This window comes from Dermacentor silvarum, chromosome 11, assembly GCF_013339745.2.
Source record: "Dermacentor silvarum isolate Dsil-2018 chromosome 11, BIME_Dsil_1.4, whole genome shotgun sequence".
Lineage (NCBI taxonomy): Eukaryota > Metazoa > Arthropoda > Arachnida > Ixodida > Ixodidae > Dermacentor > Dermacentor silvarum.
The window spans coordinates 102,485,897-102,595,547 of NC_051164.1; the positions used below are offsets into that span (position 1 = coordinate 102,485,897).

Below are 109,651 nucleotides of genomic sequence, written 5' to 3' on the forward strand. Positions count from 1 at the left end.
TGTGGAGGTGCGCATCAGGCTAATAATTCTGACTGCCCTTCTCGATCAGAAGAAATTCAAATTCTTGAAGTAATGGATAAAAGGCGTTGCTCCCACAGAGAGGCTACTGTAGCCGTAAAGATCACATGGTTACGCTGGTGTTGTGGCGCGGCAAACTGCTGCCATGGATTCAACCATTTCAGAAGCGATTGCAACCGCGGTAGAAAAGTCAATGGCTAAGGTCATGGAACGCCTCGTTGAAAGTGTGTCTGACTGTATATCGCAAATTGTGTCCGCACAATTAACTCAACTACTGCCGGCAACTTCTGTACCTCTTCCTAATGTGGTACCTGAGTTCAACATGTCCAATTTCCCAATCGTCAGTACGGACAAGGAATCAAATATGGCTGGTCCCAGTAACTTGGAATCGGATGATGTATCGACTATGGATGTGGAGTCACGGGCCCCCAAACGTCGTGGGTCCCCCATTAATGTTGGCTCAAATTCTCGCCCCCATTCTAAATCTAAGAAAAGCCCTAATGGCGCCGAGTTAACAGACTCTATTTTGGAGAGAGCAATTGCCACTGCGGTGCTCTCGCCGCCCGAGGGCTGATGAGAGTGCTTCAGTGGAATTGTCGTTCTATACTTGCTGCTTCAACAGATTTACTTCATCTCACACATCAGTTTTGTCCGGATATCATACTTTTACAAGAAACTTGGTTGTATACAGGAAAAATTTTTTCATGTCGAAATTATCGATGTTTTCGTTTGGACCGTCCTACTAGAGGCGGAGGTACTGTAATATTTATTTCAACTAAATTTTGCCACATAACAAAGTTAGCATTCACGTTAATGGCCCCAGACAGCGAAATACTTGCGCTAGAAATGAATTTGCCCGGATGTAGACCTTTCACAGTCTTAAATTCTTACTTTCCTGTTGGGGTCCAGAACAATAGTTCCTTAGATTCAATTATAGCAAATTGCGGAAAAGATATAATCTTAGCTGGTGATTTCAATTCGCACCATGTATCATGGGGATACAAAACGGATCAGTGTGGTAAACGACTGTGGGAATGGGCAGTAGATAAGGGGCTTTCCTGCATGAACACTGGAGCCGTTACGTTTCTCCGAGGACAGTCTCGCTCTGTTTTAGACCTGACGTTCTCTGGAACAAATATTGTAGTATCTTCATGGTCAACGATTGACTGCGCTACAAACAGTGACCACCTGCCTGTTGTTTTTGAAGTGGTAGGCCCGCTAACCTCTCTGGAGCTTCATAAGAGAAGTTTTATTAATTATACTCGTTTTAATACTTGTTTGAAAACAGCGTTTAGTTCAATGAGACATATGAGTTGTATTCAAAAGGATCATAGTTTATGTTCGGTATTGGAGGATTCTAAAAAACGATCTGAATTTGTAATTTGTTCGAGTAAAAGCAATAGCCCTAGTAGATGGTGGAATAACGACTGCACTAGAGAATTTAGGCGGAGGAAAGCTGCGTGGAAAAAGCTTCTATACAACCAGTGCCCAAAAAACTGGAATGATTACAAACACATGGTGGCCACCTTTAAACATAAAGTTTCAAAAGCGAAAGAGGAGTATAACATCAGACATTTTGATTTCTTGTCCCAAACACGCAACAGAGGGGCATTGTTCCGCTTTCTACGATCACTGAAGATGATTCAACCATCAATCAATGCAGACTCACTTGTTCTTACACCGAATGAAATTACTGAGTTCTTGGAAAAAATTGGCAAAGGGCTTGAGAGCCGCTTTTCATCTTGTCTCCCATGTCGGCCTTTATTACTTGGCTCTGTGGACAATTTTGAAGAGGTGTCATTACCGGAATTGGCCTCAGTGGTTGTAAGTTTGCCCGCTGCTGCCCCAGGTCCGGATGGAGTTACCACCGCAATGATAAAAATTCTGTATAAGGAGTATCCTGATGTCTTATTGGCTCTAGTTAATCATTCTATTGAGAAGGCTTGGATACCGTTGCAATGGAAACTCGCTAAAGTAATATTATTACTCAAAAATCAAGGTAGTGGATATACACTGGAGAACATTCGGCCTATTTCATTAACGTCAAACCTTGTTAAGCTAATCGAAAGAATAATAAATGTCCGAATCATGAAGTTCGTGAACACCAGAGAACTGCTCAGCCCTTTCCAAATTGGTTTTAGACCAGGCATGTCCATCTGGTGTGCGCACGCATACATAGAAAGTCGAATTCATATTGCACGGCGCCACGGGCGATGTGCTGCACTGGTCACGCTAGATATCGCCAAAGCTTATGATAGCGTCGAGCATGCAATATTATTGGATAGAATGAGTGCACTAGATCTCCCACATTACTTTATAAGATGGACAGCCGAGTTTTTGAAGGGGAGAGAATTTTTCTGTGTTAGGAATGGCATCGCCTCTAAAAAGTTTACACAGACCAGGGGTGTACCTCAAGGGGCCGTTTTGTCGCCCCTATTTTTCAATATATTACTAAGTGGTATACCTTGTCAGGCTGATGTAAACACATATGTTTACGCAGATGATATTGCATTTTTCGCTTCTGCAGACGACATTCAGTCCCTTTACGGAAAATTGCAAGCTTATCTGAACACACTTGAAAAATGGCTGGAAGGAATTCGCCTATCTCTGAACGTTAACAAGAGTGCGGTGCTGGTCTTTCCGCTAAGTAGTCCACTGTATTTAACTCTCTGTTATCAGAACAAAGTCATCCCCCAAGTTGAACAAACCAAGTACCTTGGGGTGATTTATGAGAATAAACTCAATTGTCTACCGCATCTTGAGTATATTGCTAAAAAAGGGGGCCGTGCTCTCGGAATATTACGACGGCTGAGCAACAATAGGTCTGGCATGCGAAGAGACACACTACTAATGATATACAGCATGTATGTCAGGCCAGTATTAGAATTTGGGTGTGTTCTGTTCTCTGGAAGTGCCGCGTACAAAATTCGTCCCCTTGTTTTAATAGAACGGGATGCGCTCCGACTCTGCCTTGGCCTCCCCAAATTCGTATCGAACGCTGTGCTTTACCTGGAAGCGCGAGTGCCATCGTTAATGGCTAGATTCAGACTACTAACAGTCCAAACCTTTCTGCAACTGCACGAATCACCTTTCAGAAGACACCAGACAGTATTTATAAGTCAGCCCACTTTATTTTTTATGTCCACTGGCCCCGTTTTCACACGCCACAGGTGGTTTTTGCGCAGGCAATACTGGAGCCATTGAATGTTAAGCTCCATAATATAACTCCTGCAAAGTCTACTACCCTCTCTCTAGAAGTAATTTTTGATAGGATCTACCCAAATAATACAAAACGTTTATCTACACGAATTCTCAATGCCATGCTGGATGATCACTTGTGTCATATTCAGACCAATGCTATAATAGCTACAGATGCATCACAGAACCACGAAAAGGCAGGTGTAGGAATTTTTTCTCAATCGCTAGATTGGTCCTATTCGATTAGACTTCCAAGTTTTACTCCTATCTACACAGCGGAATTCTTAGCTGTGCTTTTAGCATTACGGAAGTTGAACCCCTCTCATTCATCAGTTGCTATTATCACCGACTCACTCTCTCTATGTTCATCGCTTACAACGCGTAGTGACTCAAAAATTTTGCAAGAGTTGCATCTTTTAGCTCCGTCTCATTTGAGTTTGCTTCGCTTAATTTGGGTGCCCGGGCACAAAGGTTTGCCTTTGAATGAGTGTGCAGATTCATTAGCAAAGGCTTCCCTGGGGGGTCCTTTAATACCTGCCGTTCCCCCAACTTCCTATATCACTGCCGCTAGGTTTAGGAGATTAACAATGATGAATGAGATATATAATTCTAGTATGGCTTCGCATTCTGACTACCACCATCTACTATTGCCTTGGAATCGTAAATTCTGCCCAACACGAAAATTAGAGATTACACTAACCAGAATACGTTGCCGCATCCCGACACTAAATTTCTATACACACAGGGCTGGTTTGGCGGCATCTCCTTTGTGTATACAGTGCGGCGAACCTGAAACTATTGATCACTTTCTCCTTGCTTGCCGACGATTCTCCTCAGTAAGGAAAAGGGTGCTTGAGGACCCTTTAAACAAACTTGGCCTCAATATGAACGCTCCCGTCTTGCTTTCGTTTGGAGCTTCCACATTGGGGTACAGCCACCAGAATGTTTGCACTGCAATGCAAAACTTTATCATTAATTCGAATCGGCTGCCTTCCTAAAATAGTCAATTATAATAAGTAATTAGAACACCAAGCAGAATTCATCTTCCTTTTTCTTTCTTTTTATTTTTTTCTAATTTTTTAAAAATCAATTTTCTCCAAACCGCCCAATTCTTCGCCGATCCCCCACGGTGGGTATGTGCCATTTGTACTGCGGATCATCATCATAATCACGTACGTACGAGGTTACCTATCGCATAGCATAGCATAGACCGGCACGCATGATGCTGACGCGCAGCACTGCCGAGCACTAGTTCACAAACGTTACTTAGTGATGTATTTCTATGGAGTACTAGTAAAGTACAGCCTTTTCAAAACTGTTCATCGAAATTGAACAGCTCTTACTTTTCACGAACGACGTCGTCGGAACCCGTGGGCTCTCAAGTGTGTACTGGTTCGACATGGTGCTTCCCGTACCAGTTCGGGCAGTTTGAACGGAAGTACTGGTCATACCGGTTGATGTGGTGGGAACAGTAGCGTCGACCACTTCCGGGGACATTTTCTGATCCTGTGGCTGACCTGATGCACGGGAGTGTCGACTGGCGATGGATTCCTAGTGCGGATCCTTGGAGGGGTCTGCAACATCCTTGAGGGCGTGTACCCAGCACCTCCACCAGTTTGTCACGAGCCTTTAGAAGTAGCCTTGTGGGTTTAATGAACCGTAGAGCAGCTGGCTCCTGGAAAACGCGTCCGTCGGGGATGGCTCTCGAGCAGGGAAGACCCACGTGGTCTTTGTTCTTTTGGGTTCGACCCACTCTTGCCCTCGACCCACTACCGACAGGTGGCAGTATGCCGTGTACCTGCACATACAGGCATAAAAGGCAATGTAGCTGCAGACGAAAGTCTGCACGACACGTCAGCAATTTTTGAACATTTGGACACAAACAAAGCTATCCCTCCCACAGACCTAAAGCCTTTCTTGCGCCATGAGTTGCGGAAATATTAGCAAAGGCAGTAAGATATTGAAGTGTCAAATAAGCTACATATGATCAAACCACGAATATGGATGTGGAATATGGAAGTGCGTATTTGCAAACTAAGGATAGAATATACCTATGGAATAAACTCTTACCTCCTTACAGGCAGTGACCCTCCGACGTGTGATAGGTGTGGCGACATTCTTACAATCCTCCATGTTCTTGTCCAGTGTCCTGAAATAGAAGCCCAACGTAAAACGCACTTTTATCGCGCATGTCTTGAGCACATCCTCTTCACGATCATTATTTCTGAACTATGAGCCGCTTTTTGATTTTAAAAGTCTGAAAGTTTTTAGCCGATGTACAAATCATCTGGCCAGGTTATCTGCAGCACAGCTGCAGTGAAAAATGTTTTACAGCACGTGCCTCTCAGCCCTTGACTTTTAGGACCATCGCTTCGTAACGGAACCTTTATGCTCATTTGCAACTCACTGTCCACTCCATTCATAACACGCCATGGGGCTCTTTGGCCATATCCTGCATTATGCCGAGTTCGGCCCCAATCAGTTTGTCTAACCTCACTAAAGCCAATAGTATCCCCGACAATACCTGATAATTCTTCAAGAAGCTGTGCTAAGCTAACCTAACTCGAGAGGGTTCGTCTGATAAATGTTGCTTATTATATAGATAGAGATTATTAGAACCTTCTGCCGCGTCGCAGGCCTGCCCACCGCATTGGTCAGATGCTCCGTAGCCGCAGGGGACTCAGGGCTACAGGTTAATAGCAAATTTCTGTGGTATTACGTGCCAAAACCGCGATCTGATTATCAGGCAGGTCGCAGTAAGGTACTCCTCCGGAATAATTTGGGTCGCCTGAGCTTATTGAACGTGCACCTAAATTTAGGTACACGAGCGTTTTTGCCCCCATCAAAGTACGGCCGCCATGCACGCCCGGGATCAAACCCGCGACCTCGAGCATATTAGCGCCTCCAGCACAGTACTCTGGAAAGCGGGAACGCTCGGTATAAATACTGCTTTGAGCATTTACGATATATACTCGTGTAAGTGCTGCACTATTCTTTTGCAATCATAAAGAGCTGCTGCTATTAAACGGGGGTGTGCCATTACTGTCTAAATTTTCTGGCGCTTTGTTGATTTCTTGGTCCAAAAAGAGCGATCGCTGTTGCTTTCATAATCCATATATTTGTTCACGCAAGCACGCTAAGCTGCTGGTGGCTCTCTATAGCTCTCAATACAGTTCCTGTCACCGCTACTAAGATACTATCCATCGGTGCCCTACATGGCCTGAGATATTACTGGGACGTCAAAGCTTTCTACAGCGATGTCCGAAGGTGACACGTGCTCAGACACCAAGAGCGTGCAAACAAGCTGCGACACTCTCTTCAGCTTTCGAATTATTTATTTTAACATTGTTTTTCGAATATTGTGCTGGCAAGTTTACAATCCGGCCCTTTATCGAGTATATACGTTATTACAAGTTCTGTATTCGAATGCACCGCTGCATGCATGACAAATCAGTTCTCCGGAAGCCCACCAGGTGGACTATAACGCTCAAGACAGGGAAGCCAAAAAGCTGGTGGAACAAAGAGATACGGGAGGCGATCGACGAACGAGAGAAAGCATCACGAGAACACAGGCAGGCAACAAATGCACTGTTGCCACGCAGGATAAAATAGACAGAAGATGGGAAATATACCGCGGGAAGAAAGCCATGGTTGAAATAGCAGTTCAAGCAAAGATTAAAGGTGAAAGTGAACGTTGGTCATAGGCATATCTACCCCCTATGACCAACGGGGTGTGGCCCCGCAGGGGCGTCTGCGTAAGCAGGCGTTTGGTGCGTTGCGACACCACGTACCCGAGCACATGAGGCTTGGACCGTCCCGCGTGTAGCTGCGCGCGGCTTAGCCGTGTCCGGGGAAAAGGGGATCCTGGGGGTTGAGCCAATGCTGAGTGCTTGGACCTTTATGGCCCCTCGGCGGAGGCAACACACCTCTTTGGCCTCTGCTTCACGTAGACGGCACCCCTGGGCTGACCCACCCAGGGGAAAGAAATCGGCTGGTCGCCTTTTCCTGTCCCCCTCTCCGAACCTTTTCTTTCCTATATGCCCTGTCTCCTCTCCTGTCCTGTCTTCTCTTCTCTTCTGTTACTTCTACATTTTCATAGGTGGCTTGGGTTAACCTTGTGTATGTGCCCTCTCTTGGGTATACTATATTGGGTTATAGCAGCAATGCACGGCTGGCGTCTGCAACCTTACATGTTAAGTGCTGCAGCGTCCCCTAGTTGGGCTCTGTGGTGGGAGGTCGCCATTGCCGCCGAAATAAAGGAAAATAATATGGGAACGCCTGCATTTCCCCGTTTACTTGATCGTCACCCTCACAAGAGGAGACGCACCGAAGAACTATTAAGCCTATTCAAGCCGAGAGAAAATTTTTCCCCGTTTCCAAGTTGTTCACAGTGATAAAACAGAAAAACCAGCTAGAAGCGTATCACCTTTTCTAGTTGCGAAAGGGCTGACTGAAGCCCGTGGCCCTGGTTATAAGGTTACCAAAATGGCGAGTGGGGACCTCCTCCTTGAGATCCGTGATAAAGAGCAGCACAATAAACTCAACAAGCTTGTGGCATTTGGAGACATTCCTGTTACCGTTTTACCTCACCGTTCTATGAATACAGCACGCGGAGTAGTGTCTGATGCAGATCTCATTGACTTGTCCGAAACTGAACTATTGGAAGGCTGGAAAGAACAAAATGTAACAAACGTACAGCGCATCGTTATCAGCAGAGACAATAAAGAAATTCCCACAAAACACCTCATCCTGACCTTTGCAACTTGCGATCTGCCACAAACCATAGAAACCGGATACACGAAGATAGCTGTCAGACCATACATACCTAATCCACGAAGATGCTTCCAATCTCAAAGATTTGGCCACGGCTCGCAGAGCTGCCGTGGTAGACTCACATGTGCGAAATGTGGAGTGCAAGGTCATGCTGAAGGCAACTGTGAAGCGACACCTCACTGTGTAAACTGTGATGGTGAGCAACCAGCTTACTCCCGGTCTTGTCCGAACTGGAAAAAGAAAAAAGAAATTATCACTCTCAAAGTTCGTGAAAACATATCGTTCAGGGAAGCGCGCAAAAGGTGCTCACCATTCCCCACGACTACTTACGCTGATGCGGCGTGTCAAGGGGCAGCGTCGCAGCGGCTACTGCCACCAGCCCAGCCCGCGCGCAGCGAGCTGTCGCTTGTGGCTCCTGCCCCCAGGGTGGAAGTAGCTACGTCTACTCCACCCAACCAGCAAACAGGCCCGGTTACCCTAGTGTTGCCGGCACCACAACAGCCCTCGTTGGCAGCCTGCGCCGGCACCACAACAGCTCTCGGTGGCAGCCCGCCAGCAGCTCCCACGGTGGGTGCAGTCAAGGCTGCCTCACCCTCACCGGCCCCTGCTGGCGCTGGCAACAGCCGGCGCAGCTCAAGCCCAAAGGCAGCCCCATCGACCTCCGGGCTGGTGGGCGCAAATGTCTCTTCCTTCGCGGCGAGACTTCCTCGCGAAACTTTTCGCTCACAAGAGCACGAGTCCGGCGCCTCACAAGAGGCACTGGACACCACACCCATCCCGATGGCACACCAAGCGCCTAAGGAACGGCGAGGTTCCCTCGACCGCTTCAGAAAGGACAAATCGCGCATTACAGGGCCTGGAAAGGGCTCTGTAATCTAAGGCAACACTTCCTTTTTATTGCGATAGCAATTATATGGACACTTCAACCGAATTTCTGCCGTCGCCGTCGCCGTGAGGTTCCCTATAGATAAAATCTTCGCCGCGCGCCGTATGCCCGAGCGGAACCGTGCGAGGACGCGCGCTATCACGGAGAGCGAACGCACTCAAACACCCACGCACAAGCAAGGAAGCGGAAAGCCAGCGCCGGAGGGAGCGCGGGGGGGCGTACTTCTACTCTGCCAACAACCGCGCTCGTCGCTCGCTCGCCCGCACAGTCTCTTATCTCCACACGGCTCTGACCTTTATGCGCCGTGCATTCGCCGCTCAGTTTCCGTTGAAGCGATAGACCGCACGTACCTTCGCCCGCTGCGCGGCGTATGCGCTCGCTGCCAGCGTTTTGACAGTCGTTGGCTGCAGTCATTCAGTGTGATCTATTCATGTTTGTTTGTGCGCGCTCACACCACGCTTGTTCATTCAGTTAGTAATAGTCGGGCCACATTTTCCAACGCACGCTACACATGCAATGCTGCCCAGATCGGCAGTGCAGCACTACAGGTGTGTCCCTTCGCACGCGCTGCCCACGGTAAGCGCTTCTCATCAACACCACCGTTTCACACGCGCCTTCTCGTGGTCATCGAGTCTCTCTTCATGTCGGTCTACTTGCGCCGCAGCACACCTGCTTACTTAATCAGCTCATGTTTACTACAATTCATATTGCTACCAAAGCCGCTCACCTTACTTCGTATGCCATTGCTGTGTTGCTATCGCATTCATTGCTTCGCCCTTAGGGCGAAACTGTGACATTTTTCTAGTACACACAACACCCATTTACTTTCAGTATCGATACACAAATCATACAATGGAACATCAGAGGCCTTCTTAGGAACCTCGATGATGTGCAAGAAGTTCTCCACGAACACAATCCAAAAGTGCTGTGTGTACAGGAAACTCACTTAAAATCGGAACATGCAAACTTTCTTCGACAGTATGTTACGTTTCGTAAACACCGCGATGATGCTCTTGCATCTTCAGGCGGTGTTGCCATTATAATTCAGAAGAGCATAGCGTGCCAACGTTTACCGCTGCAAACGCCCCTCGAAGCAGTGGCAGTTCGATTTGTTCTCTTAAACAAACTCGTCACCATTTGCTCGCTTTACATACCCCCACATTGCCACTTACACAAACATGAATTCCAGTCCCTTATAGGCGAATTACCAGAACCTTATCTTGTTCTTGGGGATCTCAATGCACACAGCGGTCTGTGGGGCGACTCTCGCATCGATGCTCGAGGCCGTCTAATTGAAGGCTTTCTTTTCTCATCCGGTGCGTGTCTGCTAAACAAAAAAGAACCTACATATTATTGTCTTGCAAACAAAACTTTTTCTTCTATAGATCTCAGCATAGATTCTCCATCCATATTACCTGAACTTGAATGGGAAGTTATAAAAAACTCTTACGGGAGCGACCATTTCCCAATACTGCTGAGAGCAACAAGACAATACGAATCTCCACCACATGCTCCCCGGTGGAAGGTCGATGCAGCGGACTGGGAGAAATACCAAACACTTACCAGTACGATCTCGTGGGCTGACATGTCCTCGCTCGGAATTGATGGTGCCGTCGAGTATTTTTCTAACTTTATAATTAATGCAGCCTCTAAGTGTATCCCCCAAACAAGTGGACTATCTCGTAAACGCCGTGTTCCGTGGTGGAATGAACAATACCGGAACGCACCTAGGCAGCAGAACAAAGCATGGAGGCAGCTTCGCGATTCTCCTACTGCTGAAAACCTTTTCAATTTCAAGAAAATCAAGTCCCAAGGTAGGAGAACGCGCAGACAAGCCAGGAGAGACAGCTGGCAAACATTTTTATCAAGTATTACCTCGTACACGGATGAGGCCAAGGTTTGGAACAGGGTCAATAGAGTAAGAGGACGACAAACACATCCGCCTCCCCTGATACACACGCAGGGAGACAGCCTGGAGGACCAAGCAAATCATCTGGGTGCACATTTTGAACATGTGTCCAGTTCATCTCACTATTCTGAAGCATTTACAAAATACAAAGCAGCAATAGAAAAACAAAAACTAGACCGAAAGAGCACCGGGAACGAGCCATATAACTTACCTTTCTCTCTAGCAGAGCTATATGCATCACTCGCCTGTTGCAACCAATCTGCCCCAGGTTCTGACCGCATACTATACGAAATGTTGAGAAACCTGTCCTCTGAAACGAAGAAAACCCTTCTGTGTCTGTATAACTTCATATGGACCTCCGGCGAGAACCCCTCTGCATGGAAAGAGGCCATAGTGATCCCTATCCTAAAGCAGGGCAAGGATCCATCGTCCATGTCCAGTTATCGGCCCATAGCTCTAACAAGCTGTATCTGCAAAGTCGCCGAGAAGATGATAAACCGCCGTCTGATACATTTCCTAGAATCAAACAAGCTGCTTGACCCATACCAATGTGGTTTTCGCGATGGCCGATCCACCACTGACCATCTGATACGCATAGAGGCCCAGCAATTCTTCCTGTCTGTTTTCCTCGATATGGAAAAATCATATGACACCACGTGGCGGTTTGGAATACTGAGAGACCTCGCACACTTTGGAATACGTGGAAATAATATCATTGAAAGTTACCTGTCCAACCGCAGATTTCGTGTTCGTGTGGGTAATGCCCTGTCAGTACCATATGTGCAGGAAACTGGAGTACCACACGGTGGTGTGCTCAGTTGCTCCCTCTTTATCATCAAAATGAACTCTCTGTATCTGTACATCCCACGCAGCATATTTTATTCAGTATATGTCGACGATGTACAGATAGGGTTCACCTCATGTAACCTTGTAATCTGTGAGCGCCAGGTTCAGCTTGGTCTGAACAAGCTGTCTAAATGGGCAGACGAGAATGGGTTTAGGCTTAACCCACAAAAGTCCACATGCGTGCTCTTCTCCAGAAAGAGAGGTCTGCACCCTGATCCCTACATCGAGATGCAGGGTGAGGGTCTACCTGTAAAAACGGAACACAAATTCTTGGGCGTAATTCTAGACACGAAGCTAACATTTATCCCACATCTAAAGTATCTAAGAAACAAGTGTATGAAAACAATGAACATCTTGAAACTGTTGTCTCGTACTGCGTGGGGTAGTGACACAAGATGTCTATTAAATCTCTATATGAGCCTCATCCGATCCCGTATAGACTATGGTTCCATTATGTATCACTCTGCGACGCCGAGCTCCTTAAAGATGTTGGACCCTGTCCACCATCTGGGTATCCGCCTTTCTACGGGTGCGTTCAGAACAAGCCCCGTAGAAAGCCTCTACGCTGAATCAAATGAATGGTCGCTCCATCTACAGAGAACGTACTTATCTTTTGTCTACTTCCTAAAAGTAAACTCAAGCAATACACACCCTACCCACACAACTATAAACGATCTGTCCAGTGCCCAGACCTTTCTGAGTCGCCCTTCCGTGAGAAAGCCCTACGCACTGCGAGTAAGAAGCCTTGCCGAAGAAATGGATGTGTCGCTCCATGAGCACGATGTCATGCCCCCTCCTGTAGAGCTGCCGTCATGGCAGTGGCAGCTGATTGACTGTGATCTGTCCTTCCTTGATGTTACAAAGCATGCGCCGGTCGCACATATCTGTATGCACTTCCTCGAATTGCAGCACAAATACTCTTGTCCAGACTATTTTACTGACGCTTCAAGGTCGCGCGCTGGCGTGTCTTACGCAGCGATCGGTCCATCCTTTTCGGCTGCCGGAGTTCTACACCCAAATACAACCATCTTTACAGCGGAGGCCTACGCCATCCTGGCGGCGGCTAAACACATCCAAGGCAGTCATTTATACTGACTCTTTAAGCGTGCTGAAATGTTTAAAAACTCCTAAGTAGGCGCAGAAACCCCGTAATTATAGCTCTCTATTCCATCATTTGCACCGTGTATGCATCCAAGCAGCAAATTGTGCTGTGCTGGGTGCCAGGGCATCGCGAGATCGAAGGGAATGAGTTGGCCGACAAACTAGCCACATCCGTTCATACAGACGTTGCCACTTCGCCCATAGCCGTCCCTGTAATGGACCTAAAGCCCTTCATCAAGAAAAAGGTCAGTGCATACTGGCAACGTCTGTGGGACAGAGAAACGAGCAACAAACTACATACTATCAAGCCTCATCTCGCTCACTGGCCGCCAGAATCGAAAACACGCCATACACAGGTTACACTTTGCAGACTCAGGATAGGACACACATACAGTACACACGCATGCTTATTGTCCGGTGGTGATCCGCCTATCTGTGATGACTGTGGTGAGCTACTCAGTGTACTTCATGTCCTCCTGCAATGTCGTGAACTGGAGCCTCAGAGGAAAAAACGTTTTCCATTACCATTACGGCAGAATATTCCATTGCATCCGTGTATGCTTTTGGGCAATGAACCTCTTTTTAACTACCAATCACTTCTCGTGTTTTTAAAGGATATACATGATTTCCGAGTTATCTATCCAGGTGACGTGTAGCACGGCCTCTCTGCAGAGGCCGCTGCTGCGGTATTTTATTAAAGAACGCACGTGCCTCCTGGTCTTTGTCCACAAAGGCCTTCGGTAGGCGTCGTGCTACTTTTATACCCTTCATTTTAGCACCATGACCATTTCTCATACATTCACGACCCACAGATCATTCCACACGTCACTGCCATAATTCTATTCGATATATGTCTTACTCTTCAATACCGCGATTTGTTCTTAGGCCCCTTTACAGCCACATAGCATCCTATCATCGGAGCTCACTGATCATGGCAAACATACCATTCATTGTCTGGCGCTCTTTGGCCACATTTGGCCCTTGCGCCACAAAACAGCAAATATAATCATCATCAACGGGGTGTGGGGGGCACTTGCCTTTCCACTGTCAAAAGTAGGGGGCAGGGGCCAAAGTATGCGATTTGCCCTCCAACTTTTGACAGCGGGCATTTTCGGCTGCATGCTGGCAAGTCCAACAAAGCTACAGCTGAAGCAAAATTTTCTTTCGTAATAGATTGACCATGTCAGTAATGCATTTCTTTACTACTTATCCCCTTCTTGGGCAGCGAGGATTGACTAGGATTAATTGTAATAGCAAGAACAGCGGATGTTTATATTTGGAAAAAAATGAGGGCCACTTTTTCGTGGCGTGTATCGAATATTTGCACTGTGTAGGTTGCTTATGTGCCCCGAAATCAGTTACTGAATCGCCTCTTTCTCCCAATTTTTATGCGTTATACACAGCATTTAGTTGTTTACAACGGTATCCTCAGTGAACTATGCGGGGCATGGTGTTTTATAGCAAAGCTATATACCTCTACCAACCAACGGTTCTTTCGTGTGGCCAGCAAAAAACTTCCACCAAAGTGGGCCGATCCTGGCGATTGTGCAGAAAGGGTCCAAGCTCAGTGGCACATAACAGGGACGAAAAAGAGAGAAAGAGAAGGAAAGAAAATTTATTTGGAGTACGAAGAAATGTTCTGAGTGACGAGCGATAAATGTTTATTCTGTGTAGGCTCATTACACTCTTTGTCGAAAGGTATTCATTGGAGCGAGCGTTCCAGGGAGTCATACTGCCTCTAATCGAGATGTTTCCCTTAATCATAAAGCAACAGCGAGAGAGACGGTTGAAATTCCGTGAAAATAGAGATAATTTGAAGCGTAATGCGTTGCGAAACATTCACTTTCCTGCCTTTAATGCAAGTGTTCCAGACAATTATTAAACCCTCGTTTTTCCATGTGTTTTCGTGCATCACACGAGATTCGTGATTTGGTTCTTCGGTGTCCTCTCTGAGCTAAACAAGGAATTTTGTTTATATCTGTGGATAATTATCGGCACGATATGGGTCATTTGTAGGCAGTGTTCCAAATGGCTGGTTTAAATGCGCGTTTTCTAGTAGAATACGTATACAAGTGGTCCGTTGCCCGTGCAGATTTTTGACCAAGCTCCGCAGTTGAAAAACGCATTCTACAAATCGCTGCAGCAGTATTTTCAGGAAACGAGCCAGGATGCTTATATTTAATAATTTAAGCATAATTTCGTACTGAAGTAATGCTGCGTGACAACCCAAACAAATGAAAATAAATGCAAAGTAGGCGACAAAGCTGCTTGGGAATGTCTTCATTTCGAACTGTTTCTCGATAATTTCATGGGGATAAATGTGCACTCTTTGTATGCCACTCTCCTTTTTTATTTTAATATAAGCCAAGATAAATATGTTTGCTGTGTCGTAACATATTGCCAAGGCACTTCATATACTGTATGTGTCCACAAACCTTCAATGATACAGAACTCATATGAATTGTTGTGAACCCAACACCCGGAGTGACATTTGATTTCAACCCGTGCAGGAGTTTCGTTCTCGAGCCGTTTTCCGTCTGCGTCCCGGCGCCACCAGACGTCCTCCTATCGCCAGCTGAAGCAGGTGAGTGCAGCCGCGTTCTTCGTGTTTCACGGGCGGCTTGCTCGGTACGTGTGCTGCCTGTCAAAGAGCGTCGCACAAGTTGAAATTCACAGTTCAATTCATAGTGAACGAATAAGTTTGCGCTAGCGACATACAACGCCTTCATAGTGAAGGAATAACAGCGCGAAAAGCCAAGGACGACAGAAGCATGTGTGTGTGTCTCCCCTTCTCATGGTCTCATGGTCAGATCTAACGCTAAGATCTGCTTCCAAAATTATTATACCGTTAGCGATCTTTATTGTCGATACAGGTTGCAACCGTTCTAGAAACCGTAGATAAAGGTATACCTGCAGAGACTCTTGACTGTTGATAAATTTTGTTCCCTTGCCAATCTATGTAATATTACCTTTGTCTTCTACATATTCATCTTCAATCTTCATCTTCTTGCACTTCCTCGGTTTAAGGTTCTCAATCACTTGTTGCAATTCATCGCCAGTGTTGCTGAACAGGACAATGTCATCTTCAAACCGAAGGTTGCTGAGGTCTTAGCCGCTGATCCTCACTTCTTACTTAGACTTGCCAGTCTAATAGCCTCAATACTTCTTCTAAGCATCTAAGCATTAGAGTGATTGTGTCTCATTGCCTGACGCCTTTCTTGATAAGTAATCTTCTACTTTTCTTGTTGAGAATCATGGTAGCTGTGCAAAGTTAGTAGATATTTCCCAAGATATGCACGTATGCCTCCTTTACTCCTTGATTACACAATGACTTCATTACTGATAGTACTTCTACTGACTCAAATTATTGTTATTCCATCTTCTTCCCCCGATTTTTCACGGCACATGTCTAGCAGTGCCTTTATAGCTTTATCGCTAGTTATGGAAGGGCCTCTGTATCCTGTTCATCACTACTTCCAATGAAGCTTGCCTGGTTGCTCTAGGTGCTGTACATGCCTTCTGGTGTTTTTACTTTATAATCGAAATTGCTGGTGGCATTACTCTGATTATCTTTCACTGAATTTATCTTGCCCTGACCTATGCCATGTATTCTCAGAGATGTCATGCTGTGGCTATTTTTTACTGCATCCTCAATCTTTGCGATGTTATATTTTAGAATATCGCTTACTTCTTTGTTTATCAGATTTGACAGTTCAAGGCATTCTATCTGATCTCTTAGATTCTTTTACGTGTTGTCGTTTCTTTAATGGGTGCTCTTCGCAAAGCAGAGCCTTGGTGCCTTACCTCCAACTTCAACTGCCGCTTCTGAAATCAGCCTAGTTACGGTTTCATTCATTGCCTTTATGTTATCTTTATCTTGCTCTTCCAAAGCTTCATATTTGTTTGCGAGCACCAGCCTACATTCGTCTGCTTTTACCTTTACTGGGTCTAGGTGGCCTTATTCTTCTTGACTAATTTTACTCTTTCTCTCTTCAAACTGAGAGAAATCCTGGACCTCACTAACCTATGGTCGCTGCAATTTACCTTACCTAACACTTATACATCCTGCACTATGCTGAGTTCGGCAGAATGTAGGAAATATATTTAATTTCTTGTTTATCGATTAGAGCGTTTCCAGGTCCGTTTCCTGTCGAAGGAATTTATTATTCGGAGTCTATTCCTTTCCGCGAATTCTACCAACATATTTCCTCTACTGTTCCTTGAATCAATGCTGCAGTTACCGAATGCTTGTTCGATCCCCGGCCTCCTTTCCCACCACTATAGCTTTGACGTCGCCCATGACTGCAGTAAGCTGCAATTGCACATTTCTCATTGCTAAGTGAACAACTTCACAAAACTGTTCCATTTTTTTCTTTATGATTAATGGGGGTTGGAGCGTAGGCTTGTACCACCGTTAATCTACATATCCTAGCTAGCTTTATTACGACGACTGCTTCCTTCTCATTAATCCTGTCCGTTATGTCCTTATGAATTCGAAATCCTAGCCCGAATTCTCTCTTATCCGGAAGACCTGTGTAGCATATGGCGTGGCCGTTAGTCTGCACTGTATAAACCCAACCAATGCTTGTAACCTCACTAAGCGCCAATAATAGACAATACTTGATAATTCTTCAAGAAGCTGTGCTAAGCTAACCTAACTCGAGAGGGTTCGTCTGATAAACGTTGCCAGGTTCAGCTTCCAAAAATTATTAGAACCTTCTGCCGCGTCGCAGGCCTGACCATCGCATTGGTCAGGTGCTCCGTAGCCGCTGAGGAGCCAGGCCTACACGTTAATTGCAAGAGGTAATTGCCAAATTCTGGGATATTACGTGCCAGAACCACGATCTGATTATCATGCCGGTCGCACTCCGGATTAATTTGGAACGCCTGAGCTTATTTAGCGTGCACCTAAATTTAAGTACACGAGCATGTTTGCATTTCCCCGTCAAAATATTGCCGCCGTGCACGCCCGGGATCAAACCCGTGACATCGAGCTCGGTAATGCTACGGCTTGTAGGTCAGCCTCCAGCACACTTCTCTGGAAAGCGGGAAAACTCGCTAGAAATAGTGCTTCGGTCATCTGTGCGCTGGTAGTTCGAAACAACTTGCTTTGAGCATTTACCATATATATCCGTGTAAGAGCCGCACTATTTTTTCGTAATCATAAGGAGGTGCGGTCACTAAATGGGGCTGGTTTGTTGACTTCTTGAGTCGTAATTTCTTTGTCCGAAAAGGGGCGATCCCTGTCGCTTTCATAATGTATATATTTGTTCACGCAAGCACGCCAAGCTGCTGGTGGTCAATACAGTCGCTGTCACCGGTGCTCAGATTTCGGCTCGGTAGCATAGTCGACCTCGGTGGCCTACATGATGTGAGATGTGACTGTGACGTCAAAGCTTTGCACGTGACACGTGATGAGATTCCAAGTCCATGCAAAGAAGCTGCGACGCTCTCTTCAGCCTTCGAATTATTTAATTCAGCATTATTTTTCGAATACTGGGCTGGCAAGTTTGGAATCCGGTCCTTAGTCGAGCCGGATTACAAGTTCTGTTACATTTACGGTATTACAAGTTCTGTCAGCAATGGTTGCTTTTTTTTCTCACATGGGCTGGCTGGCTATTATCTTATGCACCGCTGCATGCCAGATAGGCCTGGGCAATCACGTTGTTTCAAAGCGAACGCACGACTTATCATCCAATTTGCACGACGGACACACATACCATAGACGAAAGTATGACAAATCAATTCTCCGGAATCCAGCAAGGTGGACTATAACGTTCAAGAAAGGGGAAAATATTATATACCCGACTTTTATGAGGAAGCTACAAAGGAAACCCATAGAGGTTTTTGACAAAGCTCCGCAGTTGAAGGAAAAGATAGCAGATTTGTGCGATCATGCTGCATGACAGCCCAATTTTCAGCGAAGCTGTTGTTTCGAGCAGTAGCATTACGTATTTCATTTGCCTGAAATTAAACCACATACTATAAGCTTCGCCCGTTTGAAACCTGTCCATCAATAACGCTTTCGAGCAAGTTAAGAAATCTTTCATAAAGACTGCATTTGATCAACACGCATTTCATTTCGCGTACAGATTTGCCATAGTGCCCCCCCCCCCCCCCCTCTCCCCTGTTTCGAAACACACTCCACCTATCTGGAGACCCTCGAACCCTTCGCCCGCCCGCGCGCCGCGCATGCGTTGTCGATAGTAGGACAGCACGGAGGCGGCGGGCATGGCACTTCGAGCACCCGTATAATTGCTATCTTAATCAAAAGACAAACTGAGCTCTGTACCAAAGGTAATCAGCACAGAATTGTTAAAATAGTTGAGAGAACGAAAGAGGACTACGTTGCCCAAATATAATGTAACTCTAAGATGACAAGAAATGCGGTGAACGGTAATAATAAATCGAAGGAGAACGCATTACCGAGCGCGACTTGTAAATAATTACAGATCGCGATATGATTCGCTTTGATCTGGTCAGTTCCAAACAGCATCGCTGACATTCGTATATATTGAATAAGGTCTAGAGCTGTAATGTCCAGTCTGTTGTTTTTTCTTTTATTCTCGCTGTTAGCTGCTATATTAGGTATCGGTTTCTTTTTTAAATGTAACATTTCTACAAGTGTTCCTGCTTGTTTCTCTGTCGGATGTCCAAAAAAGCGAACTAATACGTCAGTGACGTCTACTCGGAGTAAAATGCTAGTTTTTGCCCTTATCTATTAGCCAACTTTCTGTATATTTCTTCCGACATGAAAGTGTAAAAATTAGAGGAATGTCTGTTTCCCCGCTTAGGTTTTCCGTTGACAATTACGAGATTCTGCTGTTCCCTCGACTCAAGCTATAATTTCCCGTTTTCAAAGTTCCTTTAACCCGGAGGTGCTGCTTACAAGCAGCCCTATCCTTCCATGAATCTGACATGACCGTAATAGATTTGCCAACTCTACATCGTTTCTTTTCTTCCATGGTTCCTCAACAAGCAGTGTAGCTACCAAATCTTCAAGATGAGTTTCGTAATATTGCCTACGCACTTACTATATTCGTTTCTTACTTGTTCGTGAATCTTTAGCCACTTGGTTTCCACTCTGCCGGCAATGGCATGTTTGTATGCCATATCGTGCAGCTCGCATGAATGGCCTGACACAAATAACAAGACATACAAGACGCATGCCACGTCATCACATGCTTGTCGTGACCATTTCCATAACTGGATATGAATGACATAAAATTAATGTCAATACATGCATGAGCTTGTCATGTAATGCACTCATCTCTCGCCACACATATCCTGATACATACCCAGTTAAAGAAATGACCAATGACTACATGACCTTATGGAATTTTATGTCATTCGTGACAGTCACTTCATGACATGCATGTCATGCCATTTCATTCATGTCACGAATATCCTGACATATAATGTTAGAAAATGAAGCTGGCACGAATGTCGTAAATGAGATTACTGCAATGGAATGAATGACATGACATGCACTTCTGTAACTGGATATGCATGGCACAGTATACATGTGTGACATTAATGACATGTCATGCCATGTATGTCAAAAATTATTGGCATAGAGATGGCATGGTCCTCATCAATGTGATGACATTCATTACATGCATGGCATGACATTACCATGACAAGAACTATGCCGACCCAGTGCAGACCTATTAACTTGGGCCGATGACTATATCCTCTTTGCATCGTCATTCCACCATTATAATTCGACTCTCGGTTCTAATTATCGTGTGCTAGCTGCGCTCGACCCATGTGGCACGCATACGAACATCCCGGCAGTAGAACCCCGGTTGGTGTTCAAACAGTGATCGCAAAGCAAGTTTGTGAAACTCGTACCGGACTTTCACGGTCCTTCTCGTCGCTACCAGACCGCTTAATCAAACATCAAGGCCCGCTCTTTCCTGGTGCACATAGTGTACTAGTAACGCTGCATCGAATCCCACCATGACAGCAGCATAACGGCTCGGCCAAGGCGAGGAAGGAACCATGCACTCTTCCGAATGTCTATAAAACGGCACGGAATTCACCCTCATGTCCCCCGTTTGTTTCCTCCGAGTGATACTACGTGCTGCAGTCCGGGAGCATTTGATTTGTGCATTTCTTATCCATATCTGGCACCTCCATGCCGCTCGTTCACATTCATTCGTGGTCGTTCGTGGAAATCACGCAGTCGTCGTCGCCTTGCTGCAGTCGTCACGCACTCCCGCGTTAATTCTTGTTCACTGTACTCGTGTGAAACACACAAATACTGAATTTACTCAGATACATTGGTTTGCCTGGTAACGCTTTGTGGAACACCAAACAATGCTGCATAGCAAGCTGCCTGCAAAATACTTCGCATAGCGTCGAATCCCGCAGTGTCATTTCTGGTGAAAAAGCGAACGGACCCCTCATTTACTAATAAAAAAATTTAAAAATGGAAGGAGTGCTATTTAGTGCGTTACGGGGGATGTGCACGCAAATTTTAAAGTGTGATGATTAAGTAAGAGATAAATTGAAGTGACTACACTACTGCTAACTTGTTTAGAGACGTTTAGAACGATATCCCACTGCGCTGGAATAACCGTAGAACCGGTGTGGACACGGAGGCAGCTCTCGCGAGACACTTATTTCATGAAACACATGGGCTGAAGTAGGCATGGTGCGTTGGCTATCGGTACACGACTGATTAGCGTAACATGAAGAACATATGCAGTAAAAGTGAAATCTAGCCAGTTTATGCAGTTATCACAAGAGCCAAGGGTGGCAGCAATCTTATGTACCAGACGTTTCAAGTTTGTATATTAATTAAGAACTTTGGAAACTATTACTGAATACTCATTTCCGTCCTATGTTTATGCTTTGGTGGTTTTTCCAGTCTCCTCAGTGGACAAGAAACGTTGTTTAAGATTTAAACTGTGTAGGTTAATTATCGTCTTTGTAGACCAACATACTTAGTCGAACGTACTTTGCAAGCCGCGTAGGACTTCATTCAATGTGTGGCAATGTGAACCTTTCTATGAAACAGGGTTAATATTATGGCCTATATCAGGGGAATGTTTCTACAGCGTCACATAATTACAGGCTTTGTAAAAAATTCATAAAAACAAGTGCTCGAGAGAGTTATACGGCGGTTATCCGCATTTTTTCCCACAGCCCCAGGAGACCTTTACGTGAGGTTGAGTTCACTTTCAGTGTAAACGGCAGGAATGCGTGGAGAAAGTTGTCAACGTTTCTGGCCGAATTACGCGCGTTGTAAATAATTGCTAGACTTTCGTTTCCGTCCCATTTTCATGAATGATATGCGAGGCTTATAGCTAGGGTTATTCGTTTTCGGGTAAAATCCGATTTTTACACCCCGAACATATTTCAAGAGAATCGGGTTAAACCCAATTTTTCCCCGAATTACAAAACCATGCAAGCAGTTTGCGGTTGGTTTAGAGCGCATGATGTTCAGACGCATGAAGCGTCTGTTGAGCCAGTCATTTGATGACTACCAACCTCTCTTCGTTTCCGGGACCGACGACATGCATTCGCTTCACGGCGAGTTTAACGAGTACTTATTGGAAGAAAGTTTCACTAAAGCAGCTGTCGAACTCATTCAGTCTGGCATGACTCTACCGCTTGCTTCCCCAGGCTGGAAATTGCCGCTCTGAGTAGGTTGCGCCTAGCTAATCGAACTTGTGATCTCGAGAGAACTTTCTCTCAGCTGACATACTTTGAACGATCGGACAGGTCGCGGATGGAGACCGACATGTCGCGCATGCAGATTGCAATGTATGTCAAAAAGGTTGCGTAAAAATCGATCTTCAAAAATGTTGCTTTTCCTAGAGGTTACCAATGCTCTGATACCCTTCGATAAACAAAAAATACCCCGAATGTAACGTATTACTCAGTACATTTGTAAATTTAACCCGAAAAAACACGAATTTCGCAATGGTTACGCAAAAAAACCTGATTTTTCCCCGATTATCAGCTTGAAAAATAGCACCCAATTTTTACCCGCCGAACTTAAAAATATATATATAAAACCTGAAAACGAACAAGGGTCATGACATGGCCCTTCAATTATATTCAGCTTATCATTGTACCTGAGAGAAGAGAGGCCAAATCGTTGAGCACACAAAAAAAAAGAACAAAAAGAAACTGCGCTCTCAGCATACATTCTAATTGGAAATTCTAATTTGAAATCGGTGGCTTCAAGCCCCTCCTACTGAAAGCGACCGCAATTTATGAGTGTGTTCTCCACACGCCCTGGCACCCAATGGCGTCGCTGTTGAAATGTGTTCGCAATTTTTTCACGCGCGTTATAAAAGCATCGCAAACACCGAAGCACGCCTGCATAGACTGTCTCGGGCTGACCCGTGAAACGCACATGACGGCAAACGCACAAAACAATATAACGCATGGGGACCACGACGTTTTTCCGGCTCCGACAATCACTTCCGGTGCTAGCACTACGCAAAAGCATGGCATCTGAGATTAGCTTCCAGTGCTCCGAGGGAGCCATCGCTCATGGGCCCATGAGTTGTTTTGATTTCGCATGTTTGTATCGCCGGGACATATGATGAAAAACCAAATGATGTGCACAGTTCGAAATAAAAATACACAACACTTAACATTTGACTAAAGCTAGTGTTGCCATACACGAAGGCACGGTTTAAGACATTAAACCGTAATACATTAAAATAATAATACATTAAAAACATTCAAACACAAATTTTCTTGCTCCGAATGCGCTTAATATTTGCCAGCTTGTGGTGGGACGCGTATTGTGTAACATGCAGCGCATGTTAAACAGTACGAATATTGGGTGTTAAGAAATGTCGAAGTCGCATATATGATATTCTGAGGTTTGCCAGCTTGTGGTGGGACGCGTAGTGTTTAACATGTTCCCATGTTTCACAGGTTAACATGTTTAACAGGTTTTTCCTCCATGGGTGATAGATAATAATTGATAATATAATAGGAATATCGTTTCTGCGTTTTTAGCGTCTCCTCGTAATTACCGAGTAACCAAATTTTCACTTAGTCTACAGCCGGCACTACCGCATTATTTCATGAAACGATGTTAATCGAAACATTCAAACCCGTCAGAAATCACTTCAAACAGCTTTAGCAGAATGGTTATGTGCAAGCATACTTTTCTAGTCTGAAGTAAAGAGGAGTTACGAAAGATAATTTAAATTGACTCGCACATCATATTCCACGCTTATTCCCTTGACACTACTGCGCAAAACTATATATCACTGTTAAAAGGGCTATGACTCGGTTTTTTTTTCCAACTATATTCAGTTTATCACTCTGAGAACATAGGGATCAATATGGTTACACAAAAAAGCGTACATTGTAACTGCTGGAATTGCAGTAACGTGGGCGGAATCGACAATTAGCATCTAATGGGCACACAAGACTACAGCAAAAAAACACATCATATATTGAACCTGCAGTTGAGCAAACGGGATCTACGACACGCTGTGACAGTGGCTGGACAGCGAAGCTGTAAACGACACCCACAACTGTTACCCATTGTGACGTCACTTGAATTCACACACGTGCCTCTACAAAGAGTGTAACCAGAGACAAGTGAAATGTACTTAACCGCGCCCTTTGTTACTTCACAACGACATTCTTTACTTTCCGTGGTCTACTCATGGTAGCCTGGAATGAACTGAATGAGTGGCTAGACCACTGGTGACGTCACTACGTGATTTCTATGCCGTTGGGTACTTTTCCACTCCCAGTAGCTTACGCAATCCGCAATCTTTACCGGGAAACACACGCGGGACACGCGTGTGACACGCCAACGACACGAAAATTTCCTTGGCTGGTAGAGGTATACAGCTTCGCTGTAAAGAGTTTGCACCTTTTGTGGCGTATGTTTGCCTCCCAACAGTAATCATCCAACGTGTATTCACACTGATCGGTGCTCATATTCACTTCCATTAATATTTCGATGGGGGCGAAATGCGAAAACACCCGTGTAATTAGCTTTAGGTGCACGTTAAAGAACCCCAGGTGGTCCAAATTTCCGGAGTCCCCCACTACGGCGTGCCTCATAATCAGAACTGGTTTTGGCACGTAAAATCCCATAATTTAATTAACTTCAATTAACACTTCACCCACTTTCACTCACACTCGCCGACAGCAACTCACGTCGACATGAAATCACCGTTAGTGACTTTCGTTCGTACTGACGTTAACCGGCACTGGCTGATTACACGTCCTGGTAGAGCATTGAAGACAATCGAATGAATAAATTCTGTGTAGCCCGTTCAAAGAGCAGTAAACTGTTTCATCAGTCGGCAACATCCCAAATTAGGTCAACCATTTTCACTGGATGAATTGAAGAACGCACTTGCATCTTGTCGTCAGAGGACTGCAACAGGAACTGACGGGTTCACTTATAGCCAGATATTACCTAATAATCTCGGGACAACAGAATGCTTTCCTACATCTTGGAAAATTGCACGTGTGGTTCCTCTACTTAAACCTGGCAAGTCTCCGCTACGTCTGGATTAATTTAGAACTGTAAGTCTTAGGAGTTGCCTTACGAGGTCCCTTACGGAATGCGCCGGTGTACTATGGATGCTATTGTAGATCTTGTGACATATTCAGAACAGGAACGAAAGTAAGGTTGGATCACCGTTGCTGTGTTTCTGGACATTCAGCGAGTATTTCACACAATCAGCCACCTGCACGAGCTTTATAGATTGATTCAATTAGGCGCATTGCAGAGTTCTTGAGGGGCCGGAAAATGGTCATAGAAACAGCTGATGGTAGGAAGAGAAAAGGGCAGAAGGCAGGGAGGCTAGCCAGAGTAACGTCCGGTTGGCTACCCTAATACTAAGTCACAGACGTTGACACAAGCCCGTCTTCCTCAAGAAGCGCAAAAGTGCCTTCACCACTTTATGGGCGACGAGCGATGCGGGCGGTGTTCCAGCAGCACCTGCAGGCACGGAAAGCGTCCGATTGTCCATTTGTTTTAGTGCGTTAGCAAGTTCTTGTCTTTCTGGGGCATATCGTGGACAGTGGAACAGCAGGTGGTCGATAGTTTCTTCGGTGCCGCAGACCTCGCATTCTGCAGCTGATGGTAAAAGCAAGGAACAAGACGTGAGTCAAGGCGTTCCGCGCGGAAGTGTACTCGGCCCATATTTTTTTAAACTTGGCAATGGCTGAGCTGCCCCACATCTTGCCAACTTTGCACTATTCTCTTCACGCAGACGACTTGCAGACGCGGGCATCTGGCCCCACTGCTCAAATCATTCAGCAGGAACTACACGAGAGATAAACCATTATTAATGAGTTCTTAGAAATCCGAGGCAAGAGCGGCTCAAAAAAAAAAAAAACTGCTATTCTTTATTTCACCAGAAAAAGTTTCGGCTTATCTTACCATCGTTTTTGTCGCTTTGCAGTAATCAGATGGGGATGGGACATCAGCCTTAAGAGGAAGCATTAGCTCGGGCTCAACTTATCGCCTATTCAAATACATGTAAAACATGGACAACCCCTAGACCGATTCTAATGAAATTTATGGAACTTGAGAGAGAAAATTAAATTAGATATCGCATTTTTGTGAACTGCGTCCATTAGATTATCCAAAGCGGAAAATTTTGTTATGTCAATTTATGTGAACTTGTTACATTGTTCACAAGTTTTGCAAATGCTTTATTCACATATTACTCGTTCTTTTGAGAACTATGTGTAATATATCAATTTTTGTCGCTTTATACGTATAATTAGGTGTGACATCATTTTCCATCGCTGAGTTACAGAGTTCTAAACATGATGGAATAGTTTTCTGGGAATTTGCAATTTTTGCGAGAACAGTCGCAACCAAGAGTCTCTAGATTTGAACCTTTTCTTTTAAATGCAATAAACCTCATGTAATTTGGTGCAGAGTTTGCGGAGAAACACGATTTCTTCTTTTACATATTGAACCCTACAAGACACTCTTCAACGACTGCTCGCAAGAAGCTTCCGCATATTCCATAGCGCTTGTTATTGTTATTGCCGAGTCCCGCCGACGCTAATATCTGTCGAATAATCTTGAGATAATAGTACGGTGCCGAAACCTTCTGCCTGCTCACGAATATTGGGAAGACCATGCGTCCCAGACCTCAAAAGTGGCCATCGCCGATTCCGTTGACAAAAAGCCACAATAATTGTGGATTGTGTGAATGAGGTTTACCTAAAGAATTTTACGCAAAAAAAAAAAACGTTTTTCGTGACGTAAGCTTTCCTACAAGTTAAAAAAAGCAAATTTTTTGATTCAGGTGTAAAACTAGGTACCGCGACAAATCTTATTTTAGAATATTCTATCGCGTGGTTTATCTATGTGACGTCATAGGTGAACTAATTTTTGAATTTTCCACCTGTATTTGGCTTAGTAGAAATTCAAAAAAAATCATGCAGTTTTCAGCCCCACAGATGTGTCTGGGGAAAAGGAAATCCTGGGGGTTGAGCCGACGCCGGGTGTTTGTACCTTTAAAGGGGCTCTGAACCACTTTTTATCGAAGTGGAGAATTGCGTTTGACGTGCAAATATGTCATTTGAGAAATACTTTGCCGCAAAAAGTACTTCAACGCGTTCAGCAGATATTGGCAATCAAATAGTGGCGTGCAGTTCAAATTTCATTTTGGATGTTAACGTCAACGCCACGATCTACGCCACCGCGCGCAGTAGCGTAGCTAGCAGCCGCGTATGGGAATCCGCTGTATTACGACATAAGGCGTCCAGAAAAAAAAACATGGCTTCTGTCGAAAGGGAACATTTGCGAGCTCCACGAACCGCGTACGACCGCAAAACTTGGCTGAGATGTTCACTGCTGAGTTATTTCACCAAACCCGAGGGGTGGTTCAGGGCCCCTTTAAGGCCCCTTAATAAAATTCGCGCCTTGTAGCGTCGTCCTTGTTAGGCTCCGTGGTGGGCGGTTACCATCACTGCCGAATAAAGCTAGGCTGGTATGGCTAATGTTTTGCACCCCTTCCTGATCGCGCCCCGATGCAACGTCCGATTTCCTAAGCTTCAGCGAGCACCGTGAACAACCAGGCAGACTAATCTCACCTTTGCTCGTGGCAAAGCCTCTAACGGATAAGGTTGGACCTGGCTACACAGACGACGGCTTCATCAATCTTAGTGAAACAGGTTGAGGTGTGGAAAGAGCACAATGTTATTGATGTCCAGAGAATTAAGATACGCGGTGGAGACAAAGAAACACCGACTAAAGCACCTCATCCTTACTTTCGGAACTTGCAGACTACCAGAGTACGTAGAAACCGCCGCAAAGCTTAATACAATGCTTCAATAAGCGTTTTGTTCTACTTTCGATAATTTGCGATACTTCAACAGTAGTTTCTTACCGAACATTTAGTGTGATATATTCGCCCACCCCTAATCGAATTATTCTCTTATTTAAAAGAAAATGTGCAGGCAGGTGGTGCTGCTTCTCGCATTGCAGGAACGCTAACCGTATCGCTGTAGCAATATTTGCAGGAAACGAGCCAGCATGCTTAAGTTATATAACGTTGTATGCCACTCTCCTGTTAACAATACAAGCCCAGGATTCATATACTGTATCTATCTATGATACAGAACTCATATGAATTGCTGTGAACCCGACACCCGGAATGACCAACGGAGCCGTACAAAACATGTAATTTCAACCTGTGCAGGAGTGCATGAAGTTCGGTTCTCGAACCATCAGGTCCCGGTGCCACCAGACGTCCTCCTTTCGCCAGCTGAAGCAGGTGAGTGCAGCCGTGTTCTTCACGTTTCACGGGCGTCTTGCGTGTACTGCCAGTCAAAAAGCGCCGCGCCAGTTTAAACTACCACACAGTGACTCACGAACATGGCCATTAGCTGCATGGGAAGGCTTATTTGTTGTGATTCATAGTACACGAATACCTTTGCGCCAGAGCCATACAACTCCTTCGGAGTGAAAGAATAACAGCGCGAAAAGACAAGGACGACAGCACGCATCTGTATGTCCTTGTCTTTTCGCGCTGTTATTCTTTCACTCCGAAGGAGTTGTATGGCTCTGGCGCAAAGGTATTCGTGCACTATGAATTTTAACTAGCGCGACGCGCTTGTGCAAAGTCGCGGGCAACCCCGATCGGCGTGACAAAAATAGGAAACGAAAGAAGTACGGGCACCTGCCCACGCAGGTACCCGTGGAGACGCGAGAAGAGACTTTGCGGAAAAAACCGCAAAGTCTCATCTTGTCCCCCACTACGCCCGAGTGGCGGCCCTCGTCTTTCGAACCCCATGGGCGCTGCGGCCTGCAAGTCACTGCCGGCTCCCAGGATTCGATCGTGGGCTTCGAACCCCATGGGCGCTGCGGCTTCTTCGCGTTGCCGGCTCCCAGGATTCGAACGTGGGCCCTTTCGAGTGCGAGCTCGACACTCTACCCACTCGGCTACCGTAGCGGCACGGTTATCGCCTTACGAAAGGCCACCAGCAGCGTGAGGCTGCTTATCGCCCGGGTGAGGGGGGAAATGTGCGTGCTACGTCAACGCATGCGCACGACCGGCGTTCGTTTATCGTAGATGGCTGTTCGCCGACATTCGCAGGAAGAGAAGCGCTGGTTTGAGCGTGTGCCAACCTGAATCGAAGCACAAATAATAGCAAACAGAAAGAAGAAAAGAAATAAATTTCGCATGGGCTGCAATATGGCCTAATTTGACGGTCGCGTTATCGTACGAATGGAGTGAACCACATGGCATCCATGATCGAACGCAACAAGTGAAAATGCGTATGAGTCGTGCGATCACTTGGTCACTATATTATGTTCCCTGGCGAAACATAAGCGACACAGTAAGGAAGGGGCGTGAAGGCACTGCTAGAGGAACGAGGTAATCTGGCTCCCTAGTGCATAACATGGATATGCGTTTGACTGGTTGTGGTTCGTCAGTACAAACTTCGCCTACCCCCATTTCATCGACTGCAATAGCGTGTTAGGCTGAACAAGGGAATTACGTTGTAAGAGGGTCGTTGCACTCATATGCCTGCGGGACTGCTTGTCCATGTCTGTGTTCTAGCTGCGGCCTCTTCGACGCAAGGACCTGTAGCTCGAATGGGATGTGAATGGTAGCGTTGGTTTCATGTTGTTCTGCTTGAACAATATACTGCATGGCTGTAAAATTGATGGCATTGCATTCACAATTGCCGGAGCATCTTGGTGTGTGCTGTGTTGCCCCGATTTTCCCACATTGCGCTATTGGTTAGCTCCGCTCTTTGAGTAACGCTGCAGATTCCGGCAACGGACGTAAGGTGCGCACCCACATGTGACTGAGGCGAGGGTGGCGTACTGAAGCGGTACAAATTTCCCGGGCATTACATCTGAACTGCACCGCGCATGAAATTTTGAGTTTCATGGAACACGGCACACAGTTCCAGGAGACACATGCAGTGTGGGGGCAAAGTTGCTGTACAAAAGGGCATTATGGGGCAAACATGGGATGGAGATAACGCGGTGGAAACAGACGGTGAAGGGAGCGTGTAATTGTGAGGCATCGTTGCACACAACTGCCACTATAGACCAACCTTTCAACTATGCTTGCAGGGCAAAGCTTCACACGGACCAAAGAGCAAACTAGGACACAGGAGCCTGGAAGCGAACCGCCATTGGCCAGCGTCGGCTCATCCAAAGTGGTCGTGCGTATTTGTTTTCATGCTATACCTACGCATGGGGTTTCTCGTCAGAATGTGAGTACATGAATGAGAAGACGGGTTAATGACCACCGTAGATAGATAATACAGAGAGGTCGACCTGAGCTAGTCTGCTAGGGAAGGAGGATGATGATGCGAAGAGTGTTGAGTGCTTATGTGCATAAGACGGCAGCCCTATTAGAGCCGCTCGTTGCACGCATTGTTCGGCCCATGTGGGCCGAGGATAGCGCCCTCCGACAGTGGCTATGGAACCATTGAACGTTCACAACGGTAGATGTTGATTTGAGGTCCAATGGAAATCGCCGCCTAATTCCAAGTTGCGGCATTTGAAGCTGAGTCGATATTGTTGTCAATGGGCGTGAGTTCACCAGTGATTCAACTTCTGTCAGTACTGTCTGTATTTCAACGAAGTTCAGAAAAGTGGTCTTCAAAGGTCGTCGTAGAGCTGTCTTTACTGTACGTGTCTATCCTAGAAACCATCCCATCATGGTGAACGTATAAGTACTGGAGCACACGTTCGTTTCGAACTGACTCCCAGATTCCTTTTAATTCTTTTGATGCTCTTTTGAACGTGAGACAGTTGTCGGAATACACTCTCCTGCGGACTCCTCGTCTTGTCTGGTGAATTCTGAAGTCTTTCGCCCACTCTGATCAAGTTGTCTCCATCTTTGTAAGGAGCAAATTTCATTAGGGTAGTATTAGACTCATAACCTTCTTGTATCTGAAAGATCCAAAATTTCACTGCTCTTTGTGTTTCAATAGTTAACAGTGGTCCTGTTATCCTTGCGTTTTGAATATCCAAGCAGTGATGTTCATGCTCTTGGTAAGGTTGTTAATACGGGAGAGGTCTAGCAAGGGATATGTATTCTTGGATGTCACTTGTAATATCCTTGTTTCTTCTGCAGTTTTCTCAGGTCAATTGGCCGAAACAAGTGTTGCTTAATCAGCCACTCAGGGCCAAAGTGTGCTGTCTTGAAAACACTTTCCCGTTCTGATGGACAAGCCGTTGACCTGGTGAAGTCAGGGCTTGTATTTCCTTTACTCTGTTCAATACGAAAGGCTTCCATTTATCAGTGTCTGAGTTTGCAAGAACGGCTGTTGGGGGGGGGAGTCAGAGCAGAAGTGCATTTCGTAGTCTCTCGATTTGTCTTTCTACACAGTCTGCATGAGCCCTGCTGCCGTCACAGCTCCCAACAGTTCTAATTGCGGAGGCGTTAACTTTTTCAGTGGTGCCACTCCTGTCGTAACTACTGCATTCCGAAGAGTCACATATTAGAATTGAAAAATGGTCGTCCCTATGCAGCTTTTTCTTCCACAACTGCTGGAAGATTAATTTGGCTTTCGATATGAGCGGAGAAAGAAAGCCGTATGGGTCATAAATCGAGCTGCTGTCTTCGTTACATTCCTTTTTGTCATTGCCAGGGATGCCACGAGTTGTATCAAACCCGTACATGTCAGAACTCCATGTGTGTTCTTGGTTTTAGGAACCGTTAACCAAGTATCGTCGTTAATGTCTGCTTCTTTTTCTTGACTAAGGTGCTGCAGGCTTGTAGAATTCGTTGTCCATTTACGCAGATGCATTCCCGCTTCATTGATGACTGTAGCTGCATTATTGCAGACCAAGAAAGTCGTCCACATAAAACTGGTTCTTAAGTCGGCTCGTCATCCCTTCATCTTCTCCTTTTGTATTCTCAAAATGAAGTGTGGCACTAAGAAGAAACAGGCTTGATGCGGCTCCGAATGGTACGCGATTCCTTTCCCCGTTTCAGAGGACTTTCGTACGAAAGTGCATTGCGGTCTACTTCAGCAAGATGAATTTGCAAAAAGGCCTTCTCATGGCAGCTGCAACTGCAATGTTGTAGGTTCGGAACTTTAAAAGAAGCTCGATGACGGATGCATGTAAAACATCGTTTAAAGACAGTCTGCCAGGGCTGCTGCAAGAGGGGTCAAGCATGCGTGTCTTTGTTGTTGATAACTGCCCTGTGTGGTAAATAGCAAACAGGTCCGAGACTTCGTTACTGGGTACTTGTTCCGCAAGGCCATTTTCTTCATCTCTAGTTCAACAGCGTTATCCTTCCAGGGGAAGCGAACCGCATAACTTCCGTCAATTTTCTTCGCAGCTCTTTTAAATTCTTGAGTAACTATGTCTGACGTTGGAGTATCTTTTTCAGCCAGTATTCCCATGTGCTCCACTTTCCAAAACGCTTCGAGAAACTTTGCAAGGCCCTGTAGAAAGTCCAACCAAACAATGTTTCTATGTGTCCGGACAGTGTCCGTTATTTAGTGTTCTGATTGTTCCAGTAGTAGCCAGATCCAATAAGGCTGTCGTCCATGCAGGCATCATGTGCAAGTTTAACACTGGTGTCTTTACTGCCATAACTGCCGGGGAGGTAGAACGATGTGCCGTCACAGATATTGGGAACTTCTAGGGCCTCCACTCGAATCTGCTTTCAGTCATACCGGCTCTTTCAAAAAAGTTCCCCACAGGCTTTAACTGAAGCAGTCGACTCATGTGATCGGTCACGGCAACTTTCTTGCGTCCAAAATGTTCTTTGAGCAAGTACACAGGCCAGTTATACCGTCTTCTGCCTTGCCAAGGAACCGAGGTAGCTCTTCAAGTACTTAAATTTATCAGCGTTGGACACATGTTCATTTTTGTATATAGAACACTCGTACTGATCCCAAAAAGTTTCGCGTTCACTGCTTGGCCCAAGTGCTTGAGTATCGCCCATTGACCTATACACGCTTTCAAGTTGCGCGGCCTCGTAAAGCTGCCTCTTTCATTATTATAACATTTAAGTTGTCTTGCAGCTCTCCAACAGTCGTTGATGACTTTCGTCACGCCGGCCCTTGGTGCACTCCGCGTTTTCTTATGGCGATCCAGTCTTGCATAGGTTCTCGGTAGTAGCGGTAGAAGACGTCGGGTCTGAACGTTAGCTGCGTCAATCTTCGTAAGCGCAGCTTCTTCGGAGGCCCCTTTCGGTCAGGCCTTCGTCGTTGAAAGGCGCCAGGAGCGTTAAGAACTATTCTTTGTCTTCTTCGTATAAATTTCCAACACCATCTGGTATTTGAAGCCTCACTAGCGGTCTTGGGGATGTTGGTGGCATGCAATTGCTTAGAAAAAGCAAAGTCAAGGTTGGTGTGAGTGTCTGGTAACCAGGCGAAGATAGGTTCGCACGTGTAGCTTGGCAAGCCAAGGCAATGCTTGTGCCTGAAGGCATACAAGCTGACCCCATGTTACATAGCAAAGGCATGCTGTAGCCCACAAAAAATGCCTGAACTTGGAGCATACTTCGTTCAGAGCGATGGGATATTGCGAGATTGAATTCCCGCACTACACTCTCACTAGCTCAGAGTTGCAGGCCTCTACGGCGCAAGTACTTCGCCGTGACGGTAGCTGCACTTGTGGACGTGTCATCCGCGTACGTGCTGATATGCGCTGTGTCAGGTAGCTCGTCTGCATGGCCCACCAGTATAAAATATGGAGCTAAAGACGCCACCCTGCTAACGTCATGTCTATCAGTCTCGCCCTCCGTAGTGGACATGAAAATGGTCCGGCCACTCACTCCGACATCTTCAAGCGCTTGAAGAATCGAATAGTGCAAGACATTGTCGTAGGCACCTTTAGTATCCAGAAATATTGCACAGAAAGTACTAGGTCGATCACACCGTCAGGAGCCTCTTCGGAATCCGTTGATAAAATCAGGAAATCCACCACTTCTCTCGAGTAGCCATTCCAGTCTGTTCAGTACCATCCGCTTCGTTACTTTACCGATGCGGCCATTTCCCGGGTTTCAGCAGAGCCACAAGATGACTGCACTTCCAATTCTTAGGCACAGTCGCTGATTCCCACGTAGAGTTGTAGAGCGACAGGAGAATTTCTCGAGCTTTCACACTAAGATGAGACATCGTATGCGATCCCATCTGGTCAAGATGATATCGCAGCGTCGAGCTCGTGCATAGTGAAAGGCGCATACAGACGGTGATCACTGGATGATGATCGATCGTCAATGCAGCGGGGCATAGGGGAAGTTCCCTTATGGTGTATATGTGGAGTCATTCTTTCCTTTCCCTGGCAGTTAACGCAACGTCGAAATGTACATAATTGCAATTCATTGGGCTGCCAGTTTCATACAATCGTTAAACGACACCCTACCGAATTACAATAACCATGTCTACTCGTTTGAAAGCATTGCGTAATGATTCATTCGCGCGCGACCACTTCATGTTCGCAGATATCATTCAGTTCGTGAATCGGGGCAGCTTGCACGATGCGTCCCGTGACACTTTACTGTCCATTGTTCAGTGTGCGACGGTTCATTAGTGCTAGCGCTCTTAACCGCGGGAAAACACATTGCGCAAGCCGCCCGCGAACCGTGACGGACAAAGGTTACACGCACCTCAATGGTCTGTCGGGTGGCGCCGGGACTGCCACGGGAGACCGGCTCGAGGATCGAACTCCACGCACACCTGCACAAATTCAGGAAGTTAGTTGTTACATCAGACAATGAAACTGCCAATATGGTTATTGGTTATTCACTGCATACCAACGCGTGTCGCTGGCTGCTTCTGTTACAATCCTTAGCTTTGTACCGCGAGTTCAGTTAATTGTCGTTAGCAGTCTTGTCGAACAGGTGTCCTGACAGCCGCCTCACTGAGATCAGTCTTTCTATAGCTGTTCTAACTAGAACACTAAACTGCCTATTCCTACCTGAGGTCACACTTCTTGTATGTACTGTGTCCTAAGCTTAGCCGAGCGTCCCACAGCCCACGTGAAGTTACACTTCCTGTATGTACTGTTTCTGTCTCTGCAATTTTCTCTTTCTTCATCCTTCCAATCGCAGAAGTTGTCTATGACCAGGAAGGCAGCGCCGAAGGTAACAGCCAGCCGGAACTGGTGAACAGGCGAAACAATGCTCTGGTAGTTACAAGTATGCGAATATTTACAAAAACAATAAAAACGCCGCCTCCGTGCATTGATTGGAACGTATCATTGCGGGCGGCTCGCCCATGCGCAAATCGCCGCTTCTCTTCCTGGGAATACCAGCGAACAGCTTGCTGCGCCGATATCGCGTCAGGATTCCCTTCGACGATAAGCGAACGTAAGCGTTGACGTAGCACGCACTTTTCCCCCTCACCCGGGCGATAAGCAGCCTCACGCTCCTGGTGGCCTTTCGTAAGGCGATAACCGTGCCGCTACGTTAGCCGAGTGGGTAGAGTGTCGAGCTCGCACTCGAAAGGGCCCACGTTCGAATCCTGGGAGCCGGCAACGCGAAGAAGCCGCAGCGCCCATGGGGTTCGAAGCCCACGATCGAATCCTGGGAGCCGGCAGTGACTTGCAGGCCGCAGCGCCCATGGGGTTCGAAAGACGAGGGCCGCCACTCGGGCGTAGTGGGGGACAAGATGAGACTTTGCGGTTTTTTCCGCAAAGTCTCTTCTCGCGTCTCCACGGGTACCTGCGTGGGCAGGTGCCCGTACTTCTTTTGTTTCCTTTATTTTTCACGCCGATCGGGGCTGCCCGCGATTTTGCGCAAGCGCGTCGCGCTAGTTAAAATTCATAGTGCACGAATATCTTTGCGCCAGAGCCATACAACTCCCTCGGAGTGAAAGAATAACAGCGCGAAAAGACAAGGACGAGCAGGGGACACACATGCGTGCGTGCTGTCGTCCTTGTCTTTTTCGCGCTGTTATTCTTTCACTCCGAGGGAGTTGAATGGCTCTGGCGCAAAGATATTTGTGCACTATGAATCACATTCAACTACTGGCCATGTTCATGAGTCACTGTGCGGTAGTTCAAACTTGCGCGACGCTCATTTACTGACAGTGCACGCAAGACGCCCGTGAAAGGTGAAGAGCACGGCTGCACTCACATGCTACAGCTGGCGATAGGAGGACGTCTGGTGGCTCCGGGACTCCCATGGAAAACGGCTCGAGAACCGAACTCCTGCACGGGTTGAAATTAAATGTCACTCCGCGTGTTGGGTTCACAATACTTCATGTGAGTTCTGTAGCATTGAAGGCTTACACTATATGAAGTATATATATTTATCCCCATGGAATTATCGAGAAACAGTTTGGCAATGTCTTCATTTCGAACAGTTTTGTCGCCTGCTTTGCATTCTTTTTTTCATTTGTTTGGGTTGTCACGCGGCATAACTTCAGTATGAAATTATGCTTAACTTATTAAGTATAAGCATCCTCGCCCGTTTCCTGCAAATGCTGCTACATCGATTTATAGAATGCGTTTTTCAACGGCGAAGCTTTGTCAAAAATCTCTATGGGCAATGGACCACTTGCATACGTATTCTACTACTAAATGCGCATTTAAACCATACAGATTACCCATATCATGCCCCTAATTATCCCCAGATATAAACAAAATGCCTTGTTTAACTCGGAGAGGACGCCGGAGAAACAAACTACGAATCTCGTATGATGCACTAAAACACATGGAAAAATGAGGGTTTATAGAGCGTCGCAGCTTGTTTGCATGCTCTTGGTGTCTGAGCACGTGTCACTTTCGGACATCGCTGTTGAAAGCTTTGACGTCACAGTCACATCTCATGTGACTGTGACGCAGCGGTGACAAGGACTGCATTGAGGACTATAGACAGCCACCAGCAGCTTAGCGTGCTTGCGTGAACAAATACATGCATTATGAAAGCATATATTGGACAAAGAATTCAACAAACCGCCAGAAAATTTAGACCGTAATGGCACAGCCCCGTTTCATAGCAGCAGCTCTTTACGACTGCGAAAGAATAGTGCAGCACATACACGAGTATATATGGTAAATGCTCAAAGCAAGTTGTTTCGAACTACCAGCACACAGATGGTCGAAGCACTACTTATACCGAGCGTTCCCGCTTTCCAGAGAAGCGTGCATGGCGGCCGTACTTTGATGAGGGCGAAATGCAAAAACACTCGTGTACCTAAATGTAGGTGCACGTTCAATAAGCTCAGGCGGCCCAAATTATTCCGGAGGAGTACCTTACTGCGACCTGCCTGATAATCAAATCGTGGTTTTGGCACGTAATACACCAGAATTTTGCGGAGCACCTGACCAATGCGGTGGGCAGGCCAGCGACGCGGCAGAAGGTTGTAATAATCTCTGGAAACTAAACCTGGCAACGTTTAACAGACAAAGCTTCTTGAAGAATTATCAGGTATTGTCTGGGATATCATTGGCCTTTGTGTGGTTAGAAGAACTGGTTGGGGCAGATATCAGCATAATGCAGGATATAGAAGTGTTGGGTAGGGCAAAGTGCATGAGGCCTCAGATTTCTCTCAAATTGAAGAGAGAAAGAGTAAAATTAGTGTGTTCTTTACGTGATCTTTAGAATAGAAATAATAATTATTATAATATGCGGTTTTTTATTGGCGCGAGGCCCAGATATGGCCAAAGAGCCCCATGGCGTATTATGAATGGAGTGGACAATGAGTTGCAAATGAGCATAAAGGTTCCGTTAAGCAATGGTAGAGGCACGCGCAGTAAACATTTTGCACTGCAGATTACCTGGCCAGATGATTTGTACGGTGTTTACATCGGCTAAAACTTGAACTGGTGAAGAGGGATGTTGGGCTTCTATTTCAGGCCACTTGACAAGAACATGGAGGACTGTAAGAATGTCGCCACACCTATCACACATCGGAGGATCACTGCCAGTAAGGAGGTAAGAGTGTCTTCCATAGGTACAGGTGCCCACAAAATAACTTTCGCCGGCAGAGCGCGCCGGTGAGCAGTCTCCCTAGCAAGCTCGCCTCGCTCCCCAGTGCATCTAAACAGGTGTTGCCTTGCTCCAAAAGAATAGCGTTGTCACAGGGGGCTGCATGTCTCTAAAACGCTGTGTGCACGCGATCGGCGCCTTTTAAAGCGAAAGGCTTAACTGGCTCATTAGTCGCGGAATGTGATCATCGTCGACAACACTTTCGGTGGCAAAAATCAGAAAGCGGCGTACTACACCTCTACCGTTCAACGAATCATGTAGCTACTTGATGCTTAATTCACTTTTACAAGTATTTAAGAGTGATTCAAGAGTCCCAAAGACTAATTAAAAGTAATTAGGGTAATTAACAAGACCAAAACACAGACATACGACAGCTTTATTAAAGCGTGCTAAAGTAATCTTTTAGCAGTCCACTCAGTCCTCTTAGAAATCAATATGGGACCCCACTGAACGTTTTTTTTTCCTCACACAGCTGAACAACCCCTTGATTAGCAACGTATCACCACACTGAACGAAAAATTGAATGTTTGCGCCAACAAACGCAGACACGCGATCAAATGTTATATTACTCCCTACTATGCGATGTTCATTGTGACTGCGAGTTTGGACGAGTTGGTATAGTGCCGCATGCATAAAATTAATTCCCGTGCATGAAAATGACGTGTTGGAATGTACGCCGAGTGATGTCATTTTGAAAACTTTATTACTGCACGCAGTCATGCTTGTTAAAGGAGCCGTGGTGTGACAGTCAAAGTTCTGATCTTATTCCCAAGTAATAAATGCGGCTCGCAATATAATTGTACAAGGACTAAAATACATCGCGCAATTCGGTTGAAAAGTGCGCTACAGTGCTATTTATAGGCGAGTTGCGGCGCTAGCCCACATGAAAGGTAAGCAATGAATTCATAGTTTCTCTTTGGGCGAAATACTCAGATATGCAAGACATTAGGCATAATGAAAAGTAGAGCACGGTGAACTGATCACCACTCAGTTATAAACGCTCATGGATGCTATCCAGAAAGCATGACTATCGCTTAGAATGAATGCAGATTCCGACGAGAATACGCCACAAGGATTACGCGTGCGTTTAGCGATTGCGCTGTAGGCCACGATTCCCCCCCTCTGTGTTGTTCCTCTTAGCAGCGCTAAGAGGGACAAACCGCAAGTTTTTTTTTTATGCACTAGGGAGGGAGCGAGGCTAGGGATGCCGCGCACGTGCAGACCACGGTTGTATTTTCCCGCGGGTGTGCTCCGCCGACGAGCGGCCACCGGTCTGGCGTTCCGAGTTATTTTGTGGGCACCTGTACATCCTATCCTTAATCTGCAAAGAAGTAACTTCCGTGTTCTGCTCCGATATGTTGTAGCTTATTTGACATATTTATGACAGCTTTATAACATACTTCCGCAACTCATGGCGCAAGAACGCCTTTAGTTCTGTGGGAGGATCAGCTACGTTTGTGTCGGTATATTCAAAAGTTGCTGACGTGGCACTTTCGTCTGCGGCTACATTGCCTTTTATGCCTCTATGTCTAGGTACACAACATACTGGCACCTGTCGGTAGTGGGTCGAGGGCAAGAGTGGCTCGAACCCAAAAGAACGAAGAAGACCGCGTGGGACCACGCGACCTCGAAGAGCGCGTTTCGTTCTGCGCTCTCGTAGCTCACATAGTACCATAGCTCTGAGGGTTGCGGCCAAGGATTGAGTAGTTGATGACTCGTTTTTGTTTGTTAAATGTTTTAGTAGAGCATTTGTTGTATAATAAGCGCATTTTTGCTAATCAGACCACACAGATGCCATTTTCGTCACCAGGGCCAGGAGCTTTCCTCTGGTCCGCCTCTATTTCCTCGCAGGATTTACCTGTGGATTTGTTTCTGCGCAACGGCGTCAGATCAGTTCCCGTGGCTATCGTCCCAACCAATGAATGGCATCACACGGATGAAGAACCCGAAAGCGATTCAGGCGGAACTGTGATCGGCGACAGCCAATTTCCTGAATATCACAGAGGTCCGCCAGTTCGGCAGAGGAGGTATTCTATGCTTTTCCGCAGACCAACAGAAATTAAGGCATGGCCCCTAATCTATCGAGTGGAACCTTTATCCCCTCGTCCTCTCCAATGTGTAAAGTTTTGGCGTTACGGACGCACTATGAAAGGATGTAGGTCTGCTCCCAGGTGCCGAGTTAGTGGTGAATGAAGGCGATTTGGAATGAAGCAATGAAGATTATTTGAATTGCTCGGCAAGGACATGAGAGCATGAGAAATACAAATCCTAGAAATCGATGATCGAAGACGTTGTTCTCGTCAAGAAGCCATAGCTGAAATGCAGGCTAGATCACAGTGATACGCAGCTGTCACAATGTCATACAATGGCCACGGAAGCGTCTCTTTCAATTTCTATTGCTGATGCTGTCGAAAGGGCAATGGAGAAGGCCATGGATCGCCTAGCTGGAAACCTTTGCGAGTCCTTGTCACAAATCCGAACTAACCAGATGGCACAGATATTCGGCACAGCAGAAGTTGCATAACTTCGCAAACTACTGAGTGTCCACGACCATCAAATGAAGAGGTAGCTTCTAAACTCACGTCCGAAGATGATCAAACCATCTATTGATGTAAACAAGAATCACAGTGAAGGCATCAATGAGGATGCACAAAGCTCAGATGAAATGGACATGGACCTCCGATCGCTAGATCCCCTCTGTCGAAAACAGCCACTACACTTATTCACTCAAAGACCAAACAATACCTGAAAGACAATAAATTGCAAGACCGTAGAGGCTTGGGCTAGTCGGTACATACTCGAGAGGGAAACAGCGCGAAAAAAGAAGACAAGAAGGGAGACACACACCAGCGCTGGAGTTCACACATAGAAAATGTAGCATCTAAGGCAAAGCGTGCTTTAGGTATACTAAGCAGACTCAGCAACCGAAAATATGGGCTACGTAGGGACGTTCTCATAATGATATACAAAATGTACACGCGCCCAATATTGGAATTTGTCTGTGTATTGTTCTCGGGAAGCCCTGCGCCTGTGACTAGAGCTCCCTAGGTTTGTAGCAAACAATTAGACGATCTGAATATGTCTTTATCAACGATTCAAACTCATTCTTTCTTGCTCATTGGCCACGTTTTCACACCCCACAGATTATTTTTGTATAAAAGCAATTAGATAGTTTAAATGTGAAAATTCGAGACGTTATTTCATCATATGACTCAAATCAGAATTTAGAGATTAAATTCTATGAAATTTTTCCACAAAACCCTAAGTTTCATTTAATCAGGTTATTAAATAATATGTTGCAACAAATAACATAACAGTCACTGACGCTTCGCTTGGCTGATCATTCTCCTTAAAACTGGTAGATTTTACTCCTGTATTTGAAGCTGAGCTCTTAGCAATGATTCTAGCTCTGCGAAAACTCGCTTTAAATAGATCCAGTGCGGTTATTATAACAAATTACCTTTCTGTCTGTACTGCGCTTACAGCTTCAACCAATTAACCAGCTCTAAAGACGTTTCTAACATTAGCTCCCCCCCCCCCCCCCCCCGCTAAATCTTGTGAAATTATTATGGGTACCAGGACACTGGATTACATTTCAATGAAATGGCCGATTTGCTTGCTAGGGTATGCTGACGCATCCCTGAATGGACCGATAATCTATCGGCCCGTGCAGTGCTCTAACCGGTACACGGGTCTCGACGACGTTTCATGGCACAGTGTTTCGAAGACGTCGAAGAATGGATGGTTGATTTCGAGCGCGTGGCCGCCTTCAACGAATGGAACGACACGGCAAAACTGAGACACCTCTACTTCTACCTGGAGGATGTCGCGCGTACGTGGTTTCAGAACCGCGAGGAGCAACTGACGTCGTGGCGCGAGTTTTGTCGTCAGCTTCTGGAGACATACACCAGTGCTGATCGCCACGAACGAGCGGAACGAGCGATTGAGGCCCGCGTCCAGTTGCCAAACGAAACTGTGACCACATATATTGAAGACATGACGCGCCTCTTCAGACGAGCTGATCCAAGAATGACGGAGGAGAAGTAGTTATGACATCTGATGCGCGGGTTCAAGGAGCAGCTATTTGCTGGTCTCGTACGGAGCCCTCCGAAGGCGGTCGCGGAGTTCTTGTGACCATGTAAAACCATGTGGCCGTGACAATGTAAAAGGTGCTTCTGCATCGGTCGAACCTGTATGAGCGGCAAGGGAACAGCATGTCTGCTGCTGACATTTTCACGGCCATAGGAAGCAACAGTGACTGTCTGCTTGAAGAGTTCCAAAGGCCGCCGTAACACCGCACCCTACGCTAAGCTCCATGGCAAGTATTATGAAGGGCGAGCTGCACCAGGCGCTGCGTGACACCTTGCCTCCTGATAACGCTGCGGCAGTGCGACCTACGCGGAACCCTAAAGCGCCCTGCTTCCACTCCGCCGCTGTTCGTTCGTGCTCTTCCTACAGTCGGCGCAGCCGATATCGCACGCTGCCGCCCTTTGCTCATGCCGCTCCAGTTGCCCATCGCTCGGAGCAATCGGTTCACTATGTCGACGACAGACGCACGCCCACTCGGAAGTCGGATGTTGGGCACACACCCGATCACCGACCTCTGTGCTTCCACTGCCGTGAACTGGCCACTTGTACCGCCAGTGCCCATACCGGCGCCTGCTATACTTCGCGTTTCCTGCAAATACTGCTACCGCAATTTATAGAATGTGTTATAAACTTTGTCAAAACCTTTAAGCTTTTTCAAAAACCTGTATGGGTTTCCTTTGTAGCTCCGTGATACAAGTCGGCTGGATGACGTTTTGTCCTGTCTTGAACGTTACACTCCACCTTGCGGATTGTCATATTTTCATCTATGGTGTGTCTGTCCGCGGTGCAAGTTGGACAACCAGCAGTGGACGATAGTACAAGTCTTGCGATAAGAAACATCGTGATTACCCATGCCTATTGGGCATGCAGCGGTGCATTCGATTACAGAACTTGTAATACCGTATATACTCGACTAAGGGCCGGATTGCAAACTAGCCAGCCCAGTATTCGAAAAAGAATGTTGAAATAAATCATTCGAAGGCTGAAGAGAGCGTCGCAGCTTGTTTGCATGATCTCGGACTCTGAGCACGTGTCATTTTCGGACATCACTGTGAAAAGCTTTGACGTCACAGTCATATCTCACGTCATGTAGGGCACCGAGATCGACTATCAATGAGTATGCTACTGAGCGGTGACAAGAACTCTATTGAGGGCTATAGACAGCCACCAGCAGCTTGGCGTGCTTGCCTGAACAAATCTATGCATTATGAAAGCAACAGCGATCGCTCTTTTTGGACAAATAAATCGTGAATCAACAAACCGCCAGAAAAATGAAACCTTAATGGTGCACCTCTTTACGATTGCGAAAAAAAAATAGTGCGGCTCTTAGACGAATACATATGGTAAATGCTCAAAGCAAGTTGTTTCCAGCTACCAGTACACACATGGCCGAAGCCTACAACCCGTAACGCGCAGCCGTACTTTGATGGGGGCAATTTAGGTGCGCAACAAAAGCTCAGGCGGTCCAACTTAATCCGGAGTGCGACCTGCCTCACAATCAGATCGTGGTTTTGGCACGTAATATCCCAGAATTTGGCAATTATCTCTTCCAATTAACCTGTGGCCCTGAGTCCCCAGCGGCCACGGAGCACCTGACCAATGCGGTGGTCAGGCCTGCGACGCGGCAGAAGGTTCTAACAATCTCTGGAAACTGAACCCGGCAACGTTTAACAGACGAACCCTCTCGAGTGAGGTTATATTAGCACAGCAGCTAATCCTGCTGCCCGATAATTCTCACTAAGGCCAATAATATCCCAGACAATGACTGATAATTCTTGAAGAATTATCAGGCATTGTCTGAGATATTATTGGCCTTAGTGAGGCTAGAAGAGCTGGTTGGGAATATGCAGTGCAGACTAACGGCCACGCCTCTGCTACACAGGTCTTCCGGATGAGAGAGAATGCGGGGTAGGATTTCTAATTCATAAGGACATGACGGGCAACATAGATGAATCCTACAGCATTGATGAAAAGGTAGGAGTCGTCGTAATAAAGCTAAATAGGATATATAGGTTAGAGGTGGGGCATGCCTACGCTCGAACAAATGGAATAGTTTTATGAATGTTGAATTAGCAATGAGAAAGGTACAAACACCATAGGTACTGTAGTCATGGGCGACATCAAATCAATAGTGGGGGGAAATCAGGCTGGGCAACAAGCAGTAGTCAACCACGGCATATTTCCGAGGAGCAGTAGAGGAGAGATGTTGGTAGAATTCGCGGAAACGAATAGACTCCAAATAATGAATATCTTCTACAGGAAAAGGACCTGTAAAAGCCCTAACGGAGAAACAAGAGAGAGAGAGAGGTAAGAACTTAATTGATTTCCGGTAGATTTCTGGGCTGGACGCCCACCTAGGAGTCTGCGGAGAGACCCTGTCTCCTGGCAGCTTCCTCGGCCTGCTGGATCCATGCCTGAACTGAGCAGCGCAGTCCGCCAACGCGCCCGAAGGCCCTCATTGGAGGCCGCGACCCCAGTATTGCTGATTAATGCTGGACATGATCTAGTGTGGCTCTGGTGTTACAATACTGTCATAGATTGGTTGTATATAATTCGGGGTATATAAGTTCATGATGACGGGGTTCGTGTATGTTCGTGTTTGTAGCTGCGGCATTGAACGGACTGGGTGCGATTGAGCTTGGGGTGAGGCGGTGGATACTCCCGCCTTTGCATTCAATAATGTTGAGTAATTTCGCAGATTTTAGTGAGTCGATCGTCCCATTCACACACCGCCGCGGAGGAGTCCGTTCGGGTGGCTGCTTCTTCGAACGCGGCTGGGAACGTGAGACCTCGAGTTACGTTGTGCGCCACCTCATTTGGACTGAACTCCGGTTAATCTAGAGGTGTGTGGGCTAGAATCCAGAGGATTTGTACGTAATATCCAGAATTTGTCTGCCTCTTAAGTTTTGCCTGTATTAAGGATTCGCAATGCCTCGGGGGAGATTCTGCCGTTGGCGTAGTTTCGCACAGCCGTTTGCGAGTCGCTGATGATATATGAGGTATTGGTGTGAGTTTCTACGTGTCTTGTGGCGATTTGTGTGTGTGGTCTACGATCGCAGCTGTGAAGCGGTGACGGTCCCGATAGCGTGTTGCATCGACAAATGACGCTTCGTCGTTGTGACCAAAAATCTTAGTCATGGCTTTGGCTCTACTGACGGGTCTGCCCTCGTTGTGTTCGGAGTGCATGTTCTTGGGTATCGGTGGAACTGTGAGTTTAGTTCGGATATCGCGTGGTATGTCATGTCTGTCGCCGTGTTGGGTGTGGTAAGAGATGACTAGATTCTCGAGTATCTGGCGGCCATTTGGATATTTGTTGCGCATCGACAAGCTCCTCGAGGGTCTTATGTAATCCCAGTTTAAGGAGGAGGTCTGTGCTGGCGTGTTGCGGCAATCCTAGTGCTTGTTTGTGTATTCGCCTAATGAATCTGTTGAGTTTCGCCTTTTCTGCGACGAACCATCGGTGATAGGCTGCCGCATACGTGATCTGGCTGAATACGAATGATTGGATGGGGCGGAGGATGCTAGCCTCTTTCATGCCATTGTGTTTATTTGTGATGTGTTTAATAAGGCGCATCGTCTTCGATACTTTTGCATCAATGTTGCGCACTGTCTCGCCATTCGTGCCCTTACTCTCGATGATCAGTCCTAACCCTTTAATTTTATCCACGGTTGGTATGATGCCACCGTCGCTTGTCGTGAGTGTTATATCGGCGTGTGTCTGTGCTTGGTGATGTTGTTTGGGTTTGGGCGACAGAGCAATAGCTCGGATTTCTCCGCCGAACAGGATAGTCCCGTCCCTTGCAGATACCGTTCTACTGTGTCAGTCGCCTCCTGTAGTATTTGTTATATGGATCCATCACTGCCGTCGCATACCCAGAGGGTGATATCATCGGCGGCATAGACAGTGTGATGGAGTCCGGGGATTGTCTGTAGGTCTTGCGAAACGCAGACGGAGAAACACATGTAACCTTCCTGCTTGCTGCTTCAAACATGTAAAGCATATCTGCCCCATTCGGCGCCTTGTACTCAGATTTACGGGAAGCATTGTTATAGATAAATAAAAAATAGTAAACTGCAACGCAACATTCCATTCAAGTTTCCGCTTTCCTCGCACAACAGAATGGTAATTGGTAGGGGGTCATTTACTGCGGTCGGACCTCGAGCGCCGAAAACGGTTTTAGTTATTCATTCTATATGCTAATCTTTGGCCATGAGCCGTACGTGGAATTTCTTTTCCAGTCGATACTTCAATAAAGAAAGAAAAAAGAAAGGAAAGGAAATAAAGCCTGCGCGGTAGCCTAATTAGTGGCTATATAGTGGATACGGCATTGCGTTGCTAAACTGGAGCTCGCGGGTTCAATTCAGGTCGCGGAATTTGATGGGAACGAAATGACAACAGACTCGTGTACTTCTATTTAGGTGCACGTTAAAGAACCCCAGGTGTGTGTGTGTGTCTAAACTTTATTTAAAGAGGTCCGGAGGCTCGACTTAAGCCGAGGCGGGCCGCTCCCACGTTGGCACTGTTAGGCCAAGCCCTTCAGCGACATCATGGGCCCTCTGGACAGCCCTTAGTTGGTCTTGAAGCAATGGGCTTTGTATTCTTTTTTCCCATCGAGTCCATTCTTCCAGGAGGCTGGGAAGAGTTGCGGGGCCCCCCGCGAGCATACGTTTGATTTCAATGATGCCATTACAATCATTACATTCCTTCCTAATCTCTCTCTCCGGATATATTTTGTTAATGTGGTATGTTGGGGTTGGTTAATGGGGTATGTACCCGTTTGCAATAAGCGCAGCGAGACTGCCTGAGCCCTGTTTAGTTTTGAGTGTGACAATGGGAAATGCCTGCGTCCTAGATAGTAATGTTTGGTAATCTCATTATAGGTTATTAAATGATCTCTATATTCCCCGGACTGATGGTGAACGGCTCGGTTATGGCTGTCACGGTTAGCAAGTCCTCGTGCCAAATCATGCGCAACCTCGTTGAGGTTTACCTGAGTTTCGTCCACTTTCCCCATATGCGCAGGAAACCATCGGATTTCTGTTCTCCTAATCCTGTTTTTTTTTTTTTTTTTCAAAGAGTTTTGCTGCAACTCCAGCTACGTAGCCTTTATCAAAACTTTTTATAGCGGCTTTTGAATCACTGTAAATGAAGGCCCACTTATTACTCCTGATGGCTAGAGCAATTGCCACTTGTTCCGCCACCATGGGTTCCTTGGAAAAAATAGTGATAGCGTCTTGCACCTTTCCTTGAGAATTTGATACAATGCCGTTGAATTGTATCAGTGGCAGAAAGCTTCTTTACCTTTCACCCAGGCAGCATCAACTTTAGCTGCCAGTTGTTTCTGCTGTTCTATCTCCTGCAACAGGGCTTTAGCTCTTGCCTTTCTCCTTTTGTCATTGTATTCTGGATGCATGTTTCTGGGGAGAGAGTTGGTTCTGATCCTATCCCTAACTTCAGTATTTAATTCCACTTCAGCCTCTATTGGGCTCCTTGATCTATTAAGTTCTACACCTATTGTCTGTAATATCTTTCTGCCAGCTCGTGTTTTGTTTTTTTCAATATTTCGTGTTGCGCTAGCTGTTGGGCCTCAGCGATTTCTTCCATTGTGTTGTGAACCCCTAGACTCATGAGCTTGTCAGTTGCAGCGGTACTCGGTATCCCTAGGGCTATTTTAACAAGTTTCCTGATCATGGCATTGAGTTTGTTAAGTTCTGCCTGTTTCTATTCGAATAATCCGGCTACGTAAGTGAAGTGGCAAAAAGCATAAGAATGTATTAGCCTCAAAGCACTGTCTTCCCCCAAGCCTCTGTGTCTGTTAGTAATTCTCCTTAGTAACCTAATGACTTCATCTGTTTTGTTCGAGATATGCTGTATTGTACTATAATTGGCATTGTTTTCTTCTATGCGATAACCAAGAATCTTGATTTTTTTCAACTAGCCTGATTGCGGATCCTTCATGAGATTGCGGATCCTTCACGCTCTTGACTCCTCTTCCGGAATGTAGCCTCTTGGTTTACGACCTTTTCTGCGATGTTTAATGACCAAGAGTTCCGACTTGGCCGCCGAGCATTTCAGTCCCATGTCTTTCAGTGCGTTCTCCACAACGTATACACTTTCCTGTAGTCTGGTCACTGTCTGTCCAACATTACCCTTGGCACTCCAAATGGTTATGTCGTATCCTCGATCTATATCCTCGATTTTCTCTAAATTACTTGCAACCTTATACATTGCTAAATTGAATAACATGGCCGAGAGCACAGCTCCTTGTGGAGTGCCCCTGTTTCCCAAATTCTTGGCTTCTGACTTAAGTTCTCCCATGATGAGGTGTGCTGTTCTGTTTCTAAGAAAGTCCTTAATCATGTTGAAAAGCCTCTTATCTAACCCCATCTCCGAGAGAACGTCAAGGATTGCCTTATGTTTTAAACGATCAAAAGCTTTTTCCACATCCACACCTAGAAGAGCTTTCGTGTGCCTTGGACTGGCCTGTACGAGTTGGTGTTTGATTAAGAGCATAGCATCCTGGGTTGACAACCCGGGCCGAAAGCCAATGAGGTTGTACGGGAGGATGTCCTTCTGCTCAACGTATTTCGTGACCCGATTTAGGATGACATGTTCCATAGCTTTGCCTAGACATGACGTCAAAGAAATAGGACGGAGGTTGTCCAGAGTTAATTGTTTGCCTGGCTTAGGTATGTGGATAGTATTTGCCACCCTCCATTCCTCTGGGTATATCCTCTTCCTCCAACATTTATTAAAATGTTCAGTTAGGGAAGAAATTGATTCATTATCCACATTTCTTTAAATTCTGTTAGTCATTCCATCAGGTTCAACTGCGTATCTACCATTAAGACTGTGAAGAGCCAGCTCAAATCAAGCCTCAATCAAATGCGCCAGTCTGCTGTCCATAGCCTCAATATTTTCATCTGTCTTGATTTCCTTAGAGGCCTCTTTGACGTCCTCTCTGAGCTAGTTAACCCATGTTTGAAACGACTCCTTCTTTGTACCTAAATGCCCCCCTTTCCCTCTTTTCGCCCTGACTTTCCTAAACTGGTCCCAGTCCGTGAATTTGAATATTATAGTTTCCTGTCTCGGTAGGTCTATGGTTATGTGAAGGATATAATAATCACTACTGAGATCAATGTTCGAGTTTTCCCAATTAGCTCCTCCTAAGTTATTAACAAAAGTGAGATCTAGTGTGGAGTCCCTGCATGTGGACGTGCCACAACGGGTGGGGTACGCCGGATCGGTAATCAAGCATAACCGTCGATCCATAGCGAGATGCCATGGATCCTCTCCCTTCTTTGTGTTCTATGTATATCCCCATGTGTGATAGGGAGCATTGGGGGCCTGACCAGCTTTCTGAACCCCACCCATGTACGCGCATATATATATATATATATATATATATATATATATATATATATATAGTGAGCGCTAACTGTGCAGTTCATCATCGTCTTCATGTAAGAGGTATAGGATTCCTCGGCTCCCTGGATGCGGGTAGCGAGCTTCTGACTTCGGAGCGCCCAGCAGATGTGCCAAATATCTGTCCCAGCTGCGCAGTAAATGCTGGCCAATCAGGGAAGTCGCGCTCGAAAAACCAAGTTTGGGCGACCTGCCTCAGGTAGAAGGCAACATTGCGGAGCTTGTTTGACTCGTCCCAATGGTTGCAAGCGCTCACCCTGTCGTACTGGTCAAGCCAGTCTTCCACGTTTTCGCCGCGAAGGCCAGAAGAAACGTGAGGGTGGCGTTGCCATCGAGGCCAGGTGGTCGCAGACCTCATTATTGGCTCATTATTGCGGCAAGTTTACCACCCTACCGGTCACCGATGGGTCCCAGTCGTCCCTCGCTCACTTCGACTGCAAATTTTACAAGCTTTTCACGACGACGCAACGGCTGGCCACTTAGGATTTCATAAAACCTACGACCACATTAAGACTCGCTGTTTCTGGCCTGGCCTGTCTACTAGTGTCGCCAAGTACGTCAGTTCGGGTGCGTCATGCCAACATCGAAAACGTTCGACCTCTCTTCCCGTCGGCCCTTTACAACCATTGCCGTGCCCGTCCGTTCACTTTGAATTCGTGGGACATCGACTTATACGGACCCCTTCCGCTTACACCCGCGGGTCACCGCTGGATTGTCACCGCCGTGGACCATCTCACTCGCTACGCTGAGACGGCAGCTCTTCCTTCTGGTGCGGCCTCTGAGGTCGCCGAGTTTGTCCTGCAAGCCATTATCTTGCGCCACGGTGCGCCTCCTGTTCTTCTAAGTGACCGTGGCAAGATATTTCGTTCCCATGTTCTTGCTGAAGCCCTGCAAGCCTCAAACACCATTCATAAGACCACCTCTGCATACCATCCCCAGACCAATGCTCTTACCGAGCATTTCCATCGAACTCTGTCCGACATGATCTCCATGTACGTGAAACCCAACCACACAAACTGGGACACTATACTTCCTTTCGTCACGTTTTCATATAATACTGCCGTTCAACGCACAACAAACTACAGCCCCTTTTTCCTCGTGTACGGCCGTGCACCGTCTTATGTTTTGGACACCAGTTTTCTCTCTACGCCTTCTGTTCCATCCACATCTCTACCAGTGGAGTTCGCCGCCCGCGTCGCCCACTGCCGCGAAATTGCGCGCGCCCACACCGCGACCATTCAGGACAAGAGGAAAGTCCGTTGTGATGCGACCCGTCGTGTCATTTCGTTCCGACCAGGCGACGAAGTGCTCCTGTGGACACCTGTTCGAGTGCCAGGGCTCTGTGAAAAATTTCTTCACAGGTATCGCGGCCCATATACCGTGCTTGAAAGAACATCTGCCGTGAACTATCGCGGCACTATCGCGGAACTATCGAGCTCCTGTTACCTCGGTTACTGACCGCCGTTGCCGCAGCACTGAAATTGTTCACGTCTGAAGCCGTATCTTCGGCGTTCCGACCGTTTCTAACTCGCTGCCTTGCCGGCCGCTTTCGTGAGGGGGGGAAGTTAGTGTGAGCGCTAACTGTGCAGTTCATCATCGTCTTGATCTGTATATACCCATCCTCATAATCATCATCATTTTGTACGGTTGGTGTTCGTGGGCTGTCTCGCGCTGTGTGACAATAGAAGAGCTCTGCCTTCGTCCCGGGCGTCGTCTCACAAGATCATATATATATATATATATATATATATATATATATATATACCTTTACTAACAGTTACACTGGAAACTTCGTGTGACCTCGAAAGATTGCTCACTGAAGTGATGAGCTTATATAAGTATTCAAGTCTATAAGTATATAAGTAAAAGTGAATTAAGCATCAAGTAGCTAAAAGTAATTAAGAGTAATTCAAGAGTCCCAAAGACTAATTAAAAGTAATTAGGGTAATTAACAAGACCAAAACGCAGACATCATACGACACCTTTATTAAAGCGTGCTAAAGTGAATTACTAAGTAACTAAGAATAATTGCGATTAATTAAAAGTAATTAAGGGTTGTGAACAGTATTCTCTTAGCAGTCCGATCATCATCATCAGCATCTCACCTCGGCTGCGGCTGCGAATGCCAATTTTGACCGGTCAACGACCTCGAATCTTCCTGAGCTGCACGGATTCTCATCCGCGAGGTTCACTTGAACATTTCGACACCTGGTTCACCAAGGTGGGTTCGTTTGTCATCATTTTAGAGGCCTTTTCGCTGCACCGGCGAGCTAAGCCTGGGCGAGGTTAGGCCTAGCCTTCCCGCCTACGGCGCTCGCACGACAGCTGCGAGATGCCGCAGCAGATTGCCATGGAAGGGGACGACGTCACCCCTGAGGAATTGCAAGGCAACGGATGGTTCTCCGTTCTCAAAAGACGGCAAGAATCGCGAGATAAATCACACGCAGCCCGCCAGCCGGGAACGCAACGAGGCGCGAAAGCGAAGCCTAACGCTACTCTACGACACGTCGCAGCTGCGAGCCGGCTGCCGGCAATGCCACGTAGTCACAATCGAGTCATCATACGTCCGGGCGGCGGCCTCAACGTGCAAGCCTGCAGCCCGCACAGGATTCTCGCCGCATTAACCATGGCAGCTCAGCTAGCGCCGTCGGTAACGGAGGAGGACATTATTTGTCCCAACTCGATGCAGAATATCTTTGTCGTCAGTACGCCCAGCGCTACTAATGCAGCAGCATACAGTCGAGTAACCGAGATCATCCTTACCGACCAGAAACACCCGGTCACGGCCTACCACTCGCCTGCCGGTATCACGAGCCGAGGCGTGATTCGCGGCGTCGACACTGACTTCGACGACGCCGCACTCAACCGCATGCTAATCCAACCGCGAAACCCAAGCCTACTGGGAGCGCGCCGCATCAAGAACACTGCAATTCTGATCTTCAACGGGCTCAAAATGCCCAACTACGTCTACTGCGGCCAGGTCATCTACCGCTGCACGTTGTACAAGCGTCAAATCGACACCTGCCGCAACTGCGGCCAAGTGGGCCACCGCCAGGACGTGTGCCCCACTCCTTCAACCAAGGTATGCGAAAAATGCGGACACTTACCAACGGACAACCCACACGTGTGCAACCAACCAGTGTGTGCCTTATGCGGCGAAGCACACCGCACGGGCGACCGCGAATGCCGACATCGCTACCAGCTGCCTTACCTGGTGCGCCGCCGTCGTCAGCGCCGTCGCCGACGAAAGCAAGACCAGCAGCAAACACTCACCCCAGGACCCAGCCCGGTTCCTGCCAAGACTACCGAAACCCAAGGACCTCTCCCAGACCAACGAACTTCCCACCCCCACTGACAAGCCTACCTGGGCCGACAAGGTGGCAGGCAAAGGTGAGACCCGCGCAGCGCAGTGTCAGGGACACTTGCCACAGCAACCTGACCCAGAACTAGCGCAGCTAAAACGCATGTATGCGGAGCAAGCTAAAGAAATCCAATCGCTTAAAGAAGAGCTAGCAAAACAACAGGCCCCCTCATCGCGTGAGGGTAGCATTAGCAGCGGCCCCGTCTCGATACGCGGCGCTAAGAAACGAGCAGGCCTGACGCCTCAGGCCGAAGAGCAATCCGAATTTGAACGGTTTACAGCTAACATATACGCGATACTAGAAAAGTACCGCGCGGAGACCATGACCGAGTATGGCGCTTTCAACGCTAAACTCGAGAGCATGCAGAAACAACTTAACGAGCTGGCTACATGGCCAGCACAAATGGACGCGAGGACTAAGGTGTTGGAGGAGGACCTGGCACGGGTAAAGCGCGCTGGGCTAATACCTAGGCCTTAAAATGGCGTCGTCACAATCATTCACAATTTGGCAATGGAACACTAGTACCCTCCGCACGCGGAGAGAAACGTTACAACAATTCATTGGCTCTATAACCCAACGACCGGCCGTCATTCTCCTGCAGGAAACGCGTATCGACCGATTCGCTCTTCGTGGATATAGAGTCGAGGCCGTCTGTGGGAACAAAGCTCGAGGCATAGCCACCTGTGTGGCTAAGGCTTACGCTTACACGACACATGCAATACGCCCAGACCTCAAAATAGAGCATCAGATGTTAGAAATCATCCCCAACGCTCACATTAAGCAATCTATATTATCCTTAACGTGTACAGTTCACCTTCGCACAGTACAGAAACATTCACCACACTAGTAACTAAAGCGACGCAGATAGCAGGCAACCATCCCCTCATCATCGCGGGGGACTTCAACGCCCCCCACGTAGACTGGGGATACAATCGCACAACACAGAAAGGACGCCACTTACAAACGCACATCACTCAACACAATCTAGTGTTACTTAACGACCTCTTTACCCCCACACACATAGGTAACTCAGTGTCACGGGACTCATCCCCTGACCTGACCCTGGTACGCAACGTATCGAATCCCACATGGGTTAACCTGCAAGCTAACCTAGGTAGCGATCACTTTATCTGTAGCACTACATTCAATATAAGCAGCCCCGAACCCAGACACTTTAAAATAGTAGACTGGGACTACTTTAGGCAAATTCGAAAACAAGACACCAACCATTACTCTTCCCTCGCTGAACACTTTACGAGACTACAGCGGGACGTAAAACAAGCTACCAAAAACATCTCTACAACACGCAACATCGACCACATGGACAGGCACCTCGCACATCTCCTGGAGGCTCACAATAGTCTTCAAGAAAGATGGAGAACACAAAAACACAATCGTAGGCTACGAAAAAGAATTGCATTGCTCAACCGACAAATCGAAGAGTACAGCCAGACACTAGCATGCCAACAGTGGAATGAGGTGTGCAATTCGCTCGACGCACGCATGAGAAAAGGTCTAAAATGGGACCTTCTCAAGCACCTGCTCGGCGACAAGCCCACCAAGTCAGAGCAACGACTAACCCTAGATAGACTGTTACACAAAGCGCGAGGGCAGCAACTTACAGATGCGCAGATTTTAGAAGCTACAGCAGCCCGGTATCTATGCACAGAACCTAGCTCGCATGAAGACTACCCACCTTACGCGGGGGCCACTCACGACCCATTTGAGGAGGCTATAACCAGCGCTGAAATACGCGCGGTAATAGCAGAGCTCAACACTAAGTCAGCCCCGGGTCCTGACGGAGTCACCAACAAGCTACTCCGCAGTTAACCTGGCTGACAATGACATTGAATCACTAGCCACCCACATGAATGAGGTTTGGAAGCGAGGGAGCGTCCCGCCAGAATTGAGGGCCGCGACCGTCATTCTCATTCCCAAACCGAACAAACCCCTGGAGCTTGACTCTCTACGACCCATTTCCCTCACATCTTGTGTGGGTAAGGTCATGGAGCACGTCATTCTCCGCCGAGTCACAAAACATGCAGAGCAAGAGCACCTCTTCCCATTCAATCAAGTCGGGTTCAGGCCGGCTATGGCCACGCAGGACGTACTCCTCATGCTGCAGGAGACGTTACTTAGAGTAAGGAGTAAAGACCTCAAAGCAATTCTAGCTCTCGACTTAGAGAAAGCTTTCGATACCGTAAGCCACGCTCATATACTGCACGAGATTCAGGAGGCAGGCCTAGGTCGACGCTTCTACGAATACGTCCGCTCTTTTCTAAGAGCCCGAACGGCTACACTTAAAGTTGAAGATCTCAACTCACACACCTACAACCTAGGCCCGCGCGGCACCCCGCAAGGGTCGGTGCTCTCACCGTTTCTTTTCAATTTAGCCCTCAGACAACTTTCGCAAAAGCTGAAACATATCGAAGGCATAGAGCACGCGTTCTACGCCGACGATATTACTCTTTGGCGCACCGCAGGCAGCGACGCACAAATCGAAGCAAGCCTTCAGGAAGCAATTAATACAGTACAAAACTTTTTAAAGCCCACGGGCCTCAGACTCTCGGCAGCTAAGTCCGAGTTGCTGCTTCTGCCACCGCAACACGGCCGCAACAACGGCGAACCAACTATACACCTCTCCACAACGGACGGCTCGGATATCCCGATAGTGTCGTCGGTTCGAATTCTGGGCGTTACCCTGCAGGAGAATGGCAAAAACGACTTAACAGTCGCACATCTCATCAAAAAAGCTGATGCAGTCATTCACCTCGCCCGACGCGTCGCTAATAGACACGCGGGACTCACAGAAGAGAGCTTACTACGCATCTTTCACGCTTTCTTAATGTGCCTGCGCTCACCCGTGGAGCAAAGGCGATGAAACTAAAGTGGACAACCTCATCCGCAAATGCACGAAACGAATACTTGGCCTACCCATGACGGCAAGCACGCAGCGCCTGCTAGGCCTTGGGGTACACAATACGTTCAAAGAAATCACAGAAGCACAAAGAATGTCCCAGCTCATACGCCTGTCCTCGACAACTGCGGGCCGGGACCTCCTCTCACACATAAGTCTTCCTATCCCAACTCAAGTCAATGACCCATCAAAATTACCGCAACACCTTCGTGCTAAAATCACAGTACTACCCTTCCCCAGAAATATGCACCCGGTGCATAATCAGACTCGAAGAAGGGCACGCGCTCAAGCCTTACTAAAAGCGGCCACCCTACACGCGACAGACGTGGCTTTCGTAGATGCCGCTAAATACGCAGACAAACCCTACTTTGCGGCTGCGGCGGTCGCCCCAGACGGGACAGCCCTCAATGCTCTTACCATACAAACAAAGAAAGCCTGCGAGGCTGAACAAGTGGCTATTGCCCTTGCTCTAGCCCTCCCTTAGCGCGACACAATATTTACTGACTCCAAACCCGCTGCACTGGCATACCGCCGCGGTACACTATGCCAGGCGGCCTTAAGCATTCTAGCTTCCGCTCAAATAAACGAAGACAAGCACATCAGCTGGTTCCCGGGGCATGAAGGCCTCAACGTTCAACCAGGGGTTCCCAACGGCATTGAGCTGGCCCATAACCTCACGCGAGATCTTACGCGCCGCGCGGGGACGTGGGCCGGCTCACCGACCGGGAGCCCCAACACGCACCCGGAGCCACTCCTCTCCTATCACGAGATTTGCTCGCACTATAAGTTATCGAGAAAGGAATTCCCCTCACCTCACCCAACACTAAATAAAGCACAACAATTAACGCTTAGATTGCTGCAAACGCACAGTTACCCCAACCCCTATATATGCAGCAAATACCTCCCAGATATAAGGCCAGAATGTCCTAAATGCCAAAATCCAAAGTGCGACTTAGATCACATGCTGTGGCAGTGTCCCGCGCTAAACGCTTGCTTCGGGTCTCCTGCCACCGAGGACGACTGGATCAACCACCTCAGGAGCCCCGACAGGGCCCTTCAACACCAGGCCGTCCAGAAGGCCCAAAAGGTGGCTGGCGAGCTCCGACTCCCAGTCCCCACATGGGTGGAGCCACCGGGCCGGCCCCCGTAAGGGGTGCCCAGGCCCCTTCAGGACTATTAATAAAGTTAATTCTCTCTCTCTCTCTCTCTTAGCAGTCCTCTTATTCCTCTTAGCAATCAATATGGGACCCCACTGAAAGTTTATTTTTTTCTCACACAGCTGAACAACTTCTTGATTAGCAACGCATCACCACACTGAACGAAAAATTGAATGTTTGCGCCAACAAACGCAGACACGCGATCAAATGTTATATTACTCCCTACTATGCGATGTTCATTGCGATGTTCATTGACTGCGAAACATTAAAGAGAACTTTATTTGAGTTAAAAGCGTAGCAGTTTGGGCGAGTTGGTATAGTGCCGCATGCATAAAATCAATTCCCGTGCATGAAAATGGCATGTCGGAATGTACGCCGTCTGATGTCATTTTGAAAACTTTTATTACTGCACGCAGTCATGCTTATTAAAGGAGCCGTCGTGTGACAGTCAAAGTTCTGATCTTATCCCCAACTAATAAATGCTGCTCGGAATATAATTGTACAAGGACTAAAATACATCGCACAATTCGGTTGAAAAGTGCGCAACAGTGCTATTATAGGCGAGCTGTGGCGCTAGCCCACATGAAAGGTAAGCTATGAATTCATAGTTTCTCTTTTGGCGAAATAATTTACTCAGATATCCAAGACGTTAGGTATAATGAAAAGTAGAGCACGGTGAACTGGTCACCACTCAGTTATAAACGCTCATGGATGCCATCCACGCAAGCTATCCAGAAAGCATGACTATCGCTTAGAATGAATGCAGATTCCGACGAGAATTTCGACGAGATTCCGACAGCGTTTAGCGATTACGCTGTAGTGGCAGGAGAAGATGTAATAACAGTCGATTTGATCAAAGATGGAAGAGATATTATGCTTGTATGACTTGCGGCCCTTTATATGCAATGTGTCACGACTTCAAGTGTACCAAAGAGCTGGAAGAATGCAAAAAAAAATACTAATTCATAAGAAGGAAGACTTTAAAAGGATTGAATAATTATAGGCTCATTATATTGGTTTCAGTATTCTATAAAATATTCACGGAAAAATTTCCGAAGGATAATGGACCACGCTTGACTTCTAACAACCAAGAGAACAGGCTGGCTTCAGGAAAGGATTTTCTACGATGAATCACCTCCATGTCATCAACCAGTTAACTGAAAAATTGGCGGAGTACAATCAACCTCTCGTTATGGCTTTCATTGATTATGAAAGGGCGTTCGATTCAGTACAGGCAACAGCAGTCACGGAGTCATTGCGTAGTCTTGAATACCTTGAACGTCAATATCTTGGGGATGTATCTACTAAATTTCCACAGTCACCTTACTTCTCCACAAGAAAAGTCGAAGATTACTTATCAAGAAAGGCGTCAGGCAATGAGACACAATCTCCCCAATTCTATTCACTGCATGCTTAGAAGTATTTAGGCTATTAGACTGGCAACGCTAAGGAGTGAGGATCAGCGGCTAATACGTCAACAACCTTCAATTTGAAGCTGACATTGTCCTGTTCAGCAACACTGGGGATGAATTGCAGCAAGTGATTGAGAACCTTAACTGAGGAAGTTCAAGAGTAGGATTGAAGATTAATATGCAGAAGACAAAGGTAATATTAAATAGCCTGGCAAGGGAACAAGAATTCATGATCGCCAGTCAGTCTAGAGTCTGTGCAGGATCACGTTTATCTAGGACAATTACTCACGGAGTGCCATGATGCTGACAGCAAGATTTACAGAATAAAAATGCGGTGGAGTGCGTACGGCAGGCATTAGCAAATTCTGACTTGGAGCTAAAAGCATTCATCCAGCGTAACATTTATAAAAAACAAGTTGTCGCTCCCATCTCTTTCATTGCCCAGAAGGGTGTCTCGTCTAGAGCTTGGTAGTGACACACATGTTCAGCATTCCGCCAACATGGATTTCATCACGCATAAATCACCCCCGCATGCATAATTACCTTGCAACACTGTCCCTCATCCGCCATTTTCCCCGAGGCGCAGTGCAGAAAACCCTGCAAGTCGTGCGGCTATATTCAGGACTCTTCAGCGCAACACTGGCCTTCAAATTTTAAGACAACTGGCCTCCATATGCACGTCTGGTATGTGCACGCCTCATCTGCGCTTCTTCGATTCATTCCTTTGCAAATGGAAAACTCTGAAGCGTCAGAGGCTGTATGGAGAAGGTTATCATTCCAAGATTCTGAAGGGCAATTAGCAGCGCCACAGAACAAAGGGCCTTTGACGTCGCATTGTGTCCTCAAACTGTGCCTGCATTTCTAGCAGCCTGACATTTTCCTTGCTCAGACTTTCTGCCCAGCTTTCGTATACCTTGTAATTCTCGTTGTACACCACCGCTATAACACGGCCTTGCTTCAACAGCAGTGAGTCTTACTATATATACTTGTGTCTTACTTCATTTCATTTACACTAATCGCATCGCTCCGCAGAACATTCCGAGCCTGTTTCATTTCGTTCGCGAAACCAATAACACCTTTTTTTTTTATCTGACCATTTTTTTTTCGTAACGCAACATAAGGATTTACGGCATTCCTGTATGCGCACTTGTATCGCGACTACTATGTGACGAACCGCACAAGGGCGGTGCGGTGCAGTAGTGGTGGAGGAGGAAGGTGAAGATTAAAAGGCAGTGTTCGGGCAACCTTGTTTGTCTCCGTCCGCAACCTCCTGCTCGCGTCGCAACTATATACGCAAAAACAGTCTATTAACTGCCTCTTCTATGCGCTTTCTACTTACCATGCTATCGTTACAGATTTATAAATCTTGTCCTTATACAGCGCCCTTTAAAAAAAACACGCTTGTAATCTATCTAGCATTGTAAACACAAGAATTTATTTATACCTGTCGTGTTAATGCACCCTTCTAGTCAGCTATCAATATAGATGTAAAAAATACCTGTATACTGCCTCCGCTTATAGCACATTTATAATCTCGCAACGAGAAAACTGTCAGTGAAAGTACTTTCTTTTGCCACTGGCACTGCTCAACGTACACTGGGCGTTGCAAAATAGGAGCGCTCATCCCAATAAACAGTCCGCGCTCAAATTTTCCTTAGATGTAGGATTTGCAATGATATAAAGTTTGATGCAAAGTTGGCGGGCATTTCTTACCGGTTAGGTCCACAGTAAATCTGAAGCAGGTGTTCTCTGCGGTGACGTCACTCGAAACACGTGAATTCGACTCCCACGGAATGGTGGCGCCATCTGTCACGGCTGCGATGAACTGCGTGTCTTCGCCGTGTCGATCAGCGTATGCGCTCTTGTTCTCGCACTCTGGTGCCCTTGTCTGTAGTGTGCTGCATCCCAAAGAAAGGCACGGAATGTGATATATGGTATAAGAAGCAGAAATACGAAGTATTGATTCTCCTAAGTTCATACGTGGTACAGCAGATTAGCATCATCATCATTTGCTGAATACAGAATGATCACTTAAGCGCCCAGCTGCAACTGAGGCATTAACGCGAGCAATCAAGGGGGCGAGCATGACGTTGCAATTCGTATTTCTCAGTTATCGAATTCTTCTGAAATTTGCCACCTCAGTTTGTCCATCAGGGTATCCTCCTAAAGAGCTTCAATATCGCTACTTGCTGCTACACTAGTTGGTTTATACTCATTACAATGTAATCAATATGGTCAGAGTTCCCTATGATTATGTAAACGGAGAAAATTGAGCCTAAGGACGGATGACACATTCCTGAAAGTTCAGGGTGAGAGAAATTACTCACTGAAATTGAGGGCGTTTTGAAAAATGCGCTTTAATTTGAAGCCCACGCTTGGCTTCATCTAGACGACGCCTAGCGTGAACGGGCCCAAGAGCCTCAATGCGCTCACTTCAAGACGTTCATGCAAGGGGTTGTCTAGATCAAGTCAAGCATTTGCTTCAATTTAAGATGCATTTCTGGACACCATGATTACACTACTGGATAATTAATTTATTTATTTTGTTAGTAAGGCAGTTAGTCATTGACTCTCAGGGCCACAGGCCGGTTAGTTAGAAGTGGAAGAGTAAAAAGAAAGTAGAAATTGTACCAGCAGTTGGTATCTTACAAAAAATATACTCTACAATTCACCGAATGTATTGTTTGGGCCCCTTGGTGCTCCTGACAATATTGTTACAGAGCGACGAAGAAGACGTTTGGTCATGACTTGAAGAAGACGACGCTCTGGACTTCGCGAGCTATGATCTTGTCAGCCGCTGCCATACTTGTAAATACAGTGTAAATATATTTCTTGCTTCTTTTCCCCGTAACATTTTTGGTGGAGTTTGCGGGCTCAAGGACAAGACGGATTTACGCAGCGGGCGCTCCTTGGCTGCATCTACCATGCCAGCTCAAGGCGAGGATGCTTCGGGCTCGTCGGCCCCCACGCCAACCGTCATTCTGGCACAACCGCGTGACCCCGGCTCCTTTTCCGGCACTGACAACACGGATGTTGAAGATTGGCTTCAACTTTATGAGCGGGTGAGCAAGAGCAACCACTGGAACCAGACCGCCATGCTGGCTAATTTGATATTCTATCTCGCGGGGACGGCACGCGTCTGGTTTCAGACCCATGAGGAAGAACTTACCACCTGGGACATTTGTAAACAGAAGCTCACGGATTTGTTTGGCAGGCCTGTTGGACGTCAGCGCGCCGCTCAAAAAGACCTCGCTTCGCGTGTCCAGACGTGCACCGAGTCCTACCTCACATACATTCAAGATGTGCTCGCTCTGTGCCGCAAGGTGGATCCGAGGATGTCCGAAGCTGATAAAGTGGCACATGTCATTAAGGGCATAGCAGATGATGCCTTTCACCTCCTTGTGTTTAAGGATTGTTCTACTGTACAAGCCATCCTTACCGAATGCCGGCGATTTGAAGAGGCCAAGAGCCGTCGCATTGCCCACCCATTTCCCCGCCTCCCCAACACGGCTGCTACGTCCACCTGCGAAGACCTCCGCAGTCTGCCTACGCCCAATCGCTCTGATGACATCGTCCACATCATCCGGCGTGAAATCGAAGCCGCATCTCCTATGCCAACCCCAACCCTTGGCTCCGACAATTGCCCGGCCACCGTTTCCCTGATCCAGACCGTCGTACGCCAGGAATTGGCCAACGTTGGCTTGACCAACGTCTGCTCCATTAATCGGCCTGACTACGTTTCGTCCACCTCTGCCATGCGCCCTCGAAACGTGAATGCCCCTCCGCGGTATCGCAACCCGGCTGACTGGCGCACTCCAGACGACAGGCCAATATGCTTCACTTGTGGCCGTATCGGTCATATTTCACGTCACTGCCGCTCTTCATGGAATTCGACCCCTTGGCCATATCTCCCATCCGACCGTCCTCCTCGTGCTACTTCTCGCTTCCCACCGCACACGCAACCAGTAACTCCTGGCGACACTTCTCGGCCCACCCGTTCTAGCCGCTCTCCTTCGCCACATCGCCGCTTCTCCCGCTCGCCCCCATCGCGTCGGTCACCGTCCCCAAGCTCCTTCCGGCGCACGCTTTCGGAAAACTAACGGGTGCAGCACCTAGAGGTGATGCTGCTATACCGACCCGACGCCAAAATCCTCTTCTGACCCTGCCCACACATCGGAACCTCATCAAAGTGAACGTGGATGGTGTACCTGTTACGGCTCTGATTGACACTGGCGCGCATGTGTCTGTGATGAGTGCTCAGCTTCGCCATCGTCTCAAGAAAGTCCTCACTCCTGCCCCGTCGCCTGTGCTCCGAGTCGCCGACGGGGGAACGCCGGCCGTTATTGGCATGTGTCCAGCTCGTGTGAGTGTCGCCGATCATCATACTTCTGTTTTATTCTATGTCCTCGAACACTGCCCTCACGACCTAATCCTGGGACTTGACTTTCTCTCAGCCCATTCCGCCTTGATAGACTGTTCTGCTGGTGTTGTGCAACTCGCTCCACCTGTTGCTATTGATCCCCTCGATAGTGCTCCGATCCGGCTATGTTCCACAGAGCATATTCGCCTCCCTCACCTTTCCGTTTCCTACATAGGTGTTTCACCCGTTCCGCCCGTTCCAGACGGTGACTACATCGTAACCCCTAATCCGGATGTCCTGCTCTCGCATAACGTCGCATTTCCTCACACCGTCATTACCATTACGGAGAACACGTCCTGTCTTCCGCTAGTGAACTTTGGACTTTGTGCACAAGTTCTCCCGCGCGGCATATCACTTGCGCAAATCACGCCGGCCCGAGACTACCACATTTCGAGTTTAACTGCTGACGGCTCCTCGTGTGCACCTCTTGCTGTGCCTCCTGCCCCTTCAGACTTGAATGCCCTAACGAAAATGATTGCGCCCGACCTTCCGCCCCAGTGTGCCAATGAACTACGTTGCCTCCTTGCCTCGTACTGGGACTTATTCGACCTTGGAGACCGTCCTCTCGGGCAAACATCTGTTGTCAAACATCGCATTAACACCGGGGATGCGAGTCCAATCCATCGGCGACCCTACCGCGTCTCTCCTACTGAGCGAGACATCATCCAACACGAAGTTGATAAGATGCTTTCTCGTAACATCATTGAACCTTCTTGCAGCCCATGGGCATCCCCTGTTGTACTAGTTAAGAAAAAGGACAACAGTTGGCGATTTTGCGTAGATTATCGGCACCTAAACAAGGTAACCAAGAAGGACGTCTATCCGCTACCACGCATTGACGATGCCCTGGATTGCCTCCATGGAGCACAATATTTTTCGTCCATAGACCTTCGCTCCGGGTACTGGCAAATTGCCGTCGATGACATGGACCGTGAGAAAACAGCTTTTATTACTCCCGACGGCCTTTATCAGTTCAAAGTGATGCCTTTCGGGTTATGTAATGCCCCGGCCACATTTGAACGAATGATGGACGCCCTCCTACACGGCTTCAAGTGGTCCATCTGCCTCTGTTACTTGGACGATGTGATCGTTTTTTCCCCGACTTTTGCGACGCACCTCGAACGCCTATCGACGGTCCTATCTGTTTTTCGTCGGGCGGGGCTACAACTCAATTCGTCCAAATGCCACTTCGGTCGTCGTGAAATTTCTGTGCTCGGACATCTCGTCGATTCCTCTGGTGTACGTCCTGATCAAGATAAAATCCGGGCAGTGAAAGAATTTCCCGTGCCAACGTGCTCCAAGGACGTTCGCAGCTTCTTGGGCCTCTGCTCCTACTTTCGTCGGTTTGTCCGCAATTTTGCGGACGTTGCACGCCCTTTACTGAGCTCCTCAAGAAAGACGCTGCCTTCATTTGGGGCCGTGAGCAAGCTGCTGCTTTCACTGAGCTGATCCGGCTGCTTACTTCCCCTCCCATTCTCGCTCACTTTGATGCATCAGCTCCAACAGAAGTCCGTACTGATGCCAGCGGCCACGGTATTGGAGCTATCCTGGCCCAGAAACAACAAGGACAAGAACGTGTTATTGCTTACGCCAGCCGTCTTCTTTCCCCTGCTGAGCGCAAATATTCTATCACTGAGCGCGAGTGTCTGGCTCTCGTTTGGGCAGTGGGAAAATTCCGCCCCTATTTGTACGGCCGGCAATTCACAGTCATCACTGACCACCACGCTCTGTGTTGGCTTTCTTCCCTGAAAGATCCTTCTGGGCGCCTTGGCCGCTGGGCTCTGCGCCTTCAAGAATACAACTACTCAGTTGTATACAAGACCGGCCGGTTACACCAAGATGCGGACTGCTTGTCGCGCCATCCTGTCGACCCACCTGACGTTTCTATGGCCGAAATTCCTGTCACCGTTCTCTCTTTGAGTGCTTTTGACAATATCGGAGCGGAACAACGGCGGGACGGCTTCTTAAAAGACCTTATTCACCGGCTGACTTCAACGACGCCCGATCCTTCCCTTCGAATGTTTGAACTCCACGATGGCATATTGTACCGTTGTAACATGCGCCCAGACGGCCCTGACCGACTCTTAGTTGTCCCTTCGCATCTGCGCCGGACTGTTCTCGCCCAGCTTCATGATGTGCCGACTTCCGGTCACCTTGGCGTGTCACGGACGTACGACCGCGTTCGTCGGCGCTTTTTTTGGCCTGGTCTTTACCGTGACGTCTGCCGTTACATCGCTGCGTGTGACCTTTGTCAACGACGGAAAAAGCCGACCACACTCCCTGCTGGCCGCCTTCAACCACTTGACGTGCCATCAGAACCATTCTTTCGTGTAGGCATTGATCTTTTAGGCCCCTTTCCTACGTCTGTTTCGGGAAATAAGTGGATTGCTGTCGCAACAGAATACGCCACCCGATACGCAATCACACGGGCTCTTCCGACAAGCTGTGCAACCGATGTCGCCGATTTCCTGCTAGAAAACGTCATCCTTCACCACGGTGCCCCTCGACAGCTCCTTACCGACCGAGGCCGCTGCTTTCTTTCTAAAGTTGTTAATGACATTCTACACTCGTGCGCGACTAAACACAAACTTGCTACTGCTTACCATCCACAAACGAATGGTCTCACCGAGCGTCTCAACCGGACCCTTACTGACATGCTGTCCATGTATGTCTCCGCTGACCATCGCGACTGGGACGTTGCATTGCCATTCGTTACCTTTGCCTATAATTCTTCTCGCCACGATACCGCAGGCTTCTCTCCATTCTTCCTCTTGTTCGGCCGCGACCCTACGCTACCTTTCGACACCCTTCTGCCTGATAGCCTGCATTTCACATCAGAGTACGCCCGGGACGCCATACTCCAGGCACAAGAGGCACGCCATATTGCCCGACGTCGACTTGCGGACTCGCAGGAAAATCAGCGGCGCTATATGACACCCGCCATCGTGACGCCCACTACACGCCGGGCGCCCTGGTTCTGCTTTGGTCTCCGTCGCGACGCGTTGGCCTCTCGGAGAAGTTGCTTTCACGCTACTCTGGCCCTTACCGCGTCTTGCGTCAAGTAACCGACGTCACCTACGAAATCGCCCCTCTTGACCCCACCGTGGCTCAGCCTCGTTCCGATGTAGTCCACGTGGCGCGTCTTAAGCCGTATCATTCGACCGCCTCCTAACCAGCACCGGGTCGGTGCTTCAGCCGCCGGGGGTCATGTTACAGAGCGACGAAGAAGACGTTTGGTCATGACTTGAAGAAGACGACGCTCTGGACTTCGCGAGCTATGATCTTGTCAGCCGCTGCCATACTTGTAAATACAGTGTAAATATATTTCTTGATTCTTTTCCCCGTAACAATATTGACAAGCTGATGGCAAGCACGACAGTTCTCTTTATTTCCGAGAGAGTTAGAACAAATGGCACACCAAGGAAACACCCTCAAAAAGTCTGCAGTCAGCCTCGCTGTAGCAGACAACTTCGCCTGCATCGTTACAACAAAAACTGCACATTTCGTTACAAGTGTGAACTGCACAGTTGAAGGATGCAGGTTCACGGCGGTAGTTGGGTGACTCCAGTGGACTCGTACATTTGCCCAAAGGATTCTTAGCAACGCTTAGTGCGGCAATTCGCCGTACCGAATTTGAGTCGGCGACCTACGAGAGGCGGCAAAATTGTACAGATTTATATTTTAATTCAAAAAATAAATTTGGTGAATTACGCATGGACACACGTCGTCACTCAGAGAGATCAGGAAGGGCTAATGGCTCTTTAAAAAAAGTGTGATATACAAGAATAACGCGAATAACTTGAAATAATGAAGCACGCAGAATGGTTCTGATTCTCTGAAGGGATTCAAGTGACTTGATTAGGAACTCAGAATGTCGGGGTCGCAGACAGTCAAGGCACATCCCACTTTGGATCGAACTGTAGGTGTTGTATAGCAGCAGCTTGAAGGACACTAGAGCACGGGAAATGTTGCTGCGGAGAAAGGCAAGTATGCGATTGGTGTTTCTATACTATTATGTGTTCAACATGCGCATACAAAGAAACATCAGTATGCCTAAGCACTTCTACAAAGTCATTGGAGTCAGGAGGGAACCATTAGTATGCAAGAACGGGAATGAAAGTCATAGCAGACCATCTTTTTAACCAATTTAGGTTTATTGGTACTTTGCTTCATTAGCCAAGTATCACATGAGAAAAATTGCTGTTGAGGTCAGATTAGAACACGCGTGTATTGGACGGGTTTATTTTTCTTTCGAACGCGCAGTCAGTCATCGGATAATAATCACGCCCTCACTTCCTTCTCCAGCTATTTCATTTTCACCACATTTGGTCGCGGTGGCTGTTATAGCTCTTCGAGAACAGAGGACTGAATTGTGCGCCGTAATTGCACCAGAAAGTTTGAACCTTGCGTGCACATCATCCATATATATAACGTGACCCTACAGGCAACTTTCTGAGTTATACACGGCATTTAGTTGTTTCCCCCGGTATCCTCAGTGAACTATGCGGGGCATGGTGTTTATGGTGTTTTATAGCTAAGCTCAGCCAATGGTTCTTTCGTGTGCCTTAGCGTGCTTAGCGTGCTTGCGTGAACAAATATATGCATTATGAAAGCAACGGCGATCGCTCTTTTTGGACGAAGAATTCAACACACCGCCAGAAAATTTAGACCGTAATGGCACACCCCCATTTAATAGCAGCAGCTCTTTACGATTGCGAAAAAATAGTGCAGCACATACACGAGTATATATCGGTAAATGCTCAAAGCAAGTTGTTTCGAACTACCAGCACACAGATAGCCGAAGCACTATTTATACCCAGCGTTCCCGCTTTCCAGAGAAGTGTGCTGGATGCTGGCCTACAAGCCATAGCGGTACTATGCTCGAGGTCGCTGGTGCGATCCCGGGCGTGCATGGCGGCTGCACTTTCATGGGGACGAAAGCCGAAAACGCTCCTGTACCTAAATTTAGGTGCATGTTCAATAAACTCAAGCGGCCCAAATTATTCCGGAGGAGTACCTTCCTCCGAGCGGCCTGATAATCAGATCGTGGTTTTGGCATGTAATAACCCAGAATTTTGCAATTAACCTGTGGTCCCGAGTCCCCAGCGGCTACGGAGCACCTGACCAATGCGGTGGGCAGGCCTGCGACGCGGCACATGGTTCTAATAATCTCTGGAAACTGAACCTAGCAACGTTTATCAGACGAACCCTCTCGTGTTAGGTTAGCTTAGCACAGCTTCTTGAAGAATTATTGGCCTTTGCGAGGAAGAAGAACTCGTTTAGAAGAACTCGTTGGGGCCGAACTCAGCATTATGCAGGATATAGAAGTGTTGGGTAGTGTAAAGTGCAGTGACTATAGGTGCAAAAGTAAAATTAGTGAAGAATAAACAGGCCACCTAGACACACTAAGGGTAAATGCACACGAATGTAGGCTGGTGCTTGCAAACAAGCGTGATCTTTAGAACAGAAATAATAATAATAATAATAATAATAATAATAATAATAATAATAATAATAATAATAATAATAATAATAATAATAATAATAATAATCATCATTTATTTATCGTGCCCAGGAACAACCGTGAGGTCTGGGTGCTGGCGCACGTATACATAGAAAAAGAAATACAGCAGGGGAGTATCAGCGAAAAAAAAAAACAATGAATAAAAAATAACAATCTTGAAAGGTGTACATACATGTAACCGAAGGCGCGAAATGCATACATAAATAAAATGGAGAAGGGAAGTTGAACAATATGTGAAACTAAGACACAACAACGGAAAGCTCAGAGCAGAACAAAGACATAGAGTTGAGAAAAATATCAGCAAATACAACAGGGGAATATCAGTAAAAAAGAACAATGAATAAAAATTAACAATCTTGAAAAGAAAAGTGTACATACATGCAACCAAAGGCGCAAAATGCATACATAATAAAAAGGAGGAGAAGGGAAGTTGAACAATATGTGAAACTAAGACACAACAACGGAAAGCTGAGAGCAGAACAAAGACAAAGAGTTGTGAAAAATATCAAGGTCATGAAAGTGGGCGTTATAGAGACTCTGTATTCTATGGACGGTTGAGTGTTGGTGGTGACAGGCAGCAACATGGAAAGGTCTGTGTTCTCTGGTGATTTTGCGCGGAATGCGAAATGTGATACAACTAAGGAGTTCGGGGCACATGAGGATACCGTGAAGGAGTTTGAAAAGGAAAAGCAGGTCAGCACGATTACGTCGGCAGCGAAGTAAGGGCAATGGCAATAATCCAACAGTGCTAGAGCAGGGCCCAGAGTCCGTGTTAGCAAAGCGGTGATGATATATGCTTAGAAACTTTTTCTGGACCCGATCTATAATGTCACTGTTGGATCTAGAAATGCCATTCCAGACGACCGACGCGTATTCGAGTTGAGGAAGACAGATTGTTGTGTACAACTTGCGGAACGGTGTAGGGGAATTGAATTCTCTCGACAGTCTGCAAACAGAGCCAAGAGTGCGCATGCCCCGCATTGCGACGCGTTTAGTGTGAGCTGAAAAGTGTAAGGTTGTATCAAAAAGTACACCAAGATCATTGATCTCACGGACCTTACACAATGGTACAGAATCTACTGAATAAGAAAAAGAGATGTTTGCTGTTTTGCGGGTGAAAGTCATGACTTTGGTCTTAGCAGCATTCAAGGTGAGGTTATTATCTGTGCACCATTTAGAAAAAGAAAGCAGGTCAGACTGCAGGATGCGACAGTCATCAACAGTGTGAATTGCCTTAAAAATCTTTATGTCATCGGCATATAGGAGGAATGAAGAATGCCGAATGGCGGAAACAACGTCATTAATAAAAATTAAAAAAAGGAGTGGTCCTAACACTGATCCTTGAGGAACGCCGCTGGTTACCATGTACGATGAAGACGTTTGGCCGTTGACGTTAACAAAACATGATCTACCAAAAAGATAACTCCGCAATAGATTTACAATTGACGAGTCAACACCAAAGTGCGTAAGCTTGATGAGAAGCAGTGAGTGGCTTACCACATCAAAAGCTTTACTGAGGTCGCAATATATGGTGTCTACTTGCCCCCTTTGAAGTACCGGCGTGGAGATATGTGTCATGAAGCTTGCGAGATTTGTAATAGTAGAGCGGCCGGTGAGGAATCCATGCTGATTCGGAATCAATGTGTTCTTCACAGTACAAGACAATACGTTGTGAAGAGCAAGCTCAAAAACCTTAGACGTGGCACAGAGAAGAGAAATCGGGCGATAATTTGAGACATCTGTTTTACAGCCAGACTTAAATACGGGAAAAACACGAGCAGTTTTCCACATGTGAGGGAAGGTGGAAGTATTCAGAGAGCTATTAAATATAGATGTCAATACTGGGGCAAATATACCGCCGTACGCTTTTAAGATTGCGGAAGGGATGCCATCAGGACCGCAGGATAGGGAAGGCTTCAAGCGCTTAAGGCATTCGCTGATCAGCTTTTCATCAAACAACACAGGACTAGATGTAGGAGCCGTTGTGTGCTGCTGACTGACACCAGCGTTGAAACCTGAAGGCTTATATAAGGAAGAGAAATGGGCAGCAAAACAATCCGCGACTGCTTGGACTTCTACTCCACTAGAGTCGAGCAGGCGAAAACACTCTCCGCGATTGCTGGTACGCTTACGGATATACTTCCAAAATTCCGCCGGCCGGTCGGAGGCGCTCTTTTCCAAGAATGCAATATATGCGTCATGATCCCGCTTATAGAGGCGTTTGCAGAGAGTTCGAAAAAAGCGGAATTCTTCTCTCCACTCATTAGGCAGAGGAATTCTGGATTTACGGTGCGCGCGATCTTTACGCTTTAGGGCAGTTATAAGTTCAGATGAGAACCAATTGGGATATTTAGAGCGCCTAGGACTGTACTGAGGAATGTATTGGCGCATACCGCTCAAAACAAGCTCTGCAAACTGATCTATTTGGTCATCAAAATTAGTTTTATCTGTGACCAGGGACCAATCTCTGGTGGACAAGAAGTCATACAAGCCAACATAATCACCCCGCTTGAAAGCAAATCGAGAAGATTCATTAATGCCAGTCGAGAAGCTCTGCTTCAAGGCTGACACAGAGGCAGTTATCTTAAGTGAGGGGTGAAACTTATCGGGACGGACAAGGGAAATATCAGAACTGGAAACATCTATGGCTTGAGCATTAGAGAGGCAAAGGTCTAAAACGTTGCCACAGGAATTGGCGATCAAATTGTGCTGCTGAAGAGAACAGAAGGACATAAAGTCTAACAACAGGCTGCATTTATTCTCTATGTAATGATTATAATGAGAATATGTAAGCGTGTTCCAATCAATTCCTGGTGTGTTAAAATCACCGAGAAGGATTACTCTGTGTTTGCGATGGGAGGATAAGACATTTTCAATAGAAGAGATGACCTGATCAAACAAAGCAGGAGAAATATTCGGTGGAACGTAGAAGGTTCCGATTAACAATTTTTCACAGCGCGCTAGGCTGACTTCAAGCCAAATCGATTCCTGTACACTTTCTATGTCGCTGCGCCTTACACATGTCAGTGAGCTGTCAACGGCAATAAGTACGCCACCACCTTTTTGCTTAACTCCACTGAAGTCCCGGTCACTGCGAAAGACGTTATAATGTGGCGGAAAAAAGTCTGAGGAGGTAATTTCACTGCAGAGCCAAGTTTCGGAAATAACAAAAATAGGAAAGGAAGACGAAATGACATTGGCGAAAAATTCACGTGCCTTGGTGCGAAGTCCACGAACGTTTTGGTAGAAAATGTCCAGATTACACACCACTTTGATCGTTTGGGGTCTTCTCTGAAGCATGAAGCATACTGTCGTGTAGCACCCCACGGAACGGCTTGAACAGGCACCCCATTGGCCACATAGACGGGTCGTTAAGGCGTTTAAGAGCTTCATCGTCGATGGCTTCATCAGCGCAGACGAGAAATGAGGCATACGAATTATGCCTCGTCTTCAGGCGTTTGCAGACGATTGGCGGTGCTCCGAAGTTTGACAGGTGTGCAGTCAGATCCGCAGACGTCGTATTTTGAGAAAGCCTGGACACAAAAATGGCTTTCGGTCGCGGGGCGCGTTTCGCTACAGATATTGCCTTGCTCTCCCCAGCTCCAAAACAAGCAGGCCGACGTTCACTCCGAGTTGCCTTGGAGAGATGGTCAGCGGTGACAGCACTCGGCGAAGCAGTCTGGACGGTCGCAGCATAGGTTTTCTTGGACGGGTGGAGCGGCAGCACAGTAGGAGAAATGGGCGGCATCACAGTAGGAGAAATGGGAGACGGCTTGCCAAGCGCATCACGCAGGGAACGCACCTCGACCTGTAGCGCACCTATAGTCTCGGCATGCTGAGCGGATGCCAGCGCGTTTACCCTGTGCAGACGCTCGTTGTCACTCCGCAGCCGCGCCACCTCATCGCTGAGGAAGGATATTCCCTCGAGCGCCTGTAGGAGAAGGCCACGGAGGGCCGCCATGTCACCAACCGCCTCAAAACCGGTCCCGACGAGAGCGGGGCCCTGTGGAGGGGTCGCCGATGGGGAAGCAGCGGGCGTGTTGGGATCGCTAGGCCTAGCCTCTGGAATGTCGGCGTGGTCGGCGTTCTGGCACAGGTTACACGTGAAAGCTTTCTCACCAGACTTCAGAAGCTCAAGGTCCTCGTCGGGCCATGCAATACACTTCACGTGTGCACGTTTTTCGCACGAAATACAGCGATGAAACTGCTGTTTTCCGTAAAAAGGCTGGGAGCACAAATAATAATAATAATACCTAGATATGGCCAAAGCGTATTATTGCGTATTATGAATGGAGTGGACAGTTAGTTGCAAATGAGCATAAAGGTTCCGTTAGGCGATGGTCCTCAAAGTCAAGGGCTGAGAGGCACATGCTGTAAAACATCTTGCACTGCAGATAACCTGGCCAGATGATTTGTACATCGGCTAAAAGCTTTCAGGCGTTTAAAATAAAAAAGCGGCTCATAAATCAGAAATAATGCTCGTGAAGAGGGACATACGCGATAAAAGTGCGTTTTACGTTGGGTTTCTATTTCAGGACACTGGACAAGAACATGGAGGACTGTAAGAATGTCGCCACACCTATCACACGTCAGAGGATAACTGCCAGTAAGGAGTGTCTTCCGTAGGTACATCCTATCCTTAGTCTGTAAAGAAGCACTTTCTTGAGTCTTGTTTTCTCTGATATCCGCATCCCTATTCGTGGTTTGATCACATGTAGCTTAGTTGACACTTACTGCCTTTGCCAATATTTCCGCAACTCATGGCGCAAGAAAAGGTTTAGGTCTGTGGAAGGGCTAGCTATGTTTGTGTCGGTATATTCGAAAATTGCTGACGTGGCACATTCGTCTGCAGCTACATTGCATTTTATGCCTCTATATCTAGGTACACAGCATACTGGAACCTGTCGGTAGTGCTTCTAAGGCAAGAGTGGCTCGAACCCAAAAGAACAAAGAAGACCGCGTTTCGTTCTGCGCTCTCATAGCTCTGGGTGTTGTGGCCAAGTATTTCCCTTAAATATACCGGTTAATGTCTTCCTCCAATACCGCCAAGAAATAATGCCTGTGTGCCTTTATTAAGTATCTAGGCGTTATATACGATTATATACGAGTTGGCGCAACCACATCGAACATGTTATGTCTAAGGCAGCGCGCGCTGTTGGCATGTTTCGAAAACTCGGTCACCGCCGCTCTGGGCTACGCAGAGACACTCTCATTGTGATTTATCGTATATATGTTCGACCCATATTGGAATTTGAGTGCGTTGGTGGGCCAGCATACAAGATTAATCCCCTTGTTCTTCTAGAGCCAGAGACCCTCCGTATTTGTCTTGGATTGCCAAACCTTGTTGCTAACAATGTACGCGTATTATATCAAGAAGCCCGATTACCCACACTCGTTTGCAGATTCCGCATCCTTACAGATAGACCTACTTAAATATTTACGCATCTTCATTAAGACGAGCGCAGTAGGTATTTATTAATGGAAGATCTGCGTTTTTTGAAGAAACATGGTCCCGTCTATACAATCCGCAGGTTCTTTTTGTGCAAGCACAACTAGAACACTTAAAGGTTCAGATACGCGAGACTATTCCCCTCAAAAAACCCGGAAGTGCTATTAGTATTGAATTTCACGACATATTGATCCACACGGCCCTGACCTTCTGCTCGTCATTCCACCACACCTGCGTTCGGCTGTCCACCGCCAACTTCACGACGCTCCCTTGGCGGGACACTTGGGCGTCTCGAGCACGTATGACCGTGTACGTCTTCGCTTCTTTGGGCCGGGTCTCGCCCGCTCCGTGCGGCGCCACGTTGCCGCTTGCGAGCCCTGTCAGCGTGGGAAGAAGCCCTCCACACTTCCAGCTGGATGTCTCCAGCCGATCGACAGCCCGCCCGAACCCTTTTTCCGTGTTGGTCTAGACCTTCTTGGACCATTTCCTCTCTCGGGCTCGGGAAATAAATGGATCGCCGTCCCTACTGATTACGCTACGCGGTACGCAATCGCCAGAGCCCTCCCGACAAGTTGTGCTACTGACGTTGCTGACTTTCTCCTCTACGACATCATTTTAGTGCACGGTGCTCCGCAGCTTTCTCTCGGCAGTCGTCGAGGACATCCTCCGCTCCTCCTCGACAAAGCACAAGTTCAGCAAGTCCTACCACCCAGAGACCAACGGAGACCTCACGGAGCGCCTCAACCGGACCATGACCGACATGCTTTCGAAGTACGTCGCGGCCGACCACCACGACTGGGATCTTCACTTACCATATGTGACGTTCGCGTATAATTCATCGCGTCGCGACACCGCCGGCTATTCACCATTCTATCTCCTATATGCCCGAGAACCCGCGTTGCTGCCCTCGCCCGCATGTTCAGCCACTGAATACGCCCGCGACGCGATCGCACACGCCGACCACGCGCGCCAGCTCGCCCGCACCCGTCTCGAGGCCTCACAGGAGCATCAGAGACGCCTCTATGATTGCCACCATCGCGACGTGCAATTTTCTCCGGGTTCTCTGGTGCTTCTCTGGTCACCCATTCGACGTGTGGGCCTTTTCGAAAAGCTGCTGTCGGGCTACACTGGCCCATACCGTGTGGGGCGACAAGTGACCGATGTCACGATGTCACGTCATCGTCAGCTGCAAGTGACATCGTTCACGTGGCGAGACTAAAGCCATACCACACACCTGTCACCGCGGATGTGTAGCTTAAGCATCAGGACGGTGCTTCAACTGCCGGGGGTGATAATACGGAAGAGCTGCCACAGTACCGAGGAGCAGGAAGACGACGTGTTCCCGCTTGATATAGCGTCGCCATTTGGCCTCCGTTAGCTTCCCTGTAAATAAATTGTAAATAGCCTTGGACATAAGCTACACGTAACAATATTTCCTTCCCATGCTAAACTCCTGCCAACTAAATATCTAAGCGGATTATTACAAGATAATTTAGCGCAAATGAAAATCAATACTGTAATAGCGACGGATGCATCAGTGTGTGACGAGAAAGCGGGTGTAGGCATTTTTTTCTCAGGCGCTATCCTGGTCCTATTCAATGCGACTTCCTGATTCCACACCTATATTTCAGGCAGAATTATTAGCAATTGCATTACCTCTTCGAAAACTTTCTGGAAGAAATTCTTCGACATCTGTAACAGTACCCGATTCGTTGTCAGTGTGCACAGCACTCACCTCATCATCAGACAATACAGTTTTGAATGAACTAGAAACATTAATCCCTTCGACCTTAAGTCTGGTGCGTTTAATATGTGTGCCAGGTCACCATGGTTTGTTTTTAAATGAAATGGCCGACGCACTCGCACGTGCATCCCTATTCTGCGGACTTCTGCTTATATCACAGCGGCTAGGTTTAGAAAACTATCTCTTTTAAATTAGTCTGCAAAACAGACATTCCAAATCACAGACTTAAAACATTTGCTTTACCCTTGGGACAATCAATGGTGTCCCACACGTAAATTGGAAATCTCCGTTATAAAATTACAATGCCGTACTCCGCCCCTAAATTTTTATCTACACAGGTCAGGTCTGGCGATGTCCCCCTCTATGCAATTTCTGCAAAAAAAAACTGAAACCATTGATCATTTTTTATTAACCTGCCGCCGATTCGCAATCCAGAGAAAGAAATACTTCGAAATTCCGTTCCGAAATTAGGCATCGCTATAAACACTGAAAACATTCTATCCTTTGGGGCATCTACACTGGGTTTTAGCCACAGGAACGTATGCAGGGCCGTATGTGAGTTCCTTGGTGACACAAGGAGAATACCTAGTTAATTTACTGATTTTTATTGTTTATTAGTTTACAAAGTTCCAATTAAACTGAATGAAATTTATTACCTTCAAGCTTGCTGTCCTTTCAAAAAGCACATGATTTCCTATAAGATTTGTTTTTAAAAAAGACGGCTCTAACATCAGTTTCAACTGTACTCTCACCATTACTTTTTCCCTCAAGTTTTCTCCCCCCCGCCTCACCCGTTTCTAACATCAGTTTCAACTGTACCCTCACCATTAATTTTTCCCTCAAGTTTTCTCCCCCCGCCTCACCCGTTTAACCGCCGGCTTCTTGGCCAATCCCCCGTAGTGGGTATGCGCCATGGCATAGGAAGGAAGCAAGCAAGCAAGCCATCGTGCGGCTCGTACCCAGTTCGCTCCAAAAGAGAGGCGGAGGACTCGCTTTCCTCATAACAAATAAAATATGCCACAAAGCAACAATATCATATCAGTATATGTCTACGGAGTGCGAGATACTAGCAATAGATGTAACTATTCCTGGTTGTTCTCCGTTTTCTTTAGTTAATACATATTTTCCCGCAGGTGTTCAAGATATTCGATACCTTAATACTGTTGTAAAATCTTGTAGGAAAGACATTGTGATAGCGGGAGACTAATTCACACCATGTGGCTTGGGGTTTCCGAACAGACTCATGTGGAAAAAGATTATCGTACTGGGCAATTAATCAAACTTTTTGTTGCTTAAACACGAAAACAGTTACGTTTATTCAAGGCAGTTATAAATCAGCATTGGATCTAACATTTGCCAGTTCGGGGATGTCCGTCACTTCCTGGTCTACAGTCGACTCTGCCTCAAACAGTGACCATCTACCCATTAGATTTGATATTCTGTGCCCTCTTACTTCTTTAGAGTCTCCAGCGCGAATTTTTGTCAATTACCAGAAATTTCAGAGTGTATTAAAAGCGACCCTCACCTCCCAGATAACGGTGCCGGATGACATCAAAGCCATGAGTCTTTGCGCGGTATTAAAAAGTTCATATACAAGATCTCAGTTCAATATTAACAAAGATACACGTACTCACTCTCCTTGGTGGAATTCGGAGTATAAAAGACGAAAAGCCGCTTGGAAAAAACTACTTTACAATCAGTCTCCGAGTAACTGGAGTGATTATAAGTTTGCAGCTGCCACATTTAAGAGAACTGTATCGAATGCCAAAGACGAATATGATAAAAAACATCATGAATTCCTCTCTAAGCCTAACAACAAAAAAGCACTGTTCTGATTCCTTCGGTATAGAAAGTTCATACCGACATCAGCGAATACTACATCGATAATTCTTTCACCACGCGAGATATCTGCTTCATTAGAATTCATAGGAAAGGGATTAGCTCAACGCTTAACATCACGTTTGCCGAATCGACAATCGCGGATGACTTTGTGGAAGTCACAGTGTCGGAGCTTTCCAATATCGTTAGATCTTTGCCTGCCTCAGCACCAGGTCCTGATGGCATTTCCAATGCCATGCTAAAAATTTTGTTTGCAATATCTCCTGAGGAACTTCTAAACACCGTGAATTATTCTCTAAAAAATGCTTGGATTCCTCAAGAATGGAGGACAGCCAAAATAATTCCGCTACTTAAAAAACAAGGAGCTGGCTACAATCTTGACAATATTCGACCTATTTCTCTTACCTCAAATATGGTAAAACTTATTGAAAGAGTTCTATATGATCGCATGATAGATCATATATCTAAAAATTCGTTACTGAGCCCAAGTCAAATAGGTTTCCGGCCTGGTCTCTCTATTTGGTGTGCGCATGTAGACTTGGAAAGCCGTATCCAACTTGCTCGAAATAGAAAATAATTGAGTGCTTTAGTGCGAAAGCGAAAGCTTATGACAGTGTCGAGTACCCACTACTACTGGACAGATTACAGTCCTACAATTTTCTGAGATATATAACGACATGGATTTTTGCATTTTTAAGAAACAGAAAATTTTATTGTTTTCAAAACGGCGTTTCTTCAACAAAATTCAATCAGACAAGGGGGGTGCCCCAGGGGTCTGTTCTGTCTCCTGTCCTATTTAACCTGTTGATGAGTTCAATTCCACTGCGCCGGGAAGTTCCTCTCTATGTCTATGCAGACGACATCGCAATTTTCGCGACAGAAAGAGACATAAATTCCCTTTACATGTCCTTGCAAACATACCTCAGTATGCTAGAGACGTGGCTTCACACTCTTCACCTGTCTCTAAACGTAAGCAAAAGTGCAGTCCTTGTCTTTCCGCTTTCCGGGCCGACACATTTATCATTAGTATATGATCAGAGAACAATTCCACAAGTATATAGAGTCACTTAAGTACCTGGGTATCACATATGATGAAAAACTTAGCTGGCGTTCTCACATAGAAAATATTGCAACGAAAGGGACACGAGCTGTAGGTTTATTACGTAGAATCAGTAACCGGCGATCTGGTATGCGAAGTGACACATTAATTATGATCTACCGTATGTATGTACGACCGATTCTAGAATTTCGATGTGTTTTGTTTTCCGGAGGTGCAAAATATAAAATAAGACCACTTGTTCTTTTAGAGAGAGAAGCTCTTCGAATATGTTTAGGCCTGCCTAAATTCGTTGCTAATAATGTGTTATACCAGGAAGCGCGCTTACCTTCTCTTCACACGCGATTCTGTATGCTTATGGTTCAAACCTACTGAAGGGCTTATGAATCGCCTCTTAGACGTACAGAATATATATTTATTAGTGAACCAAATTCATTTTTTGAGATCACGTGGCCTCGGTTACATACCCCACAGGTTGTATTTATGCAGGCACAATTAGCACCTTTAAATGTTCGCATGAGGGAAATCATTCTGTTTGAGAGGTCCACATTGTCCTTTAAAATAAAATTTGCGGATATTTTCCCCCAAAACGCAAAACTGCTGCCACCAACATATTTGAATGCCCTTTTGCAAGATTATTTGACCCATTTCCCAATAAATGTAATAGCGACTGATGCTTCCTCGTGTGAAGAGAAGGCAGGCGTGGGAATATACTCACCATCCCTCGATTGGTATTTTTCACTTCGCCTGCCAGATTACACATCAGTTTTTCAGGCCGAACTTCTGGCAATAATTCTTGCATTGCGAAAGTTACCGCTACGTGTTACAAAAGTTATTATTGTCACAGATTCACTTTCTGCATGCAGCGCGCTTAACGCATCTACAAATTTGACAGCTTTAAACACGTTTTATACATGAGCTCCTCCACACTTAAAGTTAGTTCATTTAGTATGGGTACCAGGCCACCGAGGCATCCAACTTAATGAAATAGCTGATTCTTTAGCACGAGCTTCTTTAAAGGGTCCGGCTATATCTGTGCTGCCGGCAACTGCGTATATCACTGCAGCCAGATATAGGCAGTTTTCTTTGACTGAAGACAAGAAAAGCCTCGCACTAGCAAAATCAACAAACTTTATACATCTAAATTATTCTTGGAATCAACAGTGGTGTCCCAACCGGCAATTCGAACTAAAATTTACAAGACTGCGTTGCCGTATTCTACAACTAAATTTTTACTTGCACAGATGTGGTCTGGCGGCATCACCATTATGCTACCTCTGCAATGAGCCAGAATCTATCGATCGCTTTTTATTATTCTGTCGGCGGTTTTCTAATCATCGACAACGATGTTTAGAAATCCCACTTCGTAATCTAGGACTGCCGTTAAGCAGTTCAGTTTTACTCTCACTTGGAGCCACGGTGTTAGGATATGGCCACGGAAATGTTTGCCGAGCCATCTATAATTTTCTATGTGACACAAAAACATTGCCTTATTAATATTTTCCCATTTTTACGTGATTGCTTTATTTATCCTTCATTAAATTATAGCTTTAGCAAATTCAAAAAGCAAAGTCACAAAACCATTATTATTATTATTATTATTATTATTATTATTATTATTATTATTATTATTATTATTATTATTATTATTAGTATTATTATTATTATTCAAAATCTACGTATTTACTTTGCTGTATTTAATTTATTATTAAATTCATATTACTATTCCTATTCAGGCAAGGCTGGCTAACTTAGTATAGACTACTTAATTCTTTTATTATTGCTTTATTTCTCATTTTCAATTAGTCATTTATTTTTATTCTTATACTTATGCATTTATAAATTAATTTATTTTAAATTTCTATCATAACACCACCCGGTTCGTGGCCTATCCCCCTCAGTGGGGTGTGCTAAGTGTTGAGGCATCATCATCATCATCATAATCATCATCATCATCATCCAGTTCGCTCTCTGGCTACGCCCTATATCTACTGGTGCTTCGTTTGCCGCTGCTGCTATACGACGCGACTAAACCCTCTTTACAATTGGTGGAGCTGCTGGGTACAACAGGAAATCTAGAACTTCGCAACCGTACACTACAGCCCATCTTCATTATGCCGGAACAAGGACCACCACAAGCCCAACCCGCTGCTCCGGTGACTACCGTGCTTTGCCCTGGCCCGCTACGTCAACGAGACCCACCCATGTTCAGTGGTACTGAAGATCATGACGCTGACTACGACCGAGTGAGCATCCAAAACCACTGGGACTACACGCAAAAGCGGAATTACGTGTCGTTTTACTTGAGCGGTGTCGCCAGCGTGTGGCACCCAAACCACGAACGTGATCTCGCGACGTGGGTGGCCTTCAAAGCTAGCGTAACGGAGGCATTCGGACGCCCTGCCGTTTGCGTGGTCGTGCCCAACAGAGCGGAGAGACATTCACCAGCTATATAGAAGATGTTGTGGACCTCTGCAACCGTGTTGACGTCAGAATGGCTGATGCCAAGAAGATCTGACATATCTTAAAAATCATTGAAGACGACGCCTTCCAGATGCTGTTGACGAAAAATCTGGCAACAGTATCTGGTCAGTCTGTGTCAAAGCTTTGTCGAACTACGCAAACAACCCGTAGCCACCCGCCAATCTCCTCCACAAGCCACTTCTATGTCGAGCTTGGCTGTTGCCTCGGATTACACTTCGCTGCTGCTACAGATCAAGGAGTTCGTCCGTGAGGAAGTTGCTCGTCAGCTTTCGCTGATGCCGCTTACACACGGCCAATCGAGTTCTCCATTGGTGCCCGCTGTCCAACATGTCAGCTTATTTCAGTGAGGACTCCACATACGCCTCGTATATCACATGAAAATCGGGAGAAAATGGGGAGTATTCAGTCATTACGATTATTCAGTCAAGAAAGGTCAAAGCTTGAGAGCACATCGCACCTTAATTTTTTTTCAAGTATGCCGAAAAATTAATATTATGATGATGATGATGATTTATTGGCATCCCCTTTGAAACGGGGCGGCGACAAATAGTCACCTAGCCTGCTTGATTTAATCAGGTATACTATACATGTTCTTTGTTTAGCATTTTTGTATACCTCTCATTATTTTTCTTTTTCAAAAATTTACCTTGTACCGCTGCCTATGATTTTAAGAGATCAGGTCGTATCCATCTTTTCCCTGCTTTTTTTCCACCAGTACTCTAATCGTCTCTTGCTGATCTCTACGGCTGATCTGTTTATGTTTCCTTCCACTTTAAACCCAAGCGCTCCTGGGAGTTGCACGTTACCTACGGTTCGCGCTGGGTGGATCCCGTCGCATTCCATTAGGATGTGCTGAGTGGTTTCTGGATCTTTACTGCAGCATACACATGTCTCATCTAGTTCCGAATATTTGTTCCGATATGTTTTCGTCCTTAGGCAACCGGCTCGAGCCTCAAATAGCAAGGCACTGCCCTTTGTGTTATCGTACAAATTTTCCCTTCTAATTTCTTTCTTCTCATTCTTGTAAATCTCCATTGTCCTTTTCGTTTCCATTCTTTGCATCCAATTCACGGTCTCTATTTCTCACTTTCTTTCTGATGACCCCTGGTTGTCTATTTACAGTTTCGATTATCCTGTACTTGGTTGCCAACTTCCTTGACCTCTTCCTCCATTCTGTGTCCACGCTTTTCATGTAGAGATACTTGTGCACTTTAACCGCCCATTTATTTTCATCCATGTTCCTGAGCCTTTCTTCAAAACTAATTTTGCTTTGTGCTTCTCTGACTTCAAAAGAGGCCCAACCCATGTCTCCATGCACTGCCTCATTTGTCGTATTACCGTGTGCTCCCAAAGCCAACCGGCCTACTGATCTTTGGTTAACTTCCAAACCCGTCAATATATCCGATTTTAAGCATATAATGGCATTTGCGAATGTTAGCGCTGGCACCATTACTCCTTTCCAGATTCCACGCACCACCTCATACTTATTGTGGCCCCACAGTGCTCTGTGTTTCATTATTGCTGCATTCCGCTTCCCCTTTATTTTCAGATTATCTTGGTGGTTGCTTGAGTAATTCTTTCCTTCGTTTATGTGTACGCCGATGTACTTATATTGCTTCACTATGGGTATTACTTGCTGTTGAATTGACACCACGAAGTTACTCGTGTGTTCATTAAAGATCATAATCCCTGATTTCTCTGTGCTATAAACCTAAGGCCTATATTTGTCGCTGCGTTCCCACAGATATTCGCGAGTATCTGTAAATCTTTTTTATTGTCCGCTAGTAGCACAATGTCGTCTGCGTACATCAGTCCAGGGACCTTCTGTTGCACCATTTGTCCATTACGCATGTAGGATAAATTAAAACCTAATTCGCTGTTTTCCAGTCGTCTTTCTATGCCCTTGACGTAAAGCGTGAACAACAATGGTGACAGAGGGCATCCTTGCTTCAATCCTTGGTGAATTCCCACCATTTCATTTCCTTTTCGGCCTTCCCATGCCACTTGTACTTGGTTGTCTCGATATATCTCCCTCAGCAGCTCCACGAAATCGTCATCTATGCCTTCGTATTGAAGAATATCCCACAACAATTCCCTGTCTACGTTGTCATAAGCTCCTTTAATATCTAGAAATGCTATCCATAAAGGTCTTTTCTGAGCTACTGAAATCTCTATGCACTGAGTTAGTACAAACATATTGTCTTCTAAGCGTCTGCCTGGCCTGAACCCATTCTGTAGTTCCCCCAATACACCGTTTTCCTCCACACACTTCGACAGTTCTAATTTTATGGCTTGCATTGCCATTCTATATATCACCGACGTTACTGTAACTGGCCTGTACGAGCTCGTCTTATCCTTATCTCCTTTGCCTTTGTAGATGAGATTCATCTTGCTTTCACGCCATCCAACGGGAATATTCTTTGTTCTAATCACTTGCTCTATGGCATTAGTCAGCAGTGCCTTGCTTTTTGGACCGAGGTTTTTGATTAGCTGTATTGGGATTTCATCGGGTCCTGCTGCCGTGTTGTTAGGGACATTTTCTGCTGCCTTTTTCCAATAAAATTTTTCTATGCTGAATTTTGATCTCTCAGGCCTCTCTGTTGTTGCTGGATCTGTTGTCTGAACTACGCTTTTTCTCGTACCGAAGTTATGCCTGATAACGTCTGTGTTGTACCGTAGCGCATTATCGCCTTCATAGATGTTACCGTCTTCATCCCTTATAGCCGTTTGCGAGTTTCTAGTTGGAGCTCCGATTGCTTTTATATGGTTCCACAATCTTTTTGGGGCGCCTTTGTCTCTTTTGTGAATGTTATGCACCCAACGTTCACTTGCGCATTTAATTTTCTCTTGCACGAGCTCACTCGCAACCCTTTTCTTTTCTCGGTATGTATTCCATCTAAGGAGCACCTCTTCTTCTTGTAATCCCAACTTTTTGGCTTCTCGATGAACCCTAGATGCCTCTTTACGCTCTTCTATAGCTTGTTTAATTTCCTTGTTCCACCACTTACGTGGTTTCCTCTGTCCAATCCAACAATTGTATTGCCGTGTCCGCCTTATTTCATGCTGCATAACCTCCACCAGTTCCTTATATTCCCAGACTGCTGTAGGAAAAGCCTCAATTTTCTTCTCTATGTTGTTTGCGATCTCTGTTATTTGCTCGTCATTCATTTTTAAAAACTCTGAGGCTATTGGTTCATGTTCTGCGCTGGTATCTCTCCCAAACTTTAATGCTAAACGTCTATGATCGCTTCCCAGGCTATTTTTTCCATTTTCGTCTATTATCATTTGGTCCAGTTGTTCGTAGACCATTTCTGAGACTAAGGCGTAGTCGATACATGACTGCCTGTTTCCGCATAGCCACGTTACCTGTCCATGACACTTATTCTCCCTGTTAACTACTATAAGGTTCTGTTCATCACACAAATCCAGCACTAGAGAGCCGTTGTAATCAGTATATCCGTCTAAATCGTCCATGTGCGCGTTCATATCTCCCACTAATATCACCTGGCCCGAGTTACTGAACTCATTAATATCGCTTCTAATGCAATCGACCAATTCCTTATTTTTTTCCCTGCTATCACTACCTGTCCATAGGTAAGCTACTCCCAGCCACGTCTTTTTACCTTGCCATGTCCCACTAATCCATAAGTGCTCTTTACATGTCTCGTTTACCCTTCGCCACTTCAGACCTCGCCTAATTAGTACGCCTACGCCTCCGCCTTTCCTTGACCCGGTCATTCTGTTGCACCCTTCCCATACAAAGTTGTCAATAACAGGCGGCTGCTCCAAATCTCTTAGATGCGTTTCGGTCAAGGCGTACACGCTAATCGCTTCATCATTCAGTTGCGTTTGAATTTCCAGTCATTTTTCCTGCTTACGACCGCCCTGCATGTTAATGTAGCAAATTTTACCTTCTCTATTCTTATCCTTTCTGCGTCTTTTCCTGACTCCTGGTCGCCTAATTCTGCCCTTTATCGGTGTCTCGGTATGTTCAATACTCAATCCTGCTTCCTGATTGCCTGGGGCCCGCCTAAAAAAGCTACAGCTCGTGCCGCGAATCGACTTCCGACCGGTGTTGCTACACTTTCACTAAAATGTATCCCGTCACGCACAAAAGCGCCTTCGCGGCCTGCTCGGTGCACTTGCCTCGGAGCAAGTGCACCGAGGCAAAAAAAATGGGGAGTATTCAGTCATTACGATTATTCAGTCAAGAAAGGTCAAAGCTTGAGAGCACATCGCACCTTAATTTTTTTTCAAGTATGCCGAAAAATTAATGACGATGCTTACATGACGTCAATCGAATGACGAAGCTAGAATATCATTGGTGGAACGAAGGAAACGGAATCATGATGGTGATACATCCACGCATGCGCGGGATGACGACTACAATGACGACTACAATATACGACGGCGTGACGACGATGCTAAGAGCATGAATCTATGACGATCACTCTACGATGATTGCGATAACGACGAAATGACAACGCAGGCACTATACGAGAATAAAGACAGCAGGAGAAGTTAGAAGCTTCCTGCTTGTTTATTATTGGACATCGTGAAGCGCTACGCGCACTGCGTGATGAATTCTTCCGAATAAGATATTCGCTATTGTCTCACGTTGTACCAGAACCTAATTTTCGGTAATTAGTGTCGATGCTGAGCTGGCCGCAAACGTCGTCTTTATTTATTTCCCTCATCCAGGTTACGATATGGGCTGTTTCGTTATTGTGTTCCTTCTTATCTTACTAGTATATTTCAGCTTGGAATTTCCCCTTTCTCTATCGAGAGAGAGAGAGAGAGAGAGAATAAACATATTTATTAGGTAAATAACGGTACCCGAAATTTATTATAAAATAACGGTACCCGCACCGTTACATCTTCATTTTTTGCGCGCCCAGCATCAGAATCGAATGGCCTTTCCCACCAAATTGCAGCAATCACTTGTCCATCAACTTTCTAGAATGATGTAACCGATTTCATTTGTAAGTGACGTCATGAGGCTTTATTGTAAACCCACCCCTTGTGTAATACCCCCTAGAGGGATCTCTAAGGAAATAAAGTGATGTGATGTAAATGAAGCTTTGGAGAGGCGTCCTTTATTCCAGAATGCCTTGAGCTCGGGCCGCGTCCTGGGCCCTCGCAATCAGCCGTTGCTGATCCTCGAGGTCGGAGCTGGCCAAGGCTCTCTCCCAAAGCTCGTTGGTGTGATAAGCGTTCTATCGAGCCATAGCCACTGTGTCGAACAGTGGGCTGTATAAACACTGGCTACGAAATTTGTGGTTGTTCCCCTGATGGAGACAAGTCCACCTGTCGTAACGTTGGCCCTAACCTGGAACGTCCTATGTTCGCCCTACGACTAAGGCAAAATATAATCTCTTGTGTTCCTGCCATCGGTCTGAACGGTTCTTTCGCTCGCCGACTCACGCATTGCTAAAGTGGACCTAACCTCGTTCTCTATGACGTGGTGACCCGGCCGTGATCGCAAGGCGAGCACCATAGCATGGAAGGGACCACGAGCGACAGACCGGCGATCGGCGCAGAGGGCATCTCCACGGTGCAGTTTCACCTGCCATCGTTTTGGCCACAGAATCCTGCAGCCTGGTTTACACACGTCATCTTCACCATTCGGTGCCGTTTTTGTCGTAGTAGTAGTAGGCATGGTGGTGTTGGTAATTCCAGTTCGTCTATCGCATTTCTTTGTAGCGGCGGTGGTGGTGGTCGTCCCCCGTCGCCATCACCGTCGCCGGCGGGCCGCGGGTACCGACGAAGGGGACGCCTTCTCGTCTTCCGTGCTCCTTGATTATTGCTACCGCCCTGCGTTTACGTCTTCGCACGTCATGCACCGGGTGCAAGTTATTCGGTATGTTATTCGGCATGTTTTCCGTCTGAATAGCGTCCCTGACTTCCGGTGACAGTGTTTCCTTTGGTCCCCGCGCCTCGTGATATTGAATCCCGAGCAGGTCGAGTATTCTTCTTCCCTATCTGGTGCCAGACAGCGTCTCCAGCTGCGCGATTCTATGCGCCTCGGGGATCTCGTCGTCCCCGAGCGTGTTGTGTACACCCAGCTCGAGGAGCCTGTGGGTGGTGTTAGATACGGACATCTGTCAAGGTCTCCGAGCTCACTCACTCGCCGTCACCTGTCAATCCTGATGCGCAGGGGCGCGTCGCCCATGATATCGGTCTCGGCAAATCGGTTGATTATCTCAGCCTCGTGCTTTTGTCCCCCCCCCCCCCCCCCCCTGCTTGACTCTCCCCGAGAGTGCAACGGGAGGCTGGCATGGCTTCAGGTAGTTGACCCTGGTCCCGAGCAAAGCTGTTTTGCAGCTGGGGAAGGTCACTCAAGACAAGCCGTCCCCTCCAGCTGAGCGCTTCCAGGCGAGGAGGCAACGCCAGAGGCAAGTCAACCATCGGACAATGTAGCCCTTGGAGCGTCCCCATTGGCCGAATATGACGCCACTTGCGCGGGCCCCTACGACTGGAGGAAAATGACGACACCTGAGTGGACTCGGCGATTGGCTGAAAATGACGTAACCCCGAGAGACCGAAGGTGTTAAAAAAAGAGAGACAGATCGAGAAGAGAGTCGTCCTTCTTGCCACGGGCCGCAGCGTGCGATTTGCTGTCGGCCGTCGATGGCTTTATTACTGTTATTACCACTATGTGCTAGTCCTGTATAAATAATGTTAATAAACCTCCATTTCCCTAAGTCCACCTCAACGTCGGCCAACTCCCGCAACCAATGGCTGCAAGAACCTGCCTCGCGGTCGTGTGACCGTGTGGCCACACAAGTGGCCGTGTGCTGGGGTACACCCAGGGCGCCCTGCGGATCGCATGTTCAGCTTGTCGGTTTCGCTTATGTTCCAGTCGCCGTACGCGGCGACGTACGCTATGTGGCTCAGCGCGTACGCCTGTATCAGCCTCGTCACGTTGTGTTCCTTCATTTTTTCCCTCTTGTTCGCGGCCCGCCTCACGAGGTGCGTGGCGGCGGCCACTTCCACTCGCAACTTGGACACCATCGGTATTCGGGTCCCCTCCCTCGTCGTGACGTGGACGCCCAAACGACGGGCCCTGCGGCATCTGTGCGGGTTACGTACACAAGCTAACTTTTGAATTTACCGTTGCGGCACTTGTGTCACTTGTTTAGCAAGCGGGCAACACACAGACACACACACCACCCATTTCGATTTAAACCAGGCCTTAGTATGTGTTCAACGTCGTGACGACCAAACAAAAGTTGTTAACTTAGCTTTTGCTGTTTGGTCACGCAGTATCAGTGAAAGTTGGCCGTTATCATTGAGACCTGCCGTCTCTTTTGACGCTGCCAGTCCTAAATGAAATACTTAGCAGATGTTTGCCAATCTGATCAACTGATGCATAAAAGACAGCGAAGCTGTGTAAGCGAGTTCTCACGCCAATGGTGACCACTAGAGGGGGAGTATTTGGATGGATCCGAAGCTACTTGACACGAACTTCCTTATTTGTACGTACTGAAGATGGTCCGACTACCGACAACTACAACGTGCCTTCGGATCCTCCAAGGCGCTGTTTTAAGCGCTATTCTTTTCAACCTCGCGCTTCTTGCGCTGGCCGACTCCCTACTCGGAACAGTGCGTGTCCCAATCTACGCCGACATCTGCATATGGACATCAGCAGTGACGCGCCTTCAGGTTCCTGCGAGGCTGCAGTAGGCAGCAACACAGGCATCCCGCTATCTTTGCACACAAATCCTAACCATCTCGGCAGAAAAAAAATGTGCATTACTCGCTCTTACGCGAAGAGTAATGATTAGTTAACTAGTACGCATCAATGGCCAGCCTATCTCCTACAAGAGAAATCGTCGGTTTTTGGGTGTCATTGTCGACCGGGACCTCTCCTGGAGCCCTCAGGTTGCCCACTTAAAGAATACGCAAACATCTATTGTCCGTGTGTTCAAATTCATCGCCGGCAAAACATGGGGATCATCAGTGGGGTTTATGCTATAGAGTTGTACCGAGCACTTCTTATCGGATTCCTATGCTATAGTTCTCACGCGCTTTCTAAATCTTGCAAGTCAGATCTTCGAGCACTTAAGAGCGTGTAAACACAGACACTACGCGTTTACCTCGGCCTCCGCAGAGCGCCTTAACAGCAGGAGCAGTTATAATGGCTCGAGACCATCCGATCACGACATACGCTACCATCGACACGCTTACAACGCAGAGCACGGTTGCCACGAATCACGATTTCACGGTTGCCACCAAGCTATCTCGGTGGTGTCATTTTCCAACGTAATCAGCACTCACCGTCGGCCTTCACCAACACCACCTAATAGCACAGGCCTACGCACTCCAATTTATGACGTCATGCTACTTGGCCCGAAATATTCATTGCCGAAAGCGGTGACATCAAAATCACTGTTGTTTACGGGGAAGCATCCCCATTAGATTCTATGGCAGTCGGGCCAGGTAGCATGATGTCATGAACGAAGTGCGTAGGCATTGTGCTATCTAGGTGGTGTTGCTTCCACACCCTCGGCACGTTCACCGTCAGCCTTGTGGTGTTTACACGAACCTGATGTGCGTCTTTCCTTTCGAGGAATACGAAAGAAGACTGACTTGTCTAGACATCTTGACTTTGAAGCAAGAACTCTGTATTGCTTGCATACTTTCTACTTTGACCGAGTCCACATATATACGGATGGCTCTTCCACTCAGACCAGCTCCAGCGGTGCAGTGGTTATCCCATCACGATCAATAGGCACCAGATACAAGATTTCTCATGTCACAACATCGACTGGTTCGGAGCCTGTTGCCCAACGAGGAGCCGTCGATTATATAACCAACCGGATAATCAGCGAGTAATATTCTGCGACTGAAAAGCGGTCGTACAATGTGATTTGTCAGTTTTTCGTCGCGGGTCCTGTGAGCAACTCGTCTCGGAGATACGAGAAACGCGCCGCCATTTGATCGCGAAAGTACACGACATCGTGTTTCAGTGTCTGCCGGGTCATTGCGTTATGTCTAGTAACGACCTCGCCGACGAAGCTGCTAGGAAAGCACACGAAAAAGAAAACCTGTTTCTATACCTATATCGAAAACTGACGCAGCCTATAACTTAAGCAAGCTAGCGCACCGCATGACATTGGAGAAGTGGCACAAACCAGACTTTACCCAGCATCCATTGCATTCTCTCGGCATTACCTAGGCTTCCGCAGAGTGAGGAAGCAATGTTGTGCCATTACGCTGAGCCATTGCATTCACCAATGCATGTGCATGTCTGAATGGAATGACCAATAGCAACGAGTGCAATGTCTGTGGTGTCGAGGATAATATGGAACGCCTCCTATGCTACTGCCCATCTCTTGAAAAGGAAAGACGGGACCTGCGGACAGCTCTAAATCAGTTGGATAAAAAAAATTGGGGTAGCTTGCACTAGTGGCGCAAGGCTAAAGACACAGCGAAGCTGGTCGGTTCCTAGCTGGTCCCGGTTATAATAAGTGATGCTAAGTTATACGAAGTAATTCCAAGGTATGCTAAGTTATGCGAAGTGTATAAGCATTTCCTCGTGGTCCGTGGCATCGGGGTACGCCTCGCGAAGCACTTGCAGTCCGAGCACACGTAGGGCAAGTGGGGCGAATGCAATGCACAGTGTACGGGCGGCGCACAGCAGACGACACACCGGGATGACGTCACCGCGCATGCGCAATAGGGCGCAGCTGGTGGGAGCTCGGCCGAGCCGCCGCCAGAGGCGCCTGCTGCAGTCATGGACAAATATCTTGGAGTGTGGATAAACAATGGGGCTGAGTACCTAACGGAACATGAAAAATATGTGACGGCTAAAGGTAGCAGAAATGCAGCTGTGATGAAAAATAGGGCACTGTGGAATTACAATAGGTACGAAGTGGTGAGAGGGATTTGGAAAGGGGTTATGGTCCCTAGTTTGACTTTCGGCAATGCGGTCCTGTGCATGAGATCAGAGGTTCGAGCAAGGTTGGAAGTTAAGCAGCGAGGGGTAGGTAGACTGGCTCTGGGAGCACACGGAAATACACCAAATCAGGGGGTACAGGGTGACATGGGATGGACGTCATTCGAGGGCAGGGAAGCCAGCAGCAAGATAGAATTTGAGGAGCGATTGAGAGAAATGGCAGAAAAGCGGTGGGCAAGGAGAGTTTTCAGTTATTTGTACATGAGGAATGTTGATACAAAATGGAGGAAGCTGACCAGAAAAATGTCAATCAAATATTTGGACTGCAGGAGGGGTGCAAACCAGGAAACAGCGGTTAAGAAAAAGGTTAAGGAAACAGAGAGGGGTGTGTGGAAAACGGGGATGCAGACGAAATCAGCACTGGAAACATACCGAACTTTCAAGCAAGAAATTGCCAAAGAAAATATCTACGATAATTCTAGGGGAAGCTCTTTGTTGTTTGAAGCCAGGACGGGAGTATTGCGGACTAAGATGTACCGAGTCAAGTACCAAGGTATAGACACGTTGTGCTGTACGTGTGGAGAAGAAGAGGAAACGGCTGAACACCTCATACTTTTCTGTAAAGGGCTTAACCCTACAGTGCAAGGCAACGGGGCTGATTTTTTCAAAGCATTGGGGTTTAGGGACAGTGAAGGCAAAATAGACTTTAAGCGGGTAGAAATAACCAAACAGAGGCTATCTGATTGGTGGATAAAATCAAGGCAGGGGTGAAATTTCACCCACCACAAAGTACAAATTATGTTAATAGTCATGGCTAGGTGGCGTATGCCACCGCCCGATTTAAAGGGTTCAGCCTCATCCATCCATCCATCCATCCATCCATCCGACACCGCGAGCGTTCGGCGCTAATGCGGGGAAACGGCGAAGCACGGATGGCGTCCGCAGCACCTCTGCGCGTTGCCTCGTTGGTGCTGCTACAAGTTCTTTCTCTCTCGCTCTCATTTTCTCTTTCTCCCCCCCCCCCCCCGAGCATAGCGCGCGACGGTCCGCGAGGTGGTTGCTAAGTAACGCAGTGACAGTCGGCACACATTACGGCCGGCTTAAACAGCTCCGCCGTTAAAACATTCACCTTGAACAAGATCTTTGGACCATGGTCTCGCATACCGCAGCTACTAAAGACCATAAAAGCTCTGCTGCGATTTTCGAAAGCTACTGGCTTGAGTGACCGTCTGTGATCTGGACTCAGTGACCATATGTGATATAGAGCAGAAAACTTATATGTCGGCGTCGGCGATATCCACATCGGACTTTCTCTTCTTCTCTTAATCTTTCCCTCCCCTTTCCTTTCCCCCAGTGCAAGGTTGCCAACCGGGCTCAGTCCTGGTTAACCTCCCTGTCTTTCATTTATGCTTTTCTCTCTCTCTTATCTGCTGGCTGATCTGAGTGATGATAACGGTGTAAGACGCTATTACAGCAAAGCTGTTAATGCGACTCGTAGCGCTGGAAAACGCCATATGCCAGTTTTTTGCCGTTTTGCTTTTTGCCAATAAATCCTTGAAAAAAACTAAATCACTAAAAAACTGTATATAAGGAAATGCGAGAATTGTTAGGCCGAATTCTTAATAGTATGTGTTATTTAGGAGTAAAACTAAAATTGTTTACCACTCGTTTGAGGTTCGGTATATTAAACGCCTAAAACGTGTTCCTCTTCAGTTGGAGATTCATAAAAGACAGAAATTTCACATTTAAATGAAATGGTGGTAAGTCTATGGGTGACGTGTACCGACAGCTTGAAGTGCTTAGGCTAATTATGGGCTTTGAAAATAATTACTGAATAATCATTTTATCCCTATCTTTACACTTCATACACGGCAGTTGTCGTTCTGTGGTCTCCTTGATTAACTACACTAGACGCGATGTTCTTGTTTCGTTGGAGTTGGAAGCATGCCACGTGTGACGAACGATAACTGTTTCATCTCTGTAGACTAAAACAGCCTTTGTAGAAAGGTACTTATTCGAGCATTGACGACTGTCACACAGCCTTTATTCGGTGTATTTGCCAAAGTCCTAAAACAACGGCGCAAGACGCCACCTTCAAAATTGGTGAAAATAATGGTAATGTTAAGAGTAAGTGGTGGTGAAACTTTCGTGATCCATGCTTAAATTGAAGCTTTGCACATAATTACTAAACCCTGGTTTCCCTCCGTACGTTCATGCCTCAAGCCAGGTTTGTAGTTGGTTTCACCGGTGTCTTCGGTTAATTAAGCAAGGTACCTTGTTAATATTTCCTGAAAATAAGACGCAAGTTATGGCTAATGCGTACGAAATGATCCAAATATGTTGGTTAATGTCGGCATTTCTAATAAATTCCGCATTCAAACGCTCCGGAGCATTATAAGAGTACTTTACGTGCGGCATAAAATTTAGTCCCCTGCAATGACTTAAATACATGTGCGATCAAGAGCACAGGTAACACAAATGAGCAGACATCTCCGAAAAATTTGTGTGCTACGTGAAATGCGTGTGGATCAAGTACAGATTTTGCAAAAAAAAAAAAAAAATACGATTTTAAGCAAGCGTTCGCAAGTGTTACGCAGCCGTAATCCGCAACGTTTCGCAACGTCACGAGCGAACTTTGGGTTTCAGAAACTTCATGTTTATAGAAATGCCACCTTAAGAGGAAGCTTTAGCTCGGCACCAACTCCGATTACACTTATTCAAATGCATGTAAAATGCTGAAATGCGTTCCTGAGATAACCTCTAGGCCGATTTTGGACTCTAGATAGCCTCTGGGCCTAAATTGTTTTACGGATTGGTAAGTGACAAAACAATAAAAGCATGAAGTTTACAAATCCTTAACTGTGCACCAAGAATAGATATCGCAGTTCCGTAAACTGCGTCCGTTGGAAAATCCAAAGCGAATAAATTTCATGGATTCATTTATATTTTACGTGAATTTGATCTAATGTTTTACACAGGTTTTGCCAAAATTCTTTTCGCATTCAACAGCCATCATGTATTCAATAGCCATGTACAATACATCAATTTTGTCGGCTTTAGATGTACTATTAGATGCAGTTTACAAATTTGGGATACCGGCTTTGATTGCTGAGGTACAAGAGTTCTTAACTTAATAGTTTCGTTTTCTGAAAATTTGCAATTATTTGTAAAAACATCCATGCCCTGAATAAAAATCCGCTTGCAAAATTCAATTAATTTTAACTTTTTCTTTAATACAAAACAAAACTAATTAAATATGATTCGCTGGTTGCCTAGGGAAACGATTTCTCCTTTCCCATTTAGTCAGATAGGAGCCCCCGAACTCAAGCTTCCTCTTAAGTGGCAAGTGTGGTGTCCTCGGTGTACTCAACGAGGCACCTTGCTTCGGTGAAACTAAGGGCCAGGTAATGGGTGATGTGCAGGTAATGTTGAGAGTGATCTAGTTATTTGACGATTTTGTAATAAATTACGTAGACATAAATTCCGGAACGTTAAATGTGTGTCACCAGTGCGCAGAATGGAGCCAGTTTTTCTGGCAGAACAAAAAAAAAAAATGTTACCCAGAACATGTTGCGAATATGGGTGGAAGCCTATCGGCAGGTATGGGCGCGAAGGTAAATGCATTTGGAATAAATACTGTCCCTGCAAAAAATTTAAGCAAGTTTTCGAAAGTGCCATAATGCCGTTAGCAGCTAAGCTACCCAATAATCCGAGATAACTCTATTTGATAACAACTTTGTGTTTGTTTGAAAAGGAGGTCATGTTCCAGTGCAATAGATGACGAAACTTTAAAGTCAAAGGCCGGATTATAAACGCTGTATAAGCAAATAATGTACCATGTATTTTCTCAATATTACGTTATTCGAGGTTCGCAGTAGATTTACCCAGTGTTCTTGATGAACTAAAAACGGCATCTTGCTTATATTTTGTATAGTTATAAGTATCGTGCAAACGAAATTAAATTTTGTGGACAAAATCTGTCTTAGGAGTGAGATTACGTATACAGGCCATCCGGATATTTGTAACTGTGTTGATGGAACAACGCAAAATTTATAACCTGCTGCCCTGAGGGAAATGTGAACGCCAGGAAGCTCACATATGGTAAAAATGGAGCTAGATTATGGCCAATGTTTCCGCAACATAAAAGGGGTTTGGATCAATTACTGCATTTGTAACCTTTCATACCAAGTTCCCGAAAACGTTATATGCTGGGAAGGTTGTAAATGAACACGTAATATTGGGCAACGTTTTAAATTCTGTGCTTTTATAACAGGCAACTCAATTTTTAACACGAAAGTGTTTTATGCCGGGGTCCACCAAGACTTCACTGACGTATTTCCGTCACGGAAATACGTCATAGAACATAATACAAAGAAAGAAACCAGAAGAAAAAGTTCCACAAACATACAAAATTTGGAAATCGAACCCACGACCTCTCGGTCCGCGACGATAGATCGCCGAGCGTTTAACCCATTGCGCCACAAACGCATTTGCAGAGAGCTACACAGACGCGCCTTATATATCTAACACTCCTCCGTGTACCCGCGCTCTTGCTCGGGGCGGTGCCGCCGCCTACGAGCAGAAAAGAGAAGTACTGCATTATGACACTAACGCGCACCGACAGTGAACGCTTCGGTGGTCTCAGCACTCCGACGCCTCGATGCCAGCATTCGAAGGGACGCTGGCATCAAGAAGCACTACCAACGGTGAACGCCTAGGTGGCGTTCACCATACTCAGCACAGCGGAGCGTGGCCTCCGCAATTAGCTCTGAAAATGTTTCTGAAGTTGATCGCGGAGGCTGCAATTACGACGCGCTGTACGCGCTGATTTGACTCGTTGACGATTCAGTTACGTGCTTTGTCTTGCGCGTTGTATTAGTGTGTCAGTTACGTGCTTCGTCTTTCGCGTTGTGCTAGCGTGTGCAGCGTAGTGCAGCTTCCATATGCACGACGGTTGCTCATGGTCATCGACGTTGGTAGTCGTGATGGAGGAGACGTGCCACCAGGCGTCAGCGTGGGTGCATCAACGCCTAAGGGCGCTTTAGCCACAAAACACCAATAGACATTATATATCAATGTGCAATAAACATTACACTACTTCTGTGAAGACACGTTTCACTTTCGTGTTCTATACCGATTCCTATATAAGAGGGATCAACCACATTTTTTGTTGCAACTGCTTGAAATAAACAGCTTGGCTGGTAATTGGGTTGTGATTCTGCAAGGCCACACAAGTCTGCAGTATTTTTTTTTTCTAGAACGCGAATGCGTGTAGCAAGTGCCGACTTACCTGCTTAGCAGCCAGGTCGCTTTCGGAGGTTCACACCCGCTTTCTGATGTCCGTTCCGAACCTGGTCCGCAACTTGGCTGTGCGCTTTGACGTCGTGTAGCAGGCACTGCTCGCCGGAAGGTTCTCATCTCTGCGAAGACGTGACAGATTAAGAACCATGGAAGATCGTCTACACGGCGCTCAGCAAATGCTCTTTCATTCTGATCACGTGACCCGAATGACGCTGTACCCAAGCATTATTGTCTAGCTAAAAAGTCACATCATACGCGAAGATCAGCTGCCTGAGGTGAGCAGTTTGTCGACAATGCTGATTGACTTGTGTCCATCCTTCAAAAGAAAAGCCGCTTAATTACTGTTACGTCAAGAATGACAATTGACTTGCTTTCGTCGCTCAAAACAAAAGCCGCTAATTTACTGTTACGTCAAGAACGATAATTGACTTGCGTCCTTATAAAATTTGTAGACATTTGTTTATGAATGAATGAGTGTGGTTTAGTGGCGTAAGGGCCAGGTATGGCCAAAGAGTGTCATGTCAGTGTTAGTAAGTTTGCAGTGGAGCAATGAATTCTGAGAAGTAAATGAGATGTGGCTGTAAAGGGGCCTAAAATAGTCGCTGTAAAGGGCGTAAAATCTACAGGTAATAAGACTATGGCATGACTAATGAGGCGTACTATGAACATGAAAAATACATTGCGAAAAAATGATACGATATGCAAAATGTGGTATCCTCTGGAGAGAGGATGCGCTACGATCTTATTGGGCTAATAACATGCAGGACCACATCGTTCAAGAAATCAACGACAACTTTGGCATTAAAAAGCGGTTCTTCACCAAGAAACATGATGGGAGAAAGAGGGACATGATACCGGTACGCTTGAGGAAAATATTTCTTTCTCTCTGTTTCGGCTCCAGGAGGACTTGGAGGATGGTCAGCCTCTCACTACATCTACCACAGGTTGGTGGTTCATCACCAGTCAGCAAAAAACTGTGGGTGCCATATGTATGTCCTATCCTGAGACGACAGAATAGGACATCAGTTTGTCGTGTTTTCGTTGCGGAGGGCCAGAAACCTATCTGTGGTTTTATAAAGTGAAGCTTATCATTTGTTTCAGCGTTCCACAAGCGCTGCCAGTGGCCTCGCAGTTTCCTTCGCAAGAAAAGGCTTCAGATCTGTGGAAGGGATAGCAGCGGCAGGATTAATAGCTTGCGATGTAGTTGATGTGACCAACTGGTGTTAGCACATTGCCCTCGATGCCTCTGTGGCCAGGCACCCAGCATATAATCACACGCTGGTTAGATATATATGCTTTTACACAGAACGGAATAGAGCTCAGTAAGTACAGGAATTTTGTGTTTGCTGAGTGACATCAGTGCTTTTACGACGCTTAGGGCATCTGTAAATACAATTGCTCTTTGAGGTTTTGAGATTTTGATTTCCTTGTATGATTCACAGCCGACAATAGTGCATGGGCCTCAGCCGTAAAGATACTTGTTTCCGGGTGCAATACACCGTATTCTGAGAAGGATGGGCCGACGGCTGCAAAAGACACCCCCGCACGTGACTTAGAAGCGTCTGTGTAAAACTCAGTGCACGGACCGGAGTTCGAGGAAATGAATTTTGATATGTGCCTCTGGTGCGTCTTTAGTAACCTGTACAAACGATGTGTCACACTCTGTGAGCTGCCACCGCCACGGAGGCAACAGTTTCGCTGTAGCCATAGGACGATGATCAAGCAGCCGAACACCCATTTCCTCACTAAGATTCATCACACGCAAAGAGAACGGCTTTCTCGCTGCAGGTCGATTTTGGAAGAGTGTGGCAGTGGTCATATCGTTTACGGTTGAATATGAAGGATGTTCAATGTACGCGTGTACGCTCAGAAAATATGTGAAACTGCTATATGAACGCTGCAGATGGAGTGACCACTGGTTCGGCTCTGCGTAGAGGACACCCGTCGCAAGGCGGTCTAGTATTTTTAATGCACTTGGCGTTGCGGAATTATAAATTATACCTCCGTAATCAAGGCGTGAGCGGACAAGACTGTTATACAAGTTGAGGAGGCATTTTCGTTCACTACTCCATGTTGCTCGCGACAGAATTTTTTAAAAGGTTCATAGCCTTCAGACACTTTGCCTTCAAATATTTAAGATGGGGGATAAAGGTAAGCTTAGAGTGGAGAACTATTCCCAGGAATTTCTGTTCACTGCTCATGGATGGTTCCTCTCGATTGATCCTGAGATTTAATACTGGTGTCATGCCTCTTTTGTTTGAGAAGAATATGCATGCACTTTTCTGTGCGTTTATTTTAAACCCATTTACATCCGCCCATTTAGGTTTTTTTTTTTTAATCCAAGCTGCACCTGTCGTTCACAGATAGCGATGTTACATGATTGAAAACCTATTTGTACATCATCTACATACACAGAATAAAACATGCTGCGTGGAATGACTGTATACAGGGAATTCATTTTTACATTAAAGAGTGTGCAACTAAGCACACCCCCTTGTGGCACGCCAGCCTCCTGGGTGAATGTTCTAAATAAAAGATTGCCCACTCTTACACGAAACGTGCGGTTAGACAAGTAGCTTTCGATTGTGTTTTACATATTTACACGGACGCCCATCGCAGAAAGATCTCGCAGAATCCCGAAGCGCGATGTCGTGTCATACGCTTTCTCTAAATCTAGAAATACAGAAAGTAAAAACTGTTTATGTATAAACGCATATCTAATGTTTGCCTCGATGCGAACAAGGTGGTCTATTATCGACCTACCCTCTCGAAAGCCACACTGGAAGGGGTCTAGTATTTTGTCATTTTCTGGGAAACAGATTAAGTGCCGGTTTATTATTATTTTTTTTTCATACAGCTTACACAGGCAGCTTGTTAGCGCTATCGGCCTGTAGCTGCTGACTAAAGACGGGTCCTTGCCTTGTTTAAGGATCGGGACGACTATTTCTTCTTTCCACGAGGACGGAATATGGCATTAAATATAGACAAGAGTATTTTCGGTGCTTCAGGATGTAGGTATCTAACCATTTCATACATAATACGATCGCCACCTGGCGCCGAGTTGTTGCAACATGTGAGAGATGCTTTAAGTTCGGCTAAGCTGAATGGCCGATTGTAAGCCTTTGCGATTAAGGGGCTGCCGCTCTTCGCGTTCTTTGAGCTTCAGGAAGGTTTCTGTATAGTGCGATTCACTTGATACATATTCAAAGTGTTCGCCTAGACAATCCGCCTGGTCTTCCAGGCTATCACCTTGGCTACTTACTAAGGGTAGGGGATGTGACTCCCGGCCTATTAGTTTATTTACCTTATTCCAGACTTTTGTTTCGTCGGCGTACGAATTTATACTGGAGATGAATTTTCCCCAGCTCTCTCTCTCTCTCTTAGCATGTCTACGCGTTCTCCTGCCCTGTGATTTTCCTTGTTTAAGATTAATCAGGTTTCCGGAAGTTGGAGAGTCGCGAAGCAATCCCCAGGCTTTGTTTTGCTTTTCGGTGCTTTGTGGCATTCGTCGTTCCACCAAGGTAGGCGACGCTTATTAGCCAGTCCACTAGTTTGTTGTATGCACCCTTCAGCAGCGTCAATGATAAAATCTGTTATATACGCCACAGCATCGTCTAGGTTAAAAGAGGCAATGTCATCCCGGCTTAAATATGTTAGTTCTCGGAAAATGTGCCAGTTAGCCGAGTCAACCTTCCATCGGGGAACGTGTGGCGAGCATCCATCTTGTTTTGTTAAGCGTAGCATAATTGGGAAGTGGCCACTTCCGAAGGGGTTCTTGAGAACAGACCACTCCAGGTACGGCATTAGTGCACTCGATACTATAGTTAGGTCTATGGAGGAGTATGTGTTATGCGCCACGCTGTAGTACGTTGGCTCTTTCTTATTAAGTATATACTAGTCTGAGGAAAAGAGAAAGTTTTCAATTAGGCGACCTCTCGCATCAAGAGAGTCCCCACAAAGTGTTATGTGCATTTAAATCTCCGACAACTATATATGTATGGAGCCGGAAGTTCATCTATGTGGTTTTGAAATTCGGTTTTATGAAGTGGGTAGCTGGGAAGGATGTATATAGAGCTAATAGTGGCTAGCTTGTCAAACAACGCCCTTAGAACAGCAACTGCCTCTAAGGGCGTACAAAGTTTTAATTCCCGGCAGGCAACACCTCTACTATGATAGAAGTGTGATACACTTCTATCATAGTAGTGTGATAGTAGTATACACTAGTAGTATACACTTCTATCATAGTAGTGTGATACCGGATGATACAAGTGTCATCGTGGTCTTTGCGAAAAATAGCATATTGTCTGAGAGGTTTGTTTGTGTATGTTTGAGGTGCGTTTCTTGAACACACAGCACCTTAGAGCTAAACCTGTGTATGGTTTCTTTAACGTCATCGAGGTTGTGGAGGAGTCCTTTGGCGTTTCCACTGTATTGTTTATGTAATCATCGTGAAAATGTTTCTTGTGCTGTATGTTTAAAAAAGAGCAGTTACCTCACATAGCCCTGTGATGCGGGCTTTTTCTTGTGTGGAGCGATCGCGAGATTCACGGCGCTCCGTAGGCGCTGATGGCGCCCTCTGGCCGGTTGTTGAGTCCAATGCCTCTTGCGAGACGCTGGACACGCGCTCTTGCGAGCGGTTTGTTTTACGTGCGGACCTCGTCTCGATGGACGAGATCATTGAGGCCACCAGCCCGGAGGTCGACGGCCACTTGGTCTGAGATGGCGGAGCAGCGCTAGCTGCAGTCGTTGGCGGCTCATTGCGTGTGGGCCGGACAGCCGCTGGAAGCCGTTGTGTCGCTGCCCCCTGACGTGCCACATCGACAAAGGTGTTCTTGGGCAGGTATGAAAACCGCCTACGTGCCTCCTTGACTGATATGTTCTCTTTTACCTTGATTGTAACAATTTATTTTTCCCTTTTCCATGATGGGCAGGACCGCGAGTACGCGGCGTGCTCCCCATCAAAATTCACACAGTGTGCAGCATTCTCACAGGATTCGGACGAATGTTCATGGGCACATTTGGCACAGGTTACTCGGCCGCGGCAGTTCTGAGAACTGTGGCCGAACCTTTGGCATTTGAAGCATCTAAGGGGATTGGGGATATAAGGTCTGACGCAGATCTTAACGTAACCTGTCTCAATAATCTCAGATAGTCCACTTGAGCCAAAAGATTAGATGTTTAGTTTTAATTTCTTTTCCATCACACCTCATCTTAATTCTTTTCACATTGATGACATTCTGGTCACTCCATCCCTCCAAAAGTTTCAGTCTCGGTGAGCTCCATCAGATCATCATCAGAGATGACACCACGAATGGTGATCACAATACGGTGCAGGGTGGCACTCACGGGAACATCCCCGAAAATCACAAGATTAGGTAGCTTTTCGTGCTGCTTTTTATCACGGAGTTCAAGAAGCATATCACCGCTTGCCAGCTAGGAAACTTCATAACCTGGGCCAAAAACTTCCGTCAGTGATTTCGCAACCAGGAAAGGTAAGACGATTCTTGCTGGCTTTTCTGTTTTCTCAGAATGTATAACATGAAATCTTGGGAAATTATCAACTTGGCGGCTAAAAAACTTGAATACTTCTTCAGTGCGCCCTCGTTTCACGGGGCGACCAGGCAGTGGGGGGAACGACGAAAAGGACATAATGATTTCGGTAGCTTTGCGAGCCGCCCACCAACTCGAGCCCAACAAGGGGAAGCTACGAAGCCCGAAGGCAACGAAGAGGCCAACTGTACGTAGCTACTATAACCTAATATAATAGACCCTAAGTTGGATAAACTACACCAGGTTAACCCTTGCTGCCTGGAAGATTGGAAGTACTTGTAAAACGAAGTGAAGACAGGAGAGATTTAAAGTGAGTGAGAAAGACGAAGGTTGGAGGGAAAGAGAGACGGGAAAAGGCAACTATCGATTTCCCCCGGGTGGGTCAGTCTGGGGGTGCCGTCTACGTGAAGCGGAGGCCAAGGATGTGTGTTGCCTCCACCGAGGGGCCATAAAGGGCCGAACACCCGGCATCGACTCAACCCCCAGGATCCTCTTTTCCCCGGACGGGGAAAGCCGCGCACGGCTACACGCATGAGGGTCCAACCCTCATGTGCTTGGGTAAGTGGTGCGGCAACACACCAAATGCCTGCTGACGCAGACGCCCCTGCGGCGACATTTGTTTATGAAGTCTATAGACTTTCTACAGACCAATCATCGTAGGCTAGCAGACGTCTATGAATTTATGACCTTACACTTCTGACCAATTCTAGTATATAAAATGTTCACAGAAAATGTCTGCAGACACACCGTAGAGTGGGAATACACATGAAAATATACTTTGCATCGACTTTCTCTTTACAGACCGTCTACTGATTTTGTATAAACGAAAATAAATTTATAAAAAGATAAAGCAGTCTACATAAATTCTATAGACTGTCAAAATCATTTTGAGTGGGAAGGTTCCCGACATGATAAGAGTGGCTCTATAGGTATTATAGAAGCACAATTTACTAATACACAACCTCAAGTTGTGTATAAAAAAGTTGTGTATAATAAAGAATGAATGAATGAAGTTCCCGCATGCGACACCAGCGGCTTTGCATTGCTCCCCTAGCGAAAAAAATTCCAAAGTTGCCGGTCGCCTCCATTCCCGTCCGTGGAGTCCATGTTACCGGTGTTTGCGTTTACACTTCGGCAAGTGCGGTCTCGTCGTCCCGTAAGCTTGGTAAAGAGTATTTCTGTGTCTATCAGTGCCTCAACAGCTTCGCAAAAGCGGAACAATGAGCATTTCGCGGAGCCCGTGAAATTGCTTATTTCAGGGAAGTTCAACGATGAAACAGGCACCGCGCTGTACACAAAGTCAAATCACGCATTTTTCTGCTGTCCTTTGTCTTCACTTGATACATGTCTTGTAATAAACCGAGTGGCCCTTACGGATACAGCGATAAAGTTTAGTAAGCTACGTACATACGGGCGCGTTCACTCAATGCTCTGCCCTTTCGGGACGAAGCGTGCTGCAGGACCGGCTGATCAGAAACATTGTCGCGATTAAATGTACACTGAAGAAATGCAGTGTATGAAATAGCATGTATTGGCAGCAATTCAAAACGCAAATACCATGGGATAATATGGGAGTCGACTAGTGGTCTGTGAACCTGTGAGGCGACCGCGTGACAAAACGACAACTGTTTAAAATTAAAATTAAATTATGGAGTTTTACTTGCCAAAATAACCATATGATTATGAGGCACGCCATAGCGGGGGTCTCTGGATTAATTTAGACCACCTTTAACGTGCACCTAAATCTAAGTACACGGGTGTTTCCTGCATTTCGTCCCATCGAAATGCGGCCGCGTGGCCGGGATTCGATCCCGTGATCTCTGCTGGTCATTTACACAATTGACAATTGCGCACTATTTGTCATAAAGCACTTAGTTTAACTCTTACAAGGCTTCGCGAGCCATTACACTAGAAATTTCTCGTATCCCTCGCCAAAACGAAGATTATTCATCATTTTTTTAAAATATGCCATTCTCCTACTAAATTACCAGAGAGAGAGAGAGAGAGAGCACGCACAGCACGAGTGCCGCGAACTACGAGAGAACTCACAACACACAGTGGCGCGTTGACGTGATCACAGAGACACCTTTACAGCGAAGCTGTTATTGGCTAGGTTCCAGGAGATCGTATCCGGCAACGCAAGTTGATAGACCGGAAGTAGATCAACAATTTCCAGCTCCATATGCGTGGCGGTTTCCCGCCAGCTGTGCCTTAGCGCAGGTGTCAAAACGAATGATGGATGGCCCATTGGTACGCCCCTCGCCACCGCCGAGGCCTCTTCCACCAGTGTCGCGATACTCGGCGGTGGCACATCCCACCAATCGTTGTGCCCCTTTGTCTCGTTTCTGAGAAGCTATGGGACTTGATTTTGGTTTCATGGTGCTTCGCTGCACACACAATGCTCACTCTCTTCCTCTTTTCCTCTTTATATTCCCCCTTTCCCTTACCCCTAGTGTAGGGTAGCTAACCGGACGTTCATCTGGTTGACCTCCCTGCCTTTCCTCTCTTCGCTTTCTCTCTCTTTGTCTCGTGACGTAGAGATCGCGCTAGCGCTGTTATTAGCAGTTGCCCTTCGGACTCGCGGCACGGACGCTCATTTAACCACATCTTCCGGGATCCTGACGTCAGGATCCTGACTGATGGCGTGCAGTGTGCTGCGGCTATAAACGCTGTGGCTCATACGCTAGTCTACGACGATGGGGCGGACTTGGCGCAGCAAACGCACCACTTGGCCATCGCGCTGGGCGAAAACAAGACGTCTGTGTCCTTACCCTTTGCAGAACATGCCGAACACGCTCAATAACGTCAATAATAATATACATATACATTCACTATAGCAATATTCACTATAGCAGACCCACCATAGTCGCAGCTTCTCTGTCTTCCATCTTCACAGTAGTGGAAGGGCTCTGAATTTTTTAACGTTGGGAGCGCTTCTCAGGGGGCGCAGCAGCGCAGCCTAGCCGATGTTCTGAGGTGCATACCTGCTTAGCCTAATTTTATTTTTAGTGTCTCTTTAAAATTATTTGTGGGGCACGCTAAAGTGGTTTGGTTAAATCGGGCACCTGGCGTATGGATAGCGATAGCGCTCACGGTGTTCGTTCCATGCTTGTCCCTTCGTATCAGTATCACGTGGCACCGCGAAGCGACGTGCATAAAAGAAACGCCATATGGGACAGTTTCTTCGAAACCGGCTCAGACCAATAGCCGAGAACGTGCCTGCTCATGATAACGTGACAACAGCCCTGCATGTTATATCAGTGTGCCCATAAACGTACATTATAATCTCGAAATAAAGAAAACGTAATGTTTTAAAGCGAAGCTCTATATGGGTAGGCGAAAAGAAAAAGCGCCTGTCCGCCGCCTGTCCACAGATAACTATCAGCATTGGCTCGAGCATCGTCGTCTTACGCTGCTGGCTCGTTGGCGCCCCTCGGGTTGCGGTCGTGCTCGGCACGCGCTCGTGCCACTGATCCCGCGTTCGTAATCGTCGTCTTCCACAGTTGGCTGCTTTGACGCTCATCATTCTGGTGTAGAATTTCACTTTTGTTCGTCGTAATGGGGAGGCCGCGTTTAATGGGATATGAGCCATTACTTAAGGGGGTATGAGCCATTAATTTTCTCACGTGACGGACAGATTTAATTTCGAAGAATCGCAAGCGGCAATGGTGGGCGAATGCTACAATCCACGCCACCGAGAAAACTCGAGGCATCGAACGCAGGCGATAACGGCCGACTGGGGGTAGTGACGTCAGTCAGTGACGTCGTACTCTCCGTCGCAGCCGAACATGTGTGTAACCTCTTAATTAAGCAATACTTTAATCAGCCGTTGGGATTAAGTCAGTGATAAACACCGGGACCGCCCGTTTCGGCTTCGCTGGTTAACCATCTGCACTGAGATATTTTTTTATCTACTTGCTGAGTCTACTTGACCGCCCAAATTACGACTACCAGAGAGCATAAACCACCTGTGCAAGCTACATCTGCATATCTGGCATAGCCTCTCCGTAAAACAGTACTGATAGTTTAACTTTAGAAGGCAGAAAATTTGTAGAAGACAAATAAGACAACACGTGTTCGTTCGAGTGCCTTCAGCAAATTATAAGATACAGTTCGAGACAAGTTCACAAGCAGCAGCCCGTTCACTTTGGTCACGGCTATCTTTTCCCGCTGTGCGCGGTTGCAAGATATAATAGTAAGTGTGTAAGTACGCCATTTGTGTTCCTTACCAAGAAAGAGCTTCTATTTCTTGAACAGTTGTAGACGTGTATAGATAAGGTGTTGACCGTGTTTTTTGATATGTTGTGCCATGCGCACGCTCAGTACGGACTTGGGGGACGTTTTCATGAATGAAGTTCAGTTGTTAGTCCAGCCACTTTCCTGTCGCTTTGTCTATGTCTGCTTCTCGATTTTTTTATATATTTAAGTTTGCTGGCATTCTCCTAGTATGTGAGTAAGAGCTGCCACCGACAAAAAAAAAGTATTTTCAAACAGAAGCAGGAAGTCGCACTTCCACGGCATACACTACGTCATCCTGTCCTTCTGGCACTAGCGGTCAAAGGCGATCGGGCGTTTCTGGTCTCGTCTCCAGCCGCTTTGAAACAGTCCTTCCTAAATATTTGCGCGATAAAAACGGGCGATTATGATCGTACGCTACAAAGCAGACTTCTGGCGCCAGACAAACCTGCAGCAGCTTTATTCGCCAATATCGTCCGTAAATCAACACCGCGACTATAATCTGACGTCTCCGTTAGCGACGTACGGTATTATCAGTATTGTTCACTGGCTTTGCATTGTCGAGCATGACTAGATGGTTAACCAATGCACATAGTCGCGTCCTGGAGTGTCATGTGGGCTTTTTAATTATTCTTGTCCTGAGCAGGACTGTTCCGTTGACTAAATCTGCCGTTAGCTACATCACCATAACATGGCCCTTAGGCATTACCTTTAGTCGTTTTAGATTTATTAGACAGTTATGACTTCTGGTGAATCTGTAAGACAGGGTTGAGATCAACGCTACCCGAGAACATCAATAAAGCATGCAATAAATATACGCAGAAGCATTCTGAACTTTCGCATCTACTATTGCCATTAAAGCACGTTGTTGGGCTAGTGTGTGCATAGCTTTCAAACGATGAAGCGCCAACAGTGACGGCACACTAAGACGGAACAAAGACAGGGACACGGCGCTTCCTGTCTTTGTTCCTTCTTAGTGCTGCCGTCACTGTTGGCGCTTCATCTTTTGAAAACCATTACTATTACCGCACCGAAAGCGTTGCTAGTAAGTTTACAACAGGTTTCCATAGCAGTTGAAGCATCTTTTCTGGACGCTTCGACAGGCAAATTGATAGATTCGGAGAAGTCTTCCCTAACTAACATCACCGTAAAAACCATCCTGCCCACCATACCACAGTCACCACCAACCACATATTACCAGTTGCGGACTAATTTGCAATATTGAGTGTTCGAACAGTCACAGCAGCATCATTTACGGTGGATCGGATGGTTCGGACGCGTGGCACATATGTGCGTGTAAACAATCCAGTCTCTCGTATGACCATCTTACGAACATGGCATTAAACCAATTACCAACGAGCTCAGAACGGGTTTCCTACCGGTTCCTAGTCCGAGCTTGACGAGACGTCGTTGGAAATATCGGATGGTTTTGACGCACATGTAACTCGTAAAATGCGATAGATCATTTCAAGATCTACCGCGTTTCTATTGATTCCAACGGCGCCGCGCCATCTCAGGCCTGTAAGTGCATAATATCGCGGTACAAAAGTACTTTCCTTTACTACATTCACAAGAATAGTCAACGTAACTAACCTGGAAAGTCATGAACATTGGACGGAGACTGCGGCGTCGCGCTCCGAGAACCAGCTGCACGGCGGCCAGGGAAGAGACTGAGTTATCAGATCACGTGAATGATGGCGTCATCGACTGACGTTGCCAGACGAAAGGATTAAATTCAAGCTGGAACTGAACTCGAATTCAACGGGCTGGATTTCAAGGACCACGGAACGGGAACACTGCGTCGCATGGTCCAGCAAGGGAACGAGGTGGCTTGAAGCCAGCACGAAGGCTGTATGATTGTGTCAGTCTCCATACAATTGAGATTGATTCTGTCTTTTTTAGTATTTCATTGTTTTCTTCAATTCATTGTTTTCGTTTCCTGAACACTTATGTGTTCACGAAGCGTACAAAATGTCGTGTCACTACATTGCGCATCGAGCGAGCGCGCTGAAGCAAAGTGCGCGTCGTTGTGTGCGTGTGTTGTTATTTACTCATTTCTTCCCGTCATTTATTTGGACTCATTATACAATCAAATGTTGCTAAAAGGGTGGCCACGATTGTTGCCGCCATTTATGATATCATCAAATAAATTAAATCAAATTATTTTACTGCTTTCAAGTTGTGAAGCTTCGCAGAACTCGATTGCTTAAGCCTTGGTCAGTATATTCTGTTAACCTCGTACCCCATCTTTGTTTCTCGCTGCCTGTCACGGAAAGAGGCCGAAAGGGGGAATAAGTAGGCGTTCGAAGAAATGACAAAGTACAAAAGCGAAAAAATTACAAGAGTGAATGGCAGCTGCAAGCATGGTGCTTCACTCAACATGGGAATGGTGGTAATTAGACGGATTTGCCTAAACTTCGCCCTTCTGCCTTCAAACGGCTTGGTGACTGTGCACATTCATCACTTTCAACAAATCGCTGTGCTGTTCGAAATGTAGGATTGCTTCGTAATTGAGGCAGAGAAAGCATACCCGACTTTTACTATCTACACATTCTACACTTCTGAAGACTCCGAAATCTTCCTGCTTCACAATGTTCTAATGAATTTAAAGGCAGCAGCATTTAGTTTCAAGAATGATTCGAAGTAGCAAGACCATGCTTCATCTACGACACACGGCTGGAGTCCAGAAACTACGTCGCAAACGGTAGTACCTTGTGCCAGTCCACGAGGATTTGCAGTGCCATATTTTTCCGCGCAATGTCGAATATTTCCAGAAGGCGCAATAACAGGTGATGAGAGGTTTACTTTGAAAAAAAAAAAGCGATGGCGCCCGTAATTATGCTCGTAAAGGTGAAACCAAAAAGATCGTGCTGCTGGATATATGAATGTGTTTCATATTTAGTGCGAAGCAATCTTTGCCTCGTTATTGGCACTTTGCAGCAGGTAGGTGGGTAACAAGGTAGGTAGGCTCCTGTTTCGCCTCGCTTGCCTCGCTTTAATAAAATATTGTGTGACCGATGGTAGAATCTGACTTCTGTCGTCGAGCACAGCAGCCCTCTGCTCTAACCATTAGGCCACGATCTTTTTTTCTTCTTTATAACCATTAGATTATGTTTTTTTAATATATTAGGCCCCAATCGCTCGCATAATTTTCTCGTTTCAAATCCAGCGATCTTTGGTTTTGCTTGGTGCCTATGCTCGTATGTATGGTACAACCCACTACGGGGGATCACCCATGAAAGGGGCGGCAGTTTTTCTAAAACGGAAGGATGCTTAAAGGAACTGAACCGGTTTTGAAGGATCTTGTTTTTTAAGGTGCAATTAAAACCTCACCCTCGTTACTGTTTGCACTTGCAGCGGTTACATTAAAAATCGCGAGGATATTTTGTGAGAACAATTTTTTGATCTCAGCAGCCCAGTTTCTCTCCTCCAGCCACGCTGAGAAGTGAGAACGAAGCCGATAGCCCGCCTCGCAAATTGTAAAGCTGGCCATCGTTCTGCTTTCACGGGAGCGAGTGCAACTTCAGTTAATCACCATGCATTTCGTCCTTTTCACCCACTTTTGAAAAGAAAAAGCTGGTACAATAACGTTTGCGTTGTCTCACAGACCTTTCTTATATTTGTACCGCGTTTTTCCCGTCTCGATCCAGGCTGAGCC

General features: G+C 46.5%; 1 protein-coding gene and 1 long non-coding RNA gene across 2 annotated transcripts; one reads left to right on the top strand and one right to left on the bottom strand.

Moving 5' to 3' along the window:
- Positions 1-15,238: 15,238 nt before the first annotated feature.
- LOC119433047 (uncharacterized) lies at positions 15,239-30,373 on the top strand. Its single transcript, XR_005188245.2, has 3 exons — positions 15,239-15,315; positions 28,403-28,477; positions 30,292-30,373. It is a non-coding gene; the product is annotated as an uncharacterized LOC119433047 (long non-coding RNA).
- A 2,301-nt stretch (positions 30,374-32,674) lies between these two features.
- LOC125941349 (uncharacterized) lies at positions 32,675-96,337 on the bottom strand. The gene is made up of 4 exons (XM_049658395.1): positions 96,197-96,337; positions 36,269-36,342; positions 34,799-34,868; positions 32,675-32,777 (listed from the first exon to the last, which is right to left on the bottom strand). Exons 1-4 carry the CDS (start codon positions 96,322-96,324, stop codon positions 32,675-32,677), a joined length of 375 nt encoding a protein of 124 aa, XP_049514352.1. The 5' UTR covers positions 96,325-96,337.
- Between the last annotated feature and the right edge of the window lie 13,314 nt (positions 96,338-109,651).

What these genes read in the sequence shown, in the direction of transcription:
- LOC125941349 (XM_049658395.1), bottom strand. Translation starts at nt 96,324, where the DNA reads ATGAGAACCTTCCGGCGAGCAGTGCCTGCTACACGACGTCAAAGCGCA. An exon ending in GCGACCTGGCTGCTAAGCAG is followed by an intron (nt 36,343 to 96,196) that starts GTAAGTCGGCAC and finishes CAACCCGTGCAG; the next exon opens with GAGTTCGGTTCTCGAGCCGT. An exon ending in CCTATCGCCAGCTGTAGCAT is followed by an intron (nt 34,869 to 36,268) that starts GTGAGTGCAGCC and finishes GAATTTGTGCAG; the next exon opens with GTGTGCGTGGAGTTCGATCC.